The sequence below is a fragment of the Pseudophryne corroboree genome, chromosome 2 (genome assembly GCF_028390025.1).
Source record: "Pseudophryne corroboree isolate aPseCor3 chromosome 2, aPseCor3.hap2, whole genome shotgun sequence".
Taxonomy (NCBI): domain Eukaryota; kingdom Metazoa; phylum Chordata; class Amphibia; order Anura; family Myobatrachidae; genus Pseudophryne; species Pseudophryne corroboree.
Window position 1 is genome coordinate 258568618 of NC_086445.1, and position 144179 is coordinate 258712796.

The 144179-nt window shown below is 46.4% G+C and overlaps 1 protein-coding gene and 1 pseudogene across 6 annotated transcripts; one reads left to right on the forward strand and one right to left on the reverse strand.

The window, feature by feature from the left end:
- The first annotated feature begins 9745 nt into the window (after positions 1–9745).
- On the forward strand, positions 9746–102260 carry ARF3 (ADP ribosylation factor 3). Of its 6 annotated transcripts, none has more exons than XM_063952706.1 (7): positions 9746–9863; positions 10745–10859; positions 26298–26394; positions 64574–64774; positions 82083–82193; positions 94927–95051; positions 96353–102260. In XM_063952706.1, the coding sequence occupies exons 4-7, from the start codon at positions 64627–64629 to the stop codon at positions 96512–96514; spliced, it is 546 nt and encodes a 181-aa protein (XP_063808776.1). In that variant the 5' UTR covers positions 9746–9863; positions 10745–10859; positions 26298–26394; positions 64574–64626; the 3' UTR covers positions 96515–102260. The 6 variants fall into 6 exon arrangements, with proteins under 6 accessions (XP_063808776.1, XP_063808777.1, XP_063808774.1 ...); XM_063952707.1 differs by having other exon boundaries at positions 64577–64774; XM_063952704.1 differs by lacking the exon at positions 26298–26394.
- Positions 50554–50673, reverse strand: LOC135054379 (5S ribosomal RNA; annotated as a pseudogene).
- Positions 102261–144179: the final 41919 nt, after the last annotated feature.

A 144179-nucleotide genomic window follows, 5' to 3' on the forward strand; every position in this document is an offset into this window, starting at 1 on the left:
GCAGATGACATCAAGTCCTGCTGAGTGGGGAATATGTGTGTATAGTGCTTGCACATCAAGTGTTAGAAAGTGATACGTTTCTTTCCATTGTATGTTAATGATTTTATTGAGAAAATCAGTGGTGTCCCTAAGATAGGACCTCAGTGCTGAAACTCGTGACTGAAGAAAAGAATCCACATAAAAAGAGAGATTAGAAGTGATAGAGTCTATACCCGAAATGATAGGTCTCCCAGGTGGTGAGGTGAGGGACTTGTGAATCTTGGGTAAAAAATAAAAAGTGGGAGAAACAGGAAAATGAGGTAGTAGGAAGCCATATTCCTCCCTGGATATGACCCTCGATAGAAGGGATGAATCCAACAGGATTTTAAGTTCTTTAAGGAAGACCTCGGTGGGATTCTTCTCCAAAGTGCGATAAAAGATATTATCGCTCAGTTGTCGATTGGCCTCGCTGATATAATCAGTTTTATTCATGACCACAAGGCCCCCACCCTTATCAGCTTCCTTTATAACAAGAGTACTATCCTGTGTAAGGTTCTTAAGTGCCCTTCTTTCCTCTCTGGATAAATTCGATGATGCTTTTGTATTTCCCTGTTTACGTCCTACCAATTCCTTGAAATCTTCAAGTGTGATCTTATAAAATGATTCTATCGAGCTGCTTTTAGCATGAATGGGAAAGAACTCAGATCTTTTCTTGAAAACAGTGGGTTCTTTACCAATATCATATATCTTTAATTGTTGATGATCTCCTTCTACATGGTTTTGTTCCCATAACTCTTCTAGTGAGGACAATATAATGTCATCATTACTATCTAATACTATTAGAACAGAGGTATCAATGTCTTTCTGTAATTTTTTATTAGCAAAGTATTTTTTCCTACACATGGTCCGGACATACCGGTTGAGCTCTACAAAGAGATCAAACATGTTGGGTACATTTGTCGGTGCGAATTTGAGACCTCTTTCCAACAGCAAAATTTCTGAACTATCTAAGTCTCTAGAGGAGAGGATGAATACACATAGTCTCTTATTGGGGATTTATTGGACTAATTCTACATCCTCCTTGGATTTTTCCTTTATTTTCCTACCTCTACCTGCTCTTCTTCCTCTTGGTTTGAATCTCGTCTCCTTTTCGGGGTCCCCCAGGTGTTGTTCTCTGTTGTGTCCCAAAATTTGGTTTTGGGGCGATCTCCTAAAAAACGTTCCCTTGAGGAGTTCCTCTCTCTGTTTCTTGGGCTATCCCTATCTCCATTATAATGGGGATACAATTTTTTGGCCTGATAATCAACCTTCTTTCCTCTAGCCCACCTAGTTTCCCCCCATTCCTGTTGTTTAAATTGTCGTCTATTGGGGCGATAGTCAGAATTACCCCAATTGCCCCATCTATTGTCTTTTTCCCAATTTCTCCTCCCTACATCATCTTGTACCTCTCGTTTATCCTCAATTTCTCTATTAGTAGGTCTCCCTTTCTCTCTAAATGTTCTCACTCTGTTGTTTTCATAATCTAACAGATCCCTTCTGAATTTTTCTGTTTAGTTTCCATAATATTACGCTCGTATTTAATGACTCTATCGTTAATGATCTTATCTTTCTCTTCCAATCTCTTATCATTTATATCCATAGTTTTCTTAATCTGCTCTATTTCTCTTTCTATTGCTTGAACTCTTGATGTCCTGTATTTTATGATCAAACCGATTAACGCAAAGGAACAATTGTCCAATAATTGGTCCCAGTCTCTCTGATATTCCACATCATTTTGAAATATCGATGGCTTAAATAAACGGAGACCCCTAGGAATCATTTTCTTGTCCAGATATTGTTGAAGGTTAACACTATCTAACCAGTTTCTTGATTCTGCTTTAAGCAGATCTTCCAATTTGAATAATTTTTTAAGAAAATCGGTTTTTATCAGATACAGGATCATCTATCTTAGGTTCATCTACATTAGACCAAAAAGATTGCCTTCTGTTGTTACGTTCATTCAAATTTGAAAAACAGCTCATGACTGCAGCACTCCGTGACCAAAAAAATGAACAGTAAAATTAGATAGATAGAGTGCGCTGTCAACGGCAGCCTGTACAGGGAAGGTCAGTTCCCACAATAATAGATGCAAACAAGGAAAAAAGAAGTACTGGCGCCGGCTGTGATTCAAAGCACAATAAATAAAAATATATAAAATAATAAGAATTTACTTACCGATAATTCTATTTCTCATAGTCCGTAGTGGATGCTGGGGACTCCGAAAGGACCATGGGGAATAGCGGCTCCGCAGGAGACTGGGCACAAAGTAAAAGCTTTAGGACTAGCTGGTGTGCACTGGCTCCTCCCCCTATGACCCTCCTCCAAGCATCAGTTAGGATACTGTGCCCGGACGAGCGTACACAATAAGGAAGGATTTTGAATCCCGGGTAAGACTCATACCAGCCACACCAATCACACCGTACAACTTGTGATCTGAACCCAGTTAACAGCATGATAACAGAAGGAGCCTCTGAAAAGATGGCTCACAACAACAATAACCCGATTTTTGTAACAATAACTATGTACAAGTAATGCAGACAATCCGCACTTGGGATGGGCGCCCAGCATCCACTACGGACTATGAGAAATAGAATTATCGGTAAGTAAATTCTTATTTTCTCTAACGTCCTAGTGGATGCTGGGGACTCCGAAAGGACCATGGGGATTATACCAAAGCTCCCAAACGGGCGGGAGAGTGCGGATGACTCTGCAGCACCGAATGAGAGAACTCCAGGTCCTCCTCAGCCAGGGTATCAAATTTGTAGAATTTAGCAAACGTGTTTGCCCCTGACCAAGTAGCTGCTCGGCAAAGTTGTAAAGCCGAGACCCCTCGGGCAGCCGCCCAAGATGAGCCCACTTTCCGTGTGGAATGGGCTTTTACAGATTTTGGCTGTGGCAGGCCTGCCACAGAATGTGCAAGCTGAATTGTACTACAAATCCAACGAGCAATCGTCTGCTTAGAAGCAGGAGCACCCAGCTTGCTGGGTGCATACAGGATAAACAGCGAATCAGATTTTCTGACTCCAGCCGTCCTGGAAACATATATTTTCAGGGCCCTGACTACGTCCAGCAACTTGGAATCCTCCAAGTCCCTAGTAGCCGCAGGCACCACAATAGGCTGGTTTAAGTGAAATGCTGAAACCACCTTAGGAAGAAATTGAGGACGAGTCCTCAATTCTGCCCTGTCCGTATGAAAAATTAGGTAAGGGCTTTTATAGGATAAAGCCGCCAATTCTGAGACACGCCTGGCTGAAGCCAGGGCTAACAGCATTACCACTTTCCATGTGAGATATTTTAAGTCCACAGTGGTGAGTGGTTCAAACCAATGTGATTTTAGGAATCCCAAAACTACATTGAGATCCCAAGGTGCCACTGGAGGCACAAAAGGAGACTGTATATGCAGTACTCCCTTGACAAACGTCTGAACTTCAGGAACAGAAGCCAGTTCTTTTTGGAAGAATATTGACAGGGCCGAAATTTGAACCTTAATGGACCCTAATTTGAGGCCCATAGACAGTCCTGTTTGCAGGAAATGCAGGAAACGACCCAGTTGAAATTCCTCTGTAGGGGCCTTCCAGGCCTCGCACCACGCAACATATTTACGCCAAATACGGTGATAATGTTGTATGGTTACATCCTTCCTGGCTTTGATCAGGGTAGGGATGACTTCATCCGGAATGCCTTTTTCCTTCAGGATCCGGCGTTCAACCACCATGCCGTCAAACGCAGCCGCGCTTGGAACAGACATGGTCCCTGCTGGAGCAGGTCCTTTCTTAGAGGTAGAGGCCACGGGTCTTCCGTGAGCATCTCTTGAATTTCCGGGTACCAAGTCCTTCTTGGCCAATCCGGAGCCACGAGTATAGTCTTTACTCCTCTCCTTCTTATGATTCTCAGTACTTTTGGTATGAGAGGAAGAGGAGGGAACACATACACTGACTGGTACACCCACGGTGTTACCAGAGCGTCCACAGCTATTGCCTGAGGGTCCCTTGACCTGGCGCAATATCTGTCCAGTTTTTTGTTGAGGCGGGACGCCATCATGTCCACCTTTGGTTTTTCCCAACGGTTCACAATCATGTGGAAGACTTCTGGGTGAAGTCCCCACTCCCCCGGGTGAAGATCGTGTCTGCTGAGGAAGTCTGCTTCCCAGTTGTCCACTCCCGGAATGAACACTGCTGACAGTGCTATCACATGATTCTCCGCCCAGCGAAGAATCCTTGCCACTTCCATCATTGCCCTCCTGCTTCTTGTGCCGCCCTGTCTGTTTACGTGGGCGACTGCCGTGATGTTGTCCGACTGGATCAACACCGGCTGACCCTGAAGCAGAGGTCTTTCCTGACTTAGGGCATTGTAAATGGCCCTTAGTTCCAGGATATTTATGTGAAGTGACGTTTCCATGCTTGACCACAAGCCCTGGAAATTTCTTCCCTGTGTGACTGCTCCCCAGCCTCTCAGGCTGGCATCCGTGGTCACCAGGACCCAATCCTGAATGCCGAATCTGCGGCCCTCTAGGAGATGAGCACTCTGTAACCACCACAGGAGAGACACCCTTGTCCTTGGAGACAGGGTTATCTGCTGATGCATTTGAAGATGCGATCCGGACCATTTGTCCAGCAGATCCCACTGAAAAGTTCTTGCGTGGAATCTGCCGAATGGAATCGCTTCGTAAGAAGCCACCATCTTTCCCAGGACCCTTGTGCATTGATGTACTGACACTTGGCCTGGTCTTAGGAGGTTCCTGACTAGGTCGGATAACTCCTTGGCTTTCTCCTCCGGGAGAAACACCTTTTTCTGTACTGTGTCCAGAATCATCCCTAGGAACAGCAGACGTGTCGTCGGAATCAGCTGTGATTTTGGAATATTTAGAATCCATCCGTGCTGTCGTAGTACTACTTGAGATAGTGCTACTCCGACCTCTAACTGTTCTCTGGACCTTGCCCTTATCAGGAGATCGTCCAAGTAAGGGATAATTAAGACGCCTTTTCTTCGAAGAAGAATCATCATTTCGGCCATTACCTTGGTAAAGACCCGGGGTGCCGTGGACAATCCAAACGGCAGCGTCTGAAACTGATAGTGACAGTTCTGTACCACAAACCTGAGGTACCCTTGGTGAGAAGGGCAAATTGGGACATGGAGGTAAGCATCCTTGATGTCCAGAGACACCATATAGTCCCCTTCTTCCAGGCTCGCTATCACTGCTCTGAGTGACTCCATCTTGAACTTGAACCTTTTTATGTAAGTGTTCAAGGATTTCAGATTTAAAATGGGTCTCACCGAGCCGTCCGGCTTCGGTACCACAAACAGCGTGGAATAATACCCCTTTCCCTGTTGTAGGAGGGGTACCTTGATTATCACCTGCTGGGAATACAGCTTGTGAATGGCTTCCAATACCGCCTCCCTGTCGGGGGTAGACGTTGGTAAAGCAGACTTCAGGAACCGGCGAGGGGGAGACGTCTCGAATTCCAATTTGTACCCCTGAGATACTACCTGCAGGATCCAGGGGTCCACTTGCGAGTGAGCCCACTGCGCGCTGAAATTCTTGAGACGGGCCCCCACCGTGCCTGAGTCCGCTTGTAAGGCCCCAGCGTCATGCTGAGGACTTGGCAGAAGCGGGGGAGGGCTTCTGTTCGTGGGAAGAGGCTGTTTGCTGCAGTCTTTTTCCCCTTCCTCTGCCCCGGGGCAGATATGAGTGGCCTTTTGCCCGCTTGCCCTTATGGGGACGAAAGGACTGAGCCTGAAAAAACGGTATCTTTTTCTGCTACGAGGTGACTTGGGGTAAAAAGGTGGATTTTCCAGCCGTTGCCGTGGCCACCAGGTCCGATAGACCGACCCCAAATAACTCCTCCCCTTTATACGGCAATACTTCCATATGCCGTTTGGAATCCGCATCCCCTGACCACTGTCGCGTCCATAATCCTCTTCTGGCAGAAATGGACATCGCACTTACTCTTGATGCCAGAGTGCAAATATCCCTCTGTGCATCTCGCATATATAGAAATGCATCCTTTAAATGCTCTATAGTCAATAATATATTGTCCCTGTCCAGGGTATCAATATTTTCAGTCAGGGAATCCGACCAAGCCACCCCAGCACTGCACATCCAGGCTGAGGCGATTGCTGGTCGCAGTATAATACCAGTATGTGTGTATATACTTTTAAGGATATTTTCCAGCTTCCTATCAGCTGGTTCCTTGAGGGCGGCCGTATCAGGGGACGGTAACGCCACTTGTTTTGATAAGCGTGTGAGCGCCTTATCTACGCTAGGGGGTGTTTCCCAACGCGCCCTAACCTCTGGTGGGAAAGGGTATAATGCCAATAATTTTTTAGAAATTAGCAGTTTTTTATCGGGGGAATCCCACGCTTCATCACACACCTCATTTAATTCATCTGATTCAGGAAAAACTACGGGTAGTTTTTTCACACCCCACATAATACCCTTTTTTGTGGTACTTGTAGTATCAGAAATGTTCAAAACCTCCTTCATTGCCGTGATCATGTAACGTGTGGCCCTACTGGAAAATACGTTTGTTTCCTCACCGTCGACACTGGAGTCAGTGTCCGTGTCAGTGTCTGTATCGACCTGAGGTAACGGGCGTTTTATAGCCCCTGACGGTGTTTGAGACGCCTGTACAGGTATTAACTGATTTGCCGGCTGTCTCATGTCGTCAACAGTCTTTTGTAAAGTGCCGACACTATCACGTAATTCTTTCCATAAGACCATCCAGTCAGGTGTCGACTCCCTAGGGGGTGACATCACTAACACAGGCAATTGCTCCGCCTCCACACCATTTTCCTCCTCATACATGTCGACACAGCGTACCGACACACAGCACACACACAGGGAATGCTCTGATAGAGGACAGGACCCCACTAGCCCTTCGGGGAGAAAGAGGGAGAGTTTGCCAGCACACACCAGAGCGCCATATATATACAGGGATAACCTTATATAAGTGTTTTTCCCTAATATAGCTGCTGTATATATTAATATGCCAATTTAGTGCCCCCCCTCTCTTGTTTTACCCTGTTTCTGTTGTGCAGGACTGCAGGGGAGAGTCAGGGAGCCTTCCTCTAACGGAGCTGTGAGGAAAAAATGGCGCTTGTGTGCTGAGGAGATAGGCTCCGCCCCTTTTTCGGCGGCCTTTCTCCCGCTTTTTTGTGGAAAACTGGCAGGGGTTAAATACATCCATATAGCCCAGGAGCTATATGTGATGTATTTTTAGCCATTTAAGGTATTTTCATTGCGTCCCAGGGCGCCCCCCCCCAGCGCCCTGCACCCTCAGTGACCGGAGTGTGAAGTGTGCTGAGAGCAATGGCGCACAGCTGCGGTGCTGTGCGCTACCTTATTGAAGACAGGACGTCTTCTGCCGCCGATTTTCCGGACCTCTTCACTCTTCTGGCTCTGTAAGGGGGCCGGCGGCGCGGCTCCGGGACCCATCCATGGCTTGGCCTGTGATCGTCCCTCTGGAGCTAATGTCCAGTAGCCTAAGAAGCCCAATCCACTCTGCACGCAGGTGAGTTCGCTTCTTCTCCCCTTAGTCCCTCGATGCAGTGAGCCTGTTGCCAGCAGGTCTCACTGAAAATAAAAAAACCTATTTAAACTTTTACTCTAAGCAGCTCAGGAGAGCCACCTAGATTGCACCCTTCTCGTTCACAAAATCTTAACTGAGGCTTGGAGGAGGGTCATAGGGGGAGGAGCCAGTGCACACCAGCTAGTCCTAAAGCTTTTACTTTGTGCCCAGTCTCCTGCGGAGCCGCTATTCCCCATGGTCCTTTCGGAGTCCCCAGCATCCACTAGGACGTTAGAGAAATATATTTTACTAAACATTCATCTAAGAGAATAATCTATCCCTCAAGGGTAAAACAACACTAATAGAATGTATTGAATGAATTCTGTAGGATGCCACAAAGAGAAACCCTTTTGAACAAAATGTCCACAGTTCCTGGCTAGGACACTAATGCACATTTGCCCACAAGTTTAGTTGGTATAAGAGCATTTTACCAGACTTGCTTCTGGATATAAGTCCCCTAGGAGTCCCATGCAGATAGGGTCCAGATGGCAGATGGGGGTAAGTCCGGGTCTGTGAGGAACTTGTGCCGGAATTTGATCCAGTGGATGCCAGTAGGTCCAAATGAAGCCAGGAGGTGGATGTGGGTGCTGGTACTTGTGGTCCTACAGAGAAAAGGCCAATGCGTTTCGCTGGTCTAATGGGTGCCAGCTTCCTCAGGAGCATAAGTCCAGTGTCCAACTTGTGGACTATATATACCCTTAGTGATTAGGGATTGATTAGAAACATCTGCTAGACCTGCTAACACTTAATAAAATCAGTTTCACAAATTTCATATTTCGTTACAACAGAAGGCAATCAATAGTGTAAAATGTATTATACATATCTTTATTCATAAAAACGAGTGTTATAAATGTCATAAAGACATAGAAATGAGATGTAGAGTTTATGTCATGTGATCGCAGCCGGTCACATGGCTTGTACTGTCCAGTAGAACCAGTGCTGCTGATTTCATATAATCCCGCCTGGAACCACATGACCCGTGCCGGTCACGTGATCGCGCCGGCGCGTCATGCGGTTCACAAACCCGGAAGTGATCGGGCCGCTCCGTGGAGCGCAAGCATAGAAGTCAGGAAGTAAGAGCTGCGTTCCAGAATCTATGAGACGCAGCACTCGTTACTAGTTGAAAATGCACGGATCTTCAGCAGCTCAGAGGCCTAAGAGGCTATGGTAACCCCCCGGCCCTGCATGTAAAGTATGGGAGGGTGCAAATTTATATTTTGCAGGAGGGCGCCGAACACCCTAGCACTGGCCTTGGGTGCGGTTCTCCCTGGATTGGTGTGGCCGGGCTAGTTTGTGGTAGAACACTGCAAGATCTTATTTAGCATCCCCTTAACACTTTCATTAATCCTTTAGATCTTTTAATTAGACCTTCACTAGTATATCACTTTTTGTATATAGATTTGACTTTCTTTTTATTAACAGCTACTAACACTGTACCTTCTCACATGTATGCTGATCTGGGGTGGCAGGCCTTTGCCGACTTGTGGGGTTCTGCACCCCAGGTTTAGAACTAGCATAAAGGACCACCAGTATCAGAGAAGTCTTGTCAGGGCCTGGTGGTTTACCATATTTGCAAATGTATGTAACTAAGACCTCTGGATTTCTATTATATATAGCTTTTCAAGTTATGTTACAGGTACAGCTTAGTGTGCGGGGGGACACCGGGGGTTAATCAGCATTTTGTTTCTCCCTGATTCTGGGAGTTGCCAGCTATCTCTATTTTCCATTCAGTAACTACAGTTCCATGATGATTTTCATGTGCAAAATCATGCCTATACTGTAGCAGAAAAAAATGGCTGTGCTTTCTTTAAAAATATAAATAAAAAAATCCACAGAAGTGGGCAACAGTAAATATAAATATGTAGTTTGCAAAGCACTGTCCAGTAATTATACATTGCACAGTAAGCTGTGTGATTTAAACACAATTTCATAAAATGCTGACATATCACGGTTCCTATATGTATAAGTAAAATAAACAGCAGTAATAATTGTGGGCTGTGTGTGGGTGACTGGTAGAGATCAGGGTTTCTTCTGAGCACCAGGCCTCCTGCCCACTCATCCCTGCAGCAGAATGAAAGGAGAAAGGTGCTGCATCCGTTACCATGGGAACCAGGCCGGGTCTCGCGAGCGTTCCCTGCAGCGCCCATAGTAAAGCATAGCACGGGCACTGCGTTCCCGCGAGATCTGGGCCGGCAGTTTCCGCCCGGAGAGGATAGCGGCATCGCTGCGGTAGGCGACGAAGGAGAGTGAGAAGGAGAACAGGTGAAGTCACGGCAGGTAGGTGGGAGGGAGAGCTGCTGGGCTCCGCGGTCTAATAGTAAGACACGGATGTAAGTCCCCCATTGCCTCCATCCATGTCAGCAGGAGTGCACATCCATCCCGCCCACACATGGACCACAAGCACCAACCTCCATCTTACGCTGCCATAAGGAGCACTTACCCCCGTACTACAGTAGCTGCTGAGAGGGACCATTTCCACCATTTCAGGATTCTCATGCTCCTGCCCCATTTACATATCTCTTGTACAGTTTTCCTCCATTGCACACACTGGCAGTACCTTACTATATCCCACTATGAGAGGATGCTCCTCTGCCTCCCATAGGACCAGTGAGAACTTTCTGTAAAATCCCTGAAGCCATGCTGGCATGAGGCATCTCATGCCCCTACTATTGATTGATTTATTCACAGGCTACAGTTCTTCATGGGTAATATAAAATGACAGGTATAACCTAAGATGAGTATACTTAATTCACGCCAGCATCTGTTGCCTATGTGTGCTGCAGTACATCACGCTGGTCTCTCCATGATTCACATGCCTCGCTCACACTATCACTGCTGATATAATCAGTATCTGAGCATTTTTACTTGATATGTACGTTGACCTCACCAGAGAATTAATTTTGTCATTCCTTTTTTCATTTTATGTATGTATTTTTTTTTCTTGCTGGATGTGCTATTCATTGATTATTAACAGATGAGTGATTCTTTATTGAAGCATCATTCAGTTGCATAGTGTTGGTTGTTTCACACACATTGCTGGTTTGATGCCAATAACATCCACCCTGTGTGCATTTTCTGTAACTTTGCTTCGCTTGTTCGCCACTCCCTGAAACATTACTATATCTCCAAAGATTTGCAGAATCCTTTTTCTTTTCCAGGAAACATTGGTGGATCCATATATATTTTCCCAAAGACAGTGCTGAATTCACACCACGTTCCCAAACGCACTGCTGGATCTCCACTTAATTGCACATTCGCGGGCCATTTGTCTATGTAAGGACGTTTATTTTGTGCAGCGCAAGCACTTATTGTCACTCGCATATTGGTCAAGGTGTATACAGTATGTCTAAGAAGATTAATTAATGGACGAAGGTTGTGTTTTAGTAAATTACCCTGCCCCTAATGCCCCCTTGTCCATAACCACTACTGCTGTTTGTACCCCGATTCTTAAACCAACTGTTGGCTTAATAAGCGTACCTTGTGCGGGTGTAGATTTAAGTAGTCAGATTGACTTTGAGAACAAGAATTACTCACATTTTAGCCATGTTAGATCAGACAGAAAGAATCACATGATTTACTGATTGCACCCTATATTTATGCTTTTAAATGGCAACAATTGTGTACCTGAACAGCTCTTTTATGTTATAATAATAGACACAAGCTGGAATACACATATTATCAGGCAGAGACTGCCCCAATGCAGCTAAGCACAACTAACACCATCTAGTTTGCAGTAAATGCCATTGTCTTACTTGACAACACTTGTATACAGTAGTCGTGTCTAAGGACAGATGCATTTATATAGTGTGTACTCTATCCAGGCACAGGAACACAACAATATAACATGCTGTCTGACGTTTTAAAACCCCTTTAAAGTATTTATTCTGAAGCATTCAATCCATGGGCAGAATTGTGTTACCAATCTGATCAAGACAAAGTTTACAGCTGGTCGATGTTAAAGGGCATTTTCCACCTTCTTGCACTAAAACAGACAGACAGTGTAGCATGTTATTGGTTGGGAGCTGTAGAATACTTACGTGATTGGTTCCTATTCAGTCATGTGCCTTACTCTTTGGAATGAATCCCTGTCTCAATTCCTTGTAGTGTGTGCACATTAACAGTGATCAACTGTTCCTATTCTAGGGCAGATCTTGAAAACCCTGCAGATGTTTTAATTCTAAGACATTGGGGACATTTGATTTGCTGTGTGTTATGTACACAAGCAAAAACCTCTATGTAATGCACTCACAAAAGGGGCATTTCTCCTGACTGTATAACACTAATCCTAGCCCTTGACTGAACCATCCGCTTGGTGCTGCAAGTTGTTTCTGTTTTATAGATCAGCAATAAAATATTCTTGATTCCTTTAAAGAAAGATGAGTAACTGTTTTGGAAACTAATTTCTGTTACAGGGACATGGATGTTAACAATGAGCTGTATTGCATTTCCAAAGCTGGTCTTGTTCAGTGTAACTGTAGACATTGCTCAGTTGCTCTGTACTCAGCAGTATTTAGTACTGTAATAATACATGGTCTGCTCAACATGCTGTATATTGTGTATTCTGATATTTACAGGCTTTTTTGTTTCATAGGCTGTATCAGTTTTTTTTTTATATATATATATATATATATATATATATATATATATATATATTATATTATATTATATTGCTCATCTTTAAAGAACAAACTTAGATATACCAGTTTTGAAATCTAGTCTACCGTGGTATTATGATGACAGTGACATAGAATAGGTTAAAGTATATGTAGCACGTTCTTGGCATCTTTAGGGGCATCACACTCCCTTTAAACCCAAATGTAACGTTTGCAAAAGGATCAGCCACAGATAGACTCTTTCAGATAGCAAATGCTTCAGAACAGCTTGATATGCTCTACTAGAGTGTATATTTATAGAAAGAAGACAGTGGCTATCGTTTAATGCACTTGCTGGCAAAGGAGGTCGATTGTTATCATCATTATTAGAACCACCCTTGTCAGATGCATAATATACTAATGGTTGCAGCTCATATGCAAACCTTGATTCTGCTGGATGCAAGTGGCATTTCTGCCAGCACAGTAGATGCTGTCAAATGAATTCAGCATCTGAAAATAATGCCTTCCCTTCATCTAGGTCTATACATAATTGAATACATGCCTGGACTTTGTTGGAACAGGGCACAATTCACACCATCTGTGCCAGATCTTTACATGCATTATTAAGATACTGACCAGAATGGGAAATATTGTATAGTGCAATAATAGTTGAATTCTATTGTCTGTATTGTACATTAACATTTTAATTTTGTTGTGTCCTTTAGCAACATATAACAGTGGTAAGCATTGTAGTGTAGGTGTGATTGTATACGTATGGTGCATGCTAATCAGTGTTTTTTTTTCTTTTGGCAAAGCCTCTCTCTCTCTTCTGTGAAATTATTTTATTCTTTAAGCAGTCAATTAGTAATTTAGGTCATCCCTTTTTCTCTTACGTCCTAGAGGATGCTGGGGACTCCGTGAGGACCATGGGTATAGACGGGCTCCGCAGGAGACGTGGGCACTCTAAAGACTTTAGAATGGGTGTGCACTGGCTCCTCCATCTATGCCCCTCCTCCAGACCTCAGTTAGATCCTGTGCCCAGAGGAGACTGGGTGCACTACAGGGGAGCTCTCCAGAGTTTCTCTGAAAAAGACTTTTGTTAGGTTTATTATTTTCAGGGAGCACTGCTGGCAACAGGCTCCCTGCATCGTGGGACTGAGGGGAGAGAAGCAGACCTACTTAAATGATAGGCTCTGCTTCTTAGGCTACTGGACACCATTAGCTCCAGAGGGTCGGAACGCAGGTCTCACCCTCGCCGTTCGTCCCGGAGCCGCGCCGTCGTCCCCCTCACAGAGCCGGAAGATAGAAGTCGGGTGAGTATCAGAAGAAAGAAGACTTCATAGGCGGCTGAAGACTTCAGATCTTCTTTGAGGTAACGCGCAGCGCCATTGCTCCCACACGCACACACACACAGCAGCACTGAAGGGCGCAGGGGGGGGGGCACCCAGGGCAGCAATATTAAACCTCCTGGGACTGGCTAAAGTATATAGATATACTGGGGAGGCAGTATATAAAATAATCCCCCGCCAGTATTGTGAATTTGAGCGGGACCGAAGCCCGCCGCTGAGGGGGCAGGGCTTGATCCTCCAGCACTAACCAGCGCCATTTTCTCCACAGCACACTGCAGAGAAGCTGGGTCTCCGGATTCTCCCCTGCTGAACACGGTGACAGAGGGCAAAAAAGAGGGGGGGGGGGCACATTTAATGGGCGCATATAAATATATCCGAGTGTGGGGGGGTGTCAGTACGTGTCGGCATGTCTGAAGCGGAAGGCTCATCTAAGGAGGAGGTGGAGCAAATGATTGTGGTGTCGCCGTCGGCAATGCCGACACCGGATTGGTTGGACATGTGGAATGTTTTAAATGCAAATGTGTCTTTATTACATAAGAGGTTGGACAAAGCAGAGTCCAGGGATAGAACAGGGAGTCAATCCATGGCTTTGACTGTGTCACAGGGCCCTTCAGGGTCTCAGAAACGTCCCCTGTCCCAGGTAGCAGACACTGATACCGACACGGATTCTGACTCCAGTGTTGACTACGATGATGCGAGGTTATACCCAAGGGTGGCCAAAAGTATTCATTATATGATTATTGCAATAAAAGATGTTTTGCATATCACAGATGACCCCTCTGTCTATGACACGAGGGTACACATGTTTAAGGAAAAGAAACCTGAGGTAACCTTTCCCCCATCTCATGAGCTGAACGCATTATTTGAAAAGGCTTGGGAAACTCCAGACAAGAAACTGCAGATTCCCAAAAGAATTCTTATGGCGTATCCTTTCCCTGCGCAGGACAGGTTACGGTGGGAATCCTCGCCCAGAGTGGACAAGGCGTTAACGCGCTTGTCAAAAAAGGTGGCGCTGCCGTCTCCAGACACAGCAGCCCTCAAGGATCCTGCTGATCGCAGACAGGAAACTACCTTAAAATCAATTTACACCTACGGGTGCTTTGCTCAGACCGGCAATAGCATCGGCTTGGGTTTGTAGTGCGGTAGGTAGCAGCTTGGACAGATACCTTGTCAGCTGACATTGATACCCTAGATAGGGATACCATTTTATTGACCTTAGGTCATATTAAAGACGCAGTCTTATATATGAGAGACGCTCAGAGAGACGTTGGGCTACTAGGTTCAAGAGCCAACACCATGGCGATTTTTGCTAGGCGAGCCCTGTGGACCCGCCAATGGACAGGTGATGCCGACTCAAAGAAGCATATGGAAGTTTTACCTTACAAAGGTGAGGATTTATTTGGGGAAGGTCTCGCGGACCTAGTTTCCACAGCTACCGCGGGTAAATCTACTTTTCTCTAACGTCCTAGTGGATGCTGGGGACTCCGTCAGGACCATGGGGAATAGCGGCTCCGCAGGAGACAGGGCACAAAAGCAAGCTTTTAGGATCACATGGTGTGTACTGGCTCCTCCCCCTATGACCCTCCTCCAAGCCTCAGTTAGGTTTTTGTGCCCGTCCGAGCAGGGTGCAATCTAGGTGGCTCTCTTAAAGAGTTGCTTAGAAAAAGTTTTTAGGTTCTTTATTTTCAGTGAGTCCTGCTGGCAACAGGCTCACTGCATCGAGGGACTTAGGGGAGAGAAGTGAACTCACCTGCGTGCAGGATGGATTGGCTTCTTAGGCTACTGGACACCATTAGCTCCAGAGGGAGTCGGAACACAGGTCTCGCCCTGGGGTTCGTCCCGGAGCCGCGCCGCCGACCCCCCTTGCAGATGCTGAAGATTGAAGAGGTCCGGAACCAGGTGGCAGAAGACTTTCAGTCTTCATCAGGTAGCGCACAGCACTGCAGCTGTGCGCCATTGTTGTCAGCACACTTCACACAGCGGTCACGGAGGGTGCAGGGCGCGGGGGGGGGGGCGCCCTGGGCAGCAATGTAGAATACCTGTATGGCGAAAAATACATCACATATAGCCCTTGAGGCTATATGGATGTATTTAACCCCTGCCAGATATCACAAACTCCGGAGAAGAAGCCCGCCGAAAAGGGGGCGGGGCCTATTCTCCTCAGCACACAGCGCCATTTTCCCTCACAGAAATGCTGGTGGGAAGGCTCCCATGCTCTCCCCTGCACTGCACTACAGAAACAGGGTTAAAACAGAGAGGGGGGGCACTGATTTGGCGATATGAATATATATTAAATGCTATAAGGGAGGAACACTTATATAAAGGTTGTCCCTATATAATTATAGCGTTTTGGTGTGTGCTGGCAAACTCTCCCTCTGTCTCCCCAAAGGGCTAGTGGGTCCTGTCCTCTATCAGAGCATTCCCTATGTGTGTGCTGTATGTCGGTACGTGTGTGTCGACATGTATGAGGAAAATGTTGGTGAGGAGGCGGAGCAAATTGCCTGTAATGGTGATGTCACTCTCTATGGAGTCGACACCGGAATGGATGGCTTATTTATGGAATTACGTGATAATGTCAACACGCTACAAGCCGGTTGACGACATGAGACGGCCGGCGAACAAATTAGTACCTGCCCAGGCGTCTCAAACACTGTCAGGGGCTGTAAAACGCCCATTTACCTCAGTCGGTCGACACAGACCCAGACACGGACACTGATTTCAGTGTCGACGGTGAAGAAACAAACGTATTTTCCTTTAGGGCCACACGTTAAGGGCAATGAAGGAGGTGTTACATATTTCTGATACTACAAGTACCACAAAAAAGGGTATTATGTGGGATGTGAAAAAACTACCTGTAGTTTTTCCTGAATCAGATAAATTAAATGAAGTGTGTGATGATGCGTGGGTTTCCCCCGATAAAAAATTATTGGCGGTATACCCTTTCCCGCCAGAAGTTAGGGCGCGTTGGGAAACACCCCTTAGGGTGGATAAGGCGCTCACATGCTTATCAGAACAAGTGGCGGTACCATCTACAGATAGGGCCGTACTTAAGGAGCCAGCTGATAGGAGGCTGGAAAATATCCTAAAAAGTATACACACACATGCTGGTGTTATACTGCGACCAGCGATCGCCTCAGCCTGGATGTGCAGAGCTGAGGTGGCTTGGTCGGATTCCCTGACTAAAAATATTGATACCCTTGACAGGGACAGTATTTTATTGACTATAGAGCATTTAAAGGATGCATTTCTATATATGCGAGATGCGCAGAGGGATATTTGCACTCTGGCATCAAGAGTAAATGCGATGTCCATATCTGCAAGAAGATGTTTATGGACACGACAGTGGTCAGGTGATGCAGATTCCAAACGGCACAAAGATGTATTGCCGTATAAAGGGGAGGAGTTATTTGGGGTCGGTCCATGGGACCTGGTGGTCACGGCAACTGCTGGAAAATCCACCGTTTTTTACCCTAAGTCACATCTCTGCAGAAAAAGACACCGTCTTTTCAGCCTCAGTCCTTTCGTCCCTATAAGAGTCATATCTGCCCAGGGATAGAGGAAAGGGAAGAAGACTGCAGCAGGCAGCCCATTCCCAGGAACAGAAGCCCTCCAACGCTTCTACCAAGTTCTCAGCATGACGCTGGGACCGTACAGGACCCCTGGATCCTACAAGTAGTATCCAAGGGGTACAGATTGGAATGTCGAGACGTTTCCCCCTCGCAGGTTCCTGTAGTCTGCTGTACCAATGTCTCCCTCCGACAGGGAGGCAGTATTGAAAACAATTCACAAGCTGTATTCCCAGCAGGTGATAATCAAAGTACCCCTCCTACAACAAGGAAAGGGGTATTATTCCACACTATATGGTGGTACTGAAGCCAGAAGGCTAGGTGAGACCTATTCTAAATCTGAAATATTTGAACACTTACAAAAGTTCAAATCCAGATGGAGTCACTCAGAGCAGTGATAGCGAACCGGGAAGAAGGGGACTATATGGTGTCCCGGGACATCAGGGATGCTTACCTCCATGTCCCAAAAATTTGCCTTTCTCACCGAGGGTACCTCAGGTTCGTGGTACAGAACTGTCACTATCAGTTTCAGACGATGCCGTTGGATTGTCCAAGGCACCCCGGGTCCTTACCAAGGTAATGACCGAAATGAGGATTCGTCTTCAAAGAAAATGGACGACTTCCTGATAAGAACAAGTTCCAGAGAACAGTTGGAGGTCGGAGTAGCACTATCTCAAGTAGTTCTACGACAACACGGGTGGATTCTAAATATTCCAAAACCGCAGTTGTTCCGACGACACGTCTGCTGGTCCTAGGGATGATTCTGGACACAGTCCAGAAAAAGGTGTTTCTCCCAGAGGAGAAAGCCAGGGAGTTATCCGAGCTAATCGGGATCCTCCTAAAACCAGGAAAAGTGTCAGTGCATCATTGCACAAGAGTACTGGTAAAAATGGTGGCTTATTACGAAGCGATTCCATTCGGCAGATTTCACGCAAGAACTCTTCAGTGGGATCTACTGGACAAATGGTCCGGATCGCATCTTCAGATGCATCAGCGGATAACCCTATATCCAAGGACAAGGGTGTCTCTCCTGTGGTGATTACAGAGTGCTCATCTTCTAGAGGGCCGCAGATTCGGCATTCAGGATTGGGTGCTGGTGACCACGGAGGCCAGCCTGAGAGGCTGGAGAGCAGTCACACAGGGAAAAAATTTCCAGGGAGTGTGATCAAGTCTGGAGAATTCTCTCCACATAAATATACTGGAGCTAAGAGCAAATTTATAATGCTCTAAACTTAGCAAGACCTCTGCTTCAAGGTCAGCCGGTATTGATCCAGTGGGATAACATCACGGCAGTCGCCCACGTAAACAGAAAGGGCGGCACAAGAAGCAGGAGGGCAGTGGCAAGACTGCAAGGATTTTTCGCTAGGCGGAAAATCATGTGATAGCACTGTCAGCAGTGTTCATTCCGGGAGTGGACGACTGGGAAGCAGACTTCCTCAGCAGGCACGACCTCCACCCGGGAGAGTGGGAACTTCATCGGGAAGTTTTCCGCATGATTGTGAACCGTTGGGAAAGACCAAAGGTGGACATGATGGCATCCCGCCCGAACAAAAAACGGGACAGGTATTGCGCCAGGTCACGAGACCTTCAGGCGATAGCTGTGGATGTCCTGGTAACACCGCGGGTGTAACAGTCGGTGTATGTGTTCCCTCCTCTGCTTCTCATAACCAAGGTATTGAGAATTATAAGACGTAGAGGAGTAAGAACTATACTCGTGGCTCCGGATTGGCCAAGAGGGACTTGGTACCCGGAATTTCAAGAGATGCTCACAGAGGACTAATGGCCTCGGGAGCTAAGAAGGGACTTGCTTCAGCAAGTACCATGTCTGTTCCAAGACTTACCGCGGCTGCGTTTGACGGCATGGCGGTTGAACACCGGATCCTAAGGGAAAAGGCATTCCGGAAGAGGTCATACCTACCCTGGTCAAAGCCAGGAAGGAGGTGACCGCACAACGTTATCACCACATGTGGTGAAAATATGTTGCGTGGGTGAGGCCAGGAAGGCCCCACGAAGAAATTTCAACTAGGTCGATTTCTGCACTTCCTGCAAACAGGAGTGTCTATGAGCCTCAAATTGGGGTCCATTAAGGTTCAAGTTTCGGCCCTGTAGATTTTCTTCCAGAAAAAATTGGCTTCAGTTCCTGAAGTCCAGACATTTGTCAAGGGAGTATTGCATATACAGCCCCTTTTGTGCCTCCAGTGGCACCGTGGGATCTCAACGTAGTGTTGGGATTCCTCAAATCATATTGGTTTGAACCGCTCAAATCTGTGGATTTGAAATATCTCACATGGAAAGTGACCATGCTGTTGGCCCTGGCCTCGGCCAGGCGAGTGTTAGAATTGGCGGCTTTGTCTTACAAAAGCCCATATTTGATTTTCCATTGGGACAGGGCAGAACTGCGGACTCGTCCCCAGTTTCTTCCTAAGGTGGTGTCAGCGTTTCACCTGAAACAACCTATTGTGGTGCCTGCGGCTACTAGGGACTTGGAGGACTCCAAGTTGCTAGACGTTGTCAGGGCCCTGAAAATATATATATATATATAATTCCAGGACGGCTGGAGTCAGAAAGTCTGACTTGCTGTTTATATTGTATGCACCCAAAAAGCTGGGTGCTCCTGCTTCTAAGCAGACTATTGCTCGTTGGATTTGTAGTACAATTCAGCTTGCACATTCTGTGGCAGGCCTGCCACAGCCAAAATCTGTAAATGCCCATTCCACAAGGAAGGTGGGCTCATCTTGGGCGGCTGCCCGAGGGGTCTCGGCTTTACAACTTTGCCGAGCAGCTACATGGTCAGGGGGGAACACGTTTGTAAAATTCTACAAATTTGATACCCAGGCTGAGGAGGACCTGGAGTTCTCTCATTCGGTGCTGCAGAGTCATCCGCACTCTCCCGCCCGTTTGGGAGCTTTGGTATAATCCCCATGGTCCTGACGGAGTCCCCAGCATCCACTAGGACGTTAGAGAAAATAAGATTTTACTTACCGATAAATCTATTTCTCATAGTCCGTAGTGGATGCTGGGCGCCCATCCCAAGTGCGGATTGTCTGCATTACTTGTACATAGTTATTGTTACAAAAATCGGGTTATTATTGTTGTGAGCCATCTTTTTTTAGAGGCTACTTCTTTGTTATCATACTGTTAACTGGGTTCAGATCACAAGTTGTACGGTGTGATTGGTGTGGCTGGTATGAGTCTTACCCGGGATTCAAGATCCTTCCTTATTGTGTACGCTCGTCCGGGCACAGTACCTAACTGAGGCTTGGAGGAGGGTCATAGGGGGAGGAGCCAGTACACACCATGTGATCCTAAAAGCTTGCTTTTGTGCCCTGTCTCCTGCGGAGCCGCTATTCCCCATGGTCCTGACGGAGTCCCCAGCATCCACTACGGACTATGAGAAATAGATTTATCGGTAAGTAAAATCTTATTTTTTACCTTATGTTTCCCCACAGCAAAAGAAAACGACGCAATATCAGATGCAGTCCTTTCGGTCGCATAAGTCCAGAAGAGGTCGGGGCTCTTCCTTCCTCGCCATAGGTAAGGGTAGAGGGAAAAAACTGCCGGCTACGGCTAGTTCCCAGGAGCAGAAGTCCTCCCCGGCTTCTACTAAATCCACCGCATGACACTGGGGCTCCACTGAGGGAGTCTGCGCCGGTGGGGGCACGTCTTCGACTCTTCAGCCACGTCTGGGTGCAGTCAGACGTGGATCCTTGGGCAATGGAAATTGTATCCCAGGGTTACAAGCTGGAATTCGAAGACGTGCCTCCTCGCCGGTTTTTCAAATCTGCTTTACCAGCTTCTTCCCCAGAAAGGGAGATAGTTTAAGCTGTAATTCAAAAATTGTGTCAACAAGTGGTTGTCGAGGTTCCCTGGGTTCAACAGGGAAAAGGGTACTATTCAACCTTATTTGTGGTCCCGAAACCGGATGGCTCGGTCAGACCCATTCTAAATTTAAAATCCCTAAACATGTACTTTGAAAAAGTTCAAATTCAAGATGGAATCGCTCCGGGCAGTAATCTCCAGCCTGGAAGGGGGGGATTTTATGGTGTCACTGGACATAAAGGATGCATACCTTCATGTCCCCATATATCCCCCTCATCAGGCGTACCTGAGATTCGCTGAACAGGACTGTCATTACCAGTTTCAGACGTTGCCGTTTGGGCTATCCACGGCCCCGAGGATTTTCACCAAGATAATGGCGGAAATGATGGTGCTCCTGCGCAGGCAGGGATTCACAATTATCCCGTACTTGGACGATCTCCTGATAAAAGCGAGATCGAGAGATCAGTTACTGAAAAGCGTGGCGCTCTCCCTGGGAGTGCTGCAGCAACATGGCTGGATTCTAAATCTACCAAAGTCTCAGTTGGTTCCAACAACTCGACTATTGTTCTTAGGCATGATTCTGGACACGGAACAAAAGAAGGTTTTTCTCCCAACGGAAAAAGCCCAGGAACTCCAGAACATGGTCAGAGACCTGTTAAAACCGAAAAGAGTATCGGTCCATCAATGCACTTGAGTACTGGGGAAAATGGTGGCGACCTACGAGGCCATCCCCTTCGGCAGGTTTCATGCGAGGACATTTCAGTGGGACCTTCTGGACAAGTGGTCGGGGTCCCATCTCCAAATTCATCAGAAAATAAGCCTGTCCCCCAGGGCCAGGGTGTCTCTCCTGTGGGGCTGCAGAGTGCTCATCTTCTAGAGGGTCGCAGGTTCGGCATTCAAGACTGGGTTCTGGTGACCACGGATGCGAGCCTCCGAGGATGGGGAGCAGTCACACAAGGAAGAAACTTTCAGGGGATATGGTCAAGCCAGGAGGCTTGTCTACACATCAACGTACTGGAATTGAGGGCCATATACAACGGCCTACATCATGCGGAGAATCTTCTTCGTGACCTACCGGTTCTGATTCAATCAGACAACGTCACAGCCGTGGCTCATGTAAACCGCCAAGGCGGAACAAGGAGCAGAGTGGCAATGGAGGAAGCCACCAGGATTCTGCGCTGGGCGGAAAATCACATAAGCGCTTTGGCAGCAGTCTTCATTCTGGGAGTGGACAACTGGGAAGCAGACTTCCTCAGCAGACACGATCTCCATCCAGGAGAGTGGGGACTTCATCAAGAAGTTTTTGCAGAGATAACAAGTCATTGGGGACTTCCTCAAATAGACATGATGGCTTCACGCCTCAACAAGAAGCTTCGGAGGTATTGTGCCAGGTCAAGGGACCCTCAGGCAGTAGCAGTGGACGCCCTGGTGACACCGTGGGTGTTTCAGTCGGTCTATGTGTTCCCTCCTCTTCCACTCATCTCAAAGATATTGAGAATCATAAGACGAAAAAGAGTGCAGGCAATACTCATTGTTCCAGATTGGCCTCGAAGGGCCTGGTGTTCAGATCTTCAGGAAATGCTCACAGACGATCCATGGCCTCTTCCTCTCAGAGAGGACCTGCTGCAACAGGGGCCCTGCGTGTTCCAAGACTTACCGCAGTTACGTTTGACGGCATGGCGGTTAAACACCGAATCCTAGCTGGGAGAGGCATTCCGGAAGAAGTCATCCCTACTCTGATTAAGGCTAGGAAGAAAGTGACGGCGAAACATTATCACCGTATCTGGAGAAAGTATGTATCTTGGTGTGAATCCAAGAATGCTCCTACGGAAGATTTCCATCTGGGCCGTTTTCTCCACTTTCTACAGACAGGAGTGGATATGGGCCTAAAATTAGGCTCCATTAAGGTACAGATTTCGGCCCTGTCAATTTTCTTCCAGAAGGATTTGGCTTCTCTCCCAGAAGTCCAGACTTTTGTAAAGGGAGTGCTGCACATACAGCCTCCTTTTGTGCCTCCAGTGGCACCATGGGACCTTAACGTGGTGTTACAGTTCCTAAAATCTCACTGGTTTGAACCTCTTCAAACGGTTGAGTTAAGATTTCTCACTTGGAAGGTGGTCATGTTGTTGGCCTTGGCATCTGCAAGGCGGGTGTCCGAATTGGAGGCTTTGTCGCACAAAAGCCCCTATCTGATTTTCCATGTGGATAGAGCAGAATGAAGGACTTGTCCTCAATTTTTGCCTAAGGTGGTTTTATCGTTTCACATGAACCAACCTATTGTGGTACCTGTGGCTACGAATGACTTGGAGGATTCCAAGTCCCTGGATGTAGTCAGGGCCTTAAACATTTATGTAGCCAGGACGGCTCGGGTTAGGAAAACAGAGGCACTGTTTGTCCTGTATGCAGCCAACAAGGTTGGCGCTCCTGCTTCTAAGCAGACTATTGCTCGCTGGATCTGTAACACGATTCAGCAAGCTCATTCTACGGCTGGATTGCCGTTACCAAATTCGGTAAAGGCCCATTCCACTAGGAAGGTGGGCTCTTCTTGGGCGGCTGCCCGAGGCGTCTCTGCTTTACAGCTTTGCCGAGCAGCTACTTGGTCGGGTTCAAACACTTTTGCAAAATTCTACAAGTTTGATACCCTGGCTGATGAGGCCTCATGTTTGCTCAATCGTCATCCGCACTCTCCCGCCCGTTTGGGAGCTTTGGTATAATCCCCATGGTCCTTACGGAGTCCCCAGCATCCTCTAGGACGTAAGAGAAAATAAGATTTTAAACCTACCGGTAAATCTTTTTCTCCTAGTCCGTAGAGGATGCTGGGCGCCCGTCCCAGTGCGGACTACATGTGCAAGACTTGTATATAGTTGTTGCTTACATAAGGGTTATGTTACAGTTAAGTTCAGTCATTGGCTGATGCTGTTTTGTTCATACTGTTGACTGGTTGCGTATATTCCAGGTTATACGGTGTGGATGGTGTGGCTGGTATGAATCTTGCCCTTAGATTAACAAAAATCCTTTCCTCGTACTGTCCGTCTCCTCTGGGCACAGTTTCTCTAACTGAGGTCTGGAGGAGGGGCATAGAGGGAGGAGCCAGTGCACACCCATTCTAAAGTCTTTAGAGTGCCCATGTCTCCTGCGGAGCCCGTCTATCCCCATGGTTCTTACGGAGTCCCCAGCATCCTCTACGGACTAGGAGAAAAAGATTTACCGGTAGGTTTAAAATCTTATTTTTCCATTTTATCCAGTATGCGTACTATGACAACTGATATTCTGAAATATATACGAACCTTCCTGTAGTGTGCAAAATGTTAGGTGAAAGAAGTAATTAATTGTATGATCTAAAATTAATGCATATAATTAGCACAGTTGCATAGTAGAAGGCTAATGGAGTATAAAACTAAGCTGGGTACACACTAGGCTATATTTAAACCGCTATCACTCATTTTCACCTTTTCAGCGATCTTTGTAATATCGTCCAGTGTGTACACACAATGGGGGTAATTCCAAGTTGATCGCAGCAGGAAATTTGTTAGCAGTTGGGCAAAACCATGTGCACTGCAGGGGGGGCAGATACAACATTTGCAGAGAGAGTTAGATTTGGGTGGGTTATTTTGTTTCTATGCAGTGTAAATACTGGCTGCTTTATTTTTACACTGCAATTTAGATTGCAGATTGAACACACCACACCCAAATCTATCTCTCTCTGCACATGTTATATCTGCCTCCACTGCAGTGCACATGGTTTTGCCCAATTGCTAACAAACTTGAAGCTGCGATCAACTCAGAATTACCCCCAATATCGTTAACAATGTGTGCTCCCGCGGGTCGTTAACGTGAGCTTCTGTCATCTGTACATTTAGGTAAATTTTGACTATGTTGTTGATGATGCAAGTACAGGATTGAGTCAGGATGATGTCACTGAACGATATCATTAGCGATATTGTTTAGCGTGTATGCACTACCTCATTTGCCCGGGATGTCAAGGGGAAACACTGACGATATCGCTCATGGAGCGTATTGTCTAGTGTGTACCCAGCATAAGGGTGGGTGGACATAGAGATAAACTGGAAGCAGATTTACCTTGGAGGTTCCATTTGCTGGATCCTCATTGGCTGTGAAGAAGTCACATGCACTTTTGGTTATGCTTATTGCTTGTCGTGTGCATGTGTCTCATTAATATGAATGAAAACTATCGCTGTTGGATCTATTATTTGGAATATTTCAAATTTAGGATGCTACAGTATATCTTTTTAATATGTAAAATTATTATTTATTTATTTATTTTAAATGTATTTTCCACACTGACCCTAATATTCCCCCATTTAGCAGGTCTCCTCACAGTGATTATAGAAAGAGATGACTTTTGATCATATTCACGTGCCCGGCCTTATTAATGCTTTCTGCTTTTCTGAACTTACTTGCTAATATGTTTCCAAAAAGTTCCCATATATCTGTACATATACTGTATACTGTGCACCATACATAAAGAAACACACATAATAAATCACCAAGTTCTAGCTAATATACGCACATACTCAGCTATGCTGAGGCTCTAGGTGTTATGTGACCACCTTCTAATATTGTAAAGTGATAACATTTTACAGTAATCATGATGCCCGTACACACCGATGTTAATGAAGGATGGAACGATCATATTCTGTCCTTCATTAGCATAAAGAAGGACGCTAGCGATATCACTAGGTTTGATGTTTAGCCTCTGCGGGCGCGCGCATATTGGGCATACACTCTGCCGGGTATGCTCCATTCTGCGCAATATGCCATCTGATCCGGCGGATCAGAGGGGCATATCGCTCAGTGTGTACCCAGCTTTACATTACAGATCAAGAGTGGGGGATGTTCTTCCCTCATACTGGCTTCAATACACTTAGGGGCACTCATTTGAAAGAAGGAAGACCCCTCCTTTAAATCATCTGGTACCTTAGTGGTTATTGTCAGGTGATCACCAGACAGTATTACTGTGCACTACTTAAATACCAGCAGAGCCGGGGGATTTACTCATCTGATCTCCCCCATCCTAGCACCTGCACTCTTATGGGAGTCTCCACTTTCAAATCCTGCGCCCCCTTAGTAGTTATTGTCTGATGATTTTTGCATAGCCCCTCACTCACATACAACTAACAGTATAATGGTGGCACTATTAGCTTCCACCGCTATTGCCAAGATGCATAACCTAATAAATTAGCTCATGGAAATGCCCATACAGTGGATTAGAAAACCCTTGCAAAACAAGCCATACATACTTTTGGGTGAGCTTGGATCTGATGAGCTGTAAGGTGCCTGCACTTTTCTAGCGGAGTGTTCACAAGAAAATATTGTCCTAACTCTTGTGATTTGATATGTGACCTGTTGCGGGTTTTCACTTAGGCAGCACAGTCTGACCAATCAGGTGACTCTGTCCAGTGATATTCCAACCACTACAGAATTCTGTGGGCATCTAAGTCTTTGCAACTGAAATATTCTGGTATGTATTTCACAAATTCCCTATAATCTTAACAATTCCTTGGTACTGTATACAGCTCTATATATGTCCAGCTATGGTTTGAAAATATGAGCATTGGTAGTTTCTACATGTTAACTTTTTATATTAAATACTAAAAAGGAATATGTGCACACTATATAAATAAATGTTATAAAAAAAAATGAAATGTAAATATATTATGCAATAAGCATAATACAATGTATAACTATACTCTGGATTTCCACTACAGCTATGTAAAAGCGGAAAGTCTTGTAACATATTTTTTTCAAAATGGCAAAAGTCACTTACAATATTGAAATCAGAATGCCTATTGAATTGGGTTAAAAAAAAGACAAGAAAATATGTGTAACTGTTGATCCCATGTTTGACTGTATAGTTCCATTCCTTTATACATTTCTGCCCTTTTCAACACTACTCCAACCACTTTCTGTTTTCTTATGGCTCAACCATACAAACGTACAAGACTCAAATTGTACCTCCTCACCTCTGGAACTCTCTACATCACTGTATCAGGTTTTCCACCTGAAGATTAGCATTTTTCAAAAAGGCCTATTCCTTTTTTCTCTGACGTCCTAGTGGATGCTGGGACTCCGTAAGGACCATGGGGAATAGCGGCTCCGCAGGAGACAGGGCACAAGAATAAAAGCTTTAGGATCAGGTGGTGTGCACTGGCTCCTCCCCCTATGACCCTCCTCCAAGCCTCAGTTAGATTTTTGTGCCCGAACGAGAAGGGTGCAGGCTAGGTGGCTCTCCTGAGCTGCTTAGAATAAAAGTGTATTTTAGGTTTTTTATTTTCAGTGAGTCCTGCTGGCAACAGGCTCACTGCATCGTGGGACTAAGGGGAGAAGAAGCGAACTCACCTGCGTGCAGAGTGGATTGGGCTTCTTAGGCTACTGGACATTAGCTCCAGAGGGACGATCACAGGTTCAGCCTGGATGGGTCCCGGAGCCGCGCCGCCGGCCCCCTTACAGAGCCAGAAGAGCGAAGAGGTCCGGTGAAATCGGCGGCAGAAGACGGTCCTGTCTTCAGACTAAGGTAGCGCACAGCACCGCAGCTGTGCGCCATTGCTCTCAGCACACTTCACACTCCGGTCACTGAGGGTGCAGGGCGCTGGGGGGGGAGCGCCCTGAGACGCAATATAAACAGATAATACCTTAGGTTGGCAAAAGAATACATCACATATAGCTCCTGGGCTATATGGATGTATTTTAACCCCTGCCACTTTTACAGAAAAGAGCGGGAGATAAGGACGTCGTGAAGGGGCGGAGCCTATCTCCTCAGCACACAAGCGCCATTTTCCCTCACAGCTCCGCTGGAAGGACGGCTCCCTGACTCTCCCCTGCAGACCTGCTACAGAATCAGGGTAAAAAAGAGAAGGGGGGGCACTATTGGCAGCTAAAAATAATATAAACAGCAGCTATAAGGGAATAACACTTATATAAGGTTATCCCTGTATATATATATAGCGCTTGGTGTGTGCTGGCAGACTCTCCCTCTGTCTCTCCAAAGGGCTAGTGGGGTCCTGTCCTCTATCAGAGCATTCCCGGTGTGTGTGCTGTGTGTCGGTACGTGTGTGTCGACATGTATGAGGAGGAAAATGATGTGGAGGCGGAGCAATTGCCTGGGTTAGTGATGTCACCCCCTAGGGAGTCGACACCTGACTGGATGATCGTATTTAAAGAATTAAGTGATAATGTCAGCACTTTGCAAAAAACGGTTGACGACATGAGACAGCCGGCAAATCAATTAGTGCCTGTCCAGGCGTCTCAGACACCGTCAGGGGCCCTAAAACGCCCGTTACCTCAGTGGGTCGACACAGACCCAGACACAGATACTGAGTCTAGTGTCGACGGTGAGGAGACAAACGTAATGTCCAGTAGGGCCACACGTTACATGATCACGGCAATGAAGGAGGCATTGAACATTTCTGACACTACAAGTACCACAAAGAAGGGTATTATGTGGGGTGTGAAAAAACTACCAATAGTTTTTCCTGAGTCAGATGAATTAAATGAGGTGTGTGATAAAGCGTGGGTTTCCCCCGACAAAAAACTGCTAATTTCTAAAAAAATTATTGGCACTATATCCTTTCCCGTCAGAGGTTAGGACGCGTTGGGAAACACCCCCTAGGGTAGATAAGGCGCTCACACGTTTATCTAAACAAGTAGCGTTACCGTCTCCTGATACGGCCACCCTCAAAGAACCAGCTGATAGAAGGCTGGAAAATATCCTAAAAAGTATATACACACATACTGGTGTTATACTGCGACCAGCAATCGCTTCAGCCTGGATGTGCAGTGCTGGAGTCGCGTGGTCGGATTCCCTGACTGAAAATATTGATACCCTGGATAGGGACAATATATTGTTAACTATAGAGCATTTGAAGGATGCATTACTATATATGCGTGATGCACAGAGGGATATTTGCACCCTGGCATCAAGAGTAAGTGCTATGTCCATTTCTGCCAGAAGAGCGTTATGGACGCGACAGTGGTCAGGGGATGCGGATTCCAAACGACATATGGAAGTATTGCCGTATAAAGGGGAGGAGTTATTTGGGGCTGGTCTATCGGACCTGGTGGCCACGGCAACGGCTGGAAAGTCCACCTTCTTACCCCAGGTCACTTCACATCAGCAGAAAAAGACACCGTCTTTTCAAACTCCAGTCCTTTCGTTCCCATAAGTACAAGCGAGCTAAAGGCCACTCCTTTCTGCCCCGGGGCAGAGGAAGAGGAAAAAGACTGCACCATGCAGCCGCTTCCCAGGAGCAGAAGCCCTCCCCTGCTTCTGCCAAGTCTTCAGCATGACGCTGGGGCTTTACAAGCAGAAGTGGACCCCTGGATTCTACAGGTAGTATCGCAGGGGTACAAACTGGAATTCGAGGCGTTTCCCCCTCGCCGGTTCCTGAAGTCTGCTCTACCAAAGTCTCCCTCCGACAGGGAGGCAGTTTTGGAAGCCATTCACAAGCTGTATTCCCAGCAGGTGATAATCAAGGTACCCCTCCTACAACAGGGAAAGGGGTATTATTCCACGCTGTTTGTGGTACCGAAGCCGGACGGCTCGGTGAGACCAATTTTAAATCTGAAATCCTTGAACACTTACATAAAAAGGTTCAAATTCAAGATGGAATCACTCAGAGCGGTGATAGCAAACCTGGAAGAAGGGGACTATATGGTGTCTCTGGACATCAAAGATGCTTATCTCCACGTCCCAATCTACCCTTCTCACCAAGGGTACCTCAGGTTTGTAGTACAAAACTGTCATTATCAGTTTCAGACGCTGCCGTTTGGGTTGTCCACGGCACCTCAGGTCTTTACCAAGGTAATGGCCGAAATGATGATTCTTCTTCGAAGAAAAGGCATCTTAATTATCCCTTACTTGGACGATCTCCTGATAAGGGCAAGGTCCAGGGAACAGTTAGAAGTCGGAGTAGCACTATCTCAGGTAGTGTTACGTCAGCACGGGTGGATCTTAAATATTCCAAAATCACAGCTGATTCCAACGACACGTCTACTGTTCCTAGGAATGATTCTGGACACAGTCCAGAAGAAGGTGTTTCTCCCGGAGGAGAAGGCCAGGGAGTTATCCGAGCTAGTCAGGAACCTCCTAAAACCAGGCCAGGTGTCAGTGCATCAGTGCACGAGGGTCCTGGGAAAAATGGTGGCTTCTTACGAAGCGATTCCATTCGGAAGATTCCATGCAAGAACTTTTCAGTGGGATCTACTGGACAAATGGTCCGGATCGCATCTTCAGATGCATCAGCGGATAACCCTGTCGCCAAGGACAAGGGTGTCTCTTCTGTGGTGGCTGCAGAGTGCTCATCTACTAGAGGGCCGCAGATTTGGCATTCAGGATTGGATCCTGGTGACCACGGAGGCAAGCCTGAGAGGCTGGGGAGCAGTCACACAGGGAAGAAATTTCCAGGGCTTGTGGTCAAGCATGGAAACATCTCTTCATATAAACATTCTGGAACTAAGGGCCATTTACAATGCCCTAAGTCAAGCGAAACCCCTGCTTCAGGGTCAGGCGGTATTGATCCAATCGGACAACATCACGTCAGTCGCCCACGTAAACAGACAGGGCGGCACGAGAAGCAGGAGGGCAATGGCAGAAGCTGCAAGGATTCTTCGCTGGGCGGAAAATCATGTGATAGCACTGTCAGCAGTGTTCATTCCGGGAGTGGACAACTGGGAAGCAGACTTCCTCAGCAGACACGACCTCCACCCGGGAGAGTGGGGACTTCACCCAGAAGTCTTCCACCTGATAGTAAACCGTTGGGAAGAACCAAAGGTGGACATGATGGCGTCCCGTCTAAACAAAAAACTAGACAGATATTGCGCCAGGTCAAGGGACCCTCAGGCAATAGCGGTGGACGCTCTGGTAACGCCGTGGGTGTACCAGTCAGTGTATGTGTTCCCTCCTCTGCCTCTCATACCAAAAGTACTGAGAATCATAAGAAGGAGAGGAGTAAGAACTATACTCGTGGTTCCGGATTGGCCAAGAAGGACTTGGTACCCGGAACTTCAAGAGATACTCACGGACGAACAGTGGCCTCTACCTCTGAGAAAGGACCTGCTCCAGCAGGGGCCTTGTCTGTTCCAAGACTTACCGCGGCTGCGTTTGACGGCATGGCGGTTGAACGCCGGATCCTGAGGGAAAAAGGCATTCCAGATGAAGTCTTCCCTACCCTGGTCAAGGTCAGGAAGGACGTAACCGCAAAACATTATCACCGCATTTGGCGAAAATATGTTGCGTGGTGTGAGGCCAAGAAGGCCCCTACAGAGGAATTTCAACTGGGTCGTTTCCTCCATTTCCTGCAAACAGGACTATCTATGGGCCTAAAATTAGGGTCCATTAAGGTTCAAATTTCGGCCCTGTCGATTTTCTTCCAGAAAGAACTGGCTTCAGTGCCTGAAGTTCAGACATTTGTAAAAGGGGTACTGCATATACAGCCTCCTTTTGTGCCTCCAGTGGCACCTTGGGATCTCAATGTTGTGTTGAGTTTCCTAAAGTCACATTGGTTTGAACCACTCACCACTGTGGACTTAAAATATCTCACATGGAAGGTGACGATGCTGTTAGCCCTGGCTTCAGCCAGGCGTGTGTCAGAATTGGCGGCTTTATCATATAAAAGCCCTTACTTAATTTTTCATTCTGACAGGGCAGAATTGAGGACTCGTCCTCAATTTCTACCTAAAGTGGTTTCTGCATTTCACATGAACCAACCTATTGTGGTACCTGCGGCTACTAGGGACTTGAAGGACTCCAAGTTGCTTGACGTTGTCAGGGCCCTGAAAATATATGTTTCCAGGACGGCTGGAGTCAGAAAATCTGACTCGCTGTTTATCCTGTATGCACCCAACAAGCTGGGTGCTCCTGCTTCTAAGCAGACGATTGCTCGTTGGATTTGTAGTACAATTCAGCTTGCACATTCTGTGGCAGCCCTGCCACAGCCAAAATCGGTAAAAGCCCATTCCACAAGGAAAGTGGGCTCATCTTGGGCGGCTGCCCGAGGGGTCTCGGCTTTACAACTTTGCCGAGCAGCTACTTGGTCAGGGGCAAACACGTTTGCTAAATTCTACAAATTTGATACCCTGGCTGAGGAGGACCTGGAGTTCTCTCATTCGGTGCTGCAGAGTCATCCGCACTCTCCCGCCCGTTTGGGAGCTTTGGTATAATCCCCATGGTCCTTACGGAGTCCCAGCATCCACTAGGACGTCAGAGAAAATAAGATTTTACTTACCGATAAATCTATTTCTCGTAGTCCGTAGTGGATGCTGGGCGCCCATCCCAAGTGCGGATTGTCTGCAATACTTGTATATAGTTATTGTTACACAAATTCGGGTTATTATTGTTGTGAGCCATCTTTTCAAAGGCTCCTTTTCGTTTTATCATACTGTTAACTGGGTTCAGATCACGAGTTGTACGGTGTGATTGGTGTGGCTGGTATGAGTCTTACCCGGGATTCAATATCCTTCCTTATTATGTACGCTCGTCCGGGCACAGTATCCTAACTGAGGCTTGGAGGAGGGTCATAGGGGGAGGAGCCAGTGCACACCACCTGATCCTAAAGCTTTTATTCTTGTGCCCTGTCTCCTGCGGAGCCGCTATTCCCCATGGTCCTTACGGAGTCCCAGCATCCACTACGGACTACGAGAAATAGATTTATCGGTAAGTAAAATCTTATTTTTTTATGAATAATCCTTACATATTCAGTCTTTAGCTCAAATAGTCATTTTCACTACCATATACAGATGTGTTCTCCTACATTTTTGCTGTAGTCACATTAAACAGCCCTTCTTGCTAATGTCTTTATGCACTGCTTTTTCCGCTTAAATGTGCTAAATTGCATTGCTATGCAAATAGGACACACAGGCCGCTTACGATGATTAAAAAGATATGCGACATGCCTATATTCTGTGTGTGACTACGGTTGTATCTGCATCCGAAATGCTACATTACAGTGTTTTCCTGGAAGTCATTGTACTGTAGCATTTCTTATGCAGTTGCAGTCACTCACAAAATATAAGCATGCCGCATATCATTTTAATCAGCATAAGCTGCGTGTGCGCCCTAATCATATAGTGATGCGAAAGAACACATTTTCGGCAAATGGCGTATTGAGGCAAGAACACATCTATATTTTAACATTTCTCTTACGTCCTAGAGGATGCTGGGGACTCTGTAAGGACCATGGGGAATAGACGGGCTCCGCAGGAGACATGGGCACTAAAAAATAACTTTAGGTATGGATGTGCACTGGCTCCTCCCTCTATGCCCCTCCTCCAGACCTCCGTTTAATACTGTGCCCAGAGGAGACTGGGTGCATTACAGGTAGCTCTCCTGAGTTTCCTGAAAAGAAAGTATTTTGTTAGGTTTTTTATTTTCAGGGAGCCTGCTGGCAACAGACTCCCTGCATCGTGGGACTGAGGGGAGAGAAACAGACCTACTTTAACGTTGGGCTCTGTTTCTTAGGCTACTGGACACCATTAGCTCCAGAGGGAAAGGAACGCAGGTCTCACCCTTGTCGTTCGTCCCGGAGCTGCGCCGCTGTCCTCCTCGCAGAGCCGGAAGATAGAAGCCGGGTGAGTATGTGAAGAAAGAAGACTTCAGAGGCGGCAGAAGACTTCAGATCTTCATTGAGGTAACGTGCAGCAGTAACGCTGCGCGCCATTGCTCCCATACACACACACACACGGCAGGCACTGTAAGGGTGCAGGGCGCAGGGGGGTCGCCCTGGGCAGCAATAAGAACCTCCATATCTGGCTTAAAAGGATATATACAGGCTGAGCACTGTATATAAGAGATCCCCCGCCAGTTTTTGAAAATTATCAGCGGGACCGAAGCCCGCCGCTGAGGGGGCGGAGCTTGTTCCTCAGCACTCACCGGCGCCATTTTCTCCACAGCACACCGCTGAGAAGAAGCTCCCCGGACTCTCCCCTGCTTACACGGTGAAAGAGGGTTTTAAAGAAGGGGGGGGGGGCACATAATTTGGCGCAGATAAGTAAAACAGCGCTATCTGGGTAAACATATTGTGGGTTTTTTCCTGGGTCATTAGCGCTGGGTGTGTGCTGGCATACTCTCTCTCTGTCTCTCCAAAGTGTCTTCAGATAAGAGGATTCCCTGAGTGTGTGGTGTGTCGGTACGCGTGTGTCGGCATGTCTGAGGTAGAAGGCTCTCCTAGGGAGGAGGTGGAACAAATGACTGTGGTGTCTCCGTCGGCAACGCCAACACCTGACTGGTTGGATATGTGGAATGTTTTAAGTGCTAATGTGAATTTCTCTATCGTCCTAAGTGGATGCTGGGGTTCCTGAAAGGACCATGGGGAATAGCGGCTCCGCAGGAGACAGGGCACAAAAAAGTAAAGCTTTTACCAGATCAGGTGGTGTGCACTGGCTCCTCCCCCTATGACCCTCCTCCAGACTCCAGTTAGATTTTGTGCCCGAACGAGAAGGGTGCAATCTAGGTGGCTCTCCTAAAGAGCTGCTTAGAGAAAGTTTAGCTTAGGTTTTTTACTTTACAGTGAGTCCTGCTGGCAACAGGATCACTGCAACGAGGGACTTAGGGGAGAAGTAGTGAACTCACCTGCGTGCAGAGTGGATTTGCTGCTTGGCTACTGGACACTAGCTCCAGAGGGACGATCACAGGTACAGCCTGGATGGTCACCGGAGCCGCGCCGCCGGCCCCCTTGCAGACGCTGAAGAGAGAAGAGGTCCAAAATCGGCGGCTGAAGACTCCTCAGTCTTCTTAAGGTAGCGCACAGCACTGCAGCTGTGCGCCATTTTCCTCTCAGCACACTTCACACAACAGTCACTGAGGGTGCAGAGCGCTGGGGGGGGCGCTCTGAGAGGCAAATAAAAACCTTATTAGAGGCAAAAAATACCTCACATATAGCCCACAGAGGCTATATGGAGATATTTAACCCCTGCCTAACTTCAAAAATAGCGGGAGACGAGCCCGCCGAAAAAGGGGCGGGGCCTATCTCCTCAGCACACAGCGCCATTTTCTCTCACAGAAAAGCTGGAGAGAAGGCTCCCAGGCTCTCCCCTGCACTGCACTACAGAAACAGGGTTAAAACAGAGAGGGGGGGCACTGATTTTGGCGATATTGTATATATATAAAAGATGCTATAAGGGAGAAACACTTATATAAGGTTGTCCCTATATAATTATAGCGTTTTTGGTGTGTGCTGGCAGACTCTCCCTCTGTCTCCCCAAAGGGCTAGTGGGTCCTGTCCTCTGTCAGAGCATTCCCGGTGTGTGTGCTGTGTGTCGGTACGTGTGTGTCAACATGTATGAGGACGATGTTGGTGAGGAGGCGGAGAAATTGCCTGTAATGGTGATGTCACTCTCTAGGGAGTCGACACCGGAATGGATGGCTTATTTAGAGAATTACGTGAGAATGTCAACACGCTGCAAGGTCGGTTGACGACATGAGACGGCCGACAATCTATTAGGACCGGTCCAGGCGTCTCAGAAACACCGTCAGGGGTTTTAAAAAACGCCCATTTACCTCAGTCGGTCGACACAGACACAGACACGGACACTGAATACAGTGTCGACGGTGAATAAACAAACGTATTTCTCATTAGGGCCACACGTTAAGGGCAATGAAGGAGGTGTTACGTGTTTCTGATACTACAAGTACCACAAGAAAGGGTATTATGTGGGAGTGAAAAAACTACCTGTAGTTTTTCCTGAATCAGATAAAATAAAATGAAGTGTGTGATGATGCGTAGGGTTACCCCGATAGCAAATATTGGCGTTATACCCTTTCCCGCCAGAAATTAGGGTACGTTGGGAAACACCCCTTAGGGTGATAAGGCGCTCACACGCTTATCAAGTGGCGTTACCGTCTCCAGATACGGCCGCCCTCAAGGAGCCAGCTGATAGGAAGCTGGAAAAATATCCTAAAAAGTATATACACACATACGGTGGTTATACTGCGACCAGCGATCGCCATCAGCCTGGAGATGCAGTGCTGGGTTGGCTTGGTCGGACTCCCTGACTGAAAATATTTTATTCATGTAGAGCATTTAATAGGATGCATTCTATATATATGTATGTGAGATGCACAGAGGGATATTTGCTCTCTGGCATCAAGATAAGTGCGTTGTCCATATCTCCCAGAAGATGTCAGGGACACGACAGTGGTCAGGTGATACAGATCCCATACGGCAGATGGAAGTATTGCTGTATAAAGGGAAGGAGTTATTTGGGGGTCGGTCCATCGGACCTGGGGACCACAGCAACAGCTGGGAAATCCAACCTTTTTTACCCCAAGTTACATCTCAGCTAAAAAAGACACCGTCTTTTCAGCCTCAATCTTTCCTTTCCCATGAGGGCATGCAGGCAAAAGGCCAGTCATATCTGCCCAGACATAGAGGTAAGGGAAGTAGACTGCAGCAGGCAGCCCTTTCCCAAGAAAAGAAGCCCTCCACCGCGTCTGCCAAGTCCTCAGCATGACGCTGGGGCCGTGCAAGCGGACTCAAGGTGGGGGGGTAGTCTCAAGAGTCTCAGGGCGCAGTGGGATCACTCGCAAGTTGACCCCTAGATCGTACGAGTATTATCCCAGGGGTAAAGATTGGAGAGTCGAGACATCTTCTCCTCGCAGGTTCCTGAAGTCTGCTTTACCAACGGCTCCCTCCGACAGGGAGGCAGCATTGGAAACAATTCACAAGCTGTATATCCAGCAGGTGATAATCAAAGTACCCCTCCTACGACAAGGAAAAGGGTATTATTTTTCCACACTATATTGTGGTACTGAAGCCAGACGGCTTGGTGACACATAGTCTAAATCTAAAATGTTTTGAACACTTACATAAAAGGTTCAAATCGAGATAAAGTCACTCAGAGCAGTGATAGCGAACCGGAAAAAAGGGGACTATATGGTGTCCCTGGACATCAAGGATTACCTCCATGTCTAAATTTTGTCCTTCTCATCAAGGGTACCTCTGGTTCGTGGTACAGAACTGTCAATATCAGTTTCAGACGATGCCGTTTGAATTATCCACGGCACCCCGGGCCTTTTTACCAAGGTAATGGCCGAAAAGATGTTTCTTCAAAGAAAAAAGGCATCTAAATTATCCCTTACTTGCACGACCTAAAAAGGGCAAGTTCCAGAGAACAGTTGGAGGTCGGAAGAGCACTATCTAAAGTAGTTCTTCGACGGCACGACTGGATTCTAAATATTCCAAGAATCGCAGCTTTTTTCCGACGATACGTCTGCTGTTCCTAGGGATGATTCTGGACACGGTTCAGAAAAAGGTTTTTCTTCCCGAGGAAAAAGCCAAGGAGTTATCCGACCTGTCAGGAACCTCCTAAAACCAGGAAAGGTGTCTGTACATCAATGCACAAGAGTCCTGGGAAAAATGGTGGCTTTTTACGAAGCAATTTCATTCGGCAGATTCCATGCAAGAATTTTCCAAAGGGATCTGTTGGACAAATGGTCAGGGTCGCATCCTCAGATGCACCTGCGAATAACCCTGTCGCCAAGGACAAGGGTATATCTTCTGTGGTGGTTGCAAAAGGCTCATCTATTGGAGGGCCGCAGATTCGGCATACAGGATTTGATCCTGGTGACCACGGACGCCAGCCTGAGAGGTTGGGGAGCAGTCACACAAGGAAGAAACTTCCAGGGGGTATGGACGAACCTGGAAAAGTCTCTTCACATAAACATTCTGGTACTAAGAGCAATCTAAAATGCTCTAAGCCAGGCGGAACCACTCCTGCAAGGAAAACCGGTGTTGATTCAGTCGGACAACATCACGGCGGTCGCCCATGTAAACAGACAGGGCGGCACAAGAAGCAGGAGTGCAATGGCAGAAGCTGCCAAGATTCTTCGCTGGGCGGAGAATCACGTAATAGCACTGTCAGCAGTGTTCTTCCCGGGCGTGGACAACTGGGAAGCAGACTTCCTCAGCAGACACGATATTCACCCGGGAGAGTGGGGTCTTCATCCAGAAGTCTTCCACATGCTAATAAACTGTTGGGAAAGACCAATGGTAGACATGATGGCGTCTCGCCTCAACAAGAAACTGGACAAGTATTGCGCCAGGTCAAGAGATCCACAGGCAATAGCTGTGGACGCACTGGTAACACCTTGGGTGTACAAATCAGTATATGTGTTTCCTCCTCTGCCTCTCATACCAAAGGTATTGAAGATTATACGGTGAAGAGGAGTAAGAACAATACTAGTGGCTCCGGATTGGCCAAGAAGGACTTGGTACCCGGAACTTCAAGAGTTGGTCACGGACGACCCGTGCCCTCTACTTCTGAGAAGGGACCTGCTACAACAGGGTCCCTGTCTCTTTCAAGACTTACCGCGGCTGCGTTTGACGGCATGGCGGTTGAACGCCAGATCCTAAAAGGGAAAGGCATTCCAGAAGAAGTCATTCCTACCTTGATTAAGGCAAGGAAGGAAGTCACCGCGAAACATTATCACCGCATTTGGCGAAAATATGTCGCGTGGTGCGAGAATCGGAGTGTTCCGACGGAGGAATTTCAACTGGGTCGTTTCCTACATTTCCTACAATCAGGATTGTCTATGGGTCTCAAATTGAGATCTATTAAGGTTCAAATTTCGGCCCTGTCAATATTCTTCCAAAAAGAATTGGCCTCAGTTCCTGAGGTACAGACTTTTGTTAAAGGAGTACTGCATATACAGCCTCCTGTGGTGCCTCCGGTGGCACCGTGGGATCTAAATGTAGTTTTAGATTTCCTCAAATCCCATTGGTTTGAACCATTGAAAAAGGTGGATTTTAAATATCTCACATGGAAAGTGACTATGTTACTGGCCCTGGCTTCCCCCAGGAGAGTATCTGAATTGGCGGCTTTATCTTATAAAAGCCCTTATCTAATCTTCCATTCGGATAGGGCAGAACTGAGGACTCGTCCGCATTTTCTCCCTAAGGTGGTATCAGCGTTTCACCTGAACCAACCTATTGTGGTGCCTGCGGCCACTGGCGACTTGGAGGACTCCAAGTTGTTGGACGTTGTCAGAGCCTTAAAAATATACATTTCAAGGACGGCTGAAGTCAGAAAATCTGACTCGCTGTTGATACTATATGCACCCAACAAGTTGGGTGCCCCTGCTTCTAAGCAGACGATTGCTCGTTGGATTTGTAACACAATTCAACTTGCTCATTCTGTGGCAGGCCTGCCACAGCCTAAATCTGTTAAGGCCCATTCCACAAGGAAGGTGGGCTCATCTTGGGCGGCTGCCCGAGGGGTCTCGGCATTACAATTCTGCCGAGCAGCTACGTGGTCGGGGGAAAACACGTTTGTAAAATTCTACAAATTTGATACCCTGGCAAAAGAGGACTTGGAATTCTCTCATTCGGTGCTGCAGAGTCATCCGCACTCTCCCGCCCGTTTGGGAGCTTTGGTATAATCCCCATGGTCCTTTCAGGAACCCCAGCATCCACTTAGGACGATAGAGAAAATAAGAATTTACTTACCGATAATTCTATTTCTCGGAGTCCGTAGTGGATGCTGGGCGCCCATCCCAAGTGCGGATTATCTGCAATACTGTACATAGTTATTGTTAACAAATTCGGGTTATATTGTTAAGGAGCCATCTTTAAGAGGCTCTTTCTGTTATCATACTGTTAACTGGGTTTAGATCACAAGTTGTACGGTGTGATTGGTGTGGCTGGTATGAGTCTTACCCGGGATTCAAATTGCCTCCCTTATTGTGTACGCTCGTCCGGGCACAGTACCTAACTGGAGTCTGGAGGAGGGTCATAGGGGGAGGAGCCAGTGCACACCACCTGATCTGGTAAAAGCTTTACTTTTTTGTGCCCTGTCTCCTGCGGAGCCGCTATTCCCCATGGTCCTTTCAGGAACCCCAGCATCCACTACGGACTCCGAGAAATAGAATTATCGGTAAGTAAATTCTTATTTTATTGCACAAAAGATTGGACAAAGCTGAGTCCAGGGAATGTACAGGGTGTCAAGCCCTGCCTGCCCCTGTGTCACAGGGACCTTCGGGGTCTCAAAAGCGCCCACTATCCCAAATAGTAGACACTGACACCGACAGGGATTCTGACTCCAGTGTCGACTACGATGATGCAAAGTTACAACCAAAATTGGTTAAAAGTATTCAATATATGATTATTGCAATAAAAGATGTTTTGCATATCACAGAGGACCCCCCTGTCCCCGACATGAGGGTACACATGTATAAGGAAAAGAAACCTGAGGTAACCTTTCCCCCGTCGCATGAGCTGAACGAGTTATTTGAAAAGGCTTGGGAGTCTCCAGACAAAAAACTACAGATTCCCAAAAGGATTCTTATGGCACATCCTTTCCCGAATAAGGACAGGATATGGTGGGAATCCTCCCCAAGGGTGGACAAAGCGTTGACACGCTTATCCAAAAAGGTAGCGCTGCCATCCCAAGATACGGCTACCCTCAGAGATCCTGCTGTTCGCAAGCAGGAGGCTACCTTGAAGTCCATTTACACACATTCGGGTACCTTACTCAGACCAGCGATAGCGTCGGCTTGGGGTTGTAGCGCTGTGATAGCGTGGACAGATACCTTATCGGCGGAACTTGATACCCTGGATAAGGATACCATTTTATTGACCCTGGGTCATATTAAAGATGCTGTCTTATATATGAGAGATGCTCAAAGGGACATTGGCCTTCTGGGTTCTAGAGTCAACGCTATGGCGATTTCCGCTAGACGAGTCCTATGGACCCGACAATGGACGGGTGATGCTGACTCGAAGAGGCATATGGAGCCAGAGGTAAGGGCAGGGGGAAAAAGCTACCAACCACAGCTAGTTCCCAGGAGCAGAAGTCCTCCCCGGCCTCTACAAAATCCACCGCATGACGCTGGGGCTCCGCTGAGGGAGTCCGCCCCAGTGGGGGCACGTCTTTTACTTTTCAGCCACTTCTGGGTTCACTCACAGGTGGATCCCTGGGCAATAGAAATTGTTTCCCAGGGTTACAAGCTGGAATTCAAAGTGGTGCCTCCTCACCGCTTTTTCAAGTCGGCCCTACCAGCTTCTCCCCCAGAGAGGGAGATAGTTTTAAATGCAATTGAAAAATTGTGTCTTCAACAAGTGGTGGTCAAAGTTCCCCTGCTTCAACAAGGGATGGGGTATTACTCAACCCTGTTTGTAGTCCCGAAACCGAACGGTTCGGTCAGACCCATTTTAAATTGAAAATCCTTAAACCTATACTTAAAAAGGTTCAAGTTCAAGATGGAATCGCTCAGAGCGGTCATCGCCAGCCTGGAAGGGGGGGACTATATGGTGTCCCTGGACATAAAGGATGCATACCTTCATGTTCCCATATTTCCACCTCATCAGGCATACCTGAGATTTGCGGTACAGGATTGTCATTACCAATTTCAGACAGTGCCGTTTGGGCTTTCCACGGCCCCGAGGATTTTCACCAAAGTAATGGCGGAAATGATGGTGCTCCTGCGCAGGCAGGGTGTCACAATTATCCCGTACTTGGACGATCTCCTGATAAAAGCGAGATCACGAGAGCAGTTGCTGAACAGCCTATCACTCTCGCTGAAGGTGTTAAAACAACACGGCTGGATTCTCAACATCCCGAAGTCACAGTTGGTTCCTACGACTCGTTTGGCCTTCTTAGGCATGATTCTGGATACGGACCAGAAAAGGGTTTATCTTCCAATAGAAAAGGCCCAGGAACTCATGACTCTGGTCAGGGACCTATTGAAGCCAAAAAGGGTGTCAGTGCATCACTGCACTCGAGTCCTGGGAAAGATGGTGGCGTCTTACGAGGCCATTCCCTTCGGCAGGTTCCATGCGAGGACTTTCCAATGGGACCTACTGGACAAGTGGTCCGGGTCACATCTACAGATTCATCAGATGATCACCCTGTCCCCCAGGGCCAGGGTATCTCTCCTATGGTGGCTGCAGAGTGCTCACCTTCTAGAGGGTCGCAGGTTCGGCATTCAGGACTGGATTCTGGTAACCACGGACGCGAGCCTCCGAGGTTGGGGAGCAGTCACACACGGAAGAAATTTCCAAGGTCTCTGGTCAAGCCAGGAGGCTTGTCTTCACATCAATGTCCTGGAGCTGAGGGCCATATACAACGCCCTTCATCAAGCGGAGAATTTGCTTTGCGACCTACCAGTTCTGATTCAGTCAGACAACATCACCGCAGTGGCTCATGTAAACCGCCAAGGCGGAACAAAGAGCAGAGTGGCAATGGCGGAAGCCACCAGGATTCTTCGCTGGGCGGAAAATCACGTAAGCGCACTGACAGCAGTGTTCATTCCGGGAGTGGACAACTGGGAAGCAGACTTCCTCAGCAGACACGATCTACATCCAGGAGAGTGGGCATTTCATCAGGAAGTCTTCGCACAGATTGCAAGTCAGTGGGGCCTGCCCCAGATAGACATGATGGCATCCCGCCTCAACAAGAAACTACAGAGGTATTGCGCCAGGTCAAGAGACCATCAGGCGGAGGCAGTGGACGCCCTGGTGACACCGTGGGTGTTCCAGTCGGGCTATGTGTTTCCTCCTCTTCCTCTCATCCACAAGGTATTGAGAATCATTAGAAGAAGAGGAGTACAGACAATTCTCATTGTTCGAGATTGGCCGCGAAGGGCCTGGTATCCGGATCTGCAGGAAATGCTCACAGAAGATCCGTGGCCTCTTCCTCTAAGACAGGACCTGTTACAACAGGGGCCCTGTCTGTTCCAAGACTTACTGCGGCTGCGTTTGACGGCATGGCGGTTGAACGCCGGATCCTAGCGGGAAAGGGCATTCCGGATTAGGTCATTCCTACTCTGATAAAGGCTAGGAAGGACATGACAGCTAAACATTATCACTGTATATGGCGGAAGTATGTTTCTTGGTGTGAGTCCAAGAATGCTCCTCCGGAAGAATTCCATCTGGGCCGTTTCCTTCACTTCCTACAGACTGGAGTGAATTTGGGCCTAAAGTTAGGCTCCATTAAGGTTCAGATTTCGACCCTGTCCATTTTCTTTCAGAAGGAATTGGCTTCTCTCCCAGAAGTACAGACTTTTGTCAAGGGAGTGCTGCATATTCAGCCTCCTTTTGTACCTCCAGTGGCACCCTGGGACCTTAACGTGGTGTTGCGGTTCCTTAAGTCTCACTGGTTTGAACCACTTAGAACGGTGGAATTAAAATATCTCGCTTGGAAAGTGGTCATGTTGTTAGCCTTGGCATCGGCTAGGCGAGTGTCGGAGTTGGCAGCTTTGTCTCACAAAAGCCCCTATCTGGTTTTCCATGTGGATAGAGCAGAATTGCGGATTCGTCCTCAATTCTTGCCCATGGTGGTTTCATCTTTTCATATGAACCAACTATTGTGGTGCCTGTGGCTACGCGAGACTTGGAGGATACCGAGTCCCTTGATGTGGTCAGGGCATTGAAAATTTATGTGGCCAGAACGGCTCGGGTTAGAAAAACAGAGGCACTGTTTGTCCTGTATGCAGCCGACAAGGTTGGCGCTCCTGCTTCGAAGCAGACTATTGCTCGCTGGATCTGTAACACGATTCAGCAGGCCCATTCTACGGCTGAATTGCTGTTACCAAAATTAATAAAGGCCCACTCCACTAGGAAGGTGGGTCCTTCTTGGGCGGCTGCCCGAGGGGTCTCTGCATTACAGCTGTGCCGAGCTGCTACTTGGTTGGGTTCTACAAGTTTGATACCCTGGCTGAGGAGGACCTCATGTTTGCTCAATCGGTGCTGCAGAGTCATCCGCACTCTCTTGCCCGTTTGGGAGCTTTGGTATAATCCCCATGGTCCTTACGGAGTCCCCAGCATCCTCTAGGACGTAAGAGAAAATAAGATTTTAAACCTACCGGTAAATCTTTTTCTCCTAGTCCGTAGAGGATGCTGGGCGCCCGTCCCAGTGCGGACTACATGTGCAAGACTTGTATATAGTTTTTGCTTACATAAGGGTTATGTTACAGTTTTGATCAGTCTCGGGCTGATGCTGTTTTGTTTCATACTGTTAACTGGTTCGTATATTCCAAGTTATACGGTGTGGATGGTGTGGGCTGGTATGAATCGTGCCCTTAGATTAACAAAAATCCTTTCCTCGTACTGTCCGTCTACTCTGGGCACAGTTTCTCTAACTGAGGTCTGGAGGAGGGGCATAGAGGGAGGAGCCAGTGCACACCCATACCTAAAGTTCTTTTTTAGTGCTCATGTCTCCTGCGGAGCCAATCTATTCCCCATGGTCCTTATGGAGTCCCCAGCATCCTCTACGGACTAGGAGAAAAAGATTTACCGGTAGGTTTAAAATCTTATTTTTACTGTTATATTGTTAGGTTATCTGGACAGAATCACTTTTCAGTATTATAATAAATAAGATCAATAGATCAATTTATCAAGAGAGCGTATTCGCAATTTATTATATCATAAAATTTCCATAAAAATTACACAGTTTAAAATACACACACGCACAGTAAAAATTACATACAATATTACTCTGTATTTGCAATAAAAAACTATGGCTCCTATAATGAATAAGAAGTGGTTATAATCACCATTTGTTTATAAATTCCTTAATTCAGCTGGATCCAATCCTTTTGATGTGCATAAAAGGGCTAATTGTTAAATGCTTGTAACAAACAGTATACCATCCACGTCTCCTTTAGGGTACACCAGTTATTGGCAAGTTAAATCCCTGGTGCTAGAATTAATGAGCATTGTCCACCTTATAAAGCCTTCACAGGTAACAGCACAGAAGGACTATACGTGATGAGGAGACACAGTGTAGTATGATTCAAAGCCCTGATTGCGGTCGGATAATGTCTCTAAGAGGCAGGGAAGGGAGGGCGCTGTAAGCGCTGGAAATCACAGCGTTCTGCCTGACCCATCTCTGAAGAATGCCGCTGCACTTGTCATGTATAGGAGTTCAACATATTACTTCCAGCCGGGAGAGGCATTTATTTGCAGACCTCTTGGCTAGGTAATTTAGCATACCTGCCGTCCCTTGGTTCGCCGGCGTGATGGTTGGGAAGAATGAACTCCAAAATACTCTGTGACCCGCTGAGAATATGTTCAGTGCAAGTCCAAAAGGGTTCCGGCTGACTCTCCGACATGAAGAATACAGACAGCGAAAAGACCGACAACAGAAACCGAAAGACACCAGTTAGACAGTAGTGAGAGACCGACAGTTAAAAGTCAGACAAAGTTAAAATAAGGACAAAGGAAAGCCTGACAAGACCAACAGTCCGACAGAACAAAGACTGACAGTTCATAAGTCAGACAACAGTCACATCGAACACCTCTAAACCGACATCGCATAAATCGACAACACAACAGACCGACAAGTCCTTCATCAGACAAGATTTATACCGAAACACAACAGACCGACAGTATATATGCAGACACACAAAAGACCGACAAAACACAAGTCAGACGTGCATTTGACCAACATGACAAAAACCTGACCGTGCATACATAGACAGTAAAAAAGACCGACAATTAATCAAACAGACCTCGATAATATCGACAAGTAAAAGACCGACAGTGTATGCATAGACAGGCAAATGATCGACAAATCATAAAACAGACAGCAATAATACCGACACATAAAAGACCGACATCATATACCTAGACAATACATACATATAAAAAGAATAAAATAATACCGGAACGCAAAACACAGACAGATTATTAGGACAGGGGCCAATATATCGATATCATAGTTTCTGAGACTTTCATTTCCCCAAGACTACCCTCCTACATACATGTCGCTGCGTACACACCTGTACCCTCAGCTCCAAATAGGTTAGGCGGGTTGACGGTGGTCACCCCAACAGCCCACGGCGCTACCCTCATCCGTGGAACTACAGGTCCCAGCCACACCTGTCAGCCTTACAGCTACCAAGCCCAAACCATACAGGCCAAAGTCATGAGTGCAAGGTCAAGCCACACCCCCCCACCCTTTCCCGCAAAGCACCCCATCCCCTCAGTCACCCCTCTTCCGTCCGCCTCCCCCCCCCACCCCCGCGATGTCTGGGCGCCCTGTCCTGGACACCTCCATCGTCACCCCAGCAACGGCACCATGCCGTCTAACCTCAGACGCGCCTACGCTAACAGCGTTACCCCCGGTGCTGCCCTCATCCGTGGAACTACAGGTCCCAGCCACACCTGTCAGCCTTACAGCTACCAAGCCCAAACCATACAGGCCAAAGTCATGAGTGCAAGGCCAAGCCCCACACACCCCCACCCTTCCCCGCAAAGCACCCCATCCCCTCAGTTACCCCTCTTCCAAAAGCCCCCCCCCCCCCCCGCGATGTCTGGGCGCCCTGTCCTGGACGCCTCCATCGTCACCCCAGCAACGGCACCATGCCGTCTAACATCAGACGCGCCTACGCTAACAGCGTTACCCCCGGCGCTACCCTCATCCGTGGAACTACAGGTCCAAGCCACACCTGTCAGCCTTACAGCCACCAAGCCCAAGCCATACAGGCCAAAGTCATGAGTGCAAGGCCAAGCCCCACACCCCCCCACCCTTCCCCGCAAAGCACCCCATCCCCTCAGTCACCCCTCTTCCGTCCGCCAAATCCCCCCCCCCACACACACACACCCCTCAGTAGCTATTGTTGGCACGGGGGGCCGTCCAAGACAAGACGCTATGAGTCCCGTCCACCCGCAATAGCTATTGAGAGCGTTGCGTCCAGGTATGGTGGCGACGCCGTGACTGAGTGTACAGGGGTGGTTAGGAGAACTACAAGTCTCAGGACAGATGATAAGGGCCTGTGTGGAAATCATTAAACATGCACAGTGTTCATGTTCATTATTTTATTGATGCTCTGGTGTTGCGGGGTGAACCCTACCCCCCTCCCCCCCACCCCCCCTCAGTAGCTATTGCTGGCGAAGGGGGGCCGTCCAAGACGAGACGCTATGAGTCCCGTCCACCCGCAATAGCTATTGAGAGCGTTGCGTCCAGGTATGGTGGCGACGCCGTGACTGAGTGTACAGGGGTGGTTAGGAGAACTACAAGTCTCAGGACAGATGATAAGGGCCTGTGTGGAAATCATTAAACATGCACAGTGTTCATGTTCATTATTTTATTGATGCTCTGGTGTTGCGGGGTGAACCCTACCCCCCTCCCCCCCACCCCCCCTCAGTAGCTATTGCTGGCGAAGGGGGGCCGTCCAAGACGAGACGCTATGAGTCCCGTCCACCCGCAATAGCTATTGAGATCGTTGCGTCCAGGTATGGTGGCGACGCCGTGACTGAGTGTACAGGGGTGGTTAGGAGAACTACAAGTCCCAGTTATGTGTAATATTATTTTTTGATAATGAATGTTTGTCGGTCTTGAGCTTATCTGATTTATGTCCTGTCGGACTTTAAAATGTCTACATATGTTTTGTCGGTCTTTTGTTTGTGGGTCTTGAGCTTATCTGACTTATGTCCTGTCGGACTTTAAAATGTCTATATATGCTTTGTCGGTCTTCAACAGTGTCTGTGTAATACATATCTAATTGATAATTGTCGGGCTTTTTTAATGTCTGCATACACGCTGTCGATCTTCGAGAGGTCGGTTTACTTTCATTGTCTAAGTTATCTATGTCGAGGTATGATTAATGTCGAACCATAGTTTGACGGTAAAACTAAATTGTCTGACAATCACTGTCGGACTAATCTTTGTCGGGAAAAATTGATTCGAACCGCTATACCACACCCGTCCAAAATGCCTATTTCTCCTTCCTTACATGTTTCTCCGCCGATATGCAATGGCAGTTTCATCAGAAGTTCTTCTACTGAACTCTTATACATGACAAGTGCAGCGGCAGTCAGGGCTTTGAATCATACTACACTGTGTGTCGTCTTCTGTGCTGTTACCTGTGAAGGCGTTATAAGGTGGACAATGCTCAGTGATTCTAGAACCAGGGATTTCACTTGCCAATAACTGGTGTACCCTAAAGGAGACGTGGATGGTATACTGTTTGTTACAAGCATTTAACAATTAGCCCTTTTATGCACATCAAAAGGATTGGATCCAGCTGAATTAAGGAATTTATAAACAAATGGTGATTATAACCACTCCTTATTCATTATAGGAGCCATGGTTTTTTATTGCCATTACAGAGTAATATTGTATGTAATTTTTACTGTGCGTGTGTGTATTTTAAACTGTGTAATGTTTATGGAAATATATTGATATAATAAATTGCTAATGCGCTCTCTTGATAAATTGATCTATTGATCTTATTTATAATTTTTTTTTTCTTGTATTGCAGGAGAGTACTGCTAAATTGGGAGTGGCATTACAATTATTATATAAAAATTGGTTAAGCTTGGTGGCTTGGAAGCGCTGGGACTTCGGTGTTGTACTTTTCAGTTATAGTCTGGGCTGTGTAGTAATAGCATGAGCATCTCTGTTACGTAGGAGACTGCGAGCCAGTGAAGAAGATATATAGAAGTTTAGATTTTTAGGCACTGGCTGCCTACTATTTTTTTTTTTAGTTCCAGAGTACGCACCATAAAGTAGTTTGTAATAAATTATGCTTATGTGTTAATTTGCACATGTAATGCTGGGCATACAGTATAGATACAATAATCTGGCTGATCTGCCAGTTATCGGTAAATCTGCCAGAAAGTTGTAGTTTTATAATTTTGCCCAATCAATAATTATCGGTCTTTCGAGCAGCATGTCTGATAGATCCGATAATTGATCAGCTGCATCTGGCAGCGTATACACTTCCCCCGAGCCACCGTCATTTCCCTTGTTCCTTCACAGGAGGAACGGGAAAATGTCTCCTCCCCAGGGAAGTAACACGGATATTATGTGGCCATCACTGTGAAATATCTCAGTGTATGCCCACGATATTTGTCAAAAAAGCGGTCCCCTTGATGAAGTCAGAGAGACGAAACGCATTGGGTGTACCTTATTGACTCTTCATACTAAGATAAGCTCCAAGTTCTCATTTTTATAGCTACACATGGTTATTTTATCTGTATCCTATATATATTTTTTATAGTCTTTCTTTTTTTATCTTACTTTTTAATGTGTCCCTGATAAAATATATATGTATATTGGTTTTTACTCCGGTGTTTAGAATAAAATTTTCTCATACGTCCTAGAGGATGCTGGGGTCCATTTCATGACCATGGGGTATAGACGGTTCCGCAGGAGCCATGGGCACTTTAAGACTTTTCAAGGGTGTGAACCTGCTCCTCCCTCTATGCCCCTCTTCCAGACCTCAGTTTTAGAAATGTGCCCAGGCAGACTGGATGCACTCCAGAGGAGCTCTACTGAGTTTCTCTGAAAAGACTTATGTTAGGTTTTTTATTTTCAGGGAGAACTGCTGGCAACAGTCTCCCTGCTTCGTGGGACTGAGGGGGCAGAAGTAGGAACCAACTTCCTAAAGAGTTTCATGGCTCTGCTTCTGGCTGACAGGACACCATTAGCTCCTGAAGGAAACTGAACGCTAGCCGTGCCTAGATGCTCACTCCCACAGCACGCCGTCACCCCCCCTCACAGAGCCAGAAGTCAGAAGACAGGTGAGTGTTAGAAGACAGATCTTCAATCAAGAAAGTGACGGCTAAAGGTACCGCGCGGTTGGCGGCTGCGCAGCGCGCCATGTTGCCCACACATACACAGGCACTGCAGGGAGCAGAGCGCGGGGGGGGGGGGCGCGGTGCGCCCTGGGCAGCATGAAACCTATGGAAACTGGCATAAATAAGGGGCATAAGTTGCCGAGGCACAGTCCTACCCCCACCAGTATAAAAAAATTACCTCATAAAAGCTGAGGAGAAACGCGCTATTGAAGAGTGGAGCTTCCTTCTCAGTCAACCAGCACACTGCTCAGTGCCATTTTCTCTCTCTCCTCAGGCTGCAGAGACAACGCTGGTCAGGGTGCAAAACGGGGGGGGGCACAGTGAATTTAGTGCTATATAATTGTGTGATTAGCATTATAAAAGCGCTGCATGTCAGTGGGCATTTTGTGTTCACAGACATTGTGTTACTGGCACTGGGTTGTGAACTGGCAAATCCTATCTGTGTTCCTCTGACAGATTTTACTGTGGTCGAGAAAGGGGTTTGTGGGAACCGCACCGGTCTATCAATGGTTTTTGTATGAATAGAAATCTGAATAATGTCCTCTGAGAAACTAAAATTTTTGTTTCAGAATTACTTCGGATTAAGGTAACTGTACATATAGAAAGATACTGTATCTTTTCAGGTGCACTGAATTTTGTTACCATTCAGTGGTGCTCCCATGAGTCAAAAAAGTATCAGAGAAGGAATACCAAATAAAGAGAGATGGAAAAGAAGTAGACTCTTGTTTGGGAGCACTCAACCTCAGAAGGACTAAAGTATATTAATGTCTTATACTGATAAAATCATAATTTTAATAATTTCTTAGTAAAATATGTAGAATTATCGGAGTTAAGTAAATATGTGATTCAAGACTATTAAGCAAAAATATTTATATAGATTAGAGTAGATAATTATCAAAAATTGCTATAATATAATATAAGCCGGAAAATATTTGATATGGTCAAAAGGATGTCACCTTCTTGTCTCAGTAGTGTCCGTCATAGAGAATATATGACCATCATTCATACTGCAAGAATCCCAAGTGGAAAAATAGTTGCAGAAAATTAAATCATAGGTCATATGGATCCGAGTACCTATCTGTGACATATATTTTGGCAGCAAAATTTATTTGCAGGACCAGGATGCTCCAAGGTGGTCTCCCATCCAAGTACTAGTCCGGCCCTCCACTGCTTGGCTTCCAAGATCGGAAGAGATTGGGCATCTCCAGTGGGGTATGTCCGCAATTTTTTAAGCTAGCCCTTTTGTTTGTCACCTTAAACAGGAAATAAAATTGATCGTATTTTCCACAAAAATAGGGGACGGACACACATGTGACAATTAGGCTCAAATATACAAATTGGATATAACATTTGAAAGTAGAGGAAGAAACAACAGAGCGCCTATAGTGTAGTATCCTTTAGTGAAATTTTTGTCACATGCAAGAATAATATTGCGTACCGGATTACGGCTTGACACAGTGCCTGTCGATCCCCTGGTCTTTTGAGTCCAATCTTCTGTCGGAGTCTATATAGAGTCAGGAGACAAGGAATCGCTATATGGCGTAGTAATTACTCAGTAAGTGGGGTCAGGTTTAGTATGTCACATAAGCTTACATGCGTACCAGATAAAGCAATGATTCGTGCATATCAGTATTGGTGTATATTATCTTGGTCCTTCTCAGAGGGATGTTGTCATAGGATAGCCTGATCTCCACGCACACTGGGAGTCAGTGTGCGTGGAGATCAGGCTATCCTATGACAACATCCCTCTGAGAAGGACCAAGATAATATACACCAATACTGATATGCACGAATCATTGCTTTATCTGGTACGCATGTAAGCTTATGTGACATACTAAACCTGACCCCACTTACTGAGTAATTACTACGCCATATAGCGATTCCTTGTCTCCTGACTCTATATAGACTCCGACAGAAGATTGGACTCAAAAGACCAGGGGATCGACAGGCACTGTGTCAAGCCGTAATCCGGTACGCAATATTATTCTTGCGTGTGACAAAAATTTCACTAAAGGATACTACACTATAGGCGCTCTGTTGTTTCTTCCTCTACTTTCAGATTTCCGTTTGGGCCACGAATACCTAGTGGCACATTTTGAAGAACTGAGCAGCCACCCGTTAAAACGGGGAGAGTGTGGACTTTTGACTAATCAAACCTTGAACTAGTTGAACAAAACTTACTTACTGGACTGGTCATTTGACCTATTTATTCTGGACTGCAGATTGCACTTTTTACAGTGAGATATTACGTATAAATTTGACGAGCGCACTGATCCACTCATTTGTGGATATAACATTTATTTGGCAAAACAATGTGGAGGCCACAGATATCCAAACAAGGTAAATCCTTCCTTATTTATGCAGTACTATACACCAGTCAATTATGAGTGAATGATAAGCTCACTCACAGTAGTGCTGTTTAAATATGTAAAACTAGGCATGCGTTTATCACCAGGAATAATCCCAAGATTACTACAAAGAATCCTTTTATAGTTGATGGGTTTGCATCTATATTTTTCTGACAACCAATAATCCACCATTGGTATATACGTCTGAGGTATACAGATGAAAGCAAATGTTGCAGTAACAGGGTGTTCCAAAGTGGTCTCCCATCTAAATACCAACCCTGCCCACCACTATGTAGCAATCATGCTTGGATGCAATTAAGCACCTTTAGTGGGGTATATCCCCTATACTGTGGGTCTGTCCCCTATAAGTCCCGGAGTGTCTTTGGTGTGGTTGTGCACGTGTGTGACATGTCTGTGGCAGGGAATCTCTTCCTCTATGGAAGACATGTTAGAGACACAGAGGTGTAATATGACACCAAGAGCCTGACTGGGTTAAAGGTTACATGATAGTGTGAATCACTACTGAATCTCATACAGAAAACTGAATATAATCTGTTGAAGATGTGATTTTTAATAGTTCTGCCTTTCATCCACAGGGACCCCTCTGGGTCACATACAAATTTGCACAAGTAGTAAAAATTGATACCGACAAGGACTCTGATTCCTGTGTCGACACTAGTGATTCCAGGGGAATAGGTTCTAAGTTAGCAAAAAAGCATTCAAAACATGTTTGATCTATAAAGGTGGTGTTAGAAGTTACGAAGCCCCTCTTTTACCACAAGGAGAGGGTTTACTTTAGTAAAGAAGTAATGTAATTTTCCCTCCACCTCAGGAGTTGAACAGTCTCTTGGAGGGAGTCTGATTTAACCTGAAAATAAATTTCAGATTCCCAAAAGGAATTCAGGCAGCTTACCTTTTTCCAAAAGGTGGGAGTCACCCCGCATTTTAGACAGGTCCCTGTCATAAAAGAGAAAAGGTGTTTCTCCCTGCGCCTGGAATGGCTTCACTTAAGGAGCCGACAGGCGCAAGTGAGTGAGGTGATCTATTGATGTGGCCAATGGGACACTACTCAGGCCTACCATTGTCTGTGCGTGGGTGAGTAGTGCTATTGAAAAGTGGTCAGAAAACTTGTTATTAGACATTGACACAATAGATGGAGACGAGATACTCCTACGTTAGGTCATATCAAAGACGCTGCTGCGTACGTACTAGAAACCATGAAATATATTGGTCTCTTGGGATCAAGAACCGCTACCATGGCAGTATCGGCTCGGAGGGTGTTGTGGATTCGCAAGTGGAATGCTGATGCAGATTCCAAAAGAAATATGGAGGCTCTCCTGTATAAAGGTGAGGCCTTGTTTGGTGATGGGCTGGGTGCGTTAGTCTCGGCGGCTACCGCAGGTAAGTCGACATTCTTGCCTTATGCTCCTACATCGGCGAAAAAGACACATCACTCTCGCATGCAGTCCTTTCGGCCAACAAATACAAAAAGGCCAAAGGTTCCCCCTTTTTTGCAGGTAGGGAAATGGGAAAAGGAAAGAAATCCGCAGCGTCTCCCAGATCGCAGGAGCAGAAGTCCACCCCTGCTTCTGCCAAATCTGCAGCATGAAGCTGGGGCTCCCTTGCGGGAGTCCGCTCGGGTGGGAGCACGTCTGAAACTTTTCAGTCAAATCTGGATTCAATCTGGCCTGGACCCATGGGTCTTACAAATAGTGTCCCATGGGTACAAACTAGAGTTTCAAGACGTCCCCCCATGCCGATTTTTCAAATCGACCTTGCCAGCTTCTCTTCCAGAATGAGAGGCAGTAACAACGGCAATTCAAAAATTATGTCAGGATCAGGTCATTGTCCTGGTACCCTTGTCACAGCAAGGAGAAGGTTTTTATTCAAGCCTCTTCGTAGTTCCGAAGCCGGACGGCTCGGTCAGACCGATTTTTTTAAACCTGAAAAATCTGAATCTCTACCTGAAAAGGTTCAAGTTCAAGATGGAATCCCTGAGAGTAGTGATTTCCAGTCTGGAGGAGGGGGACTTCATGGTGTCAGTAGACATAAAGGATGCTTACTTGCATGTTCCCATTTATCCTCCTCACCAAGCTTATCTGAGACTCGCAGTACAGGATTGCCATTACCAGTTCCAGACGTTGCCTTTCGGACTCTCCACGGCACCAAGGATATTCACCAAGGTTATGGCGGAGATGATGGTCCTCCTTCATCAAAAAGGAGTCAATATAATTCCTTATCTGGACGATGATCTGATAAAAGCGAAATCCAGGGAACAGTTGGTGCAGAACATCGCACTCTCCCTGTCAATACTCCAACAACACGGTTGGATCATGAATTTTCCAAAGTCGCAGTTGGAACCGAAGACAAGATTGTCCTTTTTAGGGATGATTCTGGACACAGAAGTACGGAGAGTATTTCTTCCAGTGGAAAAGGCTCTGGAAATCCAGAAAATGGTCAAACAAATATTGAAACCAACAAGCGTGTCGATCCATCAATGCATTCGGTTGTTGGGGAAAATGGTAGCGCCTACGAGGCCATACAGTTTGGCCGATTTCATGCCAGATTATTCCAGTAGGACCTGTTGGACAAGTGGTCCGGATCCCACCTACACATGCACCGGAATAATCCTGTCCCCCAAAGCCAGGATTTCGCTCCTGTGGTGGCTACACAATTCTCACCTACTAGAGGGACGCAGGTTTGGGATTCCCGACTGGGTCCTAATAACCACGGATGCAAGTCTCCGAGGCTGGGGAGCTGTCACACAGGGGGAAAGCTTCCAAGGAAAATGGTCAAGTCAGGAAGCCTGCCATCACATAAACGTGCTGGAATTGAGAGCCATTTACAACGGCCTTCTACAAGCGGTACATCTTCTTCAAGATCATCCCGTGCAGATCCAGTCGGACAATGTAACAGCAGTCGCGTACATAAACAGGCAAGGCGGAACGAAAAGCAGAGCGGCAATGGCAGAGGTGACAAGGATTCTCCTCTGGGCAGAAAGACCTGTAAGAGCTCCGTCAGCAATTTTCATTCCGGGAGTGGACAACTGGGAAGCAGACTTCCTCAGCAGACACGATCTCCATCCAGGAGAGTGGGGCCTCCACCAAGAAGTCTTCGCAGAGGTGACAAGTCTTTGGGGAGTTCCTCAAGTAGATGATGGCATCTCGTCTAAACAAGAAGCTTCAGAGATATTGTTCCAGGTCGAGAGTCCCTCAAGAAATAGCAGTGGATGCACTGGTGACGCAGTGGGTGTTTCGGTCGGTATATGTTTTCCCTCCACTTCCACTGATTCCAAAAGTTCTCAAAATAATAAGAAGAACAAGAGTTTGAGCAATCTTCATTGCCCCAGACTGGCCAAGGAGGGCTTGGTATCCAGATCTTCAGGAGTTTCTCATAAAAGATCCTCGGCCTCTTCCTCCTCGATAGGACCTACTACAGCAGGGGCCATGTGTGTATCAAGACTTACCACGGCTACTTTTGACGGCATGGCTGTTGAGCGCCGGATCCTAGCCCGAAAGGGTATTCCCAAGGAAGTCATCCCCCACTCTTATTCAGGCCAGGAAAGGGTAACGTCTAAACATTACCACCGTATTTGGAGAAAATATGTGTCTACGGAAGAGTTTGAGTTGGGACGTTTTCTTCATTTTCTGCAGGCTGGTGTGGATGCGGGCCTTAGATTGGGGACAATCAAGGTCCAGATTTCGGCCTTATCAGTTTTCTTTCAAAAACAATTGGCCTCCTTTCCAGAAGTTCAGACGTTCGTGAAAGGGGTTCTGCACATCCAGCCTCCATTTGTTCGTCCAGTGGCCCAATGGGACCTTAATGTGGTGTTGCAGATCCTTCAATCAGATTGGTTTGAACCTCTGCAGGAGATAGAATTGAAGTTTCTCACTTGGAAAGTGGTGATGCTTTTGGCCTTGGCATCCGCAAGGCGGGTGTCTGAGTTGGGGGCCTTGTCTCACAAGAGCCCTTACCTGATCTTCCATGAAGATAGGGCAGAGTTAAGAACTCGTCAACAATTTCTTCCAAAGGTGGTTTCGTCCTTCCACATAAACCAACCTATTGTGGTGCCAGTAGCTACTGACACTTTCACTGAGTCACAGTCTCTAGATGTGGTTAGAGCTTTGAAGATTTATGTCGCAAGGACAGCTCGGTTACGGAAAACAGAGGCTCTGTTTGTCCTGTATGCTCCCAGCACGCTTGGGTGTCCTGCTTCTAAGCAGACTATTGCGTGTTGGATCAGAGGAACGATTCAGCATGCTCATTCTACGACTGGATTGCCGTTACCTACGTCGGTGAAGGCCCATTCTACTAGGAAGGTGGGCTCGTCCTGGGCGGCTGCCTGGGTGGTTTCGGCATTGCAACTTTGCCGAGCAGCTACTTGGTCAGGGTCAAACACTTTTGCTAAATTTTATAAGTTTGACACTTTGGCTGATGAGGACCTCAAGTTTGGTCAGTCGGTGCTGCAGGGTAATCTGCACTCTCCCGCCCGTACTGGAGCTTTGGTATAAACCCCATGGTCATGAAATGGACCCCAGCATCCTCTAGGACGTATGAGGAAACAGGATTTTAATACCTACCGGTAAATCCTTTTCTCCTAGTCCGTAAAGGATGCTGGGCGCCCGACCCAGTGCGTACTTTACCTGCAGTTTTGTTCAGTTAGTTACACAAGTGTGTTACATTTGTTTTCAGAATGTTGCTGCAAATGGTTCATGCCTGTTGGCGTGTGTTATGTTGAATGCCATGTTGTGCGGCATGGTTGAGGTGTGAGCTGGTATGAATCTCACCATTAGTATAAAAGTAAATCCTTTCCTCGAAATGTCCGTCTCCCTGGGCACAGTTCCTATAACTGAGGTCTGGAGGAGGGGCATAGAGGGAGGAGCCAGTTCACACCCTTGAAAAGTCTTAAAGTGCCCATGGCTCCTGCGGAACCGTCTATACCCCATGGTCATGAAATGGACCCCAGCATCCTCTACGGACTAGGAGAAAAGGATTTACCGGTAGGTATTAAAATCCTGTTTTTTTGTTATATACACTGCTAAAAACAAACGTATTTTGGCTCATTTTGCTCAATATTAAGATATAAATATTTTTTTCAGTTCTTAACTTCGGTTTTATCACCATTCTCTATACTTTTTAGCCTTCCTTTCAAACAATGTTATAAACACTGCTGGTCGCTGTCACCCCTATTCCTAGATCTATGTGTATGTATATGTGTGTGTGTGTGTGTATATATATATATATATATATATATATATATGGGTATATGTATGTGTGTGTGTGTGTGTGTGTGTGTGTGTATATATATATATATATATATATATATATATATATATATACAACAAATCTGAGGGCGCTAACAGCTTGTTAATCTATTACAAACAATCCAATTGATTTTAAAATATATTCATAAAACAGAATACTTTCTCCAATTCACAGTATTAATGACATTATCACCATACAGTGATACATATATATATATATATATTTCTCTAACGTCCTAGTGGATGCTGGGGACTCCGTCAGGACCATGGGGAATAGCGGCTCCGCAGGAGACAGGGCACAAAAGCAAGCTTTTAGGATCACATGGTGTGTACTGGCTCCTCCCCCTATGACCCTCCTCCAAGCCTCAGTTAGGTTTTTGTGCCCGTCCGAGAAGGGTGCAATCTAGGTGGCTCTCTTAAAGAGTTGCTTAGAAAAAGTTTTTAGGTTCTTTATTTTCAGTGAGTCCTGCTGGCAACAGGCTCACTGCATCGAGGGACTTAGGGGAGAGAATTTCAACTCACCTGCGTGCAGGATGGATTGGATTCTTAGGCTACTGGACACCATTAGCTTCAGAGGGAGTCGGAACACAGGTCTCGCCCTGGGGTTCGTCCCGGAGCCGCGCCGCCGACCCCCTTGCAGATGCTGAAGATTGAAGAGGTCCGGAACCAGGCGGCAGAAGACTTTTCAGTCTTCCTCAGGTAGCGCACAGCACTGCAGCTGTGCGCCATTGTCTGTCAGCACACTTCCCACAGCGATCACGGAGGGTGCAGGGCGCGGGGGGGGGCGCCCTGGCAGCAATGTAGAATACCTGTATGGCGAAAAATACATCACATATAGCCCTTGAGGCTATATGGATGTATTTAACCCCTGCCAGACTTCACAATCTCCGGAGAAGAAGCCCGCCGAAAAGGGGGCGGGGCCTATTCTCCTCAGCACACAGCGCCATTTTCCCTCACAGAAAGGCTGAGGGGAAGGCTCCCAGGCTCTCCCCTGCACTGCACTACAGAAACAGGGTTAAAACAGAGAGGGGGGGCACTGATTTGGCGATATACATATATATTAAATGCTATATGGGAGGAACACTTATATAAGGGTTGTCCCTGTATAATTATAGCATTTTGGTGTGTGCTGGCAAACTCTCCCTCTGTCTCCCCAAAGGGCTAGTGGGTCCTGTCCTCTATCAGAGCATTCCCTATGTGTGTGCTGTATGTCGGTACGTGTGTGTCGACATGTATGAGGAAAATGTTGGTGAGGAGGCGGAGCAAATTGCCTGTAATGGTGATGTCACTCTCTAGGGAGTCGACACCGGAATGGATGGCTTACTTATGGAATTACGTGATAATGTCAACACGCTACAAGTGGGTTGACGACATGAGACGGCCGGCGAACAAATTAGTACCGGTCCAGGCGTCTCAGACACCGTCAGGGGCTTGTAAAAACGCCCATTTACCTCAGTCGGTCGACATAGACCCAGACACGGACACTGATTTCAGTGTCGACGGTGAAGAAACAAACGTATTTTCCTTTAGGGCCACACGTTAAGGGCAATGAAGGAGGTGTTACATATTTCTGATACTCCAAGTACCACAAAGAAGGGTATTATGTGTGAGGTGAAAAAACTACCTGTAGTTTTTCCTGAATCAGATAAATTAAATGAAGTGTGTGATGATGCGTGGGTTTCCCCCGATAGAAAATTATTGGCGGTATACCCTTTCCCGCCAGAAGTTAAGGCGCATTGGGAAACACCCCTCAGGGTGGATAAGGCGCTCACATGCTTATCAGAAAAATATCCTAAAAAGTATACACACACATGCTGGTGTTATACTGTGACCAGCGATCGCCTCAGCCTGGATGTGCAGAGCTGAGGTGGCTTGGTCGGATTCCCTGACTAAAAATATTGATACCCTTGACAGGGACAGTATTTTATTGACTATTGAGCATTTAAAGGATGCATTTCTATATATACGAGATGCGCAGAGGGATATTTGCACTCTGGCATCAAGAGTAAATGCGATGTCCATATCTGCAAGAAGATGTTTATGGACACGACAGTGGTCAGGGGATGCAGATTCCAAACGGCACAAAGATGTATTGCCGTATAAAAGGGGAGGAGTTATTTGGGGTCGGTCCATGGGACCTGGTGGCCACGGCAACTGCTGGAAGATCCACCGTTTTTTACCCTAAGTCACATCTCTGCAGAAAAAGACACCGTCTTTTCAGCTTCAGTCTTTTCGTCCCTATAAGATATCTGCCCAGGGATAGAGGAAAGGGAAGAAGACTGCAGCAGGCAGTCCATTCCCAGTAACAGAAGCCCTCCACCGCTTCTACTAAGTTCTCAGCATGACGCTGGGACCGTACAGGACCCCTGGATCCTACAAGTAGTATCAAAGGGGCACAGATTGGAATGTCGAGGCGTTTCCCCCCTCGCAGGTTCCTGTAGTCTGCTGTACCAATGTCCCCCTCCGACAGGGAGGCAGTATTGAAAACAATTCACAAGCTGTATTCCCAGCAGGTGATAATAAAATTACCCCTCCTACAACAAGGAAAGGGGTATTGTTCCACACTATAGGGTGGTACTGAAGCCAGAAGGCTAGGTGAGACCGATTCTAAATCTGAAAAATTTGAACACTTACAAGGGTTCAAATCCAGATGGAGTCACTCAGAGCAGTGATAGCGAACTGGGAACAAGGGGACTATATGGTGTCCCGGGACATCAGGGATGCTTACCTCCATGTCCCAAAATTTGCTTTTCTCACCAAGGGTACCTCAGGTTCGTGGTACAGAACTGTCACTATCAGTTTCAGACGATGCCGTTGGAGTGTCCAAGGCACCCCGGGTCTTTACCAAGGTAATGACCGAAATGAGGATTCGTCTTCAAAGAAAATGGACGACCTCCTGATAAGAACAAGGTCCAGAGAACAGTTGGAGGTCGGAGTAGCACTATCTCAAGTAGTTCTACGACAGCACGGGTGGATTCTAAATATTCCAAAACCGCAGTTGTTCCGACGACACGTCTGCTGGTCCTAGGGATGATTCTGGACACAGTCCAGGAAAAGGGTGTTTCTCCCAGAGGAGAAAGCCAGGGACTTATCCGAGCTAATCGGGATCCTCCTAAAACCAGGAAAAGTGTCAGTGCATCATTGCACAAGAGTCCTGGTAAAAAATGGTGGCTTATTACGAAGCGCTTCCATTCGGCAGATTTCACGCAAGAACTCTTCAGTGGGATCTGCTGGACAAATGGTCCGGATCGCATCTTCAGATGCATCAGCGGATAACCCTATATCCAAAGACAAGGGTGTCTCTCCTGTGGTGATTACAGAGTGCTCATCTTCTAGAGGGCCGCAGATTCGGCATTCAGGATTGGATGCTGGTAACCACGGAGGCCAGCCTGAGAGGCTGGGGAGCAGTCACACAGGGGAAAAATTTCCAGGGAGTGTGATCAAGTCTGGAGAATTCTCTCCACATAAATATACTGGAGCTAAGAGCAAATTTGTAATGCTATAAGCTTAGCAAGGCCTCTGCTTCAAGGTCAGCCGGTATTGATCCAGTGGGATAACATCACGGCAGTCGCCCACGTAAACAGATAGGGCGGCACAAGAAGCAGGAGGGCAGTGGTCAAAACTGCAAGGATTTTTCGCTAGACGGAAAATATGTGATAGCACTGTCAGCAGTGTTCATTCCGGGAGTGGACGACTGGGAAGCAGACTTCCTCAGCAGGCACGACCTCCACCCGGGAGAGTGGGAACTTCATCGGGAAGTTTTCCGCATGATTGTGAACCGTTGGGAAAGACCAAAGGTGGAAATGATGGCGTCCCGCCCGAACAAAAAACGGGACAGGTATTGCGCCAGGTCACGAGACCTTCAGGCGATAGCTGTGGACGTCCTGGTAACACCGTGGGTGTAACAGTCGGTGTATGTGTTCCCTCTTCTGCTTCTCATAACCAAGGTATTGAGAATTATAAGACGTAGAGGAGTAAGAACTATACTCGTGGCTCCGGATTGGCCAAGAGGGACTTGGTACCCGGAACTTCAAGAGATGCTCACAGAGGACTAATGGCCTCGGGAGCTAAGATGGGATTTGCTTTCAGCAAGAACCATGTCTGTTCCAAGAGGAACCGTGGCATCTGCCTCTAAGAAAGGACCTGCTCCAGCAGGGACCTTGTCTGTTCCAAGACTTACCGCGACTGCGTTTGACGGCATGGCGGTTGAACACCGGATCCTAAGGGAAAAGGCATTCCGGAAGAGGTCATACCTACCCTGGTCAAAGCCAGGAAGGAGGTGACCGCACAACGTTATCACCACATGTGGTGAAAATATGTTGCGTGGGTGAGGCCAGGAAGGCCCCACGAAAAAATTTCAACTAGGTCGATTTCTGCACTTCCTGAAAACAGGAGTGTCTATGAGCCTCAAATTGGGGTCCATTAAGGTTCAAGTTTCGGCCCTGTAGATTTTCTTCCAGAAAAAATTGGCTTCAATTCCTGAAGTCCAGACGTTTGTCAAGGGAGTATTGCATATACAGCCCCTTGTGTGCCTCCAGTGGCACCGTCGGATCTCAACGTAGTGTTGGGATTCCTCAAATCATATTGGTTTGAACCGATCAAATCTGTGGATTTGAAATATCTCACATGGAAAGGGACCATGTTGTGGCCCTGGCCTCGGCCAGGCGATTGTCAGAATTGGGGGCTTTGTCTTAAAAAAAGCTCATATTTGTTTTTCCATTCGGACAGGGCAGAACTGCGGACTCGTCCCCAGTTTTCTTCCTAAGGTGGTGTCAGCGTTTCGCCTGAAACAACATATTGTGGTGCCTGCGGCTACTAGGGACTTGGAGGACTCCAAGTTGCTAGACGTTGTCGGGGCCCTAAAAATATATATATATATATATATATATATATATATATATATATATATATATTTCCAGGACGGCTGGAGTCAGAAAGTCTGACTTGCTGTTTATATTGTATGCACCCCAAAAGATGGGTGCTCCTGCTTCTAAGCAGACTATTGCTCGTTGGATTTGTAGTACAATTCAGCTTGCACAGTCTGTGGCAGGCCTGCCACAGCCAAAATCTGTCAATGCCCATTCCACAAGGAAGGTGGGCTCATCTTGGGCGGATGCCCGAGGGGGTCTCGGCTTTAAAATTTTGCCGAGCAGCTACGTGGTCAGGGGGGAACACGTTTGTAAAATTCTACAAATTTGATACCCTGGCTGAGGAGGACCTGGAGTTCTCTCATTCGGTGCTGCAGAGTCACCCGCACTCTCCCGCCCGTTTGGGAGCTTTGGTATAATCCCCATGGTCCTGACGGAGTCCCCAGCATCCACTAGGACGTTAGAGAAAATAAGATTTTACTTACCGATAAATCTATTTCTCGTAGTCCGTAGTGGATGCTGGGCGCCCATCCCAAGTGCGGATTGTCTGCATTACTTGTACATAGTTATTGTTACAAAAATCGGGTTATTATTGTTGTGAGCCATCTTTTTTAGAGGCTACTTCATTGTTATCATACTGTTAACTGGGTTCAGATCACAAGTTGTACGGTGTGATTGGTGTGGCTGGTTTGGGTCTTACCCGGGATTCAAGATCCTTCCTTATTGTGTACGCTCGTCCGGGCACAGTACCTAACTGAGGCTTGGAGGAGGGTCATAGGGGGAGGAGCCAGTACACACCATGTGATCCTAAAAGCTTGCTTTTGTGCCCTGTCTCCTGCGGAGCCGCTATTCCCCATGGTCCTGACGGAGTCCCCAGCATCCACTACGGACTACGAGAAATAGATTTATCGGTAAGTAAAATCTTATTATTAGAAGGGATAAAGAATAATTTGACCAGGCTGAGCACAAATCTGTGAACTTGTCAGCAACACAAATGAGTACATAAACTCAACTGTAGTCATTTTATGAAAGCATGCATGAAAGAGTACCCTTAACTAAGTGGTATTCTCGCAATATTTGTTAATGGGTGCATGGAGGGATGGGGGCTTGGACTGTACACCCTAAGGCTGGTTACACACTTGTGTGACCAGCAATCGTGCTGATGTGCAGGGCGATTATAATTTGCCCTGTGCATCAGGAGATTGCCTGTACACACTAGGCAGAAATTAATGAACGACAAAATGATCACTGTTCTGTCCTTCTTTAACATTCACTGTATTGCATGTGAGGTCGTGTGATTGGCCGTGCAACATGGGCAATCACATGGCCTCGCATGTGACCCGCGGAAGTGTGCAATCGGCCACACACATGGCACGATATGGACGATTTGACGTTCCAATTCACCCGGAATGGATAAATAGACATGATATCATACAAGTGTATACCCAGCTTAATTCTAAACATAATGAGAGGTGCTACCTGTTGAGACTTGTAGTTCTACATAAAAAAATGCAGGTGCACCTCTCATTATGTTTAGAATTAGGGTACATGCAGTCCAAGCTCCCCATATAGTGTTTCATGTGTACACTTGAAGGTGGAGACTTCTTCAACTTGGATTAGCATCCCTCCCACCTGCCCAAGGGTGTTTTTAATTTTCATGGGTTTCAGGCAGTTGCAGACTGCAAATTGGAAAAGGCACTATGAAGGGCAAGTCCTGAATAAATGTATATCATTTGTCAGTTTTAGGTATGAGTTTGGGGCGTGGGGGCTGCCTGGGTTGGTGTGACCAATGTAACACTTTTTAACACCCTGATTAGTACCTCTCCCCTATGTAACACTCTGAACACTTAGCTGCTGCTTCTCACTAATTTAACCTTTTAACACTTAAACATCTCACTGTTGCGATGCCTGGGGGGTCCGATGCTCTGGGCTTGAACCTTAGGAATGATAGGAACCCACCAGAGGAAATCACCTGGTCGCAATTGGAGAGACCATATTTTTGGCCAAAATTCAGCAACGCACCTCAATTTAACGGTTATATTGCAGAGTTTATTATAATTATTCTGAATAGCAGTGTTTTAGTACTTAGAGTGTGCATTTTCTCTTTTTTTCTTTGTTAATGGGTGCACCGGATCTGGTAGCATGCTGGCATTTAATATTTATTTAGTAATTGTAAATGTGCTATGAAGAAAGCATGGATTCTGTCAAGTTTGGAACTGCTGGTAGAGCGTAAGTTTATATCTGAGCGTTCAGTATTATTATTCTATACATTTTGGGAAAAAGTGCTAAAGCAGCAATAAATGTAATGACATTTTGCGCTGACTTTTAAATAATTAATGATAAACTGTAGCTATAAATAGGAACTGCTTAATTGCGATATGTATTTTCAGTATGTGTCTGGCCTGTATGCTTATCTTCATTGCTTTGCCACATATCTATATAACTGTGGGCCATTGGTGAACTATGAAAATAAAGCAGGAACACCTCTCTTGTCTATGCTATAGCCCTTTCTGGAATACTGTTCCTTAGTAGATGGCTGTGGTTTATATTAGGGCCTGCCAGCTGCTATAATATGCTTTAAACTTTTACATTTTCACATGCCCCTTCACCTTGTATCTTTTATGTGTGTTCTTTAATAAAACTCAGCAGGTCCACAATTTACTACACAAGCTCACAGCGATCATTGCAAGAAAAGCATCATGGGGAACATCTTTGGAAATCTGCTGAAAAGCCTAATTGGGAAGAAGGAAATGAGAATACTTATGGTGGGACTTGATGCTGCTGGAAAGACCACCATATTGTACAAACTGAAGCTTGGAGAGATTGTCACTACCATCCCAACCATAGGTACTGTATGTTTCCACTGGACTGTAGTAATACATTGTGTGCACATAGTGCCTTTTAGTGTCAGTGGTTTCTTGGCTGGTAAAGTAATTGTAAGTGAATTCCTGCGTTAAAGTTATAAATCATAGTGACATGTAATCAGTGAAAAATTCAATGTAAGTTTTACGGTTATTTTTATTTATTGGGGACTTTGTGTCATAGAAGAAATTACACATACCATCTAGAATTGTGGTTGTAACCGATGACTGTGTGACCTGCATTGGACTTCAGTACCTTTATCACAGTGCACCCAAGTTTGGTATTAATCAAGAGCCCTTAAGCCAGGGCAAAATGTAGTTAAGTGGAATGCAAAAAAAGTATCCCAGCATGGTATAGTACATGCTATCTGGGATCTGTGGTTTACATAACAGTGCTTTTAAAGATACGCAACTTATTTAACTACTAATGTAATAGTACTCTCATTACTGACACACATCCTCCCGTTGTTCCTGCTCACATACTCTTTAGCACCACACTAGAGTTCCCTTTATAAGGGGGATATCCAATTAGCCCCAGTCCGGTTTTGGACGATAAAAACGGCCTGATTTCTCTGGCTGGGTCCACAGGATTATCCACAGGATAACATTGGGATATGCCGGAGCGACAGCGGAAATGGCACCAACACGGTCACGAGCTTTCTGGCCTCCCAGGATGCATCGGGGCTTCACCATATAATCCCGCCCACTGACTCGGTCAAATCAGTTTTTTGTTTGGTGCGGCAGGAGCCGGACCATGGTCACAGGGCTGCTGTAGATAAAGCAGCCTGAAGCTTTTTATTATTTTATTTTTATAGTCTTACTATGGTGTTTTTTTTTTTTTGAGCGACTTTTTCCTAACAGCGTCTTAAACGCATACGGGAAAGAGTCGCTCCAACAACTCCCCACTGGGTTGCAACAACGCTTACCTTCGCGGTACAGTGCTGTCTCGACGGGCGTCTGTGTCGGATGTTCTAGCAGGTCCAGCAGACGTAACCAGGCTGTGGCCGGAGCATGGGGGGAAGTTAAGTCTATGGATTTCCTCTTACTAGGGGGGTCCAGACACAGCTACACTGTATTGGTGGAGACTACAATCAGTGTGTTGATGCGCCGAACACCTCGAGTGCGACAGCGCTACGCTCTAGGGATCATAAGCGCCAGGACTAGGTTGAGGCCGCGATCCTTAAAGTTTAAGTCAACGGGGGGAATCGGACAGTCCCTCCTCCAAGTTCATGACCAGTTTCCGCGCGCCCGAATGACCTCACTTCCGTCTCAGACGCTACCACGAGGGTACTCGGTTGCAGCTGAGACGCTGCGGTTGTGTACACTAGAAAACCGCCTAGACCGAGTCGCAGGCCTTAGCGTCTGTATACACGTGTAACTCACTGAGCGCCCGTGTCCGTCAGTGAGCGTCCGTGTCTTGCATCAGTTATCCGAAAGGCAGTGTACACCAGTAGCGCCTGAATCTACTCAGCGTCTGCAAGCGTATTTGTTTGGATATGGAAGTGTGGTGAGTCTCCCTGTATACCGCTCTACGGAGGAAGGGTATACAGTACTAAAAATTCTCTCTACTTGTTAGTATGAATTGTTAATTTTCAGTACATATTGCATATGAGATCTGTATATTACTGAGGTTTCTGCATGTTATGTTTAAAAAAATCAGTTAAAACAGAACTGCAATTTTCCTACTTACTTGTAAGTTGTTATGGTGGTTGTATTCTCATATGACAATGTCTAATGCCTTAACATGTGACTGACTGCTAGTATGTGTGCTGACTTTTCTATGTCGTCAGTCCTGTTCTGACCTTCAAATCAGGTGCACGGTTGTGGTCAGATTGATCTCACTTCTATATATCCATATATAGGTGATTTTCAGTCACAAATTGTGTAGTCATTAACAGATTATTACCATGTCTGTGAGCGGCAAAAGTGACAAGGAGAATTTATCAGGCACTCCTACATCCCTAACATGCTTATCTTGTAAAACAGGGATAATTGGTATGGACCAGTTGGTCACTTATGAGGGGTTGTGTGCGAACTGTTTTGGTTTTCAGCAAAGAAAAAAACAGGATTTGGTTCAACAACCAACAGAGCCACCATGGAATATGTTTGCGAAGACTTTGTCTTCAATAGCGGACAGGTTAACTCCGGTAGCGCCACCCCAGGGGTTAGGTTACACTATTAACCCATACATGCAGCTCCCTCCTCACAGAGCCGGAAGATAGAAGCCGGGTGAGTATGTGAAGATAGAAGAATTCAGAGGCGGCAGAAGACTTCGGTTCTTCACTGAGGTAACGCGCAGCGCCATTGCTCCCACACAACACACACACAGCAGGCACTGTAAGGGTGCAGGGCCCCCCGCGCCCTGGGCAGCAAATAAACCTCCGATCTGGCTGAAATATAGATATAGAGGCTCTATACTATATATATATATATATATATATATATATATATAAGAGATCCCCCGCCAGTTTTGAAAGATTTTAGCGGGACCGAAGCCCGCCGCTGAGGGGGCGGAGCTTGATCATCAGGACTCACCAGCGCCATTTTCTCCACAGCACACCGCTGAGAGGAAGCTCCCTGGACTCTCCCCTGCTGAACACGGTGAAAGAGGGTTGGAAAGAAGGGGGGGGGGGCACATAATTTGGCGCAGTGTAATAATAAAAAAAGCGCTATCTGGGTAAAGATAATTTCTCTATCGTCCTAGTGGATGCTGGGGTTCCTGAAAGGACCATGGGGAATAGCGGCTCTGCAGGAGACAGGGCACAAAAGTAAAGCTTTCCGATCAGGTGGTGTGCACTGGCTCCTCCCCCTATGACCCTCCTCCAGACTCCAGTTAGATTTTTGTGCCCGGCCGAGAAGGGTGCAATTCTAGGTGGCTCTCCTAAAGAGCTGCTTAGAGAAAGTTTAGCTTAGGTTTTTTATTTTACAGTGAGTCCTGCTGGCAACAGGATCACTGCAACGAGGGACAGAGGGGAGAAGAAGTGAACTCACCTGCGTGCAGGATGGATTGGCTTCTTGGCTACTGGACATCAGCTCCAGAGGGACGATCACAGGTACAGCCTGGATGGTCACCGGAGCCGCGCCGCCGGCCCCCTTGCAGATGCTGAAGTAAGAAGAGGTCCAGAATCGGCGGCTGAAGACCCTTGCAGTCTTCTAAAGGTAGCGCACAGCACTGCAGCTGTGCGCCATTTTCCTCTCAGCACACTTCACACGCAGTCACTGAGGGTGCAGGGCGCTGGGGGGGGCGCCCTGGGAGGCAAATGTAAACCTATATACTGGCTAAGAATACCTCACATATAGCCCCCAGAGGCTATATGGAGATATTTAACCCCTGCCAAACTTCACTAAAGAGCGGGAGACGAGCCCGCCGGAAAAGGGGCGGGGCCTATCTCCTCAGCACACAGCGCCATTTTCTCTCACAGAAAGGCTGGAGAGAAGGCTCCCAGGCTCTCCCCTGCACTGCACTACAGAAACAGGGTTTAAACAGAGAGGGGGGGCACTAATTGGCGATATAAATATATATATAAAGATGCTATTAGGGAGAAACACTTATATAAGGTTGTCCCTATGTAATTATAGCGTTTTTTTGGTGTGTGCTGGCAAACTCTCCCTCTGTCTCTCCAAAGGGCTAGTGGGTCCTGTCCTCTGTCAGAGCATTCCAGGTGTGTGTGCTGTGTGTCGGTACGTGTGTGTCGACATGTATGAGGACGATGTTGGAGGAGGCGGAGAAATTGCCTGTAAGGGTGATGTCACTCTCTAGGGAGTCGACACCGGAATGGATGGCTTATTTAGGGAATTACGTGAGAATGTCAACACGCTGCAAGGTCGGTTGACGACATGAGACGGCCGACAAACAATTAGTACCGGTCCAGGCGTCTCAGAAACACCGTCAGGGGTTTTTAAAAAAACGCCCATTTACCTCAGTCGGTCGACACAGACACAGACACGGACACTGAATCCAGTGTCGACGGTGAATAAACAAACGTATTCCTCATTAGGGCCACACGTTAAGGGCAATGAAGGAGGTGTTACATATTTCTGATACTACAAGTACCACAAAAGATGGGTATTATGTGGAAGTGAAAAAACTACCTGTAGTTTTTCCTGAATCAGATAAAATAAAATGAAGTGTGTGATGATGCGTGGGTTTACCCCGATAGCAAATATTGGCGTTATACCCTTTCCCGCCAGAAGTTAGGGCGCGTTGGGAAACACCCCTTAGGGTGGATAAGGCGCTCACACGCTTATCAAGTGGCGTTACCGTCTCCAGATACGGCCGCCCTCAAGGAGCCACCTGATAGGCAGCTGGAAAAATATCCTAAAAAGTATATACACACATACGGTGGTTATACTGCGACCAGCGATCGCCATCAGCCTGGAGATGCAGTGCTGGGTTGGCTTGGTCGAATTCCCTGACTAAAAATATTTTATTGATATAGAGCATTTAATAGGATGCATTCTATATATATACTGTATGCGAGATGCACAGAGGGATATTTGCACTCTGGCATCAAGATAAGTGCGTTGTCCATATCTCCCAGAAGATGTCATGGACACGACAGTGGTCAGGTGATACAGATCCCATACGGCACATAGAAGTATTGCCGTATAAAGGGAAGGAGTTATTTGGGGTCGGTCCATCGGACCTGGGGGCCACGGCTACAGCTGGGAAATCCAACCTTTTTACCCCAAGTTACATCTCAGCAGAAAAAGACACTGTCTTTTCAGCCTCAATCCTTCCGTTCCCATGTGGGCAAGCGGGCAAAAGGCCAGTCATATCTGCCCAGACATAGAGGAAAGGGAAGTAGACTGCAGCAGGCAGCCCCTTCCCAGGAAAAGAAACCCTCCACCAGTGGGGGGGTAGTCTCAAGAGTCTCAGCGCGCAGTGGGATCACTCGCAAGTTGACCCCTAGATCGTACAAGTATTATCCCAGGGGTACAGATTGGAGAGTCGAGACATTTTTTCCTCGCAGGTTCCTGAAGCCTGCTTTACCAACGGCTCCCTCCGACAGGGAGGCAGTATTGGAAAAAAATTCACAAGCTGTATTTCCAGCAGGTGATAATCAAAGTACCCCTCCTACAACAAGGAAAAGGGTATTAGTCTTCCACACTATATTGTGGTACTGAAGCCAGAAGGCTTGGTGAGACATAGTCTAAATCTGAAATCTTTGAACACTTACATAAAAAGGTTCAAATCAAGATGGAGTCACTCAAAGCAGTGATAGAGAACCGGAAAAAAGGGGACTATATGGTGTCCCTGGACATCAAGGATTACCTCCATGTCCAAATTTGCCCTTCTCAACAAGGGTACCTCTGGTTCGTGATACAGAACTGTCAATATCAGTTTCAGACGCTGCCGTTGAATTATCCACGGCACCCCGGGCCTTTACCAAGGTAATGGCCGAAAAGATGATTCTTAAAAGAAGAAAGGCATCTTAATTATCCCTTACTTGGACGATATCCTGAAAGGGGCAAGTTTCCAGAGAACAGTTGGAGGTCGGAAAAGAACTATCTAAAGTAGTTCTACGACAGCACGAGTGGATTCTAAATATTCCAAAAATCGCAGCTGTTTTCCGATGATACGTCTGCTGTTCCTAGGAATGATTCTGGGCATAGTCCAGAAAGAGGTATTTCTCCTGGAGGGGAAAGCCAGGGAGTTATCCGACCTAGTCAGAAACCTCCTAAAACCAGGCCAAGTATCAGTGCATCAATGCACAGGAGTCCTGGGAAAAATGGTGGCTTCTTACGAAGCGATTCCATTCGGCAGATCTCACGCAAAAACTTTTCAGGGGGATTTGCTGGACGAATGGTCCGGATCGCATCTTCAGATGCATCAGCGGATAACCCTGTCTCCAAGGACAAGGGTGTCTCTTCTGTGGGGGCTGCAGAGTGCTCATCTTCTAGAGGGCAGCACATTCAGCATTCAGGACTGTGTTCTGGTGACCACGGATGCCAGCCTGAGAGGCTGGGGAACAGTCACACAGGGAAGAAATTTCCAAGGAAGTGTGGTCAAGTCTGGAGATTTCTCTCCACATGAATATACTGGAGCTAAGGGCAATTTACGATGCTCTGAGCCTAGGAAGAACTCTGCTTCAAAGTCAACCGGTGCTGATCCAGTAGGACATCATCATGGCAGTCGCCCACGTAAACAGACGGGGCGGCACAAGAAGCAGGAGGGCAATGACAGCAAGGATTCTTCGCTGGGCGAAAGATCATGTGATAACACTGTCAGCAGTGTTCATTCCGGGAGTGGACAACTAGGAAGATTTCCTCAGCATGAATGAATTCCACCCGGAAAAGTGGGAACTTCATCTGGAAGTTTCCACATGTTTGTAAACCGTTGGGAAAGACCAAAGGTGGTTATGATGGCGTCTCACATGAAGCGCCAGGTCTAGAGACCCTCAGGCAATAGCTGGGACGCTCTGGTAACACCGTGGGTGTACCAGTCGGTGTATGTGTTCCCTCCTCTGCCTTTCATACCCAGTGTATGGAGAATGATAGGAAGGAGAGGAGTAAGAACTATACTCGTGGCTCCGGTTTGGCCAAGAAGAACTTGGTACCCGGAACTTCAAGAGATACTAGAAAGGATCTTGATTCAGCAAGAATCATGTCTGTTCCATGACTTACCGCAGCTGCGTTGACGCCAGGGCGGGTGAACGCCGGATCCTAAGGGAAAAAGGCATTCCGGAAGAGGTCATCCCTACCCTGGTCAGAGCCAGGAAGGAGGTGACCGCACAACATTATCACCGTTTAGGTGAAAATATGTTCCATGGTGTGAGGCCAGGAAGGCTCCACGGAAGAATTTCAACTAGGTTAATTCCTACATTTCCTGCAAACAGGAGTGTATATGGGTCTCAAATTGGGGTCCATTAAGGTTCAAATTTCGACCGGTCGATTTTCTTCCAGAAAGAAATTGGCTTCAGTTCCTGAAGTCCAGAAGTTGTTAAGGGAGTACTGCATATACAACCCCCTTTTGATGTCTCCAGTGGCACTGGGCGATCTCAACGTAGTTTGGGATTCCTAAAATCACATTGGTTTAAACAACTCAAATCTGTGGATTTGATATATCTCACATGGAAAGTGACCATGCTGTTGGTCCTGGCCTCGGCCAGGCGAGTGTCAGAATTGGCGGCTTTATCTCATAAAGCCATATCTGATTGTCCATTCGGACAGAGCAAAGCTGTGGACTCGTCCCCAGTTTCTCCCTAAGGTGGTGTCAGCGTTTCACCTGAACCAGCTTATTGTGGTACCTGCGGCTACTAGGGACTTGGAGGACTCCAAGTTGCTGGATGTTGTCAGGGCCCTGAAAATATAGTTTCCAGGTCGGCTGGAGTCAGGAAATCTGACTTGCTGTTTATCCTGTGTGCACCCAACAAGCTGGGTGCTCCTGCTTCTAAGCAGACTATTGCTCGTTGGATTTGTAGTACAATTCAGCTTGCACATTCTGTGGCAGGCTTGCCACAGCAAAAAAAAAAAAATGTAAATGCCCATTCCACAAGGAAGGTGGGCTCATCTTGGGCGGCTGCCCGAGGGGTCTCGGCATTACAACTCTGCCGAGCAGCTACGTGGTCAGGGGAGAACACGTTTGTAAAATTCTACAAATTTGATACCCTGGCAAAAGAGGACCTGGAGTTCTCTCATTCGGTGCTGCAGAGTCATCCGCACTCTCCCGCCCGTTTGGGAGCTTTGGTATAATCCCCATGGTCCTTTCAGGAACCCCAGCATCCACTAGGACGATAGAGAAAATAAGAATTTACTTACCGATAATTCTATTTCTCGGAGTCCGTAGTGGATGCTGGGCGCCCATCCCAAGTGCGGATTATCTGCAATACTTGTACATAGTTATTGCTAACTAAATCGGGTTAGTGTTATTGTGAGCCATCTTTTCAGAGGCTCCCCTGTTATCATACTGTTAACTGGGTTCAGATCACAGGTTGTACAGTGTGATTGGTGTGGCTGGTATGAGTCTTACCCGGGATTCAAAATTCCTCCCTTATTGTGTACGCTCGTCCGGGCACAGTATCTAACTGGAGTCTGGAGGAGGGTCATAGGGGGAGGAGCCAGTGCACACCACCTGATCGGAAAGCTTTACTTTTGTGCCCTGTCTCCTGCGGAGCCGCTATTCCCCATGGGCCTTTCAGGAACCCCAGCATCCACTACGGACTCCGAGAAATAGAATTATCGGTAAGTAAATTCTTATTTTTTTCCCCGGGTCACTGGCGCTGGGTGTGTGCTGGCATACTCTCTCTCTCTCTGTCTCTCCAAAGGGCCTTGTGGGGGAACTGTCTCAGAATTCCCTGAGTGTGTGGTGTGTCGGTACGTGTGTGTCGGCATGTCTGAGGTAGAAGGCTCTCCTAGGGAGAAGGTGGAGCAAATGTGTGTGGTGTCCTGACTGGTTGGATATGTGGAATGTTTTAAGTGCTAATGTGAATTTATTGCACAAAAGGTTGGACAAAGCTGAGTCCAGGGAGTGTACAGGGAGTCAAGTCCTGCCTGCCACTATGTCGCAGGGACCTTCTGGGTCTCAAAAGTGCCCACTATCCCAAATGGTAGACACTGATACCGACACGGATTCTGACTCTAGTGTCGACTGCGATGATGCAAAGTTACAGCCAAAATTGGCTAAAAGTATTCAATATATGATTATTGCAATAAAGGATGTGTTGCATATCACAGATGAACCCTCTGTCCCTGACACGAGGGTGCGCATGTATAAGGAAAAGAGACCTGAGGTAAACTTTCCCCCATCTCATGAGCTGAACGAGTTATTTGAAAAGGCTTGCGAATCTCCAGACAAGAAACTGCAGATTCCCAAAAGGATTCTTATGGCGTATCCTTTCCCAAATACGGACAGGATACGGTGGGAATCCTCCCCAAGGGTGGACAAAGCGTTGACACGTTTATCCAAAAAGGTAGCGCTACCATCTCAAGATACGGCAACCCTCAGGGATCCTGCTGATCGCAAGCAGGAGACTACCTTGAAGTCCATTTATACACATTCTGGTACCTTACTCAGACCAGCGATAGCGTCGGCTTGGGTTTGTAGCGCTGTAGCAGCATGGACAGATACCTTATCGACAGAAATTGAGACCCTGGATAAGGACCATTTTATTGACCCTGGGTCATATTAAAGATGCTGTCTTATATATGAGAGATGCTCAAAGAGACATTGGCCTACTGGGTTCTAGAGTCAACGCTATGGCGATTTCTGCTAGACGAGTCCTATGGACCCGACAATGGACGGGTGATGCCGACTCGAATAGGCATATGGAGGTTTTACCTTACAAGGGTGAGGAATTGTTTGGGGAAGGTCTCTCGGACCTAGTTTCCACAGCCACGGCAGGTAAATCAACTTTTTTGCCTTATGTTTCCTCACAACCTAAGAAAGCGCCACATTATCAGATGCAGTCCTTTCGATCGCATAAAAACGAGAGTACGGGGATCGTCCTTTCTGGCCAGAGGTAAGGGCAGGGGGAAAAAGCTGCCAACCACAGCTAGTTCACAGGAGCAGAAGTCCTCCCCGGCCTCTACAAAATCCACCGCATGACGCTGGGGCTCCGCTGAGGGAGTCCGCCCCAGTGGGGGCACGTCTTCGACTTTTCAGCCACATCTGGGTTCACTCACAGGTGGATCCCTGGGCAATAGAAATTGTTTCCCAGGGTTACAAGCTGGAATTCGAAGAGGTGCCTCCTCGCCGCTTTTTCAAGTCAGCCCTACCAGCTTCTCTCCCAGAGAGGGAGATAGTTTTAAATGCAATTCACAAATTGTGTCTTCAACAAGTGGTGGTCAAAGTTCCCCTGCTGCAACAAGGGATGGGGTATTACTCAACCCTGTTTGTAGTCCCGAAACCGGACGGTTCGGTCAGACCCATTTTAAATTTAAAATCCTTAAACCTATACTTAAAAAGGTTCAAGTTCAAGATGGAATCGCTCAGAGCGGTCATCGCCAGCCTGGAAGGGGGGGGATTATATGGTGTCCCTGGACATAAAGGATGCATACCTTCATGTTCCCATATATCCACCTCATCAGGCATACCTGAGATTTGCGGTACAGGATTGTCATTACCAATTTCAGACATTGCCGTTTGGGCTTTCCACGGCCCCGAGGATTTTCACCAAGGTAATGGCGGAAATTATGGTGCTCTTGCGCAAGCAGGGTGTCGCAATTATCCCATACTTGGACGATCTCCTGATAAAAGCGAGATCACGAGAGCAGTTGCTGTACAGCGTATCACTCTCGCTGAAGGTGTTACAACAACACGGCTGGATTCTCAACATTCCGAAGTCACAGTTGGTTCCTACGACTCGTTTGGCCTTCTTAGGCATGATTCTAGATACGGACCAGAAAAGGGTTTATCTTCCGATAGAAAAGGCCCAGGAACTCATGTCTCTGGTCAGGGACCTATTGAAGCCAAAAAGGGTGTCAGTGCATCACTGCACTCGAGTCCTGGGAAAGATGGTGGCGTCTTATGAGGCCATTCCCTATGGCAGGTTCCATGCGAGGACTTTCCAATGGGACCTACTGGACAAGTGGTCCGGGTCACATCTACAGATTCATCAGATGATCACCCTGTCCCCCAGGGCCAGGGTATCTCTCCTGTGGTGGCTGCAGAGTGCTCACCTTCTAGAGGGTCGCAGGTCCGGCATTCAGGACTGGATTCTGGTGACCACGGACGCGAGCCTCCGAGGTTGGGGAGTAGTCACACATGGAAGAAACTTCCAAGGTCTCTGGTCAAGCCAGGAGACTTGTCTTCACATCAACGTCCTGGAATTGAGGGCCATATACAACGCCCTCCGTCAAGCGGAGAATTGCTTCGCGATCTACCGGTTCTGATTCAGTCAGACAACATCACCGCAGTGGCTCATGTAAATCGCCAAGGCGAAACAAAGAGCAGAGTGGCAATGGCGGAAGCCACCAGGATTCTTCGCTGGGCGGAAAATCATGTAAGCGCACTGACAGCAGTGTTCATTCCAGGAGTGGACAACTGGGAAGCAGACTTCCTCAGCAGACACGATCTACATCCATGAGAGTGGGGACTTCATCAGGAAGTCTTCGCACAGATTGCAAGTCTGTCGGGACTGCCCCAGATAGACATGTTGGCGTCCCGCCTCAACAAGAAACTACAGAGGTATTGCGCCAGGTCAAGAGACCCTCAGGCGGTGGCAGTGGACGCCCTGGTGACATCGTGGGTGTTCCAGTCGGTCTATGTGTTTCCTCCTCTTCCTCTTATCCCCAAGGTGTTGAGAATAATAAGAAAAAGAGGAGTACAGGCAATTCTCATTGTTAGATTGGCCGCGAAGGGCCTGGTATCCGGATCTGCAGGAAATGCTCACAGAAGATCCGTGGCCTCTTCCTCTAAGACAGGACCTGTTACAACAGGGGCCCTGTCTGTTCCAAGACTTACCGCGGCTGCGTTTGACGGCATGGCGGTTGAACGCCGGATCCTAGCGGAAAAAGGCATTCTGGATGAGGTCATTCCTACTCTGATAAAGGCTAGGAAGGACGTGACAGCAAAACATTATCACCGGATTTGGCGGAAGTATGTTTCTTGGTGTGAGTCCAGGAATGCTCCTCCGGAAGAATTCCATCTGTGCCGTTTCCTTCACTTCCTACAGACTGGAGTGAATTTGGGCCTAAAATTAGGCTCCATTAAGGTTCAGATTTCGGCCCTATCCATCTTCTTTCAGAAGGAATTGGCTTCTCCCAGAAGTACAGACTTTTGTTAAGGGAGTGCTGCATATTCAGCCTCCTTTTGTACCTCCAGTGGCACCCTGGGACCTTAACGTGGTGTTGCGGTTCTTTAAGTTTCACTGGTTTGAACCACTTAAAACGGTGGAATTAAAATATCTCACTTGGAAAGTGGTCATGTTGTTAGCCTTGGCATCGGCTAGGCGAGTGTCTGATTTGGCGGCTTTGTCTCACAAAAGCCCCTATCTGGTTTTCCATGTGGATAGAGCAGAATTGCGGACTCGTCCTTAATTCTTGCCCAAGGTAGTTTCATCTTTTCATATGAACCAACTATTGTGGTGCCTGTGGCTACGCGAGACTTGGAGGATTCCGAGTCCCTTGATGTAGTCAGGGCTTTGAAAATTTACGTGGCCAGAACGGCTCGGGTCAGAAAAACAGAGGCACTGTTTGTCCTGTATGCAGCCAACAAGGTTGGCGCTCCTGCTTCTAAGCAGACGGTTGCTCGCTGGATCTGTAACACGATTCAGCAGGCTCATTCTATGGCTGGATTGCCGTTACCAAAAACTAGGAAGTTGGGCTCTTCTTGGGCGGCTGCCCGAGGGGTCTCGGCATTACAGCTGTGCCGAGCTGCTACTTGGTCGGGTTCAAACACCTTTGCAAAGTTTTACAAGTTTGATACCCTGGCTGAGGAGGACCTCATGTTTGCTCAATCGGTGCTGCAGAGTCATCCGCACTCTCCCGCCCATTTGGGAGCTTTGGTATAATCCCCATGGTCCTTACGGAGTCCCCAGCATCCTCTAGGACGTAAGAGAAAATAAGATTTTAAACCTACCGGTAAATCTTTTTCTCCTAGTCCGTAGAGGATGCTGGGCGCCCGTCCCAGTGCGGACTACATCTGCAAGACTTGTATATAGTTTTTGCTTACATAAGGGTTATGTTACAGTTTGATCAGTCTTGGGCTGATGCTGTTTTGTTTCATACTGTTAACTGGTTCGTTTATTCCAAGTTATACGGTGTGGATGGTGTGGGCTGGTATGAATCTTGCCCTTAGATTAACAAAAATCCTTTCCTCGTACTGTCAGTCTCCTCTGGGCACAGTTTCTCTAACTGAGGTCTGGAGGAGGGGCATAGAGGGAGGAGCCAGTGCACACCCATACCTAAAGTTCTTTTTTAGTGCCCATGTCTCCTGCGGAGCCCGTCTATCCCATGGTCCTTACGGAGTCCCCAGCATCCTCTACGGACTAGGAGAAAAAGATTTACCGGTAGGTTTAAAATCTTATTTTCTCTAGTAGGAGCAGTGGTAAGACCTGCTATGGCTTCGGACTGGGTAGCAAAGGCAATGGGTGAATGGACAGAGGAACTAGTGAATGGCCTCTTTTCTCCTAATAGGGAGCAAGAGGATCTTTTAAGCCTTTTCAAGACAATCTGCCCAATACTTGGAAGAAGCAGCAATTGATATGGGTATAGTTGCTTCTAAAGCTTCAGCCTTGACAGTAGCCGCTCGTAGAGCAGTTTGGCTACGTACCTGGAAAGCAGATGCGGAATCCAAGAAAGAATTGGAAGCATTGCATTTCATTGGTAATATATTGTTTGGGAAACCATTATCGGATATCCTAGAATCAGAGGCTGAATAAAAAAAAAAGTCAGATTTCCGTCTACTTATAACCCTAAGACTAGGGGTTCAAAGTTTCGCTCATTTCGGTGGCAAAGCAAGGCGAAAGCTAAAGAGGAGTCTAAGCAGCCCCAGTCCAATAGATCGGCCAGGGGTAGGAAGCAATGGGCTAGTAGAAAGCCAGCTTCCAAGCCTGAGCAGAAACCATCAGCCTGAAGAGACGGGCCTCCGCCTGGAGGATTCCAGGGTTGGGGGCCGACTCCTTCATTTTGCACACATATGGCAACAGTCGACGACAGATGCTTGAGTGCAGAAGGTGGTATCTCAGGGGTATGGGTTCCCATTCAGGAAGCAGCCTCCTCAAAGATTTTTTTGCGCCAGCCCGTCTCGTATAGAGTCGAAGGCCAATGTCCTGCAAGAAGCAGTCCAAAAATTACTGCAGTCAGGTGTGATTGTCCCAGTACCTCCATCACAAAAGGGACAGGGGTTTTACTCCAATCTATTTCTAATCCAGAAGCCAAATGGGTCATTTCGACCAATTCTCAATCTCAAAATGTTAAACAAATACATTTGGATTCCAAGGTTCCACATGGAGACATTACGCTCCATAATGTTGGCTATGGAACCGGGAGATTACATGGTATCTCTGGATGTACAGGATGCTTACCTACATGTGTCTCATCAGTGCTACCTCAGGTTTGCCATCCTTCAGGAACATTTTAAGTTTCAAGCCTTGCCTTTCGGGCTAGCAACAGCACCCAGGGTGTTTACCAAGATTATGGTCGTTATGGCATCTTATCTCCGCAATCAAGGGATAAGAATATTCCCATACCTCGACGACTTGTTAATCCTAGCACATTCGCAGGAGTTACTTCTGAGCCATCTTCAACAGACAATAGTTTGTTTACAGAGACACGGGTGGCTCATAAATTGGGAAAAGTCGTCTCTGAATCCGTCACAGCGGATGGTTCATTTGGGGGCCATATTGGATTCAGACCTACAGAGAGTTTTCTTACCAGAGAAAAAGATGGTCAAGGTGCAGGTCATGACTCAGGAAGCGTTGCACGCCCATACAATGTCAGTCCATGCAGCAATGCGATGTTGGGTCTGATGGTATCAACCTTCGACATGGTGGAATATACGCAATTCCACTCCAGACCATTACAGTGCCTTATTCTGATCAAATGGACGGAAATCATCAGACAAAAGCAGATGATAAAGTTTCCAGTAAATGTAAAAAGGTCTCTAGCGTGGTGGCTACAGACAGACCATTTAAACAAGGGGAGACCCTTTTGGATAAAAGAATGGCAAGTCCTGACAACAGATGCCAGTCTGCAAGGCTGGGGTGCGGTACTCGGAAGCCTTTGGTTCCAGGGAAAATGGACCGCAAGGGAAAGTCGCCTGCCAATAAATCTGTTGGAAATAAGGGCCATTTACATGGCTCTAGTTCAGGCAAAGGACAGTCTGCAAGGAAGACCGGTCCAGATTCGCTCGGACAATGCGACAGCAGTAGCGTACCTCAATCATCAAGGAGGAACTCACAGCAAAAGATTGATGGAGGAAGTAACTCCCATTCTAAGATGGGCAGAACTCCATCTCCCAGCATTGTCAGCAGTGTTTGTCCCAGGTGTACTGAACTGGGAAGCGGATTTTCTCAGTCGACACACCATTCAGGAAACCAAATGGGCATTACACCCAGAAGTGTTTCAGACAATAGTGAACAGATGGGGTCTACCAGAGATAGACCTCATGGCGTCTCGTCTAAACAACAAAGTTCCGAAGTACGGATCGAGAACAAAGGATCCCGGAGCGGTCCTTGTAGACGCACTGTCAGTAGAATGGAAATTTCGTCTGGCATATCTGTTCCCTCCAATATCTGTTACCCAGAGTAGTGCGAAAAATAAAGCAAGCAAAGGGAGCAATAATTCTAATAGCTCCAGCTTGGCCAAGAAGGCATTGGTACACAGATCTACTGAGAATGTCCGTGGAAGCACCGATACTGCTTCCTCAACGTCCAGATCTGCTAATGCAGGGTCCTTGTTGTCACAGCCATCTGGATCGTCTCTGTCTTTGACGGCGTGGCTGTTGAAACCTCTATCTTAGAAGCTAGAGGATTTTCGAAACAAGTAATCCAAACTATGCTTAGAGCAAGAAAGCCTTCAGCTCGTGTGTATCATAGAATATGGCAAGCCTATATTCATTGGTGTACTGAAAAAAAGTTTGAATCCAAGATCTTTTAAAGTATCCAGGATTTTGGATTTCCTTCAAGCAGGATTAGATAAAGGTTTGAAAGTAGCTTCCTTGAGAGTTCAAGCATCAGCGTTAACTGTATGGTTTCAGCGAAAGATTGCTGATTTACAGGATGTACGTGCTTTCTTTCAGGGAGTTGTACATATTCAACCTCGATTTGTTCCTCCTGCAGCTCCCTGGGATTTGAATTTAGTTATTAAATTCCTCTAGGGTTTTCCGTTTGAACCGCTTAAGAGAGCAGATCTTAAATGGTTAACGGTTAAAGTGCTTTTTTTACTGGCAATGGCGTCAGCCAGAAGAGTGTCAGACTTAGGAGCGTTATCGTGTAAGTCTCCTTTCCTACGTTTTTTTCCAGATAACCAGTTCTCGTTCTGAGAACTGCTCTATCTTCCAAAGGTGGTTTCAAAGTTTCACCTTAATGAAGAGATTGTAGTCCCAGTCTTTCAGGTATCAGGACTTTCTGCGGGAGAAGCGTCGCTGGACGTAGTCCGAGCTTTAAGAATCTACATAAATCGTACTAGTGCCATCAGGAAAACAGATTCTCTCATCCTCCTCTACGGATTTCATAGAAGAGGATGGCCTGCTAGTAAACAGACGCTGGCAAGATGGCTCCGAATGGTAATATCAGAAGCTTATTTTCATGCAGATCTCCCTACTCCGGCTAATGTCTCTGCTCACTCTACACGTAAGGTAGGTCCTTCTTGGGCAGCACAACAGGGTGCTTCAGCAGAACAGATTTGTAAGGCAGCCACATGGTCTTCCATAAACACATTCATCAGACATTATGCCTTGGATACTTTTGCCTCTCATGACGCAGACTTTGGGCGAAAGGTCCTCCTGTCTAATCAGGAGCGTCCCCACCACTAAAACTGGCTTTGGGAATCCCAATGTTATCCTGTGGATAATCCTGTGGACCCAGCCAGAGAAATAGACGTTATGGTAAGTACTTACCGTTGATAATGTGATTTCTCTTATGTCCACAGGTATCCACAGGGGTCCCACCCTGACGCATCTGATTTGAGGATCTTGACAATCACTAAAACCTCTTCCCTCTTGTATGGAAGGGTGTGCATGTGTGTTATCGCCTAAATAGGTTTCTACCTGATGCTCCTGCCTAAATCGCTGTGGAAAGAACTGATTTGACTGAGTCAGTGGGCTGGATTATATGGTGAAGCCCTGATGCATCCTGGGAGGCCAGAAGGCTCGTGACCGTGTTGGTGCCATTTCCGCTGTCGCTCCAGCATTACCCAATGTTATCCTGTGGATACCTGTGGACATAAGAGAAATCACGTTATCAACTGTAAGTTCTTACCATAACGTCTATATTGCGATTAATGACCGATTAGTCATTATCACGGTATACTATTAGAGGCCAAAAACAGCCCGCGATCACGCGATATCACATAAGATCGGGGCAAAATCTCTGATCCCATGTGTTATTGCGGCTCTGGCAGCCGCTTATAGTGGATTATGCTGTGGGGGAGGACTTGTGAGATTTGGCAGTACATGCACCCGAAGCATTATCCGCGATAAAGTACCGACATTGTGGGGGGGGGGGGGAGAGTGCGCCGCATCTTGGGCTAACAGGATAGTCCCCGGCGATACAATTACCAGCGGTCATTGACAGCAGGTAATTGGATACCACCGTTAGAGTGTTGTGTGCATATAATGTTTACATTTCTGTTTCTATTAGCTATTTAATGTTAATTAAACAAACTCAAACACAATATTTCTCTCATCCTAGGCTTCAATGTAGAGACGGTAGAATACAAGAACATCAGCTTTACTGTGTGGGATGTGGGTGGTCAGGATAAGATCCGGCCACTGTGGAGACATTACTTCCAGAACACTCAGGGTGGGTTTCTATATCTTCTATATATTTAATGTGCGTAAGAATCTGTTTTGAATTCACCAGCGTGTGAGGTTTCTGTAAATTTAGTGTTAAACGTATTCTTCTTTCTGTGGAGTCAAAGGTTTAGTTATGTCGACCTTTTTATTTGTAAAATATGTTTGCATTGTTTGGGGGGCTCTGTACCATATTGTTAAATTGTCTGTACCAAACATGTCTGTCTGCTGCATATTCTACCAATAATGACTCTGGAGCAGCTATTATGGTGCCCATACACTTGTGAGATAATCGGTGCTAACCTTCGATTTTGACCGCATCTGTGAGAGAGATTGAAGGATTGTATGCACATTTTAGGTACCTTTCGACGCGATGCTCGGGCACGCCGGTCGAATCTCGCGTCTCAAGATAGTATGTGCTGCACTTAATATTTATCGAATCGCAGTGCGATCGCATGTGTTTTTAACAAGTGTATGGGCACCATTAGGCAGATGAGTTTCTTTGTTTTGATTTTGTTTCTTTTTCATTTTTAACAGTTGTTTTTTGTTTTGTTTTTAAAGACATGAGCGCAATAAGTTTACATAAAATAAACAAGTATTGCACACGTATTCCTGGTTTTATTTGAATTGTGTCTGTGCTGTGTAATAAATGTCTCCCTTTGTATAAAATAATTCCTTTTTTATTGAAAGCATAGCTTTAGCACAAGGAGTTAATAATAATTTCTAGTTTGTAGTATGTTTTGTTATTATTATATGTATTATTAGCCCGCCTCCCTCACCTCGCTCCATGATGCTTTGAATTGCAGTTTTCTTGTCAAACTATTGCTGTCTATTGTCTGAGCATCTTCTCACGTGGCATGCCACATGGAACAAGAGCAGAAGAAAGCACTGTGCCGGACTAGCAGAAAATAGGCCATAAGTGATATTCCGGCGTTTGTTCTTTCTCACTTTTGACACTGCTACCCATGTGAATAGCAGGCAGATGCATGGAAAAGACAGAAGATCCCTGTATTTCTGTATTCTCAGAGCGCTTTTCTTTAGTCTTGCAAAATGTCCCAAAGCACACATTGAAATAAGCTCAAAAGAAGTTTTCGGTTAATGACTAAAACCATTTAATTCCAGGTTATTGTTTATTTAAATAGATTTTACACAACATATTACAAAAAACAAACCAAGCTACTGGATGTAATTGTTGGTAATTTCTTGATTCATCATGTGCTCCATCTTATTTGCATTCTGTCAGCCATTGTTTGTGTTTTTGCTGTATGAATCGATAGAATAGAAGTAAAATTTATATTTTTTCTCTTACGTCCTAGAGGATGCTGGGGTCCACATTAGTACCATGGGGTATAGACGGGTCCACTAGGAGCCGTTGGCACTTTAAGAGTTTGAGAGTGTGGCTGGCTCCTCCCTCTATGCCCCTCCTACCAGACCCAGTTTAGATAATTGTGCCCGGAGGAGCCGATCACAGCTAGGGGAGCTCTACAGAGCTTCTTTAGTAAAAGTTTATTTTAGAGTTTAGTTTTTTACAGGGAGGCTGCTGGCAACAGCCTCCCTGCTTCGAGGGACTAAGGGGGGGAGTAGTGTCCGCCCTGCGGGGTCTGAGCCACTATCTCCGCTGACAGGACACTGAGCTCCTGAGGGGATCGAACGTTCCCCACCACAGGGGATCGCTCACCCCATCAGCATGCCGCCACCCCCTTACAGAGCCAGAAGGTCAGAAGAGGCGAGATATGGCGGCACAAGGGTAGGAGAACAGCTCTGAGCGGCTGCGCTCCGGGAAGGCTCAGCGGCACACAGTGTTGGCGCTTTGAGGGGCGCCCTGAACCAGCGTCTTAATACCCTACACTGGTCACAGACGCTAACCGGAGACTGAATCCCCAAGCTAGCGTCAGAATCCTCCATACTCAGACGCTCACGGGACAGAATCCCCTGCCTAGCGACTGAGTTCTCAGGCCAGTATAAAGAATTTGTGCGGGAAGACGTGCCATCTTCAAGGGGCGGAGCTTCTCCTCAGAGCGGACCCAACAGCGTTCATCGCCATTTTCCTGCCTGCAGTTCCTGTACACAGACGCTGATAGAGCTGTCCCTCTAAGCAACTCCAGCTATCCTGTGCAGTACCAGGGAGTTGTAGAAGGGGAAGGGGGTGGGGTTTGGGAGGCGGTGAATTAGATGTGTGTAACTATTACAGTACACAGTGGGCGCTGGTAAGGGGTGTCCTTTTATCTAAAACAGCGCTGTGTGTGGGTTGGCTCCAAACTCTGTGTCTCTCTTGCCATTCTCAGGGGGGAAACTGTCTAGCCTACCCTGTGTGTGTGTGTGTGTGTGTGTGTGTGTGTGTGTGTGTGTGTGTGTGTGTGAGATAGTGTTTGCGGTCTCCAGTTAGCTGTGTCGTATGCGGCTGAGGATATGTCCTCTCAGGATGATCTCATTCCATGTAATCAGGATTGCACTGTTGTAGCGCAGATACCAGCAAGGGAGCCTGAGTGGTTATTCTCTATCAAAACTATGATTTCTCAGATTCCTGCTAGGGTTGCTCAGAATGAACCTGCAACTCAGGTTTTACAGAATTCTATGGCAGTATGGTCCGGTTCTGTTACCTCAGGACCCCCGTCTGTAGGTTCCCACAAACATGCTCTTGCCCAGATCATGCAAGACAACACAGATACCGACTCCGACACGGCAGACGGTGATGGGGACGTGCTCAGAGGGGCCGCATCTCTTGCAATAGGGGTGCAGTTGATGATAGAGGCTATTAGAGATGTGTTGAATATTACTGACACAACACCTGACCAGGTTGAGGAGGCTTACTTCACTAACAATAAGAAAGCCTTGCTAACCTTCCCTGCGTCCAAAGCATTAAATGCTATTTTTGAAAAAGCATGGGAAAACCTAGAGAAAAAATTCCAGATCCTTAGGAAGGTTCTGGTTGCTTTCCCCTTCCCTGAGGAGGATAGAAAGAAATGGGAAAACCCACCCATAGTGGACGCGTCTGTATCCAGACTCTCTCAAAAGGTGGTTTTACCTGTTCCAGGATCTACCGCCTTAAAAGGAGTTGGCTGATCGCAAAATTGATACTACGCTCAAATCCATATACACTGCTTCAGGGGCGATACTCTGTCCTACTATTGCCTGTGCATGGATTTCCAAAGCTATAGTAAAGTGGTCAGGCACGTTACTTGAGGATTTGGATACGTTAGATAAGAGTGACATTGAATTGTTTCTCAATAACATTCAGGATTCTGCAGGTTTTATGGTGGAATCCATGAAAGACCTAGGTTCAATGGCTGCAGTAATTTCTTCCATGTCTGTCTCAGCTCGTCGTGGACTGTGGCTGTGCCAATGGTCTGCCGACGCAGAATCCAGGAGAGGTGTGGAGACCCTACCCTACACAGGTAAGGCTCTCTTTGGGGATGCGTGGATCTCCTCGGCTACAGCGGGTATGTCCCCTTTTCTTCCCTCAGCAGCTCCGGCTACGAATAAAAACCCCTTTCTTCACCTGCATCACAGTCCTTTCGGGTTACTAAACCAAGAAAGGCCAAACCGTCCAACACCTTCTTTAGAGGTGGCCGACCAAAATCCAAGAAACCTGCGGCTGCGGTTTCCCAGGAACAGAAACCTGCTTCCGGTACACCAAAGTCCTCAGCATGACGGTGGACCGCGTGGCCTGGAGGTAGGGCCGCTGGGGGCGAGACTCGGACATTTCAGTCACGTCTGGATGTCGTCTGGCCTGGATCCCTGGGTACAAGATATTGTGTTCCAGGGGTACCGGCTGGACTTTCAAAATCTCCCTCCTCACCGGTTCTTCAAATCGGGCTTGCCGTCAGACAGGGCTACCCTACAGGGGGCCATCCAGAAGTTGGTGGAGGCACGGGTTATTGTACCAGTTCCTCCCCAGATGCAAAACACAGGTTACTATTCGAAACTTTTTGTGGTACCGAAAACGCATGGTTCGGTCAGGCCCATATTGAACTTAAAATCTCTAAACCCCTTCCTGAGGGAGTTCAAGTTCAAAATGGAGTCTCTAAGGGCAGTGATATCAGGTCTGGAGGAGGAGGAATTCCTGGTATCACTGGATATCAAGGATGCTTACCTCCACATTCCGATTTGGCTGCAGCATCAAACTTATCTCCGATTCGCACTGTTGGACTGTCATTTTCAGTTCCAGGCCCTTCCATTCGGCCTCTCCACAGCACCAAGGGTATTCACCAAGGTGATGGCGGAAATTATGCTTCTCCTCCGTAGACACGGGGTTGAAAATAATTCCGTATCTAGACAATCTGCTGATAAAGGCTTCGTCCAAAGAGAAGCTGTTACGGTCCATAGCTCTCACGACCCAGCTTCTCAGGGAACATGGTTGGATCCTGAATCTCCCAAAATCAGATTTGGTACCAACCAGGAGGTTGTCCTAGCTGGGAATGATCCTCGACATGGAAGCGCAGAGGGTGTTTCTTCCAGAGGAAAAAGCGTTGGTAATATAAACAATGGTCCGGTATGTCCTGAAGCCAGCCCGGGTGTCGATTTATCAGTGCATTCGCCTTCTGGGGAAGATGGTGGAGTCTTACGAGGCTCTGCAGTATGGGAGGTTTCATTCTCTGTCCTTCCAACTGTATCTCCTGGACAAGTGGTCGGGATCCCATCTACACATGCACCAGAGAATACGTCTGTCGCCAAAGGCCAGGATTTCACTCCTCTGATAGCTGCAATCACCTCACCTTCTGGAGGGCCGCAGGTTCGGTATTCAGGACTGGATCCTTCTAATCACGGATGCAAGTCTCCGGGGCTGGGGCGCAGTCACTCAAGGGGAAACCTTCCAAGGAAGGTGGTCAAGTCTGGAAGCCGGCCTGCTGATAAACATTCTGGAACGAAGAGCCGTCTACAACGGTCTTCTCCAAGCGGCCCATCTTCTAAGAAATCGGGCCATTCAAGTGCAGTCGGACAATGTAACGACAGTGGCTTACATAAACCGACAGGGCAGAACGAAGAGCAGAGCTGCAATGTCAGAGGTAACAAGAATCATCCTCTGGTCAGAAAAGCACGCGTTGGCGCTGTCAGCGATTTTCATTCCGGGAGTAGACAACTGGGAAGCGGACTTCCTCAGCAGACACGATCTCCATCCAGGAGAGTGGGGACTCCATCCAGAGGTGTTCAAAGAGGTAACAGATCTTTGGGGCGTACCCCAGATTGACATGATGGCCTCTCGTCTCTACAGGAAGCTTCGGCTGTATTGTTCCAGGTCGAGGGACCCGCAAGCAGTGGCGGTGGACGCCCTAGTGACTCCGTGGGTGTTCCAGTCGGTGTACGTGTTTCCTCCAATCCCACTCATTCCAAGAGTTCTCAAACTCATAAGGAGAACAAGAGTTCAGGCAATCCCCATCGCTCCGGACTGGCTGAGAAGGGCTTGGTACACAGATCTTCTGGATCTACTGCTAGAAGAGCCTCTGCCTCTTCGTTAGGACCTGCTGCAGCAGGGGCCGTTCGCCTATCAAGACTTACCATGGCTACGTTTGACGGCATGGAGGTTGAACGCCAGATACTAGCTCGGAAGGGCATTCCGAACAAGGTTATACCTACAGGCTAGGAAAGGAGTAACGTCAAAACATTACAATTGTATTATGAAAAAATATGTCTCTTGGTGCGAGTCCAAGAAGTTTCCTGCGGTGGAGTTTCAACTGGGACTTTTTTTGTCGTCCTCCTGCAAGCAGGTGTGGATATGTGATCCATAAAGGTCCAAATTTCGTCCCTATCCATTTTCTTCCAGAAACCGTTGGCTGTCATCCCTGAGGGTCAGACTTTTTTGAAGGTAGTTCTGCACATCCAACCTCCCTTTGTACTGCCTACGGCGCCTTGGGATCTTAACGTAGTGCTGCAGTTCGGACTGGTTTGAACCTCTACAGGAGGTTGAGGTCAAGTTTCTCACGTGGAAGGCTGTCACTTTGTTGGCCTTAGCTTCAGCTAGACATTTGTCGGAGTTGGGAGCTTTGTCATGTAAAAGCCCATACTTGATCTTCCATGAAGACAGAGCTGAGCTTCGGACACAGCAGTTTCTTCCGAAGGTTGTGTCGGCATTTCATATCAACCAACCTATTGTGGTGCCAGTTGCGACTGACTCATCAATTTCATCAAAGTCCTTGGATGTTGTAAGGGCTCTAAAGATCTATGTGAGGAGGACTGCTCGTCACAGAAAGTCGGACTCTCTGTTTGTCCTGTATGATCCCAAGAAAATTGGGTGTCCTGCTTCTTAGCAGACGATCTCTCGCTGGATCAGGTTCACTATCCAGCATGCGTATTCTATGGCAGGCTTGCCATGTCCTACGTCTGTTAAGTCCCACTCTACTCGTAAGGTGGGTTCTTCCTGGGCGGCTGCCCGGGGTGTCTCGGCATTACAACTCTGCTGAGCAGCTACTTGGTCGGGGTCGAACACGTTCGCAAAGTTCTACAAGTTTGATACTCTGGCCTAAAGTTTGGTTAGTCGGTTCTGCAGGAGCCTCTGCGCTTTCCCTCCCATTCTGGGAGCTTTGGTACATCCCCATGCTACTAATGTGGACCCCAGCATCCTCTAGGATGTAAGAAAAAACAGGATTTCTCTGACGTCCTAGTGGATGCTGGGGACTCCGTAAGGACCATGGGGAATAGACGGCTCCGCAGGAGACTGGGCACATCTAAGAAAGATTTAGGACTATCTGGTGTGCATTGGCTCCTCCCCCTATGATCCTCCTCCAAGCCTCGGTTAGATTTCTGTGCCCGGCTGAGCTGGATGCACACTAGGGGCTCTCCTGAGCTCCTAGAAGAAAGTATAGTTTAGGTTTTTTATTTTCAGTGAGACCTGCTGGCAACAGGCTCACTGCAACGAGGGACTAAGGGGAGAAGAAGCGAACCTACCTAAGTGGTGGTAGCTTGGGCTTCTTAGGCTACTGGACACCATTAGCTCCAGAGGGATCGAACACAGGACCCGACCTCGTCGTCCGTTCCCGGAGCCGCGCCGCCGTCCCCCTTACAGAGCCAGAAACAAGAAGGTGGTCCAGAAAATCGGCGGCTGAAGACTTCTGTCTTCTCCAAGGTAGCGCACAGCACTGCAGCTGTGCGCCATTGCTCCTCATGCACACCACACACTGCGGTCACTGATGGGTGCAGGGCGCTGGGGGGGGGGGGGGGGCGCCCTGAGCAGCAATAATAACACCTTGGCTGGCAAAACTAACACCATATATAGCCCCAGAGGCTATATAGGTGTATATTAACCCCTGCCAGAAACGATAAAATAGCGGGAGAAAGCCAGCCGAAAAAGGGGCGGAGCCAACTCCCTCAGCACACTGGCGCCATTATTCTCTCACAGCTTCGCTGGAAGGAAGCTCCCTGGCTCTCCGCTGCAGTCCTGCACTACAGAAAGGGTAAAAAAGAGAGGGGGGGCACAATTTAGGCGCAGTATATATATATATATATATATATTATAGGCAGCTATAGGGGAAAACACTCTGTATAGTGATATCCCTGTGTTATATAGCGCCCTGGTGTGTGCTGGCATACTCTCCCTCTGTCTCCCCAAAGGGCTTTGTGGGGTCCTGTCCTCTGTAAGAGCATTCCCTGTGTGTCTGCTGTGTGTCGGTACTGCTGTGTCGACATGTATGATGAGGATAATGATGTGGAGGCGGAGCAAATGCCTGTGAATGTGATGTCACCCCCTGCGGGGTCGACACCAGTGTGGATGGACTTATGGAAGGAATTACGTGACAGTGTCAGCTCCTTACATAAAAGGTTTGACGACATAGGACAGCCGGCTACTCAGCTTGTGCCTGTCCAAGCGTCTCAAATGTCATCAGGGGCTATAAAACGCCCGCTACCTCAGATGACAGATACAGATGTCGACACGGATACCGACTCCAGTGTCGACGATGATGAGACGAGTGTACCCTCCAATAGATCCACCCGTTATATGATTGAGGCTATGAAAAATGTTTTACACATTTCTGATGATACCCCAGGTACCACAAAAAAGGGTATTATGTTTGGTGAGAAAAAACTACCAGTAGTTTTTCCTGCATCTGACGAATTAAATGAGGTGTGTGAGGAAGCGTGGACTTCCCCAGATAAGAAATTGATCATTTCTAAACGGTTAATGGCTGCGTACCCTTTCCTGCCAGAGGATAGGTCACGCTGGGAAACACCCCCTAGGGTAGATAAAGCATTGACACGCTTATCAAAGAAGGTGGCACTACCGTCTCCGGATACGGCCGCCCTTAAAGAACCTGCTGATAGAAAGCTGGAAAGTACCCTAAAAGCTATATACACACACACTGGCATTATATTGAGACCCGCTATTGCATCAGCTTGGATGTGCAGTGCTGCTGCTGCGTGGTCAGAGTCCCTGTCGGAAAACATTGATACCATGGATAGGGACAATATTTTGCTTACGATTGACCATATTAAAGACGCGGTCTTATACATGCGTGATGCACAGAGGGATATTTGCCTGCTGGCATCAAAAATAAGCGCTATGTCCATTGCCGCCAGACGGGGGTTATGGACTAGGCAATGGTCAGGTGATGCCGACTCCAAGCGGCACATGGAAGTTTTACCCTATAAAGGGGTGGAACTTTTTGGGGAAGGTCTTTCAGACCTCGTTTCCACAGCTACTGCTGGGAAATCAACTTTTTTGCCACAGGCTACCCCACAGCAAAAGAAAGCACCGTATTATCAGGTACAGTCCTTTCGGCCCCAGAAAAATAAGCGGGCTAGAGGCTCATCCTTTCTGCCGAGGGGCAGAGGAAGGGGGAAAAAGCTGCAGCACACAGCTAGTTCCCAGGAGCAGAAGTCCTCCCCTGCGTCCGGTAAGTCCACAGCATGACGCTGGGGCTGCTCAGGCGGAATCGGGAACGGTGGGGGCACGTCTCAGGTTTTTCAGCGCACAGTGGGCTCTCTCACAAGTGGATCCCTGGGTCCTTCAAGTAGTATCTCAGGGGTACAGGCTGGAATTCGAGACGTCTCCCCCCCCCGCCGTTTCCTAAAATCTGCCTTGCCGGCAACTCCCTCTGCCAGGGAGGCAGTGTTGGTGGCTATTCAAAAACTGTATTCACAGAAAGTGATCGTCAAGGTACCCCTCCTTCAGCAAGGAAAGGGTTACTACTCCACAATGTTTGTGGTACCGAAACCGGACGGTTCGGTGAGACCCATCTTAAATTTAAAAACCTTGAACACTTATATCAAAGGGTTCAAGTTCAAGATGGAATCGCTCAGGGCGGTTATTGCGAGCCTGGAGGAGGGGGATTACATGGTATCCCTGGACATCAAGGATGCGTACCTGCATGTCCCCATTTACCCTCCGCACCAGGAGTACCTCAGATTTGTGGTACAGGACTGTCACTATCAGTTCCAGACGCTGCCGTTCGGGTTATCCACGGCACCGAGGGTCTTTACCAAGGTAATGGCCGAAATGATGATACTCCTTCGCAAGAAGGGAGTTTTAATTATCCCGTACTTGGACGATCTCCTGATTAAAGGTGAGGTCCAAAGAACAGTTGATAGTGGGGGTGGCACTTTCTCAGGAAGTGCTACAACAGCACGGCTGGATTCTAAACATTCCAAAGTCACAGCTGGTCCCGACGACACGTCTTCTGTTCCTGGGAATGATTCTGGACACAGACCAGAAAAGAGTGTTTCTTCCACTGGAAAAAGCAGAGGAATTGTCATCTCTGGTCAGAGACATCCTAAAACCAGGAAAGGTGTCGGTACATCAATGCACACGAGTCCTGGGAAAAATGGTAGCTTCGTACGAAGCAATTCCATTCGGAAGGTTCCACGCAAGGACGTTCCAGTGGGACCTGTTGGACAAATGGTCCGGGTCCCATCTCCAGATGCAACAGCGGATAACCCTATCGGCCAGAACCAGGGTGTCGCTGCTGTGGTGGCTGCAGAGGGCTCATCTACTAGAGGGCCGCAGATTCGGAATACAGGACTGGGTCCTGGTGACCACGGATGCCAGCCTTCGGGGCTGGGGGGCAGTCACAAAGGGAAGAAATTTCCAAGGACTGTGGTCAAATCAGGAGATTTCTCTTCACATAAATATCCTGGAGCTAAGGGCCATTTACAATGCCCTAAGCCAGGCAAGACCCCTGCTTCAAAACCAGCCGGTACTGATCCAGTCAGACAACATCACGGCGGTCGCCCATGTAAACAGACAGGGCGGCACGAGAAGCAGGATGGCGATGGCAGAAGCCCCAAGGATTCTCAGATGGGCAGAGAATCATGTGTTAGCACTGACGGCAGTGTTCATTCCGGGAGTGGACAACTGGGAAGCAGACTTCCTCAGCAGGCACGACCTCCACCCGGGAGAATGGGGACTTCATCCAGAAGTCTTCCAAATGCTGGTCAACCGGTGGGAAAAACCACAGGTAGACATGATGGCGTCCCGCCTCAACAAGAAGTTGAAAAGATATTGCGCCCGGTCAAGAGACCCTCAGGCGATAGCGGTGGACGCTCTAGTGACACCATGGGTGTACCAGTCGGTTTATGTGTTTCCTCCTCTACCTCTCATACCCAAGGTACTGAAAATAATAAGAAGGCGAGGAGTGAAAACCATACTCGTGGTTCCGGATTGGCCAAGAAGAGCTTGGTACCCGGAACTTCAAGAGATGCTTACAGAGGACCCTTGGCCTCTGCCGCTCAGACAAGACCTGCTGCAGCAGGGACCCTGTCTGTTCCAAGACTTACCGCGGCTGCGTTTGACGGCATGGCGGTTGAACACCGGATCCTGAAGGAAAAGGGTATTCCGGAGGAAGTCATCCCTACCCTGATCAAAGCCAGGAAGGATGTCACCGCAAGACATTATCACCGCATTTGGCGAAAATATGTTGCTTGGTGTGAGGCCATAAAGGCCCCGACGGAGGAATTTCAACTGGGTCGATTCCTGCACTTCCTGCAAGCAGGGGTGACGTTGGGCCTCAAATTGGGGTCCATAAAGGTCCAGATTTCGGCTCTGTCGATTTTCTTCCAAAAAGAACTGGCTTCACTACCCGAAGTTCAGACTTTTGTCAAAGGAGTACTGCATATTCAGCCTCCTTTTGTGCCCCCAGTGGCACCTTGGGATCTCAATGTGGTTTTGGCATTCCTGAAATCACATTGGTTCGAACCACTTAAGACTGTGGATTTAAAATATCTCACGTGGAAAGTGGTCATGCTGTTGGCCTTGGCGTCGGCCAGGCGGGTTTCAGAATTGGCGGCTTTGTCTTGTAAAAGCCCTTATCTGATTTTCCATATGGATAGGGCAGAATTGAGGACTCGTCCTCAGTTTCTCCCAAAGGTGGTCTCAGGTTTTCACTTGAACCAACCTATTGTGGTGCCTGCGGCTACTAGGGACTTGGAGGATTCCAAGTTGCTGGACGTGGTCAGGGCCCTAAAAATTTATATTTCCAGGACGGCTGGAGTCAGAAAGACTGACTCGCTGTTTATCCTGTATGCACCCGCTAAGCTGGGTGCTCCTGCTTCTAAGCAGTCTATTGCGCGCTGGATTTGTAGCACTATTCAGCTGGCGCATTCTGCGGTAGGCTTACCGCAGCCTAAATCTGTAAAAGCCCATTCCACACGGAAGGTGGGCTCATCTTGGGCGGCTGCCCGAGGGGTCTCGGCTTTACAACTTTGCCGAGCAGCTACTTGGTCGGGGGCAAACACGTTTGCAAAATTCTACAAATTTGATACCCTGGCTGAGGAGGACCTGGAATTCTCTCATTCGGTGCTGCAGAGTCATCCGCACTCTCCCGCCCGTTTGGGAGCTTTGGTATAATCCCCATGGTCCTTACGGAGTCCCCAGCATCCACTAGGACGTCAGAGAAAATAAGAATTTACTCACCGGTAATTCTATTTCTCGTAGTCCGTAGTGGATGCTGGGCGCCCATCCCAAGTGCGGATTGTCTGCAATACCTGTACATAGTTATTGTTACAAAAATCGGGTTTTGTTGTGAGCCATCTCTTCAGAGGCTCCATTTGTTATCATACTGTTAACCGGGGTTCCTATCACGTGTTATATGGTGTGATTGGTGTGGCTGGTATGAGTCTTACCCGGGATTCAAAAATCCTTCCTTATTGTGTCAGCTCTTCCGGGCACAGTTCCTAACTGAGGCTTGGAGGAGGGTCATAGGGGGAGGAGCCAGTGCACACCAGATAGTCCTAAATCTTTCTTAGATGTGCCCAGTCTCCTGCGGAGCCGTCTATTCCCCATGGTCCTTACGGAGTCCCCAGCATCCACTACGGACTACGAGAAATAGAATTACCGGTGAGTAAATTCTTATTTTTAATTACCTACCTGTAAATCCTTTTCTCGTAGTCCGTAGTGGATGCTGGGCGCCCACCCAGCGCTTCATGATCCTGCAGTGGTTATTTAGTTCAGTACTGCTTAGTTCTTGGTAAGTACTGTTTTGTTACTTAGTAAGTAATCCTGTTCAGCCGTTGCTGATGTTTTAAGCTAGTTAACTTGGTTTGCCTTGTGTGTGAGCTGGTGTGAATCTCGCCACTTATCTGTGTTAAATCCTTCTCTCGAAGATGTCCGTCTCCTCGGGCACAGTTTCTAGACTGGGTCTGGTAGGAGGGGCATAGAGGGAGGAGCCAGCCCACACTCTCAAACTCTTAAAGTGCCAATGGCTCCTAGTGGACCCGTTCTATACACCATGGTACTAATGTGGACCTCGGCATCCTCTACGAACTACGAGAAAAGGATTTACCGGTAGGTAATTAAAATCATATTTTCTGTTTTGCAGGGTTAATATTTGTGGTAGACAGTAATGACAGAGAACGGGTTAACGAGGCACGCGAGGAGTTAATGAGGATGCTGGCTGAAGACGAGCTTCGGGATGCTGTACTGCTTGTTTTTGCAAATAAACAGGTTTGTTTGTGTCAACTTCAGAATTCTGTAGCCCGCTGCCCTTATTTGGCCTTATACAGAAGGCATTAAAATAAAGCGCATTAAATAAGTGGCAATAAACCCAGTAAATGGTCTCTGACAACAAATCATAATGTTAGCGAATGGACCTGTACATACACGCTTTCTGACAAGCCTTTGCTTTGTGTCAATTTCAGTGTTGCCTCTAGCATTCCTGAGCCCATTATAAAAAAACAGAGTTCTAAGGGAGCCCTCATTTATTGCATAGTACACTGTTATTATGACTGTTTATTTATAAGGCGTCTACAAAAGTACCTAGCAGCATTCAGTAAGGAAGTAGAAAGTATTAGAAAGACCTCGAGGAACAACAAGTAAAGTACAGGACTTTCAAGAAGCATAATAAGTTGTAATACAAGTGTCATGATGAAGTGGAGGTAGAATACAAAGACATGAAAGCTTGCTTTCTAATGGACAAGTAGTACTGATGAATGAGAATGTGAACAAAGGGAGCCTAGGCTAGTAAGGAAATAATGGATGCATTAGTGGTAGCCTTTAATGAACTGGTGCATTTTTAAGGCACTCACAGTTGTGGCACAACACCTTCCACCTAGCTGCGCTATCTGGGATTCTCTGGAGGGTGGTCTCTCTCGGATGTGGTATGCAAGGTCGACAGGGTCTCTAGGTCAAAAGGTCGACATGAGTTTTATTTATTTATTTATTTTTGGTGTAGTTTTCTCCGTACAGTGACCGGGAACCCCAATTAGTGCACCGTGTCCCCTCACAGCTTTGGGCAAGGTGCCTTGGTCCGCTATTGCTGCGCTCGGCACAGGTTCCCATTCCCAATTGTAGTCTGCGTGGATCATTAAGTATGAAAAAGGTCAAAAACAGAAAAAAATTGTGGAAAACTCATGTCAACCTTTTGACCTGTCGACCTAGAACATGTTGACCTAGAGACTGTCGACCTAGTTACTATCGACCAATAGTGGTCGACCTAGTTACTGTCGACCTGGAGACCTGTCTCTCTCTTGGCTGGCATGTATCTGTTGCAGTAGATGATGCAGGAGATAATGAGTAAGTAGATCAGTGTTAAGAACACTCTGAACGCACTGTTTAAAGCAAGGACAAGTTGCAACGTTTCATCTATTCCTGTAATGTGTGCTGGGGAATAGTGTCTCTTAAATTATGTTTTTGAAGTCATTATACATTTGAAAAATACTGTGTGCACATAATACACTATTTGTCTTTATCAATGGTTATGATGGTAATGGGTCAAATTGACTCCTTTTTTAATAATTTCTTTACAGGACCTTCCCAATGCTATGAATGCTGCTGAAATTACAGACAAGCTGGGTCTACATTCTCTGCGTCACCGCAACTGGTACATCCAGTCCACCTGTGCCACCAGTGGAGATGGTCTCTACGAAGGGCTGGACTGGCTAGCCAACCAACTAAAGAACAAGAAGTAATGACTCCTGGCCCTATTTCTGCCTCCCCAGTGTGCGCCTGACTTTTCCTCCCCCCATCCTTTCCATCCAAATTTTCCTCCTCAGCCAGAGCAGGTTGGGTTTGGCCTCTTACGCAGACCATCCTATCCCAACTGCCCCTCCTGGTTCCATACGCTTACTTTGCCGTTTTGGTTTGGGGTGTTTTTAATCGGGTGCCGTGTTTCTTCTGACTCATCCAGCTGCTGTTGCTCTTTATTTGTCCTTTGGAAACGGTGGGTGGGGGAGGACTTGTGAGATTTGGCAGTACATGCCATAACAATCTACCCCCTGTAGACAGGGTTGGTACGGAAGGGGTTTGGGAGCTGTGCTGTTTTGTGTCTGTATGTTCTGTGGATGCTCCCTAAGCTGAAGACTGAGAGATGTTCTTGGCTTATCGTGTTTGTTTTTAAGGCAGGTGTGTCAATGGTTCATACATGACAGTCAGTAAAGCAACCGAGTAAACTGCATTTATATTTGTTTTAAGAAGGGGTACATCAAGATTGGATCCTAATATAAAATAAATGTGACTTGTATTACTACAACAAGGCCATTTTTTCTAACCTTTTACTTTTTACTCTTACTTATATTACAAGGCTTTATAATCTGTCATCTACCGAATATGAAATTAACCCCATACTTATACTGTGGTATAAATAAGCATATTTCTTACTGGGTGGTGCTTAAACCAGGTTCTGCTGCTCTTGTGCTTCATTTGTATCAGATATGCAAGAGTTGTCTTCTGTACTCTGTTTGAATAGAGGTGTTCTAATGAAGCGTAGTGCAATAAAGATGCAGTGGTTGTCATCAAACTGAATTCTGCATACTTTGATGGTTCGAGCTGACCGCACAAAGCCATAGTATTTCCTTAGAAACTGTGTAGAGCCAGTGGGATAACTAAATGTATATGAACTGTGCATGCGGGTTGTGCTTTTAATTTCTAAACACCTGCTGTAATGAAATAAGAGGTTATCCGAGCACATTGTGCTCTAGTAGTTAAATCTCGCCACCCTTATTTATAATGACTCCAGCAGCTCCCAATGATGTAACTGTGGCAATCTACACTCCTCCTGTCAGTTACATCACTGGGAACGGGTCCAGCTGTTAAAACTCCAAGTGCATTTATTTGCATTAAAAAAAGTAAAGTAAAATGAAGAATTGTGTATAACATGCACTGACACTTCTATTCAAACTTGGTTCTTAAATCTTTATTTTTAAATCGAAATTGGCACGATAATTCTACTTTATATGAAAGTATACAGGCCATTGTGCTCATGGTTTTAAGCTGGATCTTTTCACAACTTGTTACTGTCTCTGAAGCTAAAGGCATGACAGGGATTTAGTGCTAAGGTGATTCATCTTTACATCATAGATTTGAAACAGATTTTCCAAGTGACCTTTTTTCTGTCTGCAGAATGTTTTCAGATGGAATAATGAGTATTATTGGCTTGGAATGAAAGTCGAATGCAAAAATCACACCCAATCATATCTGATTTTGATACAGATTAACAGACCTATAATGCTTCATTGTTATAATGCTATATTGCTTTCCTGTGGCTCCAGCATAGACAGTATTCTGGTCCACAGCAATTAGCTGAGCATCATGGGAGATTTAAATCAGAAATAGCAAAGGTTGACTATCCCTAATTTGGCCCTTTTTAACGGACGCAAATTTCTGAGTTCTCATCTTTTCTGAGTAAAAGTCTGCTACTGTAGGAGTTGGAAAAGCTGCATTGCAATAGGATTTAACTCCAAAGTGAAATAACAGTGTAGTGCCCAAATCAACAGTTCACTACGACAAACGCTCCTGCGTGGTCACATGCCAAAGGTCCGTACAAAGAAAAAAGAGGAATGAAAATTAATTAAAGCATATTTTATAATGAACATGTGCAAGAGGTTGCTTTTGACTGCTCTATCTCGCTTCTGTTTTAGTTGTAGTTAGAGCACCATTATCAATCAAGCTATCCATTCCTAAATGAACAAAGTGTACGTGTTTCTTTTCATAAGGCCTGATTCTGAGTTGGGAGTAAAGCGAAAAGAGCAAGTACTCTTGGTCAAAACTGTGCAACTGCAGGTGAGGCAGGTTTAAAATGTGCAGAGAGATTTACATTTGGGAGAGATGTGTCCAAAAACAAATTTGAATTGCAGTGCAAAACAAAGCTGCCCAGTATTTGTGGCCTACATGCGAAAGCAGCGGTATTTAACATGCATGCAAATGAAAAACATGGCTTGTCCAGGTACAGTTATGCTCTATTTTTGCATTACTCGCACCTCGGAATCAGGCCCCTAGGGGTCGATGTACTAAGCCTTGGATGGAGATAAAGTACCAGCCAATCCGCCCTAACTGCCATGTTACAGGCTGTGTTTGAAAAATGACAGCAGCTGGTTGGTTGGTTGGTAGTTTATCTCCATCCACTTTATCTCTCTCCAAGTGTTAGTACATAGACCTCTTAGGAGGAGATGTACTAAGCAGTGGTAAGAGTGGAGAGATGAGCCAGTGGATAAATTGCCCATGGCAACCAATCAGATGCTCTGTATAATTTTATAGTATGCAAATTATAAATGTTACTTCAATGCTGATTGGTTGCCATGGGCAATTTTTCCACTGCCTCTTTTCTCCCCTCTAGTACATCTCTCCCACAGTCTTTTAGGTGGGTATTAATTTGTGAGCAATTGGCCTGATTCAGAGATGTATACAAAACTGATGTTTATATACACCTCTGATGGTGTGAGATCTGTGCATGTACAGAACTCGACATCGGTCGCAGCGCCCTGGACCCCACAGCATGTAAGCCCCATTTTGCGGAGGACATGTGTCAGCCCCGTTTTGTAGGCGTGCAGAGGTCAAGGTCTGCATATTCTGGCGCAGATTTACTGGCCTCAGCAGCATGATTACTCCGGATAGATATCTTGAGTAACCTGAGGGTTAGTCAAATGTCCGATGTCCTCACAGATGAGCCATTGCTTCGCCTTAGTTCGCAGCGGCAGATCTGGGAAGCTGGCAGGTGTCCTCTAATTACACAAGACTCCTCCTACGGCAGTAACATCTCCAGCTGCTGCGTACAAAGACACAGAGGCTGTGTGGTCTTCATCTATCTTTTAATCCGGCCCTATGCCTGGATGCGAACATTACCTTTTAATACAGTAGGTAATCTCATTTTCCTATTCCCCTCTTTGAAATCAGGGAAAAATGAGTGAGGACATTGGTGACGGAGGGCCTTTGTCTAACCGTTCCAGCGAGCCCACACATATCGCTCACAACTGAAATCTCCCTCAAAGGCCAATTGGCCTAATTCAGATCTGATTGCAGCAGCAAATTTGTTAGCTAATGGGTAAAACCATGTGCACTGCAGGGGAGGCAGATGTAACATGTGCAGAGAGAGTTAGATTTGGGTGGGGTGTGTTCAAACTGAAATCTAAATTGCAGTGTAAAAATAAAGCAGCCAGTATTTACCCTGCACAGAAACAATATAACCCACCCAAATCTAACACTCTCTGCAAATGTTATATCTGCCCCCCCCCTCCCCCCCCTGCAGTGCACATGGTTTTGCCCATTAGCTAACAAATTTGCTGCTGCGATCAGGTCTGAATTAGGCCCCATGTCTGTTAGTTATCTGCATATTTATATTTCTGTGAGTGGCTGCTGCCATGGTGCTTGCTTTACCAATGTAAGATTGTTAGCAGTTGGGCAAAACCATGTGCACTGCAGGTGGGCAGATATAACCTGTGCAGAGAGAGTCAGATTTGGGTGGGGTGTGTTCAAACTGAAATCTAAGTTGCAGTGTAAAAATAAAGCAGCCAGTATTTACCCTGCACAGAAACAATATAACCCACACAAATCTAACTCTCTCTGCAAATGTTATATCTACCACACCTGCAGTGCACATGGTTTTGCCCAACTGCTAACAAATTTGCTGCTGCTATCAACTCTGACTTACCCCCTAAGTGCTAGTACTGTACATTGAAAAAGCAAAATAAACAACTGCATGACATGTTTGAAACTATAAAAAATACTGGAAATGTCTAAAATTCCATAAATAATATTATGAATTGTAAACATAAAACATTTTGATTTATTTACTAAACAGCACTTTTGTGTCATTTTAAATATCCATAAAGCGCAATAAAACAGAGCCACCCAATGGCTAAGTGATAAAACACAGTATATAATCTTGTTTGTTATTCAAAACAGTTATTTTTATTTATTTATTTTTTCTAATTAAGAAATTCCATTGTTTTACTTGACAATGAGAATCTTATGAATCACATACTATTTGTAAAAAAACATCATTTTTATCCACGTCATGTATTTCCATCTCAATGACCTGACCAGTTATCACATTTTTGATGTGTCCAGTAAATCAGGAATACTTTTATAAAGGTGAGTTTGACTACAGTCTGACCACCTTATTATATTGTAAGTCTCCAGCATGTCCATTTATACCCAACTATAAGGTCATCATAATGGTCACAGCATCTGCAGATGGGAACATCCTGCAGGAGACCGTGACCTGTGCCATTATGTAGGGCAAGGGAAGCAATCTGTGGCACTCCAGCTGCTGTGGAACAGCACATCCCAGCATGCCTTGCTACAGTTTTGCTGTTAGGGCATGAACAAATTGTGGCTGGATTGTGTAGTTACAAAGCAGCTGAAGTGTCACGGCTGCCTACCCCTGATGTAGGGAGAGGTTTGCTATCTCATTTCACACCCAGTATTTAAAATGTGTGGTGTCAAAAACTCCATTTTGTACATACGACTCTTTTCAGGGTTTTTTTTGTTATTAGTTACTTTTGCTTTGATTTTTGACTGATAGGACTTTTTTTTTTCTTCAGAACATATGGACATGAATATATATTTTTATATAGGCGTCTTAGAGGAAAGAAAAAAAACATACAAAAATAGAAAGGGAAAGCCTTTCTAGAACCCTGCCTTAGGCATGGATGACAATTCCAGAATCCTGATTTACAGAGAACCAAATATTGTTGAACATGGACGGTTGGTGTTTCACTTTCTGCAGCTGTGCTATCAGGTGTACACTGAAGTCACAGTGCAGCTACAGGGCTTATCCACAACAGTTAGCAGGTGCAAGTGTTGTATGAGAGACCAGAACGCTGTGCTACAGACGGGAGAAAGTCAACACAGTGCAAAATAGTACATAAGATTGAGTAGCAGTGTTTTACTCAGAAAATACATTGGTTATTGTATCCCTTAGATGCAACAATATTTCAAAACTGAGGAGCCAACATTGTAGGAAGTAATGTATTTAAAGAGGAGGAAACTTGGAGCACTTTGAAAAATGCAGGCAAACTGGGGCACTTACCATCCTGGATTTCTTGGAGACTTTGTAATATACCCTGAGTTGCTGCTGGTAGTTAGACTCCTGGGTGTTATTGCCTATATTCCCTTGAACCCTGAGGTGTGTCCATCAAGAAAGTGGCACTGATAAACCTGAGCAGCCATTGTTTTTCAAACCATGTAGTGCACTTTCCACATAAGGGACCATTTTTATTTTCAGTGATTTGATATTTATTGATATTGTTTGGTTGTAATCAGGTTTTTTTCCTTAGTTAATACTGTTGCCTCAGTAGACTTTTTAACTGTGCTCTCTGTCTCTTTTACCTCTGGTCTGTATAATGGAACGTGTGGTTTGAGTTGGGTATTCTCTTTCTGTTTGTATACTTTGGAATGTAAGCTGTATGTGTTTAAATTGAATTAAACCACTGGAAGCAAGACTGTGTTTCTTTTCTTGTGTTAACCCAAGATTTCAGTTTCCTGTTGTCTGAATCTGACAATTGAAGAGGCGAGTGGATGAAGCTGTTAAAAAGAAATTCTTTTACTAATTTTCACTTCATATGCTGTATTCACATGAATCTTACTGCTATAGTCACTACGTTTGGTAATATGTTACTATGATCCCTAGGTCATAACACCTTCATCAATTAAAAATAAAACAAATGTTTCAGAAAAATGTTACATAACACCGTCATATTTGCATGGCCTGCCTGTAAACTGACAAATGTATTGTTAAACTGGCCCACGGGTATGCAGTTTTAACACATAGGTGATTTTGTCTCTGCAACATGCTGCAGTGAATGCATTGCAGAGAGTGATGTTGCAAAGTCTATTACACCATTCATTTAAATGACTAGAAATTCATTTAAACTGTTTACAAAACTGCTGCAGGCTGCTACTGCGGCATTTTCAAGTAGTTCCGTGTAATCAATGAGAGTTAACAAATCAAATATTAGCTGTCACAGAAATATCCTGAGTGGTTTTCTAGCTGTGTGGCATGCTATTATTAAGCTCAGATAGTTGCCCATATTTTGTATCTCTTATGTGGAGTCTAAAAACTGTGTGATAAATGTAATCTTGGGAGTCAGATTACCATTTAGACTTTTTGATGCAGGTCATCGTTCATATTTATTGCCATTAACTGAAGTGGCATCTTATATCTTAAAATTGTTTTAGTGATGTACAATTAAATATATAATATTTCATACTTTAAGGTTAGGATTTAGTATTTATGTTTATGCTAATTTTGCATATATTTTTCTGACCAATCCTATACACAGAAGAGCAGATGCTTTTGTTTGTTTCCCTAAACTTTCACCACATTGCAATTTAAAAAACTCCACAATCCGTAGGGAGAACCCTGCCTCCAGGGTTGGTTCTAAATCGGAGTGGGAGACGGGACCTTCTGACGTCACTAGGGGAGGAGACACGTCACCAGGGGGAGGACCTACGGCCGAACAGGGTTCCCGAAAAGTACCCTCGCGGGGCTGGATTCGCTCGCCACGCTTCGGGCTCGGTGGCTCACTCTGCTCCGCTCGCCACCTGATTACTAAAGGTAATAGTTGGTGGCGTGGACAGTAGAGGAACTATCCCGCTGGCCTAGCTCCTCCCCCTTGTGTTGTGGCTCCTCCCCCTGATGTAAAAGGTTTTTTAGGCCACTTGACTCTAGCATCTACCCTGCCTCAAGTCATGGACTAAGGGCCTAATTCAGAGTTGATCGCAGCAGCAAATTTATTAGCAGTTGGGCAAAACCATGTGCACTGCAGGTGTGGAAGATATATCATGTGCAGAGAGAGTCAGATTTGGGTGTAATGTGTTCAAACTGAAATCTAAATTGCAGTGTAAAATTAAAGCAGCCAGTATTTACCCTGCACAGAAACAATATAACCCACCCAAATCTAACTCTCCTCAAATGTTATATCTACCACACCTGCAGTGCACATGGTTTTTCCCAGCTGCTAACAAATTTGCTGCTGCTATCAACTCTGAATTACCCCCTAAGTGCTAGTACTGTACATTGAAAAAGCAAAATAAACAACTGCATGACATGTTTGAAACTATAAAAAATACTGGAAATGTGTGGGTGAGATCCCTACTATGTTCGATTTTGACAATGCGATTTCCGTTGAACTCCCCCAGAGCCCAGATAGTCCAAATCTGTACTATCTGTGCTTGAGATTTTGTCTATGTACGATTTTGACTAAGTGCCAATTTTGACTATACTTTGTACTAGATTGTACACTAGATAGTCAAGATTGACTTGCCTGCACAGTCTATCTAGCCTTACGATACCGACCCCACGGGAGCGCGCATCGGGATCGAATCTGTATCGCAAGCTGCCTAGCACCATGAGATATGCACTAACTTTTCATAAGATTTTGACTATATAGTCAAAATCTCACAGATTTATCTCACCGTGTGTACACACCCTAAAATTCCATAAATAATATTATTAATTGTAAACATGAAACATTTTGATTTATTTACTAAACAGCACTTTTATTTCTCTAACGTCCTAAGTGGATGCTGGGGACTCCGTCAGGACCATGGGGGGTTTAGCGGCTCCGCAGGAGACAGGGCACAATAATAAAAGCTTTAGGATCAGGTGGTGTGCACTGGCTCCTCCCCCCATGACCCTCCTCCAAGCCTCAGTTAGATTTTTGTGCCCGGCCGAGAAGGGTGCAATCTAGGTGGCTCTCCTGAGCTGCTTAGAATAAAAGTTTAAGTTAGGTTTTTTATTTTCAGTGAGTCCTGCAGGCAACAGGCTTACTGCTACGAGGGACTTAGGGGAGAGAAGTAAACTCACCTGCGTGCAGGATGGATTTGCTTCTTAGGCTACTGGACACCATTAGCTCCAGAGGGAGTCGGAACACAGGTCTCACCCTGGGGTTCGTCCCGGAGCCGTGCCGCCGACCCCCCTTGCAGATGCCGAAGTTGAAGAGGTCCAGAGGTCCAGAAACAGGCGGCAGAAGACTTTCAGTCTTCATAAGGTAGCGCACAGCACTGCAGCTGTGCGCCATTGTTGTCAGCACACTTCATACCAGCGGTCACTGAGGGTGCAGGGCGCTGGGGGGGGCGCCCTGGGCAGCAATGTATTATACCTTTTTTATGGCTAAAATACATCACATATAGCCCTTGAGGCTATATGGATGTATTTAACCCCTGCCAGATCTCACAAACTCCGGGAGAAGAGCCCGCCGTTTTAGGGGGCGGGGCCTATTCTCCTCAGCACACGGCGCCATTTTCCTGCTCAGCTCTGCTGTGAGGAAGGCTCCCAGGCTCTCCCCTGCACTGCACTACAGAAACAGGGTTAAAACAGAGAGGGGGGGGCACTTATTTGGCGATATGATTACATATGTGAAAATGCTATAAGGGAAAACACTTGTATAAGGGGTTGTCCCTGTATAATTATAGCGTTTTTGGTGTGTGCTGGCAAACTCTCCCTCTGTCTCCCCAAAGGGCTAGTGGGGTCCTGTCCTCTATCAGAGCATTCCCTGTGTGTGTGCTGTGTGTCGGTACGTGTGTGTCGACATGTAGGAGGACGATGTTGGTGAGGAGGCGGAGCAAATTGCCTGTATTGGTGATGTCACTCTCTAGGGAGTCGACACCGGAATGGATGGCTTATTTAGGAATTACGTGATAATGTCAACACGATACAAGGTCGGTTGACGACATGAGACGGCCGGCAAACAAATTAGTACCTGTCCAGGCGTCTCAGACACCGTCAGGGGCTTGTAAAAACGCCCATTTACCTCAGTTGGTCGACACAGACACGGACACTGACTTCAGTGTCGACGGTGAAGAAACAAACGTATTTTCCTTTAGGGCCACACGTTACATGTTAAGGGCAATGAAGGAGGTGTTACATATTTCTGATACTACAAGTACCACAAATAAGGGTATTATGTAGGGTGGGAATAATCTACTTGTAGTTTTTCCTGAATCAGATAAATTAAAGTGTGTGATGATACGTGGGTTTCCTCCGATAGAAAATTATTGGAGGTATACCCTTTCCCGCCAGAAGTGAGGGCGAGTTGGGAAACACACCTTAGGGTGGATAAGGCGCTCACACGCTTATAAAAACAAGTGGCGTTACCGTCTCCAGATACGGCCGCCCTCAAAGAGCCAGCTGATAGGAAGCTGAAAAATATCCTAAAAAGTATATACACACATACTGGTGTTATACTACGACCAGCAATCGCCTCAGCCTGGATGTGCAGCGCTGGGGGGGCTTGGTCGGATTTCCTGACTGAAAATATTGATACCCTTGACAGGAACAATATTTTATTGACTATAGAGCATTTTAAGGATGCATTTCTATATATGCGAGATGCGCAGAGGGATATTTGCATTCTGGCATCAAGAGTAGATGTGATGTCCATATCTGCCAGACGATGTTTATAGACACGACAGTGGTCAGGTGATGCAGATTCCAGACGGCACATGGAAGTATTGCCGTATAAAGGGGCGGTCCATCGGACCTGGTGGCCATGGCAACAGCTGGAAAATCCACTTTTGTTACCCCAAGTCACATCTCAGCAGAAAAGGACACAGTCTTTTCAGTCTCAGTCCTTTCGTACCCATAAAGGCAGGCGGGCAAAAGGCCAGTCATATCTGCCCAGGGTTAGAGGAAAGGGAAGAAGACTGCAGCAGGCAGCCCATTCCCAGGAACAGAAGTCCTCCACAGCTTCTGCCAAGTCCGCAGCATGACGCTGGGGCCATACAAGCGGACTCAGGTGCGGTGGGGGGTCATCTCAAGAGTTTCAGCACGCAGTGGGCTCACTCGCAAGTGGACTCCTGGATCCTACACGTAGTATCCCAGGTGTACATTGGAAATTCGAGACGTCTTCCCCTCACAAGTTCCTGAAGTCTGCTTTACCAACGTCTCCCTCCGACAGGGAGGCAGTATTGGAAAAAAATTCACAGGCTGTATTCCCAGCAGGTGATAATCAAAGTACCCCTCCTACAACAAGGGAAGGGGTATTATTCCACACTATATTGTGGTACTGAAGCCAAACGGCTCGGTGAGATCTAAAAGATTTGAACAATTACATACAAGGGTTCAAATCAAGATGGAGTCACTCAGAGCAGTGATAGCGAACCAGGACGATATGGTGTCACTGGATATCAGGGACGCTTACCTACATGTCCAAATTTTGCCCTTCTCACCAAGGGTATCTCAGGTTCGTGGTACAGAACTGTCACTATCAGTTCAGACGCTGCCGTTTGGATTGTCCACGGCACCCCGGGTCTTTACCATGGTAATGGCCGAAATGATGATTCTTCCTAAAAGAAATATGGACGCTTTCCTGATAAGGGCAAGGTCCAGAGAACAGTTGGCGGTCGTAGTAGCACTATCTCAAGTAGTTCTACGACAGCACGAGTGGATTCTAAATATTCCAAAATCGCAGCTTTTTCCGACGACACGTCTAATGTTCCTAGGAATGATTCTGGACACAGTCCAGAAAAGGATGTTTTCTCCCGGAGAAGAAGACCAGGGAGTTATCCGAGCTAGTCAGGAACCTCCTAAAACCAGGAAAAGTATCAGTGCATCATTGCACAAGGGTCCTGTGAAAAATGGTGGTTTCTTACAAAGCGATCCCATTCGGTAGATTTCACGCAAGAACCTTTCAGTGGAATCTGCTGGGAAAATGGTCCGGATCGCATCTTCAGATGCATCAGCGGATAACCCTGTCTCCAAGGACAAGGGTGTTTTCTTCTGCGGTGGCTGCAGAGTGCTCATCTATGAAAGGGCCGCAGATTCGACATTCAGGACTGGGTCCTGGTGACCACGGATGCCAGCCTGAGTGGCTGGGGAGCAGTCACACAAGGAAAAAATTTCCAGGGAGTGTGATCAAGTCTGGAGACTTCTCTCCACATAAATATACTGGAGCTAAGGGCAATTTACAAGGCTCTAAGCTTAGCAAGACCTCTGCTTCAAGGTCAGCCGGTATTGATCCAGTGGGACAACATCACGGCAGTCGCCCACGTAAACAGACAGTAAATCCTTGCAGTTTCTGCCATTTCCCTCCTGCTTCATGTGCCGCCCTGGCACATGAAGCAGGAGGGAAATGGCAGAAACTGCAAGGATTCTTCGCTGGGCGAAAAATCATGTGATAACACTCTCAGCAGTGTTAATTCCGGGAGTGGAAAACTGGGAAGCAAACTTCCTCAGCAGGCATAACCTCCACCCGGGAGAGTGGGGACTTCAGCGGGAAGTCTTCCACATGATTGTAAACCGTTGGGAAAAACCAAAGGTGGACATGATGGCGTCCCGCCTGAACAAAAAACTAGACAAATATTGCGCCAGGTCAAGGGACCCTCAGGCAATAGCGGTGGACGCTCTGGTAACACTGTGGGTGTACCAGTCAGGGTATGTGTTCCCTCCTATGCATCTCATACCAAAAGTACTGAGAATCATAAGAAGGAGATGAGTAAGAACGATACTCGTGGTTCCGGATGGGTCAAGAAGGACTTGGTACCCGGAACTTCAAGAGATGCTCACGGAAGAACCGTGGCCTCTACCTTTAAGAAAGGACCTGCTCCAGCAGGGGCCTTGTCTGTTCCAAGACTTACCGCGGCTGCGTTTGACGGCATGGCAGTTGAACGCCGGATCCTGAAAGGGCATTCCAGATGAAGTCATCCCTACCCTGGTCGAAGCCAGGAAGGATGTAACCGAAAAACATTTTCACCGCATTTGGCGAAAATATGTTGCGTGGTGTGAGGCCAAGAAGGTCCCTACAGAGGAATTCCAACTGGGTCGTTTCCTACATTTCCTGAAAACAGGACTGTCTATGGGCCTAAAATTAGGGTCCATTAAGGTTCAAATTTTGACCCTGTCAAATTTCTTCCAGAAAGAACTGGCTTCAGTGCCTGAAGTTCAGACGTTTGTAAAAGGGGTACTGCATATACAGCCTCCTTTTGTGCCCCCAGTGGCACCTTGGGATCTCAATGTTGTTTTGAGTTTCCTAAAGTCACATTGGTTTGATCCACTCACCACTGTGGAATTAAAATATTTCACATGGAAGGTGAAGATTCTATTAGCCCTGGCTTCAGCCAGGCGTGTGTCAGAATGGGCGGCTTTATCATATAAAAGCCCTTACTTAATTTTTCATTCAGACAGGGCAGAATTGAGGACTCGTCCTCAATTTCTCCTTAAGGTGTTTTCTGTTTTTCACATGAACCAACCTATTGTGGTACCTGCGGCTACTAGGGACTTGGAGGACTCCAAGTTACTTGACGTTGTCAGGGCCCTGAAAATATATGTTTCCAGGACGACTGGAGTCAGAAAATCTGACTCGCTGTTTAGCCTGTATGCACCCAACAAGATGGGTGTTCCTGCTTCTAAGCAGACGACTGCTCGCTGGATTTGTAGTACAATTCAGCTTGCACATTCTGTGGCAGGCTTGCCACAGCCAAAATCAGTAAAAGCCCATTCCACAAGGAAGTGGGCTCATCTTGGGCGGCTGCCCGAGGGGTCTCGGCTTTACAACTTTGCCGAGCTGCTACTTGGTCAGGGGCACACCCTGACTGAGGAGGACCTGGAGTTCTCTCATTCGGTGCTGCAGAGTCATCCGCACTCTCCCGCCCGTTTGGGAGCTTTGGTATAATCCCCATGGTCCTGACGGAGTCCCCAGCATCCACTTAGATCGTTAGAGAAAATAAGAATTTACTTACCGATAATTCTATTTCTCGTAGTCCGTAGTGGATGCTGGGCGCCCATCCCAAGTGCGGATTGTCTGCAATACTTGTACATAGTTATTGTTACAAAAATCGGGTTATTCTTGTTGTGAGCCATCTTTTCAGAGGCTCCTTCGTTGTTATCATACTGTTAACTGGGTTCAGATCACAGGTTGTACGGTGTGATTGGTGTGGCTGGTATGAGTCTTACCCGGGATTCAATATCCTTCCTTATTATGCACGCTCGTCCGGGCACAGTATCCTAACTGAGGCTTGGAGGAGGGTCATGGGGGGAGGAGCCAGTGCACACCACCTGATCCTAAAGCTTTTATTATTGTGCCCTGTCTCCTGCGGAGCCGCTAAACCCCCCATGGTCCTGACGGAGTCCCCAGCATCCACTACGGACTACGAGAAATAGAATTATCGGTAAGTAAATTCTTATTAAAAGCATGATTCACTGTGGGATTTAAAGTGACAATTTTTTTGTTATAAAAGGCAATACATAGGGGGTATTCGATTAGCCGCGGTAATTTATCGTGGTTAATTTACCTGCCTGGGGTATCCAATTAGCTCCGATACCGGCACCAAATCCACGATAAGCGTGCAATTATTTCCATATTGAGGCCATGAAGATGCTTGCAGATCCTATGTGTCTTCACGCAAAAATTTTCACATGCAAAAAATGGGTTAATTGAATACTGTGGGGGAAAAAAAACCTGTACAAAAAAAAACATCTTTTGAGGATTGAGAGATCTGCAACCCCTGTAATTCACTGACTAATCCCTCCAGCACATCACGTTAACTATAGACCAATTCTATTTCTCTAACGTCCTAAGTGGATGCTGGGGACTCCGTAAGGACCATGGGGAATAGCGGCTCCGCAGGAGACTGGGCACATCTAAAGAAAGCTTTAGGACTATCTGGTGTGCACTGGCTCCTCCCCCTATGACCCTCCTCCAAGCCTCAGTTAGATCTCTGTGCCCGAACGAGAAGGGTGCACACTAGGGGCTCTCCTGAGCTTCTTAGTGAAAGTTTTAGTTTAGGTTTTTTATTTTCAGTGAGACCTGCTGGCAACAGGCTCACTGCATCGAGGGACTAAGGGGAGAAGAAGCGAACTCACCTGCGTGCAGAGTGGATTGGGCTTCTTAGGCTACTGGACATTAGCTCCAGAGGGACGATCACAGGCCCAGTTTGGATGGGTCCCAGAGCCGCGCCGCCGGCCCCCTTACAGAGCCAGAAGGCAGAAGAGGTCCGGAAAATCGGCGGCAGAAGACGTCCTGTCTTCAACAAGGTAGCGCACAGCACTGCAGCTGTGCGCCATTGCTCTCAGCACACTTCACACTCCGGTCACTGAGGGTGCAGGGCGCTGGGGGGGGGGGGCGCCCTGAGACGCAATAAAAACACCTTGGATGGCAAAAAATGCATCACATATAGCTCCTGGGCTATATGGATGCATTTAACCCCTGCCAGAATCCATAAAAAAGCAGGAGAAAAGTCCGCGAAAAAGGGGCGGAGCCTATCTCCTCAGCACACTGGCGCCATTTTCCCTCACAGCTCCGTTGGAGGGAAGCTCCCTGGCTCTCCCCTGCAGTCACTACACTACAGAAAGGGTTAAAAAAGAGAGGGGGGCACTAATTAGGCGCAGTATTAACTATACAGCAGCTATAAGGGGAAAAACACTTATATAAGGTTATCCCTGTATATATATAGCGCTCTGGTGTGTGCTGGCAAACTCTCCCTCTGTCTCCCCAAAGGGCTAGTGGGGTCCTGTCCTCTATCAGAGCATTCCCTGTGTGTGTGCTGTATGTCGGTACTTTTGTGTCGACATGTATGAGGAGAAAAATCATGTGGAGATGGAGCAGATTGCCTGTAATAGTGATGTCACCCCCTAGAGGGTCGACACCTGAGTGGATGAACTGTTGGAAATTACGTGACAGTGTCAGCTCTGTATAAAAGACAGTGGTTGACATGAGACAGCCGGCTACTCAGCTTGTGCCTGTCCAGACGTCTCATAGGACGTCAGGTTCTCTAAAGCGCCCGTTACCTCAGATGGCAGATATAGACGCCGACACAGATACTGACTCCAGTGTCGACGGTGAAGAGACAAATGTGACTTCCAGTAGGGCCACACGTTACATGATTGAGGCAATGAAAAATGTTTTACACATTTCTGATAATACGAGTACCACCAAAAAGGGGTATTATGTTCGGTGAGGAAAAACTACCTGTAGTTTTCCTGAATCTGAGAAATTAAATGAGGTGTGTGATGATGCGTGGGTTTCCCCCGATAACAACTGATAATTTCTAAAATGTTATTGGCATTATATCCTTTCCCGCCAGAGGTTAGGGTGCGTTGGGAAACACCCCCTAGGGTGGATAAAGCGCTCACACACTTGTAAGAGCTCTATCCTCTCCTGAGATGGCCGCCCTTAAGGATCCTGCTGATAGAAAGCAGGAGGGTATCCTAAAATGTATTTACACACATACTGGTGTTATACTGCGACCAGCAATCGCCTCAGCCTGGATGTGCAGTGCTGGGTTGGCGTGGTCGGATTCCCTGACTGAAAATATTGATACCCTAGATAGGGACAGTATATTTTTGCCTATAGAGCATTTAAAAGATGCATTTCTATACATGCGTGATGCACAGCGGAATATTTGCCGACTGGCATCAAGTCTAAGTGCGTTGTCCATTTCTACCAGTAGAGGGTTATGGACACGTCAGTGGTCAGGTGATGCGTATTCCAAACGGCATTTGGAAGTATTGCCTTATTAAGGGGAGGAGTTATTTGGGGTCGCTCTTTCAGACCTGGTGGCCACGGCAACAGCTGGGTAATCCACGTTTGTACCCCAGGTCGCCTCTCAACACGAGAAGACGCCGTATTATCAGGCGCAGTCTTTTCATGGACAAGCGGGCAAAAGGTTCCTCATTTCTGCCCCGTGACAGAGGGAGAGGAAAAAGGCTGCAGAAATCAGCCAGTTCCCAGGAACAGAAACCCTCTCCCGCCTCTGCCAAGCCCTCAGTATACGCTGGGGCTTTACAAGCAGAATCAGGCACGGTGGGGGGCCCGTCTCAATGAATTTCAGCGCGCAGTGGGCTCACTCGCAAGTAGACCCCTGGATCCTTCAGGTGATATCTCAGGGGTACAAATTAGAATTCGAGACGTCTCCCCCTCGCCGTTTCCTAAAGTCGGCTTTACCGATGTCTCCTTCTGACAGGGAGACAGTTTTGGAAGCCATTTACAAGCTGTATTCCCAGCAGGTGATAATCAAGATACCCCTCCTGCAACAGGGAACGGGGTATTATTCCACACTGTTGTGGTACCGAAGCCGGACGGCTCGGTGAGACCGATTCTAAATCTAAAATCTTTGAACACTTACATACAGAGGTTCAAATTCAAGATTGAGTCACTCAGAGCAGTGATTGCGAACCTGGAAGAAGGGGACTACATGATGTCTCGGGACATCAGGGATGCTTACCTTCATGTCAAAATTTACCCTTCTCACCAAGGGTACCTCAGGTTTATGGTACAGAACTGTCACTATCAGTTCAGACGCTGCCGTATGGATGGTCCACGGCACCCCGGGTCTTTACCAAGGTAATGGCCGAAATAATGATATTCCTTCGAAGGAAGGGAATTTTAGTTATCCCTTACTTGGACAATTCCCTGATAAGGGTAAGATCCAGGGAACAGTTGGAGGTCGGTGTAGCACTATCTCAGGTGTTGCGGCAGCACGATTGGATTCTCAATATTCCAAAATCGCAGCTGGTTCCGACGACTTATCTTCTGTTCCTAGGGATGATCCTGGACACAGTCCAGAAAAAGGTGTTTCTCCCGAAGGAGAGAAAGCCAGGGAGTTATCCGAGCTAGTCAGGAACCTCCTAAAACCGAGCCAAGTCTCAGTGCATCAATGCACAAGGGTTCTGGGTAAAAATGGTGGCTTCCTACGAAGCAATCCCATTCGGCAGATTCCACGCAAGAACTTTCCAGTGGGACCTGCTGGACAAATGGTCCTGGTCGCATCTTCAGATGCATCAGCGGATAACCCTGTCACCAAGGACAAGGGTGTCCCTCCTGTGGTGGTTGCAGAGTGCTCATCTTCTAGAGGGCCGCAGATTCGGCATTCAGGACTGGGTCCTGGTGACCACGGATGCCAGCCTGCGAGGCTGGGGAGCAGTAACACAGGGAAGGAATATCCAGTGCTTATGGTCAAGCCTGGAGACATCACTTCACAAAAATATCCTGAAGCTAAGGGACATTTACAATGCTCTAAGCTTAGCAAGACCTCTGCTTCAAGGTCAGCCGGTGTTGATCCAGTCGGACAACATCACGGCAGTCACCCACGTAAACAGACAAGGTGGCACAAGAAGCAGGAGGGCAATGGCAGAAGCTGCAAGGATTCTTCGCTGGGCGGAAAATCATGTGATAGCACTGTCAGCAGTTTTCATTCCGGGAGTGGACAACTGGGAAGCAGACTTCCTCAGCACGCCCTCCACCCGGGAGAGTGGGGACTTCACCCAGAAGTCTTCCACTTGTTTATAAACCGTTGGGAAAAACTCGACAGGTATTGCGCCAGGTCAAGGGACCCTCAGGCAATAGCTGTAGACGCTCTGGTAACACCGTGGGTGTACCAGTCAGTGTATGTGTTCCCTCCTCTGCCTCTCATACCCAAGGTACTGAGATTGATAAGATGGAGAGGAGTAAGCACTATATTCGTGGCTCCGGATTGGCCAAGAAGGACTTGGTAACCGGAACTTCAAGAGATGCTCACGGAGGATCCGTGGCCTCTACCTCTAAGAAGGGACCTGCTCCAGCAAGGACCCTGTCTGTTCCAAGACTTACCGCGGCTGCGTTTGACGGCATGGCGGTTGAACGCCGGATCCTGAAGGAAAAACGGCATTCCGGATGAAGTCATCCCTATCCTGATGAAAGCCAGGAAGGATGTAACCGAAAAACATTATCACCGCATTTGGTGAAAATATGTTGCGTGGTGCGAGGCCAGTAGGCCCGACGGAGGAAATTCAACTGGGTCGATTCCTACATTTCCTGCAAACAGGAGTGTCTATGGGCCTGAAATTGGGGTCCATTAAGGTTAAAATTTCGGCCCTGTCAATTTTCTTCCAAAAAGAACTAGCTTCAGTCCCTGAAGTTCAGACGTTTGTAAAAGGGGTACTGCATATACAGCCTCCTTTTGTGCCTCCAGTGGCACTTTGGGATCTCACTGTAGTTTTGGGTTCCAAAAGTCACATTGGTTTGAACCACTTAAATCTGTGGAGTTAAAATATCTCACATGGAAAGTGGTCATGCTGTTGGCCCTGGCCTGGGCCAGGCGCGTGTCAGTATTGGCGGCTTTATCCTGAAAAAGCCCTTATCTGATTTTCCATTCGGACAGGGCGGAATTGAGGACTCGTCCTCATTTTCTCCCTAAGGTGTTTTCAGCGTTTCACCTGAACCAACCTATTTGTGGTGCCTGCGGCTACTAGGGACTTGGAGGACTCCAAGTTGCTAGACGTTGTCAGGGCCCTGAAAATATATGTTTCCAGGACGGCTGGAGTCAGGAAATCTGACTCGCTGTTTATCCTGTATGCACCCAACAAGCTGGGTGCTCCTGCTTCTAAGCAGACTATTGCTCGTTGGATTTGTAGTACAATTCAGCTTGCACATTCTGTGGCAGGCCTGCCACAGCCAAAAATCTGTAAATGCCCACTCCACAAGGAAGGTGGGCTCATCTTGGGCGGCTGCCCGAGGGGTCTCGGCTTTACAACTTTGCCGAGCAGCTACTTGGTCAGGAGCAAATACGTTTGTAAAATTCTACAAAATTGATATCCTGGCTGAGGAGGACCTGGAGTTCTCTCATTTGGTGCTGCAGAGTCATCCGCACTCTCCCGCCCGTTTGGGAGCTTTGGTATAATCCCCATGGTCCTTACGGAGTCCCCAGCATCCACTTAGGACGTTAGAGAAAATAAGAATTTACTTACCGATAATTCTGTTTCTCATAGTCCGTAGTGGATGCTGGGCGCCCATCCCAAGTGCGGATTGTCTGCAATACTGGTACATAGTTATTGTTACCAAAAAATCGGGTTATTGCTGTAGTGAGCCATCTTTTCTAGAGGCTCCTCTGTTATCATGCTGTTAACTGGGTTCAGATCACAAGTTGTACGGTGTGATTGGTGTGGCTGGTATGAGTCTTACCCGGGATTCAAAATCCTTCCTTATTGTGTACGCTCGTCCGGGCACAGTATCCTAACTGAGGCTTGGAGGAGGGTCATAGGGGGAGGAGCCAGTGCACACCAGATAGTCCTAAAGCTTTCTTTAGATGTGCCCAGTCTCCTGCGGAGCCGCTATTCCCCATGGTCCTTACGGAGTCCCCAGCATCCACTACGGACTATGAGAAATAGAATTATCGGTAAGTAAATTCTTATTTTCTCTTATGTCCTAGAGGATGCTGGGGTCCATTTAGTACCATGGGGCATATACGGGTCCTTTGGGAGCCACTGGAACTTTAAGAGTTTAATAGTGTGGGCTGGCCCCTCCCACTATGCCCCTCCTACCAGACTCTGTTTAGAAAATGTGCCCGGAGGAGCTGGTCTTTTTCTAGTTTTATTTTTTTTCTAAGAGTTGTTAGGTACAGCCTGCCTGCTTCGTGGGACTTGGGGAGGGGGGATGGGGAATGGCGGCACAAGGGTGGGAGCGCAACTCTGACAGGCTGCGCTCCCTGAAGGCTCAGCAACATCCATATGTAGACGCAGCTGAGGGGCGTCCTGGGCCAGCGCGATCACCCTAAGACTGGTAAATTAAATACAGCTAACGGGCTAATCCCGCTGTTGGCATCAAAGACCTCAGGCCAGTATAATCTAATTGTGCGGGAAGCCGCGCGCCATTACAGGGGGCGGGGCTTCTCAGACCAGATCCAGCGCCATTTTCTCCCTGCAGATCACTGAAGCAGGACACGGACAGGGAGAGCTGACCCCCACATAACTCCATATCATTTGCGGTACCAGGGTATTATAGACGGCTGGAGAGTGTAGTTAGTACTAATTAACCTATTAAGGTAAGTAAGATAGCGCTGGGCTTTTATCATAATAACTGCCCACAGGGGCCCTGTGTGGCTGGCTCCTCATACTCTGTGACTCTCTGAAGGTACTCTGGGGGAGTTTAACTCAAACCCTCTACAGATTTTCTCAAAAGCTGCATCTCTTTCTCATTATGTGACATCCTTGACGAAATCTGGGATATCATTCCCCTTAAAGAATCCACACAGTGTCTGACATTTTCCTGTATATGTGTGTAAGTATATATATATCCACATTACCATGTCTAAGGACTCTGTGTCATGTGCTGCAGAGTGTGTATCTTCTCCGGAGGAGTCTATTCCATGTATTCAGGACTGCAATGTGCTTTCTCAGCCTTCTGAATCCGAACCCCCATGGGTGGATTCTTTAAGGGGAATGATATCCTAGATTTCGTCAAGGATGTCACATAATGAGAAAGAGATGCAGCTTTTGAGAAAATCTGTAGAGGGTTTGAAGTATTCAGCTCCCACTACTTCCTCAAATACCCCACCTACATACCCGAAAAAATATGCACTTGCCCAGATAATGCAAGCTGACACTGATACCGGCTCTGATACAGGGGACAGTGATAGGGATATGCCGGGGGATGATGCATCCCTTGCTAAAGGGGTGCAGCTAATGATTGAAGCCATTAGGGATGTTTTACGTATTTCTGAGAAGGTACCTGAACAAGTAGAGGAATCTTATATTACAGAAAATAGGAAATCCTCGCTTACCTTCCCCGCTTCTAAGGAGTTAAACTCTTTATTTGAAAAATCCTGGGAAAACCCAGAGAAAAAATTCCGGATCCCTAAAAGAATTCTCATTGCTTTCCCATTCCCTGAAGAGGATAGAAAGAAGTGGGGAAAACCCACCTGTAGTAGATGCTTCTGTATCTAGGTTGTCTAAAATGGTGGTTTTACCTGTCCCTGGTTCAACCGCCTTAAAAGAACCGGCTGACTGCAAGATTGAGACTACGCCCAAATCACTATACACTGCTACAGGCGTGGCTTTAAGGCCCACTATTGCTTGTGCGTAGATTTCTAAAGCCATAGTAAAGTGGTCAGGCACATTACAAGAGGACTTAGATACTATGGATAGGAGTGACATTGACTTGTTTTTATGTCACATACAGGATTCTGCTGGCTTCATGGTGGAGGCCATGAAGGATCTTGGCATGCTGAATGCAAGGGCTACTTCCATGGCAGTCTCAGCACGCAGAGGACTCTGCTACGCCAATGGACTGCGGATGCAGAATCCAAGAAAAGTGTGTAGAACCTACCCTTCACAGGTAAAGCTCTGTTTGGGGACGCATTGGATGCGTGGATCTCCACGGCAACTGCGGGTAGGTCAACCTTTCTCCCCTCAGCAGCACCACCGACTAGGAAATCTTATCCTACATCTACACTGCAGTCCTTTCGGACCGCAAAATTTTAAAAATCCAAATCCCCTTCCACCTTCTTTAGGGGTGGTCGGGGAAAATCCAGAAAACCTGCTCCAACAGGTTATCGGGAACAGAAACCAGTTTCTGCTTCATCAAAATCTTAAGTATGACAGTGGACCTCCCAGCCTGGAGATCGGGCAGGTGGGAGCGAGACTAAAAGATTTCAGTCACATCTGGGTGTCGTCATGCCTAGACCCCTGGGTGACAGACATTGGCCCTCATTCCGAGTTGATCGGTCGCAAGGCGAATTTAGCAGAGTTACACACGCTAAGCCGCCGCCTACTGGGAGTGTATCTTAGCTTCTTAAAATTGCGACCGATGTATTCGCAATATTGCGATTACTAACTACTTAGCAGTTTCAGAGTAGCTCCAGACTTACTCTGCCTGTGCGATCAGTTCAGTGCTTGTCGTTCCTGGTTGACGTCACAAACACACCCAGCGTTCGCCCAGGCACTCCCACCGTTTCTCCGGCCACTCCTGCGTTTTTTCCGGAAACGGTAGCGTTTTCAGCCACACGCCCCTGAAACGCCGTGTTTCCGCCCAGTAACACCCATTTCCTGTCAATCACATTACGATCGCCGGAGCGAAGAAAAAGCCGTGAGTAAAAATACTTTCTTCATAGTAAAGTTACTTGGCGCAGTCGCAGTGCGAACATTGCGCATGCGTACTAAGCGGATTTTCACTGCGATGCGATGAAAAATACCGAGCGAACAACTCGGAATGAGGGCCATTGTTACCCAGGGCTATAGACTGGAGTTTCAGGAACTCCCACCTCACAGATTCTTCAAATCAGGCTTACCAGTTTCGCTGACAAAGTGCTATCCTGCAGGAAGCCAATCTAAAATTGGTCCAAACAAATGTTATTGTTCCAGTTCCACCTCACCTAAAACACCAGGGTTATTACTCAAACCTGTTTGTGGTACTGAAACCGGACGGTTCAGTAGGGCTGATATTAAACCTAAAGTCATTGAACCCCTACTTGAGGGAATTCAGATTCAAGATGGAGTCTCTGAGAGCGGTGATCTCAGGTCTGGAGGAGGGGGAATTCCTGGTATCCCTGGATATCAAGGATTTATACCTTCACATTCTAATCTGGCCCCCTCACCAGGCTTATCTCAGATTTGCGCCTCTGGATTGTCACTATCAGTTCCAGGCACTGCCCTTTGGCCTCTCCACAGTACCGAGAGTCTTCACCAAGGTCATGGCAGAGATGATGCTACTACTCCGCAGGCAAGGAGTGAACATAATTCCATATCTGGACGATCTCCTGATAAAAGCATCTTCCAGGGAGAGGTTGTTGCAGAGTATTGCTCTCTCAACTCGACTACTCCAGGATCATGGGTGGATCCTGAACCTTCCAAAGTCACATTTGGAGCCGTTAAGGAGACTGCCCTTCCTGGGGATGTTACTCGACACGAAAGTGCAGAGGGTGTTTCTACCGGTAGCGAAAGCGTTGGTGATCCAATCAATGGTACGGAATGTCCTGAAGCCAGCCCGGGTATCGGTTTATCAGTGCATTCGCCTTCTGGGGAAGATGGTAGCCTCCTAAGAGGCTCTTCAGTACGGAAGATTCCATGCAAGGTCCTTGCAACTGGATCTCCTAGACAAATGGTCGGGATCACATCTTCACATGCACCAGCGGATACGCCTATCGCCGAAAGCCAGAATTTCACTCCTCTGGTGGCTGCAAACTTCTCACCTACTCGAGGGCCGCAGGTTCGGGATTCAGAATTGGATCCTTCTAACCACGGTTGCAAGTCTCAGAGGTTGGGGAGCGGTCACCCAAGGGGAAAACTTCCAAGGAAAGTGGTCAAGTCTGGAATCCATCCTTCCGATAAACATTCCGGAACTAGGGGCCATATACAATGGCCTTCTACAAGCAGCACATCTTCTGCAAGATCAGGCCATTCAGGTTCAGTCAGAAAATGCAATGGCAGTGTCCTACATAAACCAACAGGGCGGAACGAAGAACAGAGTGGCAATGTCAGAGGTAACAAAAATCCTCCTCTGGGCAGAAAAGCACGTGGTGGCGCTATCAGCAATTTTCATTCCGGGACTGGACAACTGGGAAGCATACTTCCTCAGCAGACACAATCTCCATCCAGGAGAATGGGGCCTCCACCTGGAGGTGTTCGCAAAGGTGACAAGCCGATGGGGTGTACCTCAGGTAGACATGATGGTCTCTCGTCTCTACAAGAAGCTTTGGCGGTACTGTTCCCGGTCGAGAGACCCACAGGCGGTGGCGGTGGATGCACTGGTAACTCCATGGGTGTTCCAGTCAGTGTATGTGTTCCTTCCACTTCCACTCATCCCAAGGATTATCAAACTAATAAAAAGAACAAGAGTACAGGCGATCCTCATTGCAACGGACTGGCCAAGGAGGGCTTGGTATGCGGATCTTCTGGAATTACTGCTGGAGGATCCGAAGCCTCTTCCTCTTCGCAAGGACCTTCTGCAACAGGGACCGTTCGCTATCAAGAATTACCACGGCTACATTTGACGGCATGGAGGTTGAGTGCCAGATCTTAGCTCGGAAGGGTATTCCGAAGGGGGTTACGTCTAAACATTACCATTGGATTTGGAAAAAGTATGTGTCTTGGAGTGAATCCAAGAAGTTTCCAACGGTGGAGTTTCAACTGGGACGGTTTCTCCTCTTTCTGCAAGCAGATCTGGATGAGGGCCTACGCTTGGGCTCCATAAAGGTCCAGATTTCGGCCTTGTCCATTTTCCTCCAGAAACAATTGGCTGCCCTCCCTGAGGTTCAGACATTCTTGAAAGGAATTCTGCACATCCAACCACCCTCCCTGAGGTTCAGACATTCTTGAAAGGAATTCTGCACATCCAACCACCCTTTGTGCCTCCTACGGCACCTTGGGATCTTAATGTGGTGCTGCAGTTCCTGCAATCGGATTGGTTCAAACCTTTGCAGGAGGTGGACGTCAAGTTTCTTGTTGGAAGGCGGTCACACTGTTGGCATTGGCATCTGCTAGACGTGTGTCAGAATTGAGGGCATTGTCATGCAAGAGCCCCTACTTGATTTTCCATGACGATAGAGCTGAGCTCAGAATGCGCAGCAATTTCTTCCGAAGGTTGTCAACTTTTCATATCAACCAACCTATTGTGGTGCCAGTGGCTACTGATTCCTCAATTACCTCAAAGTCCTTGGATGTGGTGAGGGCTTTGAAAATTTATGTGAAGAGAACTTCTCGTCACAGGAAGTTGGATGCTTTATTTGTCCTTTATGATCCCAACAAGGTTGCGTGTCCTTCTAAGCAGGCAATTTCTCGCTGGATCAGGTTTACGATCCAGCATGCTTATTCGGCGGCAGGCTTGCCGTGTCCAAAATCTGTTAAGGCCCATTCTACTCGTAAAGTGGGTTCTTCCTGGGCGGCTGCCCGGGGTGTCTCGGCTTTACAGCTTTGCCGAGCAGCTACTTGGTCTGGGTCGAACACGTCGCTAAGTTCTATAAGTTCGATACTTTGGCCTCTCAGGACCTAAAGTTTAGTCAATCTGTTCTGCAGGAACCTCAGCACTCTCCTTCCCGTACTGGGAGCTTTGGTACATCCCCATGGTACTAAATGGACCCCAGCATCCTCTAGGACGAGGATTTTAATTACCTACCGGTAAATCCTTTTCTTGTAGTCCGTGGAGGATGCTCGGCGCCCGCCCAGTGCTTCGTATTCCTGCATTGTTACTTGGTTCAGTATTGTTGTTTCAGCCGTTGCTGAATTGTTCTAAGTTGGTTAGCTTGACTTTCCTTTTTGTTATGTGTGAACTGGTGTGAATCTCACCACTATCTGTGTATTTCCTTCTCTCGAAGTATGTCCGTCTCCTCGGGCACAGTTTCTAGACTGGTAGGAGGAGCATAAAGGAAGGGCCAGCCCACACTATTAAACTCTTAAAGTGCCAGTGGCTCCCAAAGGACCAGTCTATACCCCATGGTATTAAATGGACCCCAGCATCCTCTACGGACTACGAGAAAAGGATTTACCAGTAGGTAATTAAAATCCTATTTTTCTCTATCGTCCTAGTGGATGCTGGGGTTCCTGAAAGGACCATGGGGAATAGCGGCTCCGCAGGAGACAGGGCACAAAAAGTAAAGCTTTAGGATCAGGTGGTGTGCACTGGCTCCTCCCCCTATGACCCTCCTCCAAGCCTCAGTTAGATTTTTGTGCCCGGCCGAGAAGGGTGCAATCTAGGTGGCTCTCCTAAAGAGCTGCTTAGAAAAGTTTAGCTTAGGTTTTTTATTTTACAGTGAGTCCTGCTGGCAACAGGATCACTGCAACGAGGGACTTAGGGGAGAAGAAGTGAACTCACCTGTGTGCAGGATGGATTGGCTTCTTTGGCTACTGGACATTAGCTCCAGAGGGACGATCACAGGTACAGCCTGGATGGTCAGCGGAGCCTCGCCGCCGGCCCCCTTGCAGATGCTGAAAAGAGAAGAAGGTCCAGAATCGGCGGCAGAAGACTCCTCAGTCTTCTTAAGGTAGCGCACAGCACTGCAGCTGTGCGCCATTGCTCTCAGCACACTTCACACGGCAGTCACTGAGGGTGCAGGGCGCTGGGAGGGGGGCGCCCTGGGAGGCAATGTAAACCTATTTTTTGGCAAAAAATACCTCACATATAGCCTCCGGGGGCTATATGGAGATATTTAACCCCTGCCAGAATCCGTTGAAGAGCGGGAGACGAGGCCGCCGAAAAAGGGGCGGGGCCTATCTCCTCAGCACACAGCGCCATTTTCCCTCACAGAAAGGCTGGAGGGAAGGCTCCCAGGCTCTCCCCTGCACTGCACTACAGAAACAGGGTTTAAAACAGAGAGGGGGGCACTAATTTGGCGTTAGAAATATATAAAAAGATGCTATAAGGGAAAACACTTATATAAGGTTGTCCCTATATAATTATAGCGTTTTTTGGTGTGTGCTGGCAAACTCTCCCTCTGTCTCCCCAAAGGGCTAGTGGGGTCCTGTCCTCTATCAGAGCATTCCCTGTGTGTGTGCTGTGTGTCGGTACGTGTGTGTCGACATGTATGAGGACGATGTTGGTGAGGAGGCGGAGCAATTGCCTGTAATGGTGATGTCACTCTCTAGGGAGTCGACACCGGAATGGATGGCTTATTTAGGGAATTACGTGATAATGTCAACACGCTGCAAGGTCGGTTGACGACATGAGACGGCCGACAAACAATTAGTACCGGTCCAGACGTCTCAAAAACACCGTCAGGGGTTTTAAAACGCCCGTTTACCTTAGTCGGTCGACACAGACACGGACACTGAATCCAGTGTCGACGGTGAATAAACAAAAGTATTCCTTATTAGGGCCACACGTTAAGGGCAATGAAGGAGGGGTTACATATTTCTGATACTACAAGTACCACAAAAGAGGGTATTATGTGGGATGTGAAAAAACTACCTGTAGTTTTTCCTGAATCAGATAAATTAAATGAAGTGTGTGATGATGCGTGGGTTCCCCCCGATAGAAAATTATTGGCGGTATACCCTTCCCCGCCAGAAGTTAGGGCGCGTTGGGAAACACCCCTTAGGGTGGATAAGGCGCTCACACGCTTATCAAAACAAGTGGCGGTACCGTCTATAGATAGGGCCGTCCTCAAGGAACCAGCTGACAGGAGGCTGGAAAATATCATATAAAAGTATATACACACATACTGGTGTTATACTGCGACCAGCGATCGCCTCAGCCTGGATGTGCAGAGCTGGGGTGGCTTGGTCGGATTCCCTGACTAAAAATATTGATACCCTTGACAGGGACAGTATTTTATTGACTATAGAGCATTTAAAGGATGCATTTCTATATATGCGAGATGCACAGAGGGATATTTGCACTCTGGCATCAAGAGTAAGTGCGATGTCCATATCTGCCAGAAGATGTTTATGGACACGACAGTGGTCAGGTGATGCAGATTCCAAACGGCACAAAGGTGTATTGCCGTATAAAGGAAGAGGAGTTATTTGGGGTCGGTCCATCGGACCTGGTGGCCACGGCAACTGCTGGAAAATCCACCGTTTTTACCCTAAGTCACATCTCTGCAGAAAAAGACACCGTCTTTTCAGCCTCAGTCCTTTCGTCCCTATAAGAGTCATATTTGCCCAGGGATAGAGGAAAGGGAAGAAGACTGCAGCAGGCAGCCCATTCCCAGGAACAGAAGCCTTCCACCGCTTCTGCCAAGCTCTCAGCATGACGCTGGGACCGTACAGGACCCTTGGATCCTACAAGTAGTATCCCAGGGGTACAGATTGGAATGTCGAAACGTTTCCCCCTCGCAGGCTCCTGAAGTCTGCTTTACCAAGGTCTCCCTCCGACAAGGAGGCAGTATGGAAAAAAATTCACAAGCTGTATTCCCAGCAGGTGATAATCAAATTACCCCTCCTACAACAAGGAAAGGGGTATTATTCCACACTATATTGTGGTACTGAAGCCAGAAGGCTAGGTGAGACCTATTCTAAATCTAAAAAAATTTGAACACTTACAAAGGTTCAAAGCAAGAGGGAGTCACTCAGAGCAGTGATAACGAACCAGGAAGAAGGGGACTATATAGTGTCCCGGGACATCAGGGATGCTTACCTCCATGTCCCAAATTTGCCCTTCTCACTAAGGGTACCTCAGGTTCGTGGTATAGAACTGTCACTATCAGTTTCAGACGCTGCCGTTTGGATTGTCCACGGCACCCCGGGTCTTTACCAAGGTAATGGCCGAAATGATGATTCTTCTTCGAAGAAAAGGCATCTTAAATTACCCCTTACTTGGACGATCTCCTGATAAGGGCAAAGTCCAGGGAACAGTTGGAGGTCGGAGTAGCACTATCTCGGATACTGCTACAACAGCACGGGTGGATTCTAAATATTCCAAAATCGCAGCTGATCCTGACGACACGTCTGCTGTGCCTAGGGATGATTCTGGACACAGTCCAGAAAAAGGTGTTTCTCCCGGAAGAGAAAGCCAGGGAGTTATCCGAGCTAGTCAAGAACCTCCTAAAACCAGGAAAAGTGTCAGTGCATCATTGCACAAGGGTCCTGGTAAAAATGGTGGCTTCCTACGAAGCAATTCCATTCGGCAGATTTCACGCAAGAACTTTTCAGTGGGATCTGCTGGACAAATGGTCCGGATCGCATCTTCAGATGCATCAGCGGATAACCCTATATCCAAGGACAAGGGTGTCTCTCCTGTGGTGGTTACAGAGTGCTCATCTTCTAGAGGGCCGCAGATTCGGCATTCAGGATTGGATGCTGGTGACCACGGAGGCCAGCCCGAGAGGCTGGGGAGCAGTCACACAAGGAAAAAATTTCCAGGGAGTGTGATCAAGTCTGGAGACTTTTCTCCACATAAATATACTGGAGCTAAGGGTAAATTTATAATGCTCTAAGCTTAGCAAGACCTCTGCTTCAAGGTCAGCCGGTATTGATCCAGTGGGAAAAACATCACGGCAGTCGCCCACGTAAACAGACAGGGCGGCACAAGAAGCAGGAGGGCAATGGCAAAAAACTGCAAGGACTTTTCGCTGGGCGGAAAATCATGTGATAGCACTGTCAGCAGTGTTTCATTCCGGGAGTGGAAACTGGGAAGCAGACTTCCTCAGCAGGCACGACCTCCACCCGGGAGAGTGGAAACTTCATCGGGAAGTTTTTCCACATGATTGTGAACCGTTGGGAAATACCAAGGTGGACATGATGGCGTCCCGTCTGAACACCAGGTCAAGAGACCCTCAGGCAATAGCTGTGGACGTTCTGGTAACACCGTGGGTGTACCAGTCGGTGTATGTGTTCCCTACTCTGCTTCTCATACCTAAGGTACTGAGAATTATAAGACGTAGAGGAGTAAGAACTATACTCATGGCTCCGGATTGGCCAAGAAGGACTTGGTACCCGGAACTTCAAGAGATGCTCACAGAGGACTTATGGCCTCTGCCGCTAAGAAGGGACTTGCTTCAGCAAGTACCATGTCTGTTCCAAGACTTACCGCAGCTGCGTTTGACGGCATGGCGGTGGAACGCCGGATCCTAAGGGAAAAAGGCATTCCGGAAGAGGTCATTCCTACCCTGGTCAAAGCCAGGAAGGAGGTGACCGCACAACATTATCACCACATGTGGCGAAAATATGTTGCGTGGTGTGAGGCCAGGAAGGCCCCACGAAGAAATTTCAACTCGGTCGATTCCTGCATTTCCTGCAAACAGGAGTGTCTATGGGCCTCAAATTGGGGCCCATTAAGGTTCAAATTTCGGCCCTGTCGATTTTCTTCCAGAAAGAATTGGCTTCAGTTCCTGAAGTCCAGAAGTTTGTCAAGGGAGTATTGCATATACAACCCCCTTTTGTGCCTCCAGTGGCACTGTGGGATCTCAACGTAGTTCTGGGATTCCTCAAATCACATTGGTTTAAAACCAGTCAAATCTGTGGATTTGAAGCATCTCACATGAAAAGTGACCATGCTCTTGGCCCTGGCCTGGGCCAGGCGAGTGTCAAATTGGTGGGTTTTTTCTCAAAAAAGCCCATATCTGTTTGTCCATTCGGACAGGGCAGAGCTGCGGACTCGTCCCCAGTTCTCTCCCTAAGTTGGTGTCAGTGTTTCACCTGAACCAGCTTATTGTGGTGCCTTGCGCCTACTAGGGACTTGGAGGACTCCAAGTTGCTGGATGTTGTCAGGGCCCTGAAAGTATAGGTTCCAGGACGGCTGGAGTCAGGAAAACGGACTTGCTGTTATCCTGTATGCACCCAACAAACTGGGTGCTCTTGCTTCTAAGCAGACTATTGCTAGTTGGATGTGTAATACAATTCAGCTTGCACATTCTGTGGCAGGCCTGCCACAGCCAAAATATGTAAATGCCCATTCCACAAGGAAGGTGGGCTCATCTTGGGCGGCTGCACGAGGGGTCTCGGCATTACAACTTTGCCGAGCTTCTACTTGGTCAGGGGCAAACACGTTTGCAAAATTCTACAAATTTGATACCCTGGCTGAGGAGGACCTGGAGTTCTCTCATTCGGTGCTGCAGAGTCATCCGCACTCTCCCGCCCGTTTGGGAGCTTTGGTATAATCCCCATGGTCCTTTCAGGAACCCCAGCATCCACTAGGACGATAGAGAAAATAAGAATTTACTTACCGATAATTCTATTTCTCGGAGTCCGTAGTGGATGCTGGGCGCCCATCCCAAGTGCGGATTATCTGCATTACTTGTACATAGTTACAAAAAATCGGGTTATTATTGTTGTGAGCCATCTTTCAGAGGCTCCGCTGTTATCATACTGTTAACTGGGTTCAGATCACAGGTTGTACAGTGTGATTGGTGTGGCTGGTATGAGTCTTACCCGGGATTCAAAATCCTTCCTTATTGTGTACGCTCGTCCGGGCACAGTATCCTAACTGAGGCTTGGAGGAGGGTCATAGGGGGAGGAGCCAGTGCACACCACCTGATCCTAAAGCTTTACTTTTTGTGCCCTGTCTCCTGCGGAGCCGCTATTCCCCATGGTCCTTTCAGGAACCCCAGCATCCACTACGGACTCCGAGAAATAGAATTATCGGTAAGTAAATTCTTATTTTACATAAGCTACAGGATAAGCTAAATGCAGTGTAATAATCGTTATGTGAAGATTACGAGATGACGTTTTGCTGTGGATTGTTACAAACGTCCTACTGTTTCACCTTTACATTTATATTTGTTTACAATTTGAATTAAGTTTGTGCTGGCTTTTAATCAATTGCAATCAATTAAAATTGTTATTGACACTCATCTTCTCTGACTTTGTATTGCTGGGTTTAATTTATTTAATACTAAGGGAGGTATTTATCAAAGCTTAGAAAGAGAAAAAAATGTGAGCGATAAAGTACCAGCCAATCAGTTTCTGCCTTGCATGTTACAGGTGTTTGAAGAAATGACTAGAGCTGATTGGTTGGTATTCTATCTCACAATTTTATCTCTTTCTGAGCTTTGATGAAAACCCCATGAGGGGCTGATAACTAGTTGGGTTTGTGCCAGTTTGTGTAGAATAAAATACACAAAGTGATTAATTGCTGCATATATTTATTTATCATTATATGCCCAGAAAACAGGCCGCTCTCATATGCACATCTGCAGATTTACAGAAATCTGACACTTGCGACTGGATATGCGGGGTGTGGGAGGAACGTAGCCATCTAACGTAGGCAGTGTACCGTTAGGGCCTGTTCCCATCATTTAGAACAGATGCAGACATGCACAGTTACTGTTACACATACAGGCCTAAAAAAAGGGGAGGGTTTTGGTTGCACACAGTCCTCTAGATTTGCATAGAGATCTGTGAGTTTATTTGAAGAACCAACATAAATCAATCTTAGACTAGCAATTAGTAATGGCTTGCATTGGTGGTGCTCCCAGTCAGAGAGGCAATATTTAGCAAAATACAAAAAAAATTAAAAAAATAGATTCTTGTGCAGGGCACTTTTACATATATAATTAATGGTGGTACTGTAAAATATAACATTTCTTGGTATTCCTTAAAATAAAATATCTTCCTTCCTAATGTCCAGTCAATAAAAACACAAAACATGAAAAGGTGTGAAAAATGTAACAGTCCATATTTCAGTGATTATAGTAGTTTGGATAGAGAACTATCCTGCAAATTGTAGTTCAGGACTGTATTAATCATGCAAGAAGTACTGTATGTCATTTTGCAGTTACAATTAAACATCCAAAAGATGTACAATAACAAAAACTGCTAAATATTTGTTTAATATTGATGTGGAGACCCCTGAGGTATTGTATTATTTGGTCAGGACTAAATAGTCGATGTAGCAGTGGGTCCCACTATCACGCTGGTCCTGGCACTTGTCGGGATACTCCTGTGGTGCATTTACATGCACATATGCTGCTGTAATTCAAGTGAAATTACCAAAGAACAAAAATAAGAAAAAAACAAAGTAATCATGTAGTGCATTCTAGAGTGTGGTTGCTGCACGTTCTAGAGGTGGGAGGGGAAGGAAAGTGGGAATATGGGAAAAGCACAGGACCAGACCATTGGCATATCAGAGTACATGACTGGGTAGGTACAGTATGTAGAGACAAGTAAAGATATATGGGGTCTTAATGTAACAACCTGCAAGATAACAGGGACGGTGCGATTCCGGCGAGTTAGCAGATAATTTTAAAGCAGCAATATTTTAAAAGGCAAATTCAGTTTGAAACACGGAGTTCATTTAGGTTGAGGTATCACATTACAGGTAGAGAGATATTCAGAGGTGTTATAGGCCCTACACACTGGGCGATATGAGTGAAAGATATGAACGATCTCATTCAATAATGAGCGAGATACCGTTCATATCCTTAAACTTCACTCCCCCCGTCACGGCCCCCCCGCCGCCGGGTCGGCCGTATCCGCCGTCAGGTAGCCTCACTGATGGAAAGAGTTCATGGAGTTGGATATCATCAACATAGAGAATAAACTGGAAACCAAATCTGATTGTGTTACTGAGGCACAAAGTCTAGAGAGAAAATAGAAGAGGACCCATCATTATGCCATGATGCAAGCCAACAGATAGAGGGATTGGGGAGGACGTAGACATGCATGGGAAAAATGCTGAAAGAACAGTTGAAGAGGTAAAACAATAACTAATATAGTGCTGCCTTTCAGAACAAGTACTCAGGAGGGGTGGTTAACTGTATCTAATGCTGCAGATAAGTCCAGAACAAACTGCATTGTCTGATAATATTTAGTCTGGTTTCATTTCCATTTGTCCCCAGTTGTAAAGCCTTATGGGGAATGTACAGGTGCCTAACCAGGTAACTGTTAATGAAATTGTTAATATGGGAATATCAGTGTAAATAATACGTGATTAAAGTAAACACACAGCACAATGTTATCAGACTAATAAGCAAAAAAAGGTTTTAATTAATACTCGGATCTATAAAGTTTAGTTCAAAGATGTACATCAACCGTGAGTCCTGGGGAGACCCACTGCCTAAATCAGTTGCACACCCAGATCGAAGACTGGGGAAAATGGTTCCAGGAGAGGCTACAGTGTTTTGTTGTAGCTATTTTTTATACCCTTTGGGGTGGTTATTAGGGGCAGTGTAGGAGGTGCTGTGTCCTTAGTAAATGAATACAAAACAATTGAATTTAATACATATATTAGTTCTTAACTGTAACTGCAGGTGGTAGTAGCTTCCAAGGCGCTTAACAGATACATAGCATAATATAGTACAGAAACCATGAAGCACAGAAAAGCTTATCATAAAATATTAACTATTTTTGAAGGATTCTATAGTTGGTTCCGCTCACACTGTGCGGGAAAGTGAGTCCATAGAGTCGGAGACGCATGACTAAAAGCTCGACCCACAGACGAAGTATGGGAGATTCTAGGTACTGCTATAAGTCCTTCATCTACAGATCGCAGTAGTTAACCCCTACTGGTACAGGCATCCATGTGCAGACTGAAGTTACAGCAAGGCTGGACCTTGCAGGACTTTAAACACACACACACACGTCTGTTTACACCCCCCCCCCCCCCCCCGTATGTTTCTCCTGACTGCTGGTTAGTCTGTTTTTGTACAAACTTGATAAAACATATATTGTGGGAAAAAATTTGTTAAAGCAGAAGAAATTTCACATTTTTAAATGGCTGAGTTAGTGAATACCCTAACCGAGTAGAAATATTGTGGTCGGACCTGAAGCAGTGTGTTTATGCAGGAAAGCCCGCCAACAGCGATGAGTTGGAACAGTTCTGTAATGATGAATACTCCCAAATTACTCCAAGCCAATGTCCAATACTGCTCATCAATTAACTGCTTAAGGGGGTCTCATTAGTTGCTGAATCCTAGCGGTTCACTTGTTTTGTTTTTTTCTGACAAAGAAACACAACAAATGTGTTAATTAATTTAATTATTCTTTTTAAAAAAAAAATCTTTACTTTGATGAAGGTAGAACTCGAACATTATAAATTTTAAACCGATGCCTTTTATCCTACATATACTGTATTTGCATTTTCTTAAAATACTATTGTTAGGAAAGAGGACACCATGCTATACAGGTTGAGTCTCCCTTATCCAAAATGCTTGGGACCAGAGGTATTTCGGTTATAGGATTTTTCCGTATTTTGGAATAATTACATACCATAATGAGATATCATGGTGATGGGACCTAAATCTAAGCACAGAATGCATTTATGTTTCATATATACCTTATACACACAACAGCCTGAAGGTCATTTTAGCCAATATTTTTTATAACTTTATGCATTAAACAAAGTGTGTGTACATTCACACAATTAATTTGTTTTATATACACCTTATACACACAGCCTGAAGGTCATTTAATACAATATTTTTAATAACTTTGTGTATTAAACAAAGTTTGTGTACATTGAGCCATCAGAAAACAAAGGTTTCACTATCTCACTCTCACTCAAAAAAGTCCGTATTTCGGAATATTCCGTATTTCGGAATATTTGGATATGGGATACTCAACCTGTAATGTGATCTAGTATTTATCTTACCACATCAGCTAAAAAAACAGCACACTATCACGATAATTATCAAACTTAATGACAATAGAGTGTATAAATTTAAATATTTTAAAATAATACATTATAAACTCATTTGAGACCATATGCTCGAAAGATTTCAGTTTTAAAAAGCAGAAACCCAGACACCTTTTCAACAAGCTTACCAAATTTCCACTAAATCTACATTTAAGTACCTGAAAAAAACATTGAATATTTGATTTCTTTATACAAGGAGATACTGTAAGCTTGGCAGTGTTTGTAGTAAATAGTAATGTTATAATATCGAATTTGTACATAATCTAGTACTTCAATGATGTTTCATATACACAAAACAGACTTTCTTTGTCTGGGCAGCATTATGAGTAAATATTTAAGTCAAATAAAATTAAACAAAAATACTAATTAGGTTCAAATAAATTCAAACATCTATTGTCTTGCCCTTTAAAAAAACAAATGAGAATTTGTTTTGTGCAGCTGACCGTAGGCATTTCTATTATTAGTGTAGTGTGTGCAGTTCACATGGACCACTGGGCCCACACGCACACCCTGCACCCATAGTTAATGACTTACCTCCGGATTCCCACGTTGGCACTGCTTTGCCTAAGAAATCACTTGGATAATTGCGTAACGGCCATTTTCCTGCTGATTTGTGCATGCTGCGGATCAAATTAAAATATCAATTATAATGTAGTGGTCAGACTCCTTTATATAGTATTGGTGCAAGGAATCAAGCTGCACTTGGCCAAATAGAAGCTGCTTCCGGTCATCATTAACATCACTGGTTATTTTGCATCAGGGGACAAGAACCTCCAAATACTGTATGTACCTGCTCATACTGTAGATGTGTATATGTGTATGTTGTTGAATGGCTAAGTTGCATTACAAGAACGTGCCCTAACTGCAGAATTGAATGTAAGTTTGCAACTGCTCCCGCATGCATGCATGGAACTAAATATGTATTGTTTATTTCTCTTCCGTCCTAGAGGATGCTGGGTTCCACATTATTACCATGGGGTATAGACGGGTCCACTAGGTGCCATGGTCACTTTAAGAGTTTAATAGTGTGGGCTGGCTCCTCCCTCTATGCCCCTCCTACCAGACTCCGTTTAGAAAATGTGCCCGGTGGAGCCGGTCACAGCTATGGGAGCTCCTAGGAATTCTTTTAGCTTTATTATTTTTTTAAAGCGTTAGGTACAGGGAGGCTGCTGGCAACAACCTCCCTGCTTCGTGGGACTTAGGGGTGGAGTAGGATTCAACCCTCTGAGGTTAATGGCCCCTATCTCCGCTGACTGGACACTGAGCTCCTGAGGGTGTCGATCGCAAGCCCCCGAGGCGACCGCTCTCTCCCGCAGCACTGCCGCCACCCCCTAACAGAGCTAGAAGGCGTTGGTGGTGAGTAGGACGCCAGCGCCCCGACAAGCGGGTAGCCGGTGAGAATGGCGGCATCAGGCTGGGAGCGCAGCGCTGATTCTGCATTCCAGAAGCTGCGGCACTGTGAGGGGCGCCCTGGGCCAGCGCAAACACCCTTACTCTGGTCACTATTGCTATCGGGGACATCTGTACTACTGCTAGCGCCATTACCTCAGGCCAGTATAATATGTATAAGTGTGGGAAGATGCGCCATTTTAGGGGGCGGAGCTTCTCAGCGGATCCAGCACTCATCAGCGCCATTTTCTCCCTGCAGATCACACTACAGAGACGTTGGACAGGGAGCGCTGACCCTTCACATAACTCCAGCTATCCTGTACGGTACCAGGGGGTTATTGTAGGGGGGGGGGGGGGGGGAGTGTTTATGCACATTACTGTGTAGTCTGTTTAGGTTACTCAGTCAGCGCCAGGCATTTATTATTGTAACTGTCTACTGGGGTGCTGTGTGGTCTGGTTCCCTAACTCTGTGTCTCTCTGAAGGTACTTGGGGGAAACTGTGTCTGACATTTTCCTGTGTGTGTTATATATCACACATTGCCATGTCTAGGGAGTCTCTATCTTCTGCTGCAGAGTTTGTATCTTCTCCAGAAGAGTCTATTCCCTGTACTCAGGAATGCAATATACTGTCTCAGCCCTCTGAATCCGAATCCCAGTGGGTGGCTTCTATTAAGTGTATGATATCCCAGATTTCATCTAGGATAGCTCATTATGAGACTGAAACACAGGTTTTAAAAAACTCTGTAGACGTTTTGTCGTATTCTACTCCCACTACCTCAACAAACTCTCCTAGTATTTGCCCAAAAAAAGCATGCTCTTGCCCAGGTAATGCAAGTCAACACGGATACTGACTCTGATACGGGTGACTGTGATATACTGTGGGGGGAGGCATCCCTTGCTAAAGGGGTGCAGCTAATGATTGAGGCCATTCGGGACGTTTTACACATTACTGACAAGGTACCTGAACAGGTTGAGGAGGCTTACTTTATGGACAATAAGAAGGTCTCCCTTACCTTCCCTGCATCTAGGGAATTAAACGCATTATTTGAAAAATCCTGGGATAACCCGGAGAGTTGCTTTTCCTTTCCCTGAAGAGGATAGGAAAAAGTGGGAAAACCCTCCTATAGTAGATGCTTCTGTTTCTAGATTGTCTAAAAAGGGTCTACCACTTTTAAAGAACCGGCAGACCGTAAGATTGAGACTACGCTCAAATCCATATACACTGCTTCAGCCGTGGCGCTTAGGCCCACTATTGCTTGTGCATGGATTTCTAAAGCCATAGTAAAGTGGTTAGGCACGTTACTAGAGGATTTAGATACTATGGATAGAAGTGACATTAAAATGTTTTTATGTCACATACAGGATTCTGCGGGTTTCATGGTGGAGGCCATGAAGGACCTTGGTAATCTAAATGCACGGATGTCTTCCATGGCTGTCTCGGCACGCAGGGGACTCTGGCTGTGCCAATGGTCTGCGGATGCGGAATCCAAGAAGAGTGTGGAGAACCTACCCTTCACAGGTCAGGCTCTATTTGGGGAAGCTTTGGATGCGTGGATTTCCATGGCAACCGTAGGTAAGTCAACCTTTCTTCCCTCAGCCACTCCGACGCCCAAAAAATCCTTCTCTGCGTCTACAATGCAGTCCTTTCAGGCCGCAAAGGTTAAGAAGTCCAAGTCCCCTTCCACCTTCTTCAGAGGTGGTCGGGGAAAATCAAAAAACCTGCACCTGCAGGTTCCCAGGAACAGAAGCCGGGTTCTGTTTCCTCAAAATCCTCAGCATGATTGTGGACCTCCCAGCCTGGAGGCCGGCCAGGTGGGAGCACGTCTGAGAAATTTCAGTCAGGTCCGGGCGTCCTCAGGCCTGGACCCCTGGGTACAGGATATTGTATCTCAGGGGTACAGGCTGGAGTTTCAAGAGCTCCCACCTCACAGATTTTTTCAAATCAGGCTTACCAGCTTTGCTGACAGAAAGGAGTTTCTTACAGGAAGCCATTCAAAAATTGGAAAGGGCAAATGTCATTGTTCCAGTTCCACCTCATCTGGAAAACAACGGTTACTACTCAAACCTTTTTATGGTGCCGAAGCCGGACGGTTCGGTCAGACCAATATTGAACCTCAAATCGTTAAATCCATATTTGAGGGAATTCAAGTTCAAGATGGAATCTCTGAGAGCGGTGATCTTAGGTCTGGAGGAGGGGGAATTCCTGGTATCCTTAGATATCGATGATGCATACCTTCACATTCCTATTTGGCCACCACACCAGGCTTATCTCAGGTTTGCGCTGTTGGATTGTCACTATCAGTTCCAGGCGCTGCCATTCGGCTTATCCACGGCACCGAGGGTGTTCACCAAGTTATGACAGAGATGATGCTTCTACGCCGCAAGCAGGGAGTGAACATAATTCCATATCTGGATGATCTGCTGATAAAAGCATCGTCCAGGGAGAAGTTGTTGCAGTCCGTTATTCTCACAACTCAACTGTTTTGGGATCATGGATGGATCCTGAATCTTCCAAAGTCACATTTGGAGCCGACAAGGAAATTGTCTTTCCTAGGGATGATCCTCGACACGGAAGTGCAGAGGGTATTTCTACCACTGGAAAAAGCGTTGGTGATACAAACAATGGTCCGGGATGTCTTGAAGCCTTCCCGGGTATCGGTTCATCAATGCATTCGTCTTCTGGGGAAGATGGTTGCCTCCTATGAGTCTCTACAGTATGGAAGATTTCATGCACGGTCCTTCCAACTGGCTCTTCTGGACAAGTGGTTGGGATCCCACCTACACATGCACCAAAGGATACGTCTGTCGCCGAAAGCCAGGATTTTACTCCTATGGTGGATGCAAATACCTCACCTTTTCGAGGGCCGCAGTTTCGGGATTCAGAACTGGATCCTTCTAACCACGGATGCAAGTCTCAGAGGTTGGGGCACGGTAACCCAAGGGGAAAACTTCCAAGGAAGGTGGTCAAGTCTGGAATCCATCCTTCCAATAAATATTCTGGAACTGAGAACCGTGTTCAACGGCCTTCTACAAGCGGCACATCTTCTGCAGGGTCAGGCCATTCAGGTGCAGTCGGACAATGTAACGGCAGTGGCCTACATCTACCGACAGGGCGGAAAGAAAAGCAGAGCTGCAATGACAGAGGTACTGTAACAAAGATCCTCCTCTGGGCAGAAAGACACACGATGGTGCCGTCAGCTATCTTCATTCCAGGAGTGGACAATTGGGAAGTGGACTTCCTCAGCAGACACTATCTCCATCCAAGACAGTGGGGACTCCACCCAGAGGTGTTCGCAGAGGTGACAAGTCTTTGGGGCGTACCTCACATAGACATGATGGCCTCCCGCCTCAACAAGAAGCTTTGCAGGTACTGTCCCAGATCGAGACACCCACAGGCAGTAGCGGTGGATGCACTGGTGGCTCCGTGGACCTTCCAGTCAGTGTATGTGTTCCCTCCACTCCCGCTCATCCCAAGGATTCTAAAACTTATAAAAAGAACAAGAGTTCAGGCGATCCTCATTGCTCCGGATTAGCCAAGAAGGGCTTGGTACATGGGTCTTCTGGAGTTACTGCTGGAAGATACAAGGCCTGTTCCTCTTCAGGAGTATCTTCTGCAACAGGGGCTGTTCGCTTATCAAGACTTACCACAGCTACGTTTGACAGCATGGAGGTTGAACGCCAGATCAAGGCATTCTGAAAAAGGTTATTCCTACCCTGATCCAGGCTAGGAAAGGAGTAACGTCTAAACATTACCATCGCATTTGGAAAAAGTATGTGTCTTGATGTGAATCCAAGAAGGTTCCTACGGTGGAGTTTCAACTTGGGTGGTTTCTCCTCTTCCTGCAAGCAGGTGTGGATGTGGGCCTACGTTTGGGCTCCATAAAAGTCCACATTTCGGCCTTGTCTGTTTTCTTCCAGAAACAGTTGGCTTCCCTCCCTGAGGTTCAGACTTTCTTGAATGGGTGCTGCACATCCAGCCTCCCATAGTGCCTCCTACGGCTCCTTGGGATCTTAACGTGGTGTTGCAGTTACTGCAATCAGATTGGTTCGAGCCTTTACAGGAGGTTGAAGTCAAGTTTCTGACTTGGAAGGCGGTCACACTGTTGGCATAATCATCTGCTAGGCGTGTGTCTGAATTTGGGGCTTTGTCCTGCAAAAGCCCCTACTTAATTTTCCATGAAGATAGAGCTGAGCTCAGGACGCGTCAGCAGTTTCTTCTGAATGTTGTGTCGGCTTTTCATATCAACCAACCTATTGTGGTGCCAGTGGCTACTGACTCCTCAATTACCTCAAAGTCCCTGGATGTTGTGAGGGCTTTGAAGATTTATGTAAAGAGAACTTCTCATCACAGAAAGTCGGACTCTCTGTTTGTCCTTTATGATCCCAACAAAATTGGCTATCCTGCTTCTAAGCAGATGATTTCTCGCTGGATCAGGTTCACTATCCAGCATGCTTATTCTACGGCAGGATTGCCGTATCTAAAATCTGTTAAGGCCCACTCTACTCGTAAGGTGGGTTCTTCCTAGCGGCTGCCCGGGGTGTCTCGGCTTTACAGCTTTGCCGAGCGGCTACTTGGTCAGGGTCAAACACGTTTGCTAAGTTCTACAAGTTCGATACTTTGGCCTCTGAGGACCTACAGTTTGGTCAATCGGTTCTGCAGGAGCCTCCACGCTCTCCCTCCCGTACTGGGAGCTTTGGTACATCCCTATGGTACTAATGTGAACCCCAGCAACCTCTAGGACATAAGAGAAAATAGGATTTTAATTACCTACCGGTAAATCCTTTTCTCTTAGTCTGTAGAGGATGCTGGGCACCTGCCCAGCGCTTCGTTCTCCTGCAGTTGTTACTTGGTTCGGTACTACCTTGTTACTTGGTTCGGTACTACCTTGTTACTTGGTTAAGTACTGCATTGTTACTTGGTTAAGTACTGTTGTTCAGCTGTTGCTGACTTGTTCAAGCTAGTTGGCTTGGTTTGCCTTGTTATTTGTGAGCTGGTGTGAATCTCACCACTATCTGTGTATTTCTTTCTCTCGAAGTATGTCCGTCTCCTCGGTCACAGTTTCTAGACTGAGTCTGGAAGGAGGGGCATAGAGGGAGGAGCCAGCCCACACTATTAAACTCTTAAAGTACCCATGGCTCCTAGCGGACCCATTTATACCCCATGGTAATAATGTGGACCCCAGCATCCTCTATGAACTACGAGAAAAGGATTTACCGGTAGGTAATTAAAATCCTATTTTTTGTTGTGAATTCCTTATTTATGTCTGGGTAGATTGTGCGTTGGGGAATAATGAGGTTACTTGGGAAAGAGATTGGTCACTATGTGCAACTTTTACACTTTTTCCTTTTAGAAGGTTTGTTACATCTTTCCCAGGGAGAGTTAATAATTTAATGATGCAGCATATTTTCTTGGGCATGTGCGAGAGAGTTTAGTATAGAGTTCTGATCGTTTTAGATGATTTGTCTTTTTTTTTTTTTTATGTCTATAGACAAATAGGCCATTTGTGGGAGACAGAAATTGGTACAACAAAAGGGAAGATTCGTAGGGGCAGATATACTAAGTTTGGAGAGTGATAAAACAAAGAGGGATAACTACCAATCAATCAGCTCCTATCTGTGTTTTTTAACTTAGGTCACGTGATGTTGTTTATTTATTTATTGGTTTATTTATATGTGAAAGGTTATTTCGAGTTGTAACAGTATATATAGTATCTATTTGTCCAATTTATACACTGGAACATCCACATTGAGCTAATTATCCCATTTTAATATTCGCGGCTTGTTTAAGTCTAGCCAGATGTGGGCTAGTAGGTTTCCGAGTGGTTACTTCCGCCAACTTATGATCGGTGAAGCGCAGATTGCATGTCAAAGCCCGGATCTGATGTCATAGACTGGAAGCCACATGACCGCACTCGCGTCTCACCGTCCAGAAGTGAACCGGTAATCATTAAATTAATCATTTTAAACTATTTTCGGTTTGTCAAAATATTGAGTTACTTGGTCTGTCTTCTTCTGAGTCACATAATAAAATTAACATATATCTGAGTAAGCGTTTTGAGACGTTATAATTATGATGGATTGTTCTGTCAGGTGACACCGATCATGTATTTAGTATGGTATAAATACACTTTCTGTTGAGCCCAAGAACTACCTTGAAAAAGCTGCAAGTCTTGGCAGCGAAACGCATTGGTGGGCCACTTGTCACCCCAATTTGCTGTGGACGCCTTTATATGTGCCGTTTCTCATCTTTGGATTGGTCATTGATACATATGCGGACAACCTCCTACCACCTGATTCACTACAGACTGTAGCGTTCAAGATATCCGTAGCTCTGGTGAGGACCCTTTTGGAAATACTTACCTTTGGGACTATCCTCCAGCGGGTGTTATACAGTCGGACTCATGCAATATTGGACTGGGCTGTCAGTTCTATAGGAGTAAGAATTGTCCACTTTAATTCACATTTTTTCAAGCATCAGAATTGGCACACTTGTGAATGCATAATATTTGGGTGACTTTAACATTTTTTAATGTTATGTGATATATTTGTGTGTATTTTATACTGATTAAATTGTGTGCACTTTTACAGACAATCCATCCTATTTCTTTAGCGCTGCCTCCTTTTTCTGTTTTTAAATTTTTTGAACACCGCCTATAACGTGGCAGTCAGGAGCGCATTGGCTGGTATCTCTCTCCACTTTATCACTCTCCAACGCTTAGTACATCTCCCCCTTAGAGCGCAATCATAAAATGCAGTGTAAAAACACAGAAATGGTGCATATATATAGCTATGTCTTTCAATTGCTGTATGATTCATTGACTAATGGAGACAAGAGGGAGAATACAACCGTTTATCTGCAGTTACAAAAAGTTCAGCATAGATAGTGGGAGGCAATTAGTTTGGGTTGAAAATTAAGCAATTATAATTGACATACTAATTTTTAGCTAGGGGATTATAATTGGTTTGCGGAGTGAGATAGAGGGAGATGAAAGGTTTTTCGCTCCAACTATCTCAGTGAACTACCAGAAAGGCACAACTTATACCTCATTTTCACATCCCTTATTCCCCAATATGCGCCACGGTACAACAATCCAGGTATAATCAGGTCTGGAACTCTATAAACCACCATATGAGCACAAGTGTACTATTGCAGATGTCCTAATTGAAAGATTCTTTCAGGCAACCGAAAATGGAATTTGCCTATGCCTAAAATCTTTTGTGGCACTGTGGGATTTCAATATTATATTAGAAGTTCTAACAGTAGTACCTTTTGAATCACTACATAAAATATCACCAAGATTGCTTACACTCAACTCAAGGTAATATTTGTGGTAGAAATTACATTTGCAAATAAGGAAAGAAGAAAAATTGGCTACATTTGCACATAGCATCCATGTCACCTAGCACACATCGGCACAGTAATACATAACATAACATGCCCTAATACCTCTTCCCTCCCATACCTATCCTTCATATATCTAGCACCAAGTCTGCTGTGTGTGTGTATCTATGGCTCTGAGTGCTTACCGTGATCATTGGGGCTGCATATGTCTGAAGCACGATATTACATAAAGTGCACTATATTTGTGGCAGACTATAGTTGTTACATGCTAATTATGCTTCCTTCCTGGGCTGGCGACAATCACTCCAATATCAAACATTTGGAAATCCCCCTCCAGAAATTCTGCTTTTGCCCCTGAGCTGCTAAAGATTCTTCAGGCAGTTGATCAATACATATTTTCTTGTGCATGAATTGATCAGTACTTGATTGGTTGTTTGACACTCACCTCCCCCATATTTGATTGTTGTTTCCCTTACATCACGCTTGCCATGATGTTTGAGAAAGGAATAAGTAAGTTACTTAAGTCTGATTTCTTTGGAGAACGCTATGGCTACTGCAATATCCCTGCCATATTGTGTGAATTTTTTTTCCTGTATCTCAGCTTGACAAGAATTAAATGATAAGTCTGAGCTTTCATAGACTTCTGTAAAAATTGGTAATAGGCCTCCAAAATAAAGAGTTGTATGCAGCGTTTTCACATTGCCGTGACTGAAATATCTGCTGTTTGTGCTATTTGTCACTGGTGCAGTGTTTATGTCATTGTGTAACCTATCAATATCCGGACACCACATAACAATGCTCTGCTCTTACATTGGCAGCACAATAGCTGAATAAAAAGGAAGAGATGAGAGAAGCGAGGAAGTGAATTTCCTACTTATACAGACAAGATAACACTTTCATTTCCAGTTGGGGAAAATATGCACTTCTCAATGATGACAGAGCTCTAGAAAGTTATGTTTTGGCTACGGGAAGAGTACACGCTACATGCTTTGCATGATATATCATGTGTGAATACTTTTAATAAACAATAGCAATGAGGTCAAATTTTAATCCATAGAGCTCAGAAACAAACATAATCAGCACCGTGCTGTATATAGTTATACTTCTAATTCCAGTGCCATATTTCTCTAAATGATGCCACCAGTACCATACTGCCACAATACTACTGGAATACAATACAAAATAACATGGTTTGAAAAAATGTAAATAATGTAATTAAAAATAGAAATGTACAAATGTACAATAATTTAATTAAAAAAAGAAATGTACAAAACCAAGAATTGAGTTATCAAGTATAGCAGCAGCTTTTCTAATGTAACATATATTGGAACCGTTTGTGTGGCATTTATTTAGTTACTGATGGAGACACTTCAGTGTGACAGTATTAAAGTGACATTTACAATAGTACAAAAGTGCAGTGCAAATGCTGTTTGTCAGTGGCGCATGCAGGTGGGGTTTGTGAGTGTCCATAAACCTGCCCCCCCCCCCCCTTCACCCCCCAGTCCCTGACATATTCTGTGCTTTCAGCAGGGGTCGGTCAAGAAATTCAGCAGGGCCAACCTGACAGATACTCTGATTACACATGCACGTAGAGCTCCAACCAGAGGAGGGATCGTCAGTGAGGGGAAACTGAGTAAGACACAGAGCGGATCAGACTACAGGAAATTCTAAACTAAGGGGCAGATAGAGCATGTCTCGGACAAAGATACTGAATCTGACCAGAAATGTATGTGATCAATGCCAATAGCCTTTATCTGCTGATGAAGTTTATTAATTATCTGTTTTCATGTTTGAACTTTGAAACTATAAGTGCCTGAATATATGACAAGTGTAAAAAACTAACGTTTACTTCTGATTCTAGAAACATTTGTACTGGAAGAAGAGTTTCTTATTGTGTTTACACTGTGAAGTTTCAGAGGGCTACCATTGGGCTACATAGTAAGCTGTAAAAGAGTTGTGGGAGAGCACTATTTTCAAATGTACAAACCTTTTTCTTGTGTACAGACTGTTAGGTTGGCAGGTGGTATGTAAATCCACATATATAAAGCTCACTCCAGGATGTTCAGCCAAACTATCAGTTCCCCAGATTAATTGGTGGGGTTCCGCCATAGATATGTTTTATTGATCTAATTGTAATGCGAAACGTAATTTGCTGCGCTATATAGGAAACTGTTAATATATAAATGTATCTGTTCTCCGTTCTCCCTACTGGGGCCAAAGGAGGAATTGGCAAAATGATTCAAATGGCATTTAGAGTTGTCTGGTGGGGTGGTAGCTGGTGACATAGTTTATCTCACCATGGGACACCAAAATCTATATTCTCTCACGAAAAATAATTCATGCTAGCCTTGCCTAGCAGGACATAGTGAATGGGACACCTCAGTGGACAGGCGCATTGGCTTTTTAATCTGTGGTGTTATAGTGATAGCTCTCTGCTCAAACAGTTATAAAACATAGGCAAGAGCAGCATTATCCACATTATATACACAATAGAATGTATTAATAGTGTTTAATAAATAATGCAGATAGCATTGGTATACTATATGTACACACAAGATAAATGTGTTGGTGAAAGGCAAATTTGTAATCCCTCCTGCTAAAATCCTGTACTAGCCCCTCATTCTGACTCACTTTATGTAACTGCGGGGGTCCAAACCAGGGAACACCCTATGAAAGTATTTGTCGTCTTGTTTACAGTTCATTTTATGTTGTTATTCTTGAAGGTTAATATGTTTCACAGAGTGAGACAATTGTTTTACGTCTGTAATGGTGAGAATGTGCAAAAGATTACTGGCAGATAACCATCTCTCACAGGAGCACTAGTTACATCAGGGAACACTGACAGATCTGTCAGAGCTTGAATGTACAAATTACTTATCTGGCCTCACATAAACTGTATTTTGGTAAGTTGAGTTCTCTCTCTTATTTTTTTTTTTTTTTAATTTTCGCATGCCACACTTATAGGCCTCTAAAGCATACTAGAGGTGGAGACAAAGGGGTGGTTTGCCGTCAGTACATGCAGTTCATATGTGTCTCTGCAGGGTGTATAAGTCCCAGAAGTGCTGTGTCTCATGCACTGACCTGCCTGACATATCATTAAAGGGAGGGAGGGAGGGAGGGCGGGGGGACAGCTTCAGGTTTTTGGGTATTTTTTTTGTAACTAATGTTGTTAATCAAGGTTCTCATCTCCAGATGTCTGGGTTCTTAATCTTCACGGCAGATGTGCTGTGAGTTCAGGGACCAGACATTTTTCTGTAGTTTACTGCAGACAGTGTGGTTCAGCCGCAGGAATGGGGCATTATAATAGGGCACATTAGACAGGATAGGCTAGGACAGTGAGTAGTACACCTTATAATTTGGGGACACGTGTTAACCTTATTTAACCATATGCATTTATTTTTCTATTAACTCATTAACTGAGTAGCTGCCTCTCAAATGAATAGAGTAGCCTTTGCTGAACATAAAGAGACTTCAGGAAATGTATGTAATCTGCATAAATCTGTCAGATGTTTGGTTTTTATATTGCATTACACTGGGCCTATAGTTAAGAAAAGAACATACAAACCATTAATACAAATGTGATTTAATAAGTATTACGCTATGCAAAATGGGCCCGATTCAGATGTGGTTGGAGGTGCTATCATTGCTGCTTCCTTGCAGTGATATCGCTGTATGGTAATGCAGCAGAGGTGCCTCCTCCTTCAGTAATGATCCCAGCTGTGCCGAGGATCACTGCGACAACATCAGGCAGCTTACGTCACCCATGGGGATGTGAAAGTCGCCTGTTGCAGAAGCCAGGAAATCTCTGTCCAATGACGGAGATCCTGGTCTTTTCCTTCCCCCTAAATGGTGGCAACATGGCTCCATTTTTACAAGTGAAAGCCGTCGCTGCCCTCGAAACGCCCTGACAGTCTAACGCCATGTTGTTTGCTA

Bases quoted from the DNA above. Each gene is read 5' to 3' on its own strand.
- ARF3 (XM_063952706.1), top strand. From the start codon at position 64,627: ATGGGGAACATCTTTGGAAATCTGCTGAAAAGCCTAATTGGGAAGAAG. The intron at 82,194-94,926 runs GTGGGTTTCTAT...TCTGTTTTGCAG, and splicing joins TTACTTCCAGAACACTCAGG to GGTTAATATTTGTGGTAGAC. The intron at 95,052-96,352 runs GTTTGTTTGTGT...ATTTCTTTACAG, and splicing joins TTGTTTTTGCAAATAAACAG to GACCTTCCCAATGCTATGAA.